At 36.5% G+C, this 136,841-nt stretch overlaps 9 protein-coding genes and 1 long non-coding RNA gene across 13 annotated transcripts; 8 read left to right on the forward strand and 2 right to left on the reverse strand.

The window, feature by feature from the left end:
• The first annotated feature begins 222 nt into the window (after positions 1 to 222).
• On the forward strand, positions 223 to 7,838 carry LOC123879611 (zinc finger protein 271-like). The gene is made up of 8 exons (XM_045927403.1): positions 223 to 448; positions 1,569 to 1,743; positions 1,829 to 1,921; positions 2,871 to 3,005; positions 3,360 to 3,764; positions 4,818 to 4,912; positions 5,550 to 5,608; positions 6,420 to 7,838. Exons 1-8 carry the CDS (start codon positions 369 to 371, stop codon positions 7,733 to 7,735), a joined length of 2,358 nt encoding a protein of 785 aa, XP_045783359.1. The 5' UTR covers positions 223 to 368; the 3' UTR covers positions 7,736 to 7,838.
• A 2,946-nt stretch (positions 7,839 to 10,784) lies between these two features.
• LOC123879602 (zinc finger protein 271-like) lies at positions 10,785 to 21,557 on the forward strand. The gene is made up of 8 exons (XM_045927392.1): positions 10,785 to 11,045; positions 11,914 to 12,088; positions 12,174 to 12,266; positions 12,351 to 12,485; positions 12,608 to 13,084; positions 13,196 to 13,293; positions 13,466 to 13,539; positions 19,488 to 21,557. Exons 1-8 carry the CDS (start codon positions 10,966 to 10,968, stop codon positions 21,239 to 21,241), a joined length of 2,886 nt encoding a protein of 961 aa, XP_045783348.1. The 5' UTR covers positions 10,785 to 10,965; the 3' UTR covers positions 21,242 to 21,557.
• Positions 21,558 to 24,688: 3,131 nt separating this feature from the next.
• On the forward strand, positions 24,689 to 28,765 carry LOC123879324 (gastrula zinc finger protein xFG20-1-like). The gene is made up of 9 exons (XM_045926970.1): positions 24,689 to 24,735; positions 25,135 to 25,309; positions 25,395 to 25,487; positions 25,572 to 25,706; positions 25,829 to 26,293; positions 26,404 to 26,501; positions 26,674 to 26,747; positions 27,818 to 28,537; positions 28,758 to 28,765. The coding sequence occupies exons 1-9, from the start codon at positions 24,689 to 24,691 to the stop codon at positions 28,763 to 28,765; spliced, it is 1,815 nt and encodes a 604-aa protein (XP_045782926.1).
• Positions 28,766 to 28,856: 91 nt separating this feature from the next.
• On the forward strand, positions 28,857 to 32,398 carry LOC123879325 (zinc finger protein 436-like). Its single transcript, XM_045926971.1, has 4 exons — positions 28,857 to 29,308; positions 29,354 to 29,426; positions 29,729 to 29,734; positions 31,721 to 32,398. The coding sequence occupies exons 1-4, from the start codon at positions 28,858 to 28,860 to the stop codon at positions 32,004 to 32,006; spliced, it is 816 nt and encodes a 271-aa protein (XP_045782927.1). The 5' UTR covers position 28,857; the 3' UTR covers positions 32,007 to 32,398.
• A 2,189-nt stretch (positions 32,399 to 34,587) lies between these two features.
• LOC123879601 (zinc finger protein 271-like) lies at positions 34,588 to 49,002 on the forward strand. 3 transcript variants are annotated; one of them, XM_045927388.1, is made up of 8 exons: positions 34,588 to 34,871; positions 35,733 to 35,907; positions 35,993 to 36,085; positions 36,170 to 36,304; positions 36,427 to 36,903; positions 37,420 to 37,517; positions 37,690 to 37,763; positions 38,847 to 41,894. In XM_045927388.1, exons 1-8 carry the CDS (start codon positions 34,792 to 34,794, stop codon positions 40,934 to 40,936), a joined length of 3,222 nt encoding a protein of 1,073 aa, XP_045783344.1. In that variant the 5' UTR covers positions 34,588 to 34,791; the 3' UTR covers positions 40,937 to 41,894. The 3 variants fall into 3 exon arrangements, with proteins under 3 accessions (XP_045783344.1, XP_045783346.1, XP_045783347.1); XM_045927390.1 differs by having other exon boundaries at positions 37,423 to 37,517; XM_045927391.1 differs by lacking the exon at positions 34,588 to 34,871 and adding an exon at positions 48,186 to 49,002 and having other exon boundaries at positions 35,719 to 35,907; positions 38,847 to 40,544.
• Positions 49,003 to 53,114: 4,112 nt separating this feature from the next.
• On the forward strand, positions 53,115 to 62,637 carry LOC123879610 (zinc finger protein 808-like). Its single transcript, XM_045927402.1, has 9 exons — positions 53,115 to 53,379; positions 54,242 to 54,416; positions 54,502 to 54,594; positions 54,679 to 54,813; positions 54,936 to 55,400; positions 55,512 to 55,609; positions 55,782 to 55,855; positions 57,040 to 58,659; positions 61,498 to 62,637. The coding sequence occupies exons 1-9, from the start codon at positions 53,300 to 53,302 to the stop codon at positions 62,463 to 62,465; spliced, it is 3,708 nt and encodes a 1,235-aa protein (XP_045783358.1). The 5' UTR covers positions 53,115 to 53,299; the 3' UTR covers positions 62,466 to 62,637.
• A 4,631-nt stretch (positions 62,638 to 67,268) lies between these two features.
• On the reverse strand, positions 67,269 to 71,615 carry LOC123879606. Of its 2 annotated transcripts, none has more exons than XM_045927397.1 (3): positions 71,395 to 71,615; positions 69,274 to 69,805; positions 67,269 to 67,694 (listed from the first exon to the last, which is right to left on the reverse strand). In XM_045927397.1, the coding sequence occupies exons 1-2, from the start codon at positions 71,425 to 71,427 to the stop codon at positions 69,281 to 69,283; spliced, it is 558 nt and encodes a 185-aa protein (XP_045783353.1). In that variant the 5' UTR covers positions 71,428 to 71,615; the 3' UTR covers positions 67,269 to 67,694; positions 69,274 to 69,280. The 2 variants fall into 2 exon arrangements, with proteins under 2 accessions (XP_045783353.1, XP_045783354.1); XM_045927398.1 differs by having other exon boundaries at positions 69,270 to 69,805.
• A 24,220-nt stretch (positions 71,616 to 95,835) lies between these two features.
• On the forward strand, positions 95,836 to 98,758 carry LOC123879608. Its single transcript, XM_045927399.1, has 2 exons — positions 95,836 to 95,900; positions 98,102 to 98,758. Exons 1-2 carry the CDS (start codon positions 95,868 to 95,870, stop codon positions 98,579 to 98,581), a joined length of 513 nt encoding a protein of 170 aa, XP_045783355.1. The 5' UTR covers positions 95,836 to 95,867; the 3' UTR covers positions 98,582 to 98,758.
• A 3,843-nt stretch (positions 98,759 to 102,601) lies between these two features.
• On the reverse strand, positions 102,602 to 126,053 carry LOC123879613. The gene is made up of 3 exons (XR_006799042.1): positions 126,044 to 126,053; positions 117,834 to 117,844; positions 102,602 to 102,660 (listed from the first exon to the last, which is right to left on the reverse strand). It is a non-coding gene; the product is annotated as an uncharacterized LOC123879613 (long non-coding RNA).
• On the forward strand, positions 104,484 to 105,808 carry LOC123879609. The gene is made up of 2 exons (XM_045927400.1): positions 104,484 to 104,529; positions 105,314 to 105,808. The coding sequence occupies exons 1-2, from the start codon at positions 104,497 to 104,499 to the stop codon at positions 105,791 to 105,793; spliced, it is 513 nt and encodes a 170-aa protein (XP_045783356.1). The 5' UTR covers positions 104,484 to 104,496; the 3' UTR covers positions 105,794 to 105,808.
• Positions 126,054 to 136,841: the final 10,788 nt, after the last annotated feature.

The following is a 136,841-nucleotide window of genomic DNA, read 5'->3' on the forward strand; positions in this document are numbered from 1 at the left end:
GACAAGAAAATTTCAAAGTGCTAGAACTCAGAGCCGTAAAACCTGTTTAAAAAATGATAAGAAAAAAATTGTCTGAGGGAGAAAAGTACCTATACCTATAATAACTTTCCTACAAACTTGACATTGGTCATTGGCTAATCTTTGTAAAGCCAAAAGTGTAAAGAAAAAAAAAAAAAACTTTCCTTGATTTTCAATGAATTTTCCAACTAGGTATTCTATTCTTTAATTTGCTTCTACTTACTAAATTGTCTATTTTGATTGCGTAGTAATTTTCTGTTTCGTTTGGATATCAATAGCCACTTTTATTTTATTGGACAGTGCTATTGCAAACTAAAGGTTTTGGTCGGAGACAATAAAAATCATTAAAAATGCGTTGTTGTGTACCTTACTGCGAAAACACTTCCACCAATGTGTCCACATCAGATTCGAAGGGGATTAGTTTTCACGGGTGAGTTTATTCTGTATTTGATTTCAGTTATGCCGTAACTACATCCGATGCATAACTGTAGCCTTAGGTACCGTTAAGGTAACTGAACACATTATATTATTAATTTTGAAAGCAATTACCCTTGAAATATCTTTAATTAAAACAATTTGTGCGGCAACTTCGTACGTAAATAAACCATTTAAGAAACTATAAAGATAACGTTGCAAAAGCAATGTCTGGGAAACTTATACAGTGGAAGAGTGGACCCCCGGTAATCCGGTACCCCCTGTAATCCGACAAGTTTATTTTATTATTGAACTAGCTGATGCCCGCGACTTCGCGTGGATGTAGTTTTATAAAAATCCCGTGGGAACACTTTAATTTTCTGGGATAAAAAGTAGCCTATGTGCTAATCCAGGGTAAAATCTATCTCCATTCTAAATTTCAGCCCAATCCGTTCAGTAGTTTTTGCGTGAAGGAGTAACAAATTTACACACAAACTTTCCCCTTTATAATATTAGTGTGATGTGATGTGGTTTACTTTTGACATATAGAATATTATCGTTGGATCTTTAATTAGTCGGATTACAAGGTACTCTTTAATAAAAATCGCCGGACTATAGGGGGTCTGAGGCAGTACTCTATAATCCGACAAATTCGATAGTCCGACACTGCCCTGCAAAACATTTGTCGGATTACCGGGGGTCCACTGTAATAGTAATTTCAACTGTTGACATATTATGTTGGGCGACATTGTCCTGGGGAAAAGTTCTCATTTGTATAGCTTAAATCTTAAGTTATACTTATTTTTGCTCTCTTGAAAGTTTGGAAGGTTAAACCAGCATTGAGAACATGAGTTGCAGAAGGTTTATGACACTGGCTACTGCTAGTCACACTAATACTATAAAGGAGAAAGTTTGTATGTGTGTGTGTGTGTGTATGTTTGTTACTCCTTCACGCAAAAACTACTGGACGGATTGGGCTGAAATTTAGAATGGAGATACATTATACCCTGGATTAGCACATAGGCTACTTTTTATCCCGGAAAATCAAAGAGTTCCCGCGGGAATTTTAAAAAACCTGCATCCACGCGAACGAAGTCGCGAGCATCAGCTAGTATAACATAAATGGTAATTTCCAGTCTCCCCAGTGATGTGTGTCTGCGCGCTGCTTGGCTCAGAGCCCTCGGCAAACAACACAGTCAGCTACCAGACTCTGCTGTGGTCTGCTCCCAGCATTTTCTTGATGATGAAATTTATGAAACAGAAAGTGGCTTAAGGCAGATTGCTGCTGGTGCTGTTCCTTCAACAGTGCAGGTAGTTACTTCTTCATAATGTACCTAATGTTATATATTGTGAATCAAAAGTAGAAATAATTGTAAACTGCTAAATATGTTTCCAGGTTTGCATGATATGCCTAGACACTGACAGCAAGCTGTATCCAATGAGTAAACACAAATTGGAAGAAGCATATGAAAGGTTAACAGGATATCCAGTAAGTTGTTGATTTATGATCCATAGTTGTTAATATACACAGGTTAGAGACATGTGTAGCAAAGTTATTTCAGGAATATTTGAAGATTTTAATTATATAACCTTTGCATATTTAAATAAATCAATAATACAAGTGTAAATTAAAAATTTATAACACCCCCGACAAGTGAAGGTTACAGTAACTAGAAAAAAGCTGATAACTTTCAAACGGCTGAACCGATTTTCTTGGATTATAGCTAAGAACACTCGATCAAGCCACCTTTCAAACAAAAAAAACTAAATTAAAATCGGTTCATTCGTTTAGGTGCTACAATGCCACAGACACATAGATACACACGTCAAACTTATAACACCCCTCTTTTTGGGTCGGGGGTTAAAAATCAAATAAATTATTCTTTTAAGGCCGATGATTTTTGTCAGTCTTAGCACAGACTACAGTCTATTTGGGCTGCACAAACCAGTCTCAGTTTTTAGGGTTCTATACCTCAAAGGGAAAAACGTCCGTCCGTCCGTCCGTCCGTCCATTGTGTCTGTCAAGAAAGCTTATAGGGTACTTCCCGTTGACCTAGAATCATGCATGCAGGTAGGTCTTATAGCACAAGTACAGGAATAAATCTAATAACCGCGAATTTGTGGTTACATCATTAAAAAAAAAATTAAAATGTGTTTCAATTTTCAAAGTGAGATAACTATACCAAGTGGGGTATCATATGAAAGGGCTTTACCTGTACATTCTAAAGCAGATTTTTATTTATTTTTATGCATAATAGTTTTTGATTTATCGTGCAAAATGTTGGAAAAAATACCCGAGTACGGAACCCTCGGTGCGCGAGTCTGATTCACACTTGGCTGGTTTTATTATCTAGTGCTTTGGTCTACAAAGCTTGGTGTAAAATGTTCACTTTTCATTAAGTCTTTAATTAAATAAATAAGCAAATATGTTGTTTCAGTTGTATGATCAAGGAAACCTAAAACAAACACTTTGTTTACAATGTGCTCAGAGACTGTTAAACTTTAGTAGATTCAGAGACAAGAGCTTGAGAGCCCGTGCACTGATGATGGACTTAGTTGAAAAACATGAATTTGTGAGTAGTTAAAACTGACTTAATATAAACATAATAACACGGGGCCTCGATAGCTCAATGGTTGAGGAGTGGACTGAGTTCCAATGGTTGAGGAGTGGACTGAGTTCCGAAAGGTCGGCGGTTCAAACCCCACCCGTTGCACTGTTGTCGTACCCACTCCTGGCACAAGCTTTACGCTTAATTGGAGGGGAAAAGGGGAGTATTAGTCATCTTTAGCATGGCTAGTATTCTTTTTTTGTAAAGTATCATCTCTATCATAATAGTTTTCACCTTTGCTTTAAAACTCGCTTTTCTTTATAATGTTAATGATGATATTGTATTCATTCATTCAATAATCAACTTGTCTCCCAACAGATAACAAGACAACATATAAAGATGATAAACCTCACAAAGAACCAACTAAACAGTGATCTTGTGGTGACAATGCTAGGACCTGACCACTGCGACTTGTACATACTGGACTCCACAGACAAACAGACAGAATCAGAGCCAATCCAATATATTAGTGTGGTGAAAAATGAAGAAAGTTATGACTCGCCGGTTGATGAAGACATGGAAGTGGCAGAGGAAGATGACAATACTGCAGACAATGTCAATGAGGAATTCTTATCCGAAAGTGAGATAATAATGGAAGCGAAACAATTGGCTGAAATGCCAGATCCGTTAAAGTATGAAACTACTGCCTTCCTATACTCTCCTTGTTCCGAGGAGTTTGTCAGTGAACATGCGTACATGCAACATATGCGCATGCATGACCAGGTGAGCCTTCACTGTGAAGCTCTTCAAAGTTAAAGTCAAAATCATTTATTCAAATTAGATACAATTGTACTCCTTTTGATGGTCGAAATTGTTAAACTTGTGCAATATAGTGGTGATAACTAATTACGTTACTTAAAATTAAAGCTACGAGGGTTCCTTCCATTGATTTGTGTTCATCTGATAGTGTCAGTCGGAAGCCTTGAACATATTTTTTGTCACACCCTTACAGGGTCTCATGTGTAATGCACCTACATACGAAATGCAAAATTGCTTAAATACAATTCAATTCAATTTATTTATTTGCTGATACCATTTGACATTTCTATATTTCAATTTTTTGACTTGTAATATTTTGACATTTATTTATTTTATAATTGTGATTCCAGAAGTACCTCCCTATTAATGTTTAATTTCATTTGAATATGATTGTAACTTCTTTTTGCTAATTTATATGTATATTGAATTTTCTATTGAACTCATCTGAATGATTACTTGAATTATAATGCACTAGAGGATGCCTGCGACTTCATCCGCTTGGAGTTAGGTTTCTAAAGATCCCGTGGGAACTGTTTGATTTTCCGGGATAAAATGCCTATGTCAATTAAAGGGACGCAAGCTACCTCGGTATCAAATTTCATACAAATCAGTTAAGCGGATGGGTTTTTGCGAATCTTGTGGGAACTCTGTGATTTTCCGGGATAAAAAGTAGCCTATGTCCGTCCCCAGGATATAAGCTGACCCTGTACCGAATTTCGTCAGAATCGGTTAAACTGTGGGGCCGTGAAAAGGTAGCAGACAGACAGACGCACTTTCGCATTTATAATATTAGTATGGATTAAACTTTAATACTTTTTGATAAAGAGTAAATATTTTATGTACTCATCGAAAATGTAGATCAAGCTAGCAAATTTCGCACGCCATTTTATGGCAGATTGTGATATGTACCTACTTAATAATGTATGTTACATCTTTTTTGTACTTACAATCATGCAATTAATAAATGAATATGAATATGAAGGACAGAAATGTAATGCTTTGTTTTGTATTTGGCAGAAAGTTTGTGGAGATGCTGACTGTGGCACGTCTCAAGTATGCAAGCCTCATACAGCCGTGAGCTCCTCACACTCTCCACACCTCACTGAGAACAAGTCAGTACATATACCAATACTATTTCACAGTACACTATTTTTCAAAGTATATATCTTGTACTAATATCCTTATACTATGCGGATAGGACTGTTCGCTCGTTCAGACATCTGCCCTTTTTAGAGTTCCTAAATCCTACCTCAAAAGGAAAAACGGAACCCTTATAGGAACACTTTGTTGTCAGTCTGTCTGTCCGTCCATCCATCCATCGGTCGTGTCAAGAAAACCTATAGGGTACTTCCCGTTGACCTAGAATCATGTTTGGTAGGCAGGTAGATCTTATAGCACAAATAAAGGAAAAACTCCGAAAACCGTGAATTTGTGGTTACATCACTGAATATTTTTTTAAAAATTAAGATAACTATACAAAGTGGGGTATCATATGAAAGGGCTTTACCTGTACATTCTAAAACAGATTTTTATTTATTTTTATGCGTAATAGTTTTTGATTTATCAAGCAAAATGTCGGAAAAATACCTGAGTATGGAACCCTCGGTGCGCGAGTCCGACTCGCACTTGGCCGGTTTTTTAATACATATATCAATACCATTTCTTTCTCTGCCTGCTCTGTACAGCACAGCTTCATGCTAGCGAGCGGCTCCCCAGCACACTGTAGATGCATTCCGATATATCTTACAGGCAGACCATTCCGCTGAGCCAGGCCCCGAGTCCGTCCGCACACTCGCCTCAAACTGCAGGTCAGTGACATCACACTAATATTATAAAGCCGAAAGTTTGTGTATGTGTGTATGTATGTGTGTGTGTGTGTGTATGTTTGTTACTCCTTCACGCAAAAACCACTGGACGGATTTGGCTGAAATTCGGAACGGAGATGGATAATATCCTGGATTAGCACGGGCGTCAGCTAGTAATAAAATAAAAATCGACTTCAATAATCACGAACACTAACAAGATAAAGTTGAAAAGTAAAATCCGACTGCAATCGTCTTAATAAACTAATAAGTAATAGAGCCTCAATAGCTCAACGGTTGAGGAGCGGACTGAATTCCGAAAGGTCGCCGGTTCAAACCCCACCCGTTGCACTATTGTCGTACCCACTCCTGGCACTAGCTTGACGCTTAATTGGAGGGGAAAGGGGAGTATTGTGGTTAAAGAATTTATTCTTAAAAGAAATTATACAAATTTCACAATTAGTCATGAGTATTAATCATGATTGTTAATTAAAAATTGAGTAAAATTGTTATTCTGTCACTTGGTATATTTTAATGTTGTTGTTCATTTATATACATGAGCTCAGAATTTTCTCCTCGTTCATTTGACATCCCACTCAATACTATAGCAAAAAAAAAAAAAAAAAATTTGGAGACCTCCACCTTTTTTAATGTAACATCCGTGTTAGGTCAATTTTTTTCGTCTAAAATATAGCCATGTCACCCAGACCTTTACAGTAAATCAATTGACACCCTCATTCATCAGTCATCGCACTTGGGTTTTAGTTTTAAACTTTATCTTGTTTGAAGTTTGTTAAAAATAAATATTTTGTTTCAGTCGCTCCTCTGTCCGCGAGACTTGCGACGAATAACGGAAACAAAGTGCAAGCTGAAGACGCCGATACAGTCCAGAAGAGTAAACTATTTAAAATCAACAATGCGGAACTACACAAGAATTACTACAGTGAAGGTAGTTTACCAATTGAGAAAAATTGGTATACTTGTGATGTATGTAGAAATACGTATGATCGGAAAAGTCTATTAGTCAAACACATAAAGACTCACACTGATATAAAACCATTCGCTTGCAACATTTGCCCATTCAAAACTAAATATAAATATAGTTTAACTACTCACATGCGAACTCACACGGGTGAAAAACTATTTACTTGCAAGCTATGCGACTACCAGTGCGCATTCAATAGTAATTTCGTGCTACACATGAGAACTCACACGGGTGAAAAACCCTACACGTGTAAGTTGTGTGAATATAAATTTGCAAGAAATTATGATTTGATAAGGCATATGAAATCCCACACAGGTGAAAAGCCTTTCAATTGTGAGCTATGCGAATACAAATTTTCCGATAAACGCAATTTAGTGAACCACATGAGAAGAACTCACACAGGTGATAAGTCTGTTAGTTGCACTCTATGCGAATATAAATGTGCGTCTAATAGTAATTTAGTGCATCACATGAAGACTCACAGCGCTTCGAGGTCGTATACATGTAAAATGTGCAACTATATATGCGCGCGAAGTAATCATCTGGTGGCGCACATGAGAACTCACACGGGTGAGAAACCTTACGCTTGTAATGTATGCGAGTACAAATGTGCGCAAAATAGTAATTTATTGAGCCACATGAGAACCCACACGCGTGATAAGCCTGTTAGTTGCGAACTGTGCAAATACAAATGTGCGGACGAACGCACTTTAGTGAGGCACATGAGAACTCACACGCGTGGAAAATGTTTCGCTTGCGAGCTATGCGACTACAAATGTGCATCCAGTAGTAATTTTGTGTTCCACATGAGAACTCACACGGGTGAAAAACCCTACACGTGTAATTTGTGTGAATATAAATTTGCAAGAAACTGTGATTTAATAAGGCACTTGAGAACTCACACGGGTGAAAAACCTTATAGCTGCGAGCTATGCAAATTCAAATGTGTGGACAAACGTAATTTAGTGAGCCACGTGAGAAGGACTCACTCTGGTGAAAAGCCTTTTAGCTGTGATTTATGCGAGATTAAATTTGCTTACAAATATCAGTTGGTAACTCACATGGGATCTCACACTGGTGAACGCCCGGGTGTCGAACTGAAGAGGAGCGGAGTGGAGACATGCTCCGCGGGCCAATCAGATTATTGATAGACTAGCCGATGCCCGCGACTTCGCCCGCGTGGATTTAGGTTTTTCGAAATCCCGTGGGAACTCTTTGATTTTCCGGGATAAAAAGTAGCCCATGTGCTAATCCAGGATATTATCATCTCCATTTCAAATTTTCAGCCAAATCCGTTCAGTATTTTTTTGCGTGAAAGAGTAACAAACATACACACACACATACACACATACATACACAAAAACTTTCGCCTTTACGATATTAGTGTGATACCACAATAACTTCATCACATCATTTGTTGTAATAATTTTTTTTTTATCATAAAGTGTTGACAGCAGTACTTTACTAACATTAAAATTTAGCCTACGAGTAAAGTTAATAAGTAATGATTATATTTAAGAGTCAGTCCATTGGCTTATCTTAGTTTACAGTTAGTTTTTATTGGAAGACGCTTTGTTCTTGTGTTCTTTAAAGTAACATAAATTGTAATAATTGATGTATGATATAAGAAATGCGCTCCGATTCGCAACCAATCTGAATTCGCCCCGAACCAAAAAGAGGGGTGTTATAAGTTTGACGTGTGTTCTGTGTATCTGTCTGTGGCATCGTAGCTCCCAAACTAATGAACCGATTTTAATTTAGTTTGTAACGTGGTGAAGCAGTCGATGGTTCGTCGGCTACTCCGCCACGTACATCGATTAGGATTTATCCTATCGAGGTTTCGGGGAACGGGGGTTTCGAGGAATAAAACCCGGATTACTATCTAACGTGCTTATTTATTTACAACCTTAACCTATCTTGATACAGGCTAGTTTTATCTACACTAGTTATCGACCACGCGGGTATATCGGCGCGGCGATCCGAAATGCTACAGTACGGAACCTACCACCCTTCTAGCGGTGCGGAGCTCTAACGTGTCGCGGGACTCTAATCAACGGACGACCGAGGGTGGGTGTCGCGCGCGCGAGGGGAGAGACGGCGGAGCTGGTTACGGGGCAACGGGTTGCCGCGTACTCCAACACCTCCAGCGTCTATCCTGTGGTTGCGTCTGCCCGAGTTCCCGCGAGCCGACACAGTGTCCACAGAACGACTGGCTGCAGTCGGCGGCCGCGGGCGTTATATACCCGCCCGCGGGTGTCGGTCGGCGGGAGGGCGGCGCGGTGGCGTCGACGGATCATGCATTCGCTGCGTGGCTGGAATTTTCCATCATATCTCGTCGGTGCGGGTACTTCGGTTTGCTTCGCTACAAGTTTTTTTTTGTTTGAAAGGTGGCTTGATCGAGAGTGTTCTTAGCTATAATCCAAGAAAATCGGTTTAACCGTTTGAAAGTTATCAGCTCTTTTCTAGTTACTGTAAACTTAACTTGTAGGGGGTGTTATTTTTTAATTTACACGTGTCCTTACATGAATCTGAGTAGCGACTCAGTTTAATGTAAGGATATCAGCATTAATTAAAATTGACCATTTCATTTATTTTTATGGACACTCAATTTTGTGAGATGGGGCTCAAACTCTGCTAAAAATCTACTGTGTGTAAGGAAATACCGATTGCTTATACATACGTACCTTCCTAGCTACTGTAAAATTAGCACTTATAATACAAAAAATAAAAATGTCACCTATTTATATTACGTTTAGTACTATTAAAACCTTTATTTAAAATAAATTAAAAGGCTTAATTTAAAGGCTATTTAGGCATGGCTCTCTTAACGACACGATCAAAAGGGCTCTTGCCACCATAGACGTTCCTGCGCTCATTGAGCCGGCAGGGATTAGTCGAGATGATGGCAAGAGACCGGATGGATTGACGCTGGTTCCCTGGGAAAGGGGACGGGCGCTAATGTGGGACGCAACGTGCGTTGACACATTGGCCCCGTGTCATATCAGGGAGACAGTATCAAGACCGGGAGCCGCAGCAGAAATGGCTGAAAACGGCAAGCGGCGCAAGTATGCCTCTCTTATTGAGAGTTACATTTTTGTTCCGTTTGCCGTGGAGACCCTGGGGCCATGGAGTCTTAGTGCAAAAAAAATTTTACGAGACATTTCACCGCGTTTAATAGCCTCATCGGGTGACAGAAGGGCTGGCTCATTTTTTGCGCAACGGATCAGCCTGGCTGTCCAACGCGGAAATGCAGCCAGTATTCTTGGCACCATTCCACGCGGGCATGATTTATATAGTAATTAGATAAGGCTAGCTTTAAGTTTTTTGTAAAAAGTAATAAACAGTTTATTTAAATAAAAAAAAAGAACCTTTTGGCTTATTTATGAGACATTTTTGTAACAATAACATTAAAAACTTAAAAGTGGTTTAAATCCATTATTGTCCCTTGATCCTATTTCTGAGATGCGGCTACATGCCCAACAATGCTTTATACAACGTCATAGTTTCTGCCGGTGAACAACGCGTTGAACTGAGTGATTACAGTAACGGTTAACGGTTGCCGTTTACATTGGCGTTAAAATGTCCTATTTTCAAGATTGACGTTGACGCTGCTCAAGGTTTAATGAGTGTCAATTTTTATTATCTTATTTAAAACTAATTTTTGCAGGTGATTCGTTTTTTTGATAGATAATGATAACATTATTTCATACATTCAGTTCATCGTCGGCCGGCGATCAGTGTTTGACAAGTTTCTAAAGTTACCCATTCCCACAGTACCTGTGGTGTTGTCAACTTAATTATTAATCTGTGTTAGTCAATAACGTAGTGCTCTGTGGTAGTGCAGTGACTGATCTAAGTATCACTAAGTATACATTACATAATGGGTACATATTATTACCCTAATATAATGCTACTCTATGGTATACACATATTTTGTCAAAAGGGCTATAACCAAGAGCCGCAAAACCGATGCATAATCTTTGACCCATTGACCTAGCTTTGACCCACTTTGACCATGCTTTGTACAAAGACCTTAAACTTCTAACGTTAGTAAGTGTAAGGTCTTTGGCTTTGTATGATTTGATTGTATTGATGCTTTGACCATGAATAAGAATTTATTTTTGACAGAGCTCAAAGAGCTAAGAGGAACCCAGAGCCGTAAAATAACTTTAAAAATTTTTTTGACACAAATGTTTTGAAAAAAAATTACAGAATTTTTTCCTTGTTTTTTCCAATATTTTTTTATTTTCCAAAATTTTTTGATTCGCGATTGCTGAGTAATTTTCTGGTGAATAGCGTAATGTGAAATGTACATCGTAGTTTGTTAGCCACTTTCATTGGCCACTGCAAAGGTCGGAGAAACTACAAATCATTGAAAATGCGTTGTTGTGTGCCATTATGCACAAATACTCCCACCAATGTGTCAACATCTGAGTCGAAGGGGATCAGTTTTCACGCGTGAGTTTATTCAATATTTGAGTTTACTCTCACATCCTAGCTGTAGCCGTAGTTAAGGTGATACTTACGCGTGTCTCCATACAAACGTATTACATCTAATAATCTACTATTTGTTGTGCTAGTTCTAAAGCTAAGCCAGATATCGATATATCTCTCCATTATCCGCTTTGTCTTAATAGAATAGAATAGATTTTTATTCAAATAAACTTTTACAAGTGCTTTTGAATCGTCAAAATAGTTAACCACTGGTTTGGAATGCCATTCCTACCGAGTAGAACCAGCAAGAAACTCGGCGGTTGCTCTTTTTAATTGTCCAATTTACAATAATATTCCTTAGTATACAAGCAATTGCAGCCCTGTGCATTACTACAATGAATATAGTATAATATTATATTGGGTGTTAATTTTGATAGTAATGAGTAATGACTCTTGAAACATCTCTGTTTAAGCCAGTATTTGAGGCAAGTTCGTGAGTAAATAAACCATGTAAGAAACTACAAACTTTCCAAAACTATTTGGTGGTGACACATCACATATTTTGCTCTTGAGTTTTCTTGCCCTAAAATGATTGCAATAGCTTGCTCTTGAAACGATCATGGCGAGCGTTTTTTAGTTTTTTTTCAATTATTTATCTACCTACGTAGTACCAAAAATTTATAAAAGAAAAAAGAATAAAAGTTCTCATTTGCAAATCTTAAATTTAAAGTATTATACTTATGATATGGTTTCCTCCTACAATATCAAAAGTCTTTAAAAGTTAAGAAGGTTAAACCAGCATTCTAAATGCTGGTTTAATTTGCTTAAACATTAGTTGAGGAAGGTTCACGAGGCTGGCTACTGCTAGTATAACATAAATGGTAATTTCCAGTCTCCCCAGTGATGTGCGTCTGCGTGCTGCTTGGCTCAGAGCCCTCGGCAAACAAGACAGTCAGCTACCAGACTCTGCTGTGGTCTGCTCCCAGCATTTTCTTGATGATGAAATGTATGAAACAGAAAGTGGCTTAAGGCATATTGCTACTGGTGCTGTTCCTTCAACAGTGCAGGTAGTTACTTCTTCATAATGTACCTAATGTTATATATTGTGAATTAGAAGTAGAAATAATTTTAAACTGTTAAATATGTTTCCAGGTTTGCATGATATGCCTAGACACTGACAGCAAGCTGTATCTAATGAGTAAACACAAATTGGAAGAAGCATATGAAAGGTTAACAGGATATCCAGTAAGTTGTTGATTTATGATCCATAGTGATTGTATTATTTCAGGAATGATTGAATATTTTAATTATAATAGTATTTTGTTTCAGTTGTATGATCAAGGAAACCTGAAACGAACACTTTGTGTACAATGTGCTCAGAGACTAATAAACTTTAGTAGATTCAGAGACAAGAGCTTGAGAGCCCGTGCACTGATGATGGACTTAGTTGAAAAACATGAATTAGTGAGTACTTAAAGCACTACTTCATATAAACTTAATAGATTGCACCTTAGCTGTAATACTTGCTTTTTATTATAATGTTAATAATGATGTGTTCATTCAAACATCAAATTGTTTACCAACAGATAACACGGCGACATATCAAAGGGATAAACGGCACAAAGAACCAACTAAAGAGTAATTTTGTGATGAAAACTCTAGGACCTGACCACTGTGACTTATACATACTGGACTCCACAGACAAACAGACAGAATCAGAGCCAATCGGCTATAGTGCGGTTGTGAAGAATGAAGATAGTTTTGACTCGCCGGTTGATGAAGACATGGAAGTGGCAGAGGAAGATGACAATACTGCAGACAATGTCAATGATGAGTTGGTTGCATGTAACGAGGAGTGCTTCTCTGACAATAGCATAATGTTGGAAACAAAGCTGCTGGATGATGTTATTTGCAAAGCTCTGGAGAACCCAGTATTTGCAGAACAAGTGGCTGAAATACCGGATTTGTTAAAGTGCGAAAGTGCTGCCTTCCAATGTACTTTATGTTCTGAGGAGTTTGTCAGTGAACATGCGTACATGCAACATATGCACATGCATGACCAGGTGAGTCTTCACTATGGAACACTTGCATCAATTTGTATTCATATGATAATGTGTTCAGTCGGACGCTCACACTCAAAGGACAAAAATGTAATGCCTTTGTTTTGTTTTCAGCAGAACAGTGACGGTTATGCTGACTGTAGCACGTCTCAAGTATGCAAGCCTCATACAGCCGTGAGCTCCTCACACTCTCCACGCTTCACTGAGAACAAGTCAGTATACCTACCATTACTATTTCACAATACAACATATTTCGGAGTGTACACTTGTACAATATCGTAATTCAATTTTCCTACTCTATGAGTACCTGCTCTGTACAGCACAGCTGCATGCTAGCGAGTGGGTCCCCAGTACACTGTAGATACATTCCAATATATCTTACAGGCAGGCCATTCCTCTGAGCCAGGCCTCGAGCCCGTCTGTACACAGCCCGTCTGCACACTCACCTCAAACTGCAGGTCAGTGACCATTTCACTCATTTATATAGCTTATTATTTACTAGCCGACCCTAATAACTTTGTTCCACCTTATAGGCAATAAATGAGCGGATTTTGGATTTTAAGTTAAATTTTTCATAGGATGATAAATAAAAATACAAGTGTAAATAAAAAATTAGTAACTCCTCCAACAAGTGAAGGTTACAGTAACTAGAAAAGAGCTGATAACTTTCAAACGGCTGAACCGATTTTCTTGGATTATAGCTAAGAATACTCTCGATTCGATCAAGCCACCTTTCAAACAAAAAAAACTAAATCAAAATCAGTTTATTAGTTTAGAAGCTATGATGCCACAGACTTTAGACAGACAGCTGTTTGGGTCGGTGGTTAAAAAAAATTAAGTATTTGAATGATTCTTTATTGGCCATGTATTTTGGTGCATGGGTTGCACTCTTCAGTGGCAGTTCGGCTTGGTTCAACCTAATGGAAGTTAAGCGCTCCGTTTCTATTTTGACGTACATGTCGACTCAATACTGCTGAAGCGATCGACGACACCGCAGCAAATCGTTGTCAGCATTTTGACGAATGATCAAACGATATTCGTAATAATTCATTGAGCTAACCTTCTCGGTAGTTTCTTCGCCAAAAAAAAAAAACAGTAGAATTAGTATTTTGTATGTAAAACTTATATCCATAATTTCAGCACAGTTATAAAGGTGTGTCTAGTGTCAATGAATATTAAAAAAAGGCTTGTAGTTAAACAATATAAAACTCACGTTAAAGTAAAACTGTTGCAAGCAACTGTTGTTGTTTTTGTAAGTTGCAAGTTCTGAGTACACAACTCTAAAATATATAAAAGTAAGTAAGCATTTAAACTATCCTGAGTGCTATTCGTCATAGATGTCAAAATGACTTTTATCTGAATGTTCCGACGGATGTTGTGAAGAGTGTCAATCAAACACGAGCGTTAGGCATGCCCTGATTTATTATATTCACATGACCGATCTCCTATGTACATATATTTCATACTACCCTCACATCTTCCCCCTTTAAAAACAAAATTATTAAATTTATATTATCATCCCTCTTTTTTATAATAAACACAAACTCGTTATTCATTTTGACAATAATAATTCATGAGATAAAAAAAAATTAATTTTACAATAATCATAATTAGTTATATGTCATAATATCTGTTAAATGATAAATTCTTATATTAAAAAACAACTCCACCTGTCCAGGTAATAAACAAACACTCACTATTCATTTTAACAATAATAATTCATAAGATAAAAAAATGATTACACAATAATTAATTTTTTATGTCATCAGTTCTGTTAAATGATAATTTATTATTCTTATTTTAAAAAAAAACCAGTAAAGATATAAGAAGTAAAAAGACCAGACAATTATGCTATTACACACATTTTAAAATCACGTTATAATAATTTAGATTTATTTATGTATAAGTATAACAATTTTCTATTTTGCTTAGCCGCGCGTGACGCGCTGACGCTACGTGAACCCCCATCTATCCGGAGGCCTCACTATCCTGCCAGAACGAGTTACATAGTTGTTACAATTATTCATACCTGTACTATTACTTTGACTTTGACTAGGTTCTCTTTCTATCTCTGTATTACAATCTATATCGTCATAGTCAAATCCATAGCAAGGCGTGTCTTGTCTTTGCGATGAGTCTATCATAATGTGTCGTCTATTGCGAACTAATTTTTTACCATTTAAAGTCGTCACTTCATAAGATCTGTTAGCTAGAATGCGGCTTATCGTCCCTGGTACCCACCTTTTGATCCGCAAGTCATAGATCCGTACTTTTTCTCCCTTCCCTAATTTTATTAAATCTTTAGCATTACGATCATAATAAAATTTTTGTTCTTTTTGCCTATTTAATAACTTCTGTCTAATATTTTCATGAACATTTGGTTTCAACAATTTTTTCGATGTCGGCAGAATGCTTTTAAATTTCCTACTCTGTAACAATTCTGCCGGAGAAGGTAATTCCGTTGACAAGGGAGTATTTAAATATTCTAATAAAGCTAAGCGATAATCCGAGCCATTTTCTTTAGTCTTAATCATGATATGTTTTACCGTCTGAATCATACGCTCAACCTGTCCGTTCGACTGCGGGTAATGAGGTGAAGAAGTAATATGCTTAAATTCCCACTCCAAAGCAAATTTTCTAAAGCAATTTGAGCTAAATTGGGGGCCCGAATCCGAAATCACAATCGAAGGAATTCCTTGGTGACAAAAAATATTCTTTAAACAATTAATTACAAACACAGAGTCGGTACACTGTAATTCTACTATTTCAAAAAACTTACTGTAATAATCAACTATCATTAGGTAATTTAAGCCCTTCAAATGAAACAAGTCAACGCCAACTTTCACCCACGGACTATCAGGAATTTCGTGAGATTGTAATGTCTCCTTTTGGTTGAATTTTTTATGCGCAAGACAAACATCACAACTATTTATTAAATTTATTAAATCATTATTTAACCCTGGCCAAAATATTGTCTCTCTAGCCCTCAATTTAGTTTTTTCCAATCCCATGTGACCTATGTGTAGTCTACCTAACATTTCTTTTCGTAAAGCCTTCGGTACCACTACCCTTTCACTTTTCCATATCAATCCATAAGCAACTGATAAACTCTCTTTATAATTCCAATACGGCCTAACTAACTCCACTACATCACTCTTTTCCGCCGGCCAACCCCTATTTATGTACTTCATCACCTGTTGCAACTCACTATCATTCTCAGTACCTTTCTGCAAAGCTATAAACTGCGCATTCTGAAAATATTGCGTGAGCGCCGATGCCGCATCGCGAGTGACGGCACACACCTCGTCATGCAGACAGTCTTGTGTCGAATGAAGCGCCTCGGCTGCGGCCGCCGGTTCATATGCACGCGATAGTGCATCGGCGATATATAGGTGCTTACCTGGCTTGTACACGAGTTTAAATGTATAACGCTGCAATCTTAACAACATCCTTTGCAAACGCGCAGGAGCGTCTGTTATTGGTTTTTTAATAATGCTTATCAGCGGCTTATGGTCGGTTTCAATGGTTACATCTGTCTTTCCATAAATATATGCATAAAACTTTTCACAAGCAAACACACATGCGTACAGTTCCTTCTCGATCTGTGCATATCTCTGTTCAGCCTTAGTCAACGCCTTGGACGCATAACAGACCGGCAAATTGTTTTGCATTAAACATGCACCTAACCCACTCTTACTCGCGTCCACTGATATTATAATCGGTTTATTCCCATCATAATATTGCAAAACTGGGCGACTAGACAGACATAGCTTAATATCTTGAAAACATTTATCATGACTTTCATTCCAGTGCCACTCAATTTCCTTTCTTAATAATTCTCGCAATGGCTGAACCCTATCCGATAGATTAGGAATAAAACTACCTATATAATTAACTAAACCCAAAAATCTTTCTACATCTTTTTTATCCTTAGGGATTGGCATTTTTGTAATAGCCGTGATATGACTGTCATCGGGACACAGCCCATTTTTCGTAATCCTATGTCCTAAATACTTTATTTCTTCCAACCCAAACCTACACTTATTTTTATTTAATTTTAAATTAATTTTTCTACACCTTTCCAACACTTTCCTCAATCTTTCATCATGCTCCTCTTTATTACACCCATATATCAGTAAGTCATCGATATACATGCACACTCCTTCAAGGTCATCAAAGTTTTCTATCATTTTTTTATGAAATACTTCCGATGCTGAACAAATTCCAAAAGGCATCCTCAAGAACTTGTACCTCCCAAATGGAGTATTAAACGTACAATACGAACTGCTTGTGTCATCTAAAGCAATATTCCAAAACCCCGAGGAAGCATCTAAAGTACTAAAATATCTAGCTCCCGATAACCTTGATAAAATTTCATCCAAGGTTGGTAACCTAAAATGTTCCCGCTTAATTGCTTGATTTAACTCCTTGGGATCTAAGCATATACGCAAGTCACCATTAGGTTTTTTAACTACCGTAATACTGCTAACCCAATCAGATGGACCCTCAACTTTAGAAATTATCTTCTGCGATTCCATTTCATTTAATTTTTTCTTTACATCCTCCTTAATAGCAAACGGTAACTTCCTCGGCGCATGTACGACAGGGACAGCATCGTCCTTTAAATGTATTTTATATTGACCCGGTAAGCATCCAAGACCTTGAAATACGTCCTCAAACTTCGTTATAAAACCTGGACTATTATCATTACTCTGTACCGACATGACACGCCTAACTACGTCTAATTCCGTACAAGCATGACGTCCCAGTATGGGTACAGACTGAACTCTGGCTACTTTGAATTCGAGCAAATATGTTTTGTCCTTGTAACTCACATATAGAAATATTTTTCCCAGGACGTCTATGCTTGCACCGGAATAACCACTCAACTTTGTTTTCGTCTGCAATAAACACTCCTGGCCTATATTTAACTTTTCAAAATAATGTAACGGCAAAACATTTACATCAGCTCCTGTATCTAATTTAAATCTAATCCAAGTTCCACATATTTTTAAGCTAAGATTCCAATCACTACTATTATTTAAGGAATAGATTACCTGTTCGTCAGATTCCTCGATATAATGTACGCCACAAACGCGTTTAAAAAAAAAATAAAAAATAAAAAAAAAAAAATAAAATAAAAAAAAAAAAACTGCGCCACAAACGCGTGCAAAATGGTTCATCCCTGAACATCGCACACACCTTTGACCATATGCCGGGCACTCAAACTTTTTATGCACAATTCCACAATATTTACACATTTTACTCGAACCCGGGACCGCACGCCCCTGGTTCACGTTGAAGTCGCTCGCCGCTAGGAGACGCCCGCGCGGCCGCGGCGCAAGCGCATGCGGTGTGCGCGCCTCCGGCGGCGCCCGTCCGGCCCGCCAGCGCGCGGCGCGCCGCACGCTCTCCGGCTCCGCCGCCGCCACATCGCGTCCCGCGCTCCGAGCTCGCCCTCTTGATGACGTCATCTTCGACTTCACAAACGAAACCTCTTTCTGCGATCGATTAACTTGATGAACGTTATACAATTGTGTCTCTTCTCTTTCAGGTTTGATTTTTTCCGAGTTCGTTCGAGATGCGATAGCTGCACGACAAATATCCATAGCCTTTTTTAACGACAAATCATCTTCTCTTAGCAAGCGTTCACGAATTGCCGAACTAGAAATGCCACATACCAATCGATCCTTGATAAGTTCATCATGTAAATCACGAAATTCACACGTTTGAGCTAACTTTCTTAGCTCAAAAACGTACTGTTCAATGGATTCATTGTCTTGTTGATGACGCATAAAAAACTTGTGACGCTCGACCGTAACATTCCTTTTTGTATGAAATTGCTCATCTAACGTTTTCCAAACTTGTTCAACAGTCGTACATTTGTCCGGCAAACGATCCAAAATATCTCGACACTGTTCACCCACCACATGCAACAGAATATTCACTTGAATTTCTACTGACTTCTTGGTTAATTCGCACGCTTTACTGTATATTTCATAACTTCGCTTCCATTTTGTCCACCTCTCATTGAGGCTCCAGGCGTCCGATGCATTCTTATCGAAGCAAAACGAAGACGGCGGTGATAATACACTATCCATTTCTAAACTTCAACCACTTTTCCACGTTTTATTTTTATTTACCGACTGCGCCATGTGAAGAGTGTCAATCAAACACGAGCGTTAGGCATGCCCTGATTTATTATATTCACATGACCGATCTCCTATGTACATATATTTCATACTACCCTCACAGATGTCTCCTACATAGTTATTGCCGCAGTCACAGCATCATGTATGAACCGGCACATTATGCTTAATTAATATCCATCTATATGGGAGTTGGACTTTCCAAGTTCCGCTCAATGAAAATTTTTATAAGCTAAGAAACAAATATTTTGTTTCAGTTGCTCCTCTGTCCGCGAGACTTGCGACGAATAACGGAAACAAAGTGCAAGCTGAAGACGCCGATACAGTCCAGAAGAGTAAACCACTATTTAAAATTAACAATGTCGGATTAAACAACCAACTATTCGATACCAACAATATAACTGACATTAATAGATTGACTGATTGTGTAGTCATATTATATGATATTTTCAGAAAGCCCGAAGAAGGTGTACCAATACAAGGTGAATCACTGGCGACAATGCGACCAAGTATTAGTTCTTGGGACAGTCAGCGTCATATTGAAAAGGCCTCTAAAGATTGTAACTGTCAGGCAGTTACTCGGAATGAAGCCACTAGACATGCGATAGGAGACATTCAACCAGTTACTAACAAACTGAAAGTTACTGAGCTTAATGCTATGAAAACTTCACAAAGTAAAACTTATTGTTCAAATAATTACAACAGTGAAGATAGTTTGCTTACTGACACGAATGGGTATATTTGTGATGTATGTAGACATAAGTTTAAACGGAAAAGTCTCTTAGTTAAACACATAAAGACTCACAGTGAAGTAGAACCGTTCACTTGCAAGTATTGCCAATTCAAAGCTATATATAAATTTAGTTTAAAGAAACATATGCAAACTCACACGGGTGACAAACCATTTACTTGCGAGTTATGCGACTACAAATGTACACAAAGTAGAGATCTAGTGCGACACATGAGAACTCACACGGGTGAAAAACCTTTTACTTGCGAGTTTTGCGATTACAAATGTGCACTTAAGTCTAATCTGGCGAGGCACAAAATAACTCACACGGGTGAAAAACCTTACGTTTGTAAGTTATGTGATCATAAATTTGCACTATCAAGTCATTTAGTGAGACACATGAGTACTCACACGGGTGAAAAACCTTTTACTTGCGAGTTATGCGATTACAAATGTGCATTTAAGTCTTATCTGGCGAGGCACAAAATAACTCACACGGGTGAAAAACCTTATGTTTGTAAGTTATGTGATCACAAATTTGCACTATCGAGTCATTTAGTGAGACACATGAGTACTCACACGGGTGAAAAACCTTTTACTTGCGAGTTATGCGACTACAAATGTGCACAAAATAGTAGTTTAGTGCAACACATGAGAACTCACACTGGTGAAAAACCTTACGTTTGTAAGTTATGTGATCATAAATTTGCACTATCTAGTCATTTAGTGAGACACATGAGTACTCACACGGGTGAAAAACCTTTTACTTGCGAGTTTTGCGATTACAAATGTGCACTTAAGTCTAATCTGGCGAGGCATAAAATAACTCACACGGGTGAAAAACCTTACGTTTGTAAGTTATGTGATCATAAATTTGCACTATCAAGTCATTTAGTGAGACACATGAGTACTCACACGGGTGAAAAACCTTTTACTTGCGAGTTATGCGACTACAAATGTGCACAAAATAGTAGTTTAGTGCAACACATGAGAACTCACACGGGTGAAAAACCTCACATTTGTAAGTTATGTGATCATAAATTTGCACAAACTAGTCATTTAGTGAGACACATGAGTACTCACACGGGTGAGAAACCTTTTACTTGCGAGTTATGCGACTACAAATGTGCACAAAATAGTAGTTTAGTGCAACACATGACAACTCACACTGGTGACAAACCTTTTACTTGCGAGTTATGCGACTACAAATGTGCACTTAAGTCTAATCTGGCGAGGCATAAAATAACTCACACTGATACAAATCCTCCGTCATGTTCGTGAGCCGCACGCGGCACTCCGCCGCCGGCGCATGCTCAGGAGATACACTCTTGTTGAACTTTTTGCTGAAGCACTGTCATGAGTAATAAATATTGTGGCTAATAATGTTGCACACAATCTCTTAACTAAAATGGCTGGTCTAAATGTATTGTTATCCTTTTCATAACGCTCCCTGCCGAAAATGATAGCACGAGATTTAGATGTTCCAATTTAGTTTAGTGAAACACTGTTGAAGGTTGAAAATCTGTAGAGTGCACTTTGACTTTAGTTTCAGTTAAAACGAGGCAGATTTATGCCAGCGGTATTACGTTGTCTCGTTTTAAAGTGTCTTAAGTCTGAGCAAACTCTGAGTTCGCTCTATAGATCTCAGCCTTAGACCTGTTATGGTGGGCTGGCGATGGGGTGAGGATGATGATGATTTGGTTTGGTTAACAGACTATGTGACCCCCCGGCTGTAATGTATCTGATATATTATGTATATGTAACTTTTGTATAAAATGTATGTTACATACTCAGTTCTGAGTATGGGGACCCCCAAAATTTATTGTTTTTTTTTTCTATTTTTGTGTGAAAATCTTAATGCGGTTCACAGAATACATCTACTTACCAAGTTTCAACAGTATAGTTCTTATAGTTTCGGAGAAAAGTGGCTGTGACATACGGACGGACAGACAGACATGACGAATCTATAAGGGTTCCGTTTTTTGCCATTCGGCTACGGAACCCTATAAAGGAGGAGGTTCTCAATTCATTGGAATTTTTTTTTTTTTAATATGTATGTTCCCCGATTACTCAAAGACGCCTGGACTGATTTCGATTTTGTTTTTTGTTTGAAAGGGTATATTTTAGAGTTGGTCCCATATTTTTATGAAGATCTGATGAATATCTTTGGAGACCCCCTTCACCCCCTAAGGCCGCCACTGAGTGTAATAGCTTAGTAAACAGTAAGTTAGGTTTTGACTGTGCATCGCATATTGTAGTACAGTGGGGCCACTAAAAATTGTGAAATAATAAATTTTCAAAAGAAAAATAAAACCGACTTCAAAAACTACAAGCACTAAAAAGTAAAAAATATTTTTTGTTTCTACACGTGTAGTGTATGTATGAAGTCGGGCGAGCTTCACACTTTGATTTCTAGTTTCTTTTACTATGCTCGCTCGACTTCATACATACATTACACGTGTAGAAACAAAAATTATTTTTACTTTTTAGTGCTTGTGGTTTTTGAAGTCGGTTTTATTTTTCTTTTTTGTGTCTTATATGTATGTATGTACATATGTCCACGTTAGGAGTTGCAAAGTTTGTCACCTGAACTTCACCTTTTCAAAACTCTGCATAATAATGTGGGAAAAAGAGGATTGAGGATCTTAAATAAATTAAGTGTTTGATAGGATCTCCAAAACAGCTAGCATAACAATTTTTTTGGTATATGGACAGACAGACAGACAACAAAGTGATCCTATAGGGGTTCCGTTTTTCCTTTTGAGGTACGGAACCCTAAATAATGGTTGCAAGAAAAAAAATGTGCAATAGATGACCTCGAACGACACATTAAGATTTGATATTGAAACTTTATTGACTTGACACGTAAATAAGACAATTTCAAGTCTGTATTCTTTACATAAATTTACTTGTTATATAGTTTTCCTTGTATTTAAATAACTAAGTATAGCTACCTATTAAAATGTATTACTGATAAATTGCGTGGGCAGATTGTAATTGGACCTTTATCATTTTAAGACCTATTGTAGGTAACTACATACAATTTTGCAATTAATAAATAATCTAATGTATGATAATTTGTGAATGATAATAAATAATTTGTCATGTTTTAATTAGAGGGGAAAGGAGAGTATTAGTCATGACTTACCATGACAATTTTTTTTATTTAAAAAAAGCATGGAAAACTTAAAAGTTTTTTGAATCCATTATTGCCCCTTGATCCTATTTCTGAGATGCGGCTACATGCCCAACAATGCTTTATACAACGTCATAGTTTCTGCCGTTAAACAACACGTTGAACTGAGTGGCTACACTAACGGTTAACGGTTGGCGTTAAAATGTCCTCGTTTCAAGATTGACGTTGACGCCGCTCAAGGTTTAATGAATAAGTATCAATTTTTATTATATGAATATATTTTATCATTACCGAAGGAAGAAAAGAGAATACAAAGAAAGAGAAGATGGTGGACTATACAAATGCATAGGAAAATCCAGAAGTAAGATGGCATCATCATTACATAATATTTAACGAATGTTTTTATTTCTTTTGCGGAATGTATAGAATAGCGAATAGTGCTTATTATCCTATTTAAAACTATTTTTTGCAAATGATTAGTTTTTTGATAGGTAATGATAACATTATTTCATACATAATGATCAGTTCATCGTCGGCCGGCGATCAGTGTTTGACAAGTTTCTAAAGTTACCCATTCCCACAGTACCTGTGGTGTTGTCAACTTAATTAATTATCAATCTGTGTTAGTCAATAACGTACTGCTCTGTGGTAGTGCAGTGACTGATCTACATATTTGTCAAAAGGGCTAGAACCAAGAGCCGTAGAACCAATTTTTAAAAACGCATAAATTTTGACCCACTTTGACCCTTTGAACCATTGAACATGATGGTCTTTGAATAAGTACCTTATTCAATTTTGACAGAGCTCAAAGAGCAAAGAGGAACCCAGAGCCGTAAAATCACTAATAACGTAGTGTTTACATACTCTTTGATCATTAAAAAAAAAATTTTTGACACTAAGAAATGTTTTCAAAAAATGTGGAAATAAATTTTAACCGAGAAATTAAAGAATTTTTCCTTGTTTTTTCCAATACTATTGTTTAATTCGCGATTGCGGAGTAATTTTCTGGTGAATAGCGTAATGTGAAATGTAAATTGTAGTTTGTTAGCCACTTTCATTGGTCAGTGCAAAGGTTGGAGAAACTACAAATCATTGAAAATGCGTTGTTGTGTGCCATTCTGCACAAATACTCCCACCAATGTGTCAACATCTGAGTCGAAGGGGATCAGTTTTCACGCGTGAGTTTATTCAATATTTGAGTTTACTCTCACATCCTAGCTGTAGCCGTAGTTAAGGTGACACATACGCGTTTCTCCATACGAACGTATTACTTCTAATAATCTACTACTTGTTGTGCTAGATCTAAAGCTAAGCCAGATATATCTCTCCATTATCCGCTTTGTCTTAATAGAATAGAATAGATTTTTATTCAAATAAACTTTTACAAGTGCTTTTGAATCATCAAAATAATCAACCACTGGTTTGGAATTGTATTCCTACCGAGAAGAACCAGCAAGAAAATCGGCGGTTGCTCTTTTCAATTGTCCAATTTACAATAATATTCCTTAGTATACGAGCAATTGCAGCCCCATGCATAACTTTAATGTATAGTATAATATTATACAAGGTATTAATTTTGATAGTAATGAGTAATGACTCTTGAAACATCTCTGTTTAAGCCAGTATTTGAGGCAAGTTCGTGAGTAAATAAACCATGTAAGAAACTACAAAATTTCCAAAACTATTTGGTGGTGACACATCACATATTTTGCTCTTGAGTTTTCTTGCCCTAAAATGTTGATTGCAATAGCTTGCTCTTGAAACGACCATGGCGAGCGCTTTTTAGTTTTTTCAATTATTTATCTACCTACGTAGTACCAAAAATTAATAAAAGAAAAAAGATTAAAAGTTCTCATTTGCAAAGCTTAAATATAAAGTTCTACTTATGATTATGGTTTCCTCCTACAATATCAAAAGTCCTTAAAAGTTAAGAAGGTTAAACCAGCATTCTAAATGCTGGTTTAATTTGGTTAAACATTAGTTGAGGAAGGTTCACGAGGCAGGCTACTGCTAGTATAACATAAATGGTAATTTCCAGTCTCCCCAGTGATGTGTGTCTGCGCGCTGCTTGGCTCAGAGCCCTCGGCAAACAACACAGTCAGCTACCAAACTCTGCTGTGGTCTGCTCACAGCATTTTCTTGATGATGAAATTTATGAAACAGAAAGTGGCTTAAGGCAGATTGCTACTGGTGCTGTTCCTTCAACAGTGCAGGTAGTTACTTCTTCATAATGTACCTAATGTTATATATTGTGAATTAAAAGTAGAAATAATTTTAAACTGTTAAATATGTTTCCAGGTTTGCATGATATGCCTAGACACTGACAGCAAGCTGTATCCAATGAGTAAACACAAATTGGAAGAAGCATATGAGCGGTTAACAGGATATCCAGTAAGTTGTTGATTTATGATCCACAGTAATTGTATTATTTCAGGAATGTTTGTATATTTTAATTATAATAGTATTTTGTTTCAGTTGTATGATCAAGGAAACCTGAAACGAACACTTTGTGTAAAATGTGCTCAGAGACTAATAAACTTTAGTAGATTCAGAGACAATAGCTTGAGAGCCCGTGCACTGATGATGGACTTAGTTGAAAAACATGAACTAGTGAGTACTTAAAGCACTACTTAATATAAACTTAATAGTTTGCACCTTAGCTGTAATATTTGCTTTTCATTATAATGTTAATAATGATGGAATCATTCAAACATAAACTTATTTCCCAACAGATAACACGGCGACATATCAAAGGGATAAACCGCACAAAGAACCAACTAAAGAGTAATTTTGTGGTGAAAACTCTAGGACCTGACCACTGTGACTTATACATACTGGACTCCTCAGACAAACAGACAGAATCAGAGCCAATCAAAAGAGAGAATGAAGAAAGTTATGACTCGCCGGTTGATGAAGACATGGAAGTGGCAGAGGAAGATGACGATACTGCAGACAATGTCAATGATGAGTTTGTTGCATGTAACGAGGAGTGCTTCTCTGACGATAGCATAATGTTGGAAACAAAGCTGCTGGATGATGTTATTTGCAAAGCTCTGGAGAACCCAGTATTTGCAGAACAAGTGGCTGAAATACCGGATTTGTTGAAGTGTGAAAGTGCTGCCTTCCAATGTACTTTATGTTCTGAGGAGTTTGTTAGTGAACATGCGTACATGCAACATATGCGCATGCATGACCAGGTGAGTCTTCACTATGAACACTTGCATCAATTTGTATTCATATGATAATGTGTTCAGTCGGATGCTCACACTCAAAGGACAAAAATGTAATGCCTTTGTTTTGTTTTCAGCAGAACAGTGACGGAAATGCTGACTGTAGCACGTCTCAAGTATGCAAGCCTCATACAGCCGTGAGCTCCTCACACTCTCCACACTTCACTGAGAACAAGTCAGTATACCTACCATTACTATTTCACAATACAACATATTTCAGAGTGTACACTTGTACAATATCGTAATTCAATTTTCCTACTCTATGAGTACCTGCTCTGTACAGCACAGCGGCATGCTAGCGAGTGGGTCCCCAGTACACTGTAGATACATTCCAATATATCTTACAGGCAGGCCATTCCTCTGAGCCAGGCCTCGAGCCTGTCTGTACACAGCCCGTCTGCACACTCACCTCAAACTGCAGGTCAGTGACCATTTCACTCATTTATATAGCTTATTATTTACTAGCCGACCCTAATAACTTTGTTCCACCTTATAGGCAATAAATGAGCGGATTTTGGATTTTAAGTTAAATTTTTCACTAGGATAATAAATAAAAATACAAGTGTAAATAAAAAATTAGTAACTCCTCCAACAAGTGAAGGTTACAGTAACTAGAAAAGAGCTGATAACTTTCAAACGGCTGAACCGATTTTCTTGGATTATAGCTAAGAATACTCTCGATCAAGCCACCTTTCAAACAAAAAAAAACTAAATCAAAATCAGTTTATTAGTTTAGAAGCTATGATGCCACAGACTTTAGACAGACAGCTGTTTGGGTCGGTGGTTAAAAAAATTAAGTATTTGAATGATTCTTTATTGGCCATGTATTTTGGTGCATGGGTTGCACTCTTCAGTGGCAGTTCGGCTTGGTTCAACCTAATGAAAGTTTAGCGCTCCGTTTCTATTTTGACGTACATGTCGACTCAATACTGCTGAAGCGATCGACGACACCGCAGCAAATCGTTGTCAGCATTTTGACGAATGATCAAACGATATTCGTAATAATTCATCGAGCTAACCTTCTCGGTAGTTTCTTCGCCAAAAAAAAAAACAGTAGAATTAGTATTTTGTATGTAAAACTTATATCCATAATTTCAGCACAGTTATAAAGGTGTGTCTAGTGTCAATGAATATTAAAAAAAGGCTTGTAGTTAAACAATATAAAACTCACGTTAAAGTAAAACTGTTGCAAGCAACTGTTGTTGTTTTTGTAAGTTGCAAGTTCTGAGAACACAACTCTAAAATATATAAAAGTAAGTTAGCATTTAAACTATCCTGAGTGCTATTCGTCATAGATGTCAAAATGACTTTTATCTGAATGTTCCGACGGATGTCTCCTACATAGTTATTGCCGCAGTCACAGCATCATGTATGAGCCGGCACATTACGCTTAAAAATGGGAAATTAATATCCATCTATATGGGTGTTGGACTTTCCAAGTTCCGCTCAACGAAAATTTTTATAAGCTAAGAAACAAATATTTTGTTTCAGTCGCTCCTCTGTCCGCGAGACTTGCGACGAGTAACGGAAACAAAGTGCAAGCTGAAGACGCCGATACAGTCCAGAAGAGTAAACCACTATTTAAAATTAACAATGTCGAATTAAACAACCAACTATTTGATACCAACAATGTAACTGACATTAATAGATTGACTGATTGTGTGGTCATATTATATGATATTTTCAAAAAGCCTGAAGAAGGTGTACCAATACAAGGTGAATCACTGGCGACAATGAGACCAAGTATTAGTTCTTGGGACAGTCAGCGTCATATTGAAAAGGCCTCTAAAGATTTTAACTGTCAGGCAGTTAGTCGGAATGAAGACACTAGACATACGATAGGAGACATTCAACCAGTTACTAACAAACTGAAAGTTACTGAGCTTAATGTTACGAAAATTTCACAAAGTAAAAGTTATTGTTCAAATAATTACAACAGTGAAGATAGTTTGCTTACTGACAAGAATGGGTATATTTGTGATGTATGTAGACATAAGTTTAAACGGAAAAGTGTCTTAGTTAAACACATAAAGACTCACAATGAAGTAAAACCGTTCACTTTCGAGTTTTGCCAATTCAAAGCCATACATAAATTTAGTTTAAAGAAACATATGCAAACTCACACGGGCGACAAACCATTTACTTGCGAGTTATGCGACTACAAATGTACACAAAATAGTAATCTAGTGCGACACATGAGAACTCACACGGGTGAAAAACCTTTTACTTGCGAGTTTTGCGATTACAAATGTGCACAATCAAGTCATTTAGTGAGACACATGAGAACTCACACGGGTGAAAAACCTTTTACTTGCGAGTTATGCGACTACAAATGTGCACAAAATAGTTGTTTAGTGCAACACATGACAACTCACACTGGTGACAAACCTTTTACTTGCGAGTTATGCGACTACACATGTGCATATTCTAGTCATTTAGTGCGACACATGAGAACTCACACGGGTGAAAAACCTTTTACTTGCGAGTTATGTGACTACAAATGTGCACAAAATAGTAGTTTAGTGCAACACATGAGAACTCACACGGGTGAAAAACCTTACGTTTGTAAGTTATGTGATCATAAATTTGCACTATCAAGTCATTTAGTGAGACACATGAGTACTCACACGGGTGAAAAACCTTTTACTTGCGAGTTATGTGACTACAAATGTGCACAAAATAGTCATTTAGTGCAACACATGAGAACTCACACGGGTGAAAAACCTTACGTTTGTAAGTTCTGTGATTATAAATTTGCAGGAACTAGTCATTTAGTGAGACACATGAGAACTCACACTGGTGAAAAACCTTACATTTGTAAGTTTTGTGATCATAAATTTGCACGAACTAGTCAGTTAGTGAGCCACATGAGAACTCACACGGGTGAAAAACCTTATGTTTGTAAGTTATGTGATTATAAATTTGCACAAACTAGTCATTTAGTGAGACACATGAGTACTCACACGGGTGAAAAACCTTTTACTTGCGAGTTATGCGACTACAAATGTGCACAAAATAGTAGTTTAGTGCGACACATGAGAACTCACACGGGTGAAAAACCTTTTGCTTGCGAGCTATGCGATTACAAATGTGCACGTAAGTCTAGTCTGGCGAGACACAGGAGAACTCACACTGATACAAATCCTCCGTCATGTTCGTGAGCCGCACGCGGCACTCCGCCGCCGGCGCATGCTCAGGAGATACACTCTCGTTGAACTGTTTGCTGAAGCACTGTCATGAGTAATAAATATTGTGGCTAGTAATGTTTCACACAATCTCTTAACTAAAATGGCACTTTGACTTTAGTTTCAGTTAAAACGAGGCAGATTTATGCCAGCGGTATTACGTTGTCTCGTTCTAACAGTTTCTTAAGTCTGAGCAAACTCTGAGTTAACTCTATAGATCTCAGCCTTAGACCTGTTATGGTGGGCTGGCGATGGGTTGAGGATGATGATTTGGTTTGGTTAAGAGACTATTTGACCCCCCGGCTGTAATGTATCTAATATATTATGTACTAGCCGATGCCCGCGGCTTCGCCCGCGTGGATGTAGTTTTTCAAAATCCCGTGGAAATGCTTTGATTTTCCGTGATAAACACACACACACACACACGCGCGCACGCACGCACGCACGCACGCACGCACGCACGCACGCACGCACGCACGCACACACGCGCACACACACACACACACACACACACACACACACACACACACACACACACACACACACACACACACACACACACACACACACACACACACACAAACTATCGGCTTTATAATATTAGTGTGATATGTAGCTTCTGTGTAAAATTTATCCTACATCCCTAATGGTGAAAACCGCATCTGCAGTCCAGTAGATCTCAGGTGGAGGTGGACGTGCGTCGTGGATTGAGTGTGCGGATGAGTGACACTGTCACTGCTTTGCACTTCGTGCTGCACATCTCCCGCCTAACAGTGTTGGTTCGATAAAGGCGGCTCGTCCAAGTTTCTCAATATGGAATATAAGAAAATATTATTCACAGTCTTACACACTGATATAAAATATGCCGAGACCTGAAAAGATCACAATTCAAGATCAGGATTTTTTATTTGCAGAAACATTTTTTACAATGAGATGTTATTACATTTGTCCAGTAGAAATGTTTCCCCTTAAATAATAAGACATGCAAAGTTAGTACTAAAACAACTTAAGATGTAACCTTTTCTTTAAAATTCAAAAATTCTTTTATTGTGTAGAAGAACTTTTCCATTAGACACCGTTTAAACCTTAATGGAAATAGGTTTTAACTTTTAAGTAACTTCTCTCGCTTTGGTATTTCATTGTATTGTAAACTATAATTGCATTGCATGGCACTGATACCACCTGGCATTCTTTTTTTTTTATGCGTTACTATTAAATAGGAATTTACGTTGATGTTAGTAATGGGATTCTAGCTTCTCACTTAGGGTGAGGGTCCAGTCCAAATTACACAAACTGTTAACAATATTATTTTTTACAACTAGGCTTAGGTTACTTTTCTAGAACTTAATAATTTGAAGATATGTACATTTTTATTTATTGAAGTTGTTTACTGTAACTCTTAATGTACGATTTTAGTTTTTAGTTTAAAATGATTAATATATGATAGTAAAATTAATTACAATAATTTTATTTTGCTTTAACACAGCCTCCCGTCCAATCAACCTGATCGTTTTAAAACAGAAGACTTTAATAAACTGTTCAACTGGAGACATACAAGCTCTTTTACAATAATTAAAATATAAGAATAAATTATTTTGTTTCAGTCCCTCTTCTGTCCGCGAGACTTGCGACGAATAACGGAAACAAATTGCAAGCTGAAGACGCCGATACAGTCCAGAAGAGTAAACAACTATTTAAAATTTACAATATCGGATTAAACAACCAATTATTCAATACCAACAATATAACTGACATTAATAGATTGACTGATTGTGTGGTCATATTATATGATATTTTCAAAAAGCCCCAAGAAGGTGTACCAATACAAGGTGAATCACTGGCGACAATGCGACCAAATATTAGTTCTTGGGACAGTCAGTGTCATATTGAAAATGCCTCTAAAGATTGTAACTGTCAGGCAGTTAGTCGGAATAAAGACACTAGACATACGATAGGAGATATTCGACCGGTTATTAATAAACTAAAAGTTACTGAGCTTAATGCTACGAAAACTTCACAAAGTAAAACTTATTGTTCAAATAATTACAACAGTGAAGATAGTTTGCTTACTGACAAGAATGGGTATATTTGTGATGTATGTAGACATAAGTTTAAACGGAAAAGTGTCTTAGTTAAACACAAAGACTCACAGTGAAGTGAAACCGTTCACTTGCAAGTTTTGCCAATTCCAAACTAAATATAAATGTAGTTTAAAGACTCATATGCGAACTCACACAGTTGAAAAACCTTTTACTTGCGAGCTATGTGATTATAAATTTGCACAAGTTAGTCATTTATTGAGCCACATGAGAACTCACATGGGTGAAAAACCTTTTACTTGCGAGTTTTGCGATTACAAATGTGCACTTAAGTCTAATCTGGCGAGGCACAAAATAACTCACACGGGTGAAAAACCTTTTACTTGCGAGTTATGCGATTACAAATGTGCACTTAAGTCTAGTCTGGCGAGGCACAAATTAACTCACACGGTTTGAAAAACCTTACATTTGTAAGTTGTGTGATTATAAATGTGCACGAACTAGTCATTTAGTGACACACATGAGAACTCACACGGGTGAAAAACCTTTTGCTTGCGAGCTATGCGATTACAAATGTGCACGTAAGTCTAGTCTGGCGAGACACAGGAGAACTCACACTGATACAAATCCTCCGTCATGTTCGTGAGCCGCACGCGGCACTCCGCCGCCGGCGCATGCTCAGGAGATACACTCTTGTTGAACTGTTTGCTGAAGCATTATCCTTATCCTAATCCTACGAATATTATAAATGTGAAAGTGTGGATGTTTGGATGTTTGTTACTCAATCACGCTAAAATTATTGGACGGATTTGGCTGAAATTTGGAATGGAGATAGATTATACCCTGGATTAACGCAAAGGCTACTTTTTATCCTGGAAAATTAAAGAATTTCCGCGGGATTTTGAGAAACGTAAATCCACGCGGAGGAAGTCGTGGGCATCAGCTAGTAATATAAATGTGAAAGTGTGGATGTTTCGATGTTTGTTACTCAATCACGCAAAAAGTACTGGATGGATTTGGTTGAAATTAGGAATGGTGATAGATAATATATTGGATTTACACATAGGCTACTTTTTGTGTCTTCTATGTATGTATAGCTTCTATGTATCTCCACGTTAGGAGTTGCAAAGTTTGTTAACTGAACTTCACCTTTTCAAAACTCTGCATAATAATGTGGGAAAAAGAGGATTGAGGATCTTAAATAAATTAAGTGTTTGATAGGATCTCCAAAACAGCACTATACTGGAAAAATTGTTATGCTATGTGCATAAATGTTGATGCACATAGCGTAACAATTTTTTGGTTTGCTTACTTAGCTTTACTTGTTAATTGTTGCATAATATTTCTAATGTGTTTAACAAATTAGCAATGGAGATCAAAATTCTTCCAATTAAACAATTGAGTCATAAATTTAAAAAAAACCGGCCAAGTGCGAGTCAGACTCGCGCACTGAGGGTTCCGTACTCGGGTACTTTTCCAATGTATGTTTCCAAAGCCGTTTCATATGATACTACACTTGGTATAGTTATCTTATTTTGCAAATTAAAACATATTTTAATTTTTTTTAAATGATGTAACCACAAATTCGCGATTTCAGATTTATTCCTGTACTTGTGCTATAAGACCTACCTACCTGCCAAATGTCATGATTCTAGGTCAACGGGAAGTACCCTATAGGTTTCTTGACGCACAGACGGACAGACAACAAAGTGATCCTATAAGGGTTCAATTTTTCCATTTGAGGTATGGAACCCTAAAAAATGGTTGCAAGAAAAAAAAATGTGCAATAGATGACCTCGAACGACACATTAAGATTCAATTTTGAAACTTTATTTAATTTGAACTTATTTTTAAGTATTTTTCTTTAAATGTTAATATTGACGTGTAGGTAATTAAGACAATTTCGAGTCTGTATTCTTTGACATAAATTTACTTTTTATATAGTTTTCCTTGTATTTAAATAACTAAGTATTAAAATGTGTTACTGATAAATTGCGTGGGCAGATTGTAATTGGACTTTTATAATTTTAAGACCTATTTGTACATACAATTTTGCAATTAATAAATAATCTAATGTATGATAATTTGTGAATGATAATAAATAATTTGTCATGTCTTAATTAGAGGGGAAAGGAGAGTATTAGTCATGACTTACCATGACAATTTTTTTTATTTAAAAAAAGCATGGAAAACTTAAAAGTTTTTTGAATCCATTATTGCCCCTTGATCCTATTTCTGAGATGCGGCTACATGCCCAACAATGCTTTATACAACGTCATAGTTTCTGCCGTTAAACAACACGTTGAACTGAGTGGCTACACTAACGGTTAACGGTTGGCGTTAAAATGTCCTCGTTTCAAGATTGACGTTGACGCCGCTCAAGGTTTAATGAATAAGTATCAATTTTTATTATATGAATATATTTTATCATTACCGAAGGAAGAAAAGAGAATACAAAGAAAGAGAAGATGGTGGACTATACAAATGCACAGGAAAATCCAGAAGTAAGATGGCATCATCATTACATAATATTTAACGAATGTTTTTATTTCTTTTGCGGAATGTATAGAATAGCGAATAGTGCTTATTATCCTATTTAAAACTATTTTTTGCAAATGATTAGTTTTTTGATAGGTAATGATAACATTATTTCATACATAATGATCAGTTCATCGTCGGCCGGCGATCAGTGTTTGACAAGTTTCTAAAGTTACCCATTCCCACAGTACCTGTGGTGTTGTCAACTTAATTAATTATCAATCTGTGTTAGTCAATAACGTACTGCTCTGTGGTAGTGCAGTGACTGATCTACATATTTGTCAAAAGGGCTAGAACCAAGAGCCGTAGAACCAATTTTTAAAAACGCATAAATTTTGACCCACTTTGACCCTTTGAACCATTGAACATGATGGTCTTTGAATAAGTACCTTATTCAATTTTGACAGAGCTCAAAGAGCAAAGAGGAACCCAGAGCCGTAAAATCACTAATAACGTAGTGTTTACATACTCTTTGATCATTAAAAAAAATTTTTTTGACACTAAGAAATGTTTTCAAAAAATGTGGAAATAAATTTTAACCGAGAAATTAAAGAATTTTTCCTTGTTTTTTCCAATACTATTGTTTAATTCGCGATTGCGGAGTAATTTTCTGGTGAATAGCGTAATGTGAAATGTAAATCGTAGTTTGTTAGCCACTTTCATTGGTCAGTGCAAAGGTTGGAGAAACTACAAATCATTGAAAATGCGTTGTTGTGTGCCATTCTGCACAAATACTCCCACCAATGTGTCAACATCTGAGTCGAAGGGGATCAGTTTTCACGCGTGAGTTTATTCAATATTTGAGTTTACTCTCACATCCTAGCTGTAGCCGTAGTTAAGGTGACACATACGCGTTTCTCCATACGAACGTATTACTTCTAATAATCTACTACTTGTTGTGCTAGATCTAAAGCTAAGCCAGATATATCTCTCCATTATCCGCTTTGTCTTAATAGAATAGAATAGATTTTTATTCAAATAAACTTTTACAAGTGCTTTTGAATCATCAAAATAATCAACCACTGGTTTGGAATTGTATTCCTACCGAGAAGAACCAGCAAGAAAATCGGCGGTTGCTCTTTTCAATTGTCCAATTTACAATAATATTCCTTAGTATACGAGCAATTGCAGCCCCGTGCATAACTTTAATGTATAGTATAATATTATACAAGGTATTAATTTTGATAGTAATGAGTAATGACTCTTGAAACATCTCTGTTTAAGCCAGTATTTGAGGCAAGTTCGTGAGTAAATAAACCATGTAAGAAACTACAAAATTTCCAAAACTATTTGGTGGTGACACATCACATATTTTGCTCTTGAGTTTTCTTGCCCTAAAATGTTGATTGCAATAGCTTGCTCTTGAAACGACCATGGCGAGCGCTTTTCAGTTTTTTTCAATTATTTATCTACCTACGTAGTACCAAAAATTAATAAAAGAAAAAAGAATAAAAGTTCTCATTTGCAAACCTTAAATTTAAAGTTCTACTTATGATTATGGTTTCCTCCTACAATATCAAAAGTCCTTAAAAGTTAAGAAGGTTAAACCAGCATGCTAAATGCTGGTTTAATTTGGTTAAACATTAGTTGAGGAAGGTTCACGAGGCAGGCTACTGCTAGTATAACATAAATGGTAATTCCCAGTCTCCCCAGTGATGTGCGTCTGCGCGCTGCTTGGCTCAGAGCCCTCGGCAAACAAGACAGTCAGCTACCAGACTCTGCTGTGGTCTGCTCCCAGCATTTTCTTGATGATGAAATGTATGAAACAGAAAGTGGCTTAAGGCAGATTGCTACTGGTGCTGTTCCTTCAACAGTGCAGGTAGTTACTTCTTTATAATGTACCTAATGTTATATATTGTGAATTAAAAGTAGAAATAATTTTAAACTGTTAAATATGTTTCCAGGTTTGCATGATATGTCTAAACACTGACAACAAGCTGTATCTAATGAGTAAACACAAATTGGAAGAAGCATATGAGCGGTTAACCGGATATCCAGTAAGTAGTTGATTTATGATCCATAGTGATTGTATTATTTCAGGAATGTTTGAATATTTTAATTATAATAGTATTTTGTTTCAGTTGTATGATCAAGGAAACCTGAAACGAACACTTTGTGTACAATGTGCTCAGAGACTAATAAACTTTAGTAGATTCAGAGACAAGAGCTTGAGAGCCCGTGCACTGATGATGGACTTAGTTGAAAAACATGAATTAGTGAGTACTTAAAGCACTACTTAATATAAACTTAATAGTTTGCACCTTAGCTGTAATACTTGCTTTTCATTATAATGTTAATAATGATGTAATCATTCAAACATAAACTTATTTCCCAACAGATAACACGGCGACATATCAAAGGGATAAACCGCACAAAGAACCAACTAAAGAGTAATTTTGTGATGAAAACTCTAGGACCTGACCACTGTGACTTATACATACTGGACTCCTCAGACAAACAGACAGAATCAGAGCCAATCGGCTATAGTGCTGTTGTGAAGAATGAAGAAAGTTTTGACTCGCCAATTGATGAAGACATGGAAGTGGCAGAGGAAGATGACAATACTGCAGATAATGTCAATGATGAGTTGGTTGCATTTAACGAGGAGTGCTTCTCTGACGATAGCATAATGTTGGAAACAAAACTGCTGGATGATGTTATTTGCAAAGCTCTGGAGAACCCAGTATTTGCAGAACAAGTGGCTGAAATACCGGATTTGTTGAAGTGTGAAAGTGCTGCCTTCCAATGTACTTTATGTTCTGAGGAGTTTGTTAGTGAACATGCGTACATGCAACATATGCACATGCATGACCAGGTGAGTCTTCACTATGGAACACTTGCATCAATTTGTGTTCATATGATAATGTGTTCAGTCGGACGCTCACACTCAAAGGACAAAAATGTAAAAATGAAAAAAAAAATGAAAAATATTTTATTAACAAAATATAGTCTTATACAATAATTTCCCTGTGTCTGGTGGTACCCACACTAGGTAATCCTGTATCGTGGGTACCTAGTTTGCGTTGACAATATTCCATTTACAATTTTATTTGACACTCGGTTAAATTAAAGCTAACAGTATAACAATTATTAAGAATAACATTAAGCGTAAATATTAAGTATAACAGCTATTCTAAGATTACAGAAATAAAGATAAAAATAAGGATGTGTGTGTGTCTACGAAGTAATTTAGTTGCGTTGCATTAATATCTAAGTGAATGTTTAAAAACAAAACAAAACAAACAAAATGAAAAGTAGTAACAGAGTAACAGAGTGCCCTTATTTTAAATGCAGGAAAAGTTTCTCTGTAATGCCTTTGTTTTGTTTTCAGCAGAACAGTGACGGAAATGCTGACTGTAGCACGTCTCAAGTATGCAAGCCTCATACAGCCGTGAGCTCCTCACACTCTCCATGCCTCACTGAGAACAAGTCAGTACACCTACCATTACTATTTTACAATACAACATATTTCGGAGTGTACACTTGTACAATATCGTAATTCAATTTTCCTACTCTATGAGTACCTGCTCTGTACAGCACAGCTGCATGCTAGCGAGTGGGTCCCCAGTACACTGTAGATACATTCCAATATATCTTACAGGCAGGCCATTCCTCTGAGCCAGGCCTCGAGCCTGTCTGCACACAGCCCGTCTGCACACTCACCTCAAACTGCAGGTCAGTGACCATTTCACTCATTTATATAGCTTATTATTTACTAGCTGACCCGAATAACTTTGTTCCACCTTATAGGCAATAAATGAGCAGATTTTGGATTTTAAGTTAAATTTTTATAATATGTATAAATACATAAATATAAATACAAGTGTAAATAAAAAAATTAGTAACTCCTCCAACAAGTGAAGGTTACAGTAACTAGAAAAGAGCTGATAACTTTCAAACGGCTGAACCGATTTTCTTGGATTATAGCTAAGAATACTCTCGATTCGATCAAGCCACCTTTCAAACAAAAAAAAACTAAATCAAAATCAGTTTATTAGTTTAGGAGCTACGATGCCACAGACTTTAGACAGACAGCTGTTTGGGTCGGTGGTTACAAAAAATTAAGTATTTGAATGATTCTTTATTGGCCATGTATTTTGGTGCATGGGTTGCACTCTTCAGTTGCAGTTCGGCTTGGTTCAACCTGATGAAAGTTAAGCGCTCCGTTTCTATTTTGACGTACATGTCGACTCAATACTGCTGAAGCGATCGACGACACCGCAGCAAATCGTTGTCAGCATTTTGACGAATGATCAAACGATATTCGTAATAATTCATCGAGCTAACCTTCTCGGTAGTTTCTTCGCCAAAAAAAAAACAGTAGAATTAGTATTTTGTATGTAAAACTTATATCCATAATTTCAGCACAGTTATAAAGGTGTGTCTAGTGTCAATGAATATTAAAAAAAGGCTTGTAGTTAAACAATATAAAACTCACGTTAAAGTAAAACTGTTGCAAGCAACTGTTGTTGTTTTTGTAAGTTGCAAGTTCTGAGAACACAACTCTAAAATATATAAAAGTAAGTTAGCATTTAAACTATCCTGAGTGCTATTCGTCATAGATGTCAAAATGACTTTTATCTGAATGTTCCGACGGATGTCTCCTACATAGTTATTGCCGCAGTCACAGCATCATGTATGAGCCGGCACATTACGCTTAAAAATGGGAAATTAATATCCATCTATATGGGAGTTGGACTTTCCAAGTTCCGCTCAACGAAAATTTTTATAAGCTAAGAAACAAATATTTTGTTTCAGTCGCTCCTCTGTCCGCGAGACTTGCGACGAGTAACGGAAACAAAGTGCAAGCTGAAGACGCCGATACAGTCCAGAAGAGTGAACCACTATTTAAAATTAACAATGTCGGATTAAACAACCAACTATTCGATACCAACAATATAACTGACATTAATAGATTGACTGATTGTGTGGTCATATTATATGATATTTTCAAAAAGCCCGAAGTAGGTGTACCAATACAAGGTGAATCACTGGCGACAATGAGACCAAGTATTAGTTCTTGGGACAGTCAGCGTCCAGTTACTAACAAACTGAAAGTTACTGAGCTTAATGCTACGAAAACTTCACAAAGTAAAACTTATTGTTCAAATAATTACAACAGTGAAGATAGTTTGCTTACTGAAAAGAATGGGTATATTTGTGATGTATGTAGACATAAGTTTAAACGGAAAAGTCTCTTAGTTAAACACATAAAGACTCACAGTGAAGTAGAACCGTTCACTTGCAAGTATTGCCAATTCAAAGCTATATATAAATTTAGTTTAAAGAAACATATGCGAACTCACACGGCTGACAAACCATTTACTTGCGAGTTATGCGACTACAAATGTAAACAAAGTAGAGATCTAGTGCGACACATGAGAACTCACACGGGTGAAAAACCTTTTACTTGCGAGTTATGCGATTACAAATGTGCACTTAAGTCTAATCTGGCGAGGCACAAAATAACTCACACGGGTGAAAAACCTTACGTTTGTAAGTTATGTGATCATAAATTTGCACTATCAAGTCATTTAGTGAGACACATGAGTACTCACACGGGTGAAAAACCTTTTACTTGCGAGTTATGCGATTACAAATGTGCACTTAAGTCTAATCTGGCGAGGCACAAAATAACTCACACGGGTGAAAAACCTTATGTTTGTAAGTTATGTGATCACAAATTTGCACTATCAAGTCATTTAGTGAGACACATGAGTACTCACACGGGTGAAAAACCTTTTACTTGCGAGTTATGCGACTACAAATGTGCACAAAATAGTAGTTTAGTGCAGCACATGAGAACTCACACGGGTGAAAAACCTTACGTTTGTAAGTTATGTGATCATAAATTTTCACTATCAAGTCATTTAGTGAGACACATGAGTATTCACACGGGTGAAAAACCTTTTACTTGCGAGTTATGCGATTACAAATGTGCACTTAAGTCTAATCTGGCGAGGCACAAAATAACTCACACGGGTGAAAAACCTTACGTTTGTAAGTTATGTGATCATAAATTTGCACTATCAAGTCATTTAGTGAGACACATGAGTACTCACACGGGTGAAAAACCTTTTACTTGCGAGTTATGCGATTACAAATGTGCACTTAAGTCTAATCTGGCGAGGCACAAAATAACTCACACAGGTGAAAAACCTTACGTTTGTAAGTTATGTGATCATAAATTTGCACTATCAAGTCATTTAGTGAGCCACATGAGAACTCACACGGGTGAAAAACCTTTTACTTGCGAGTTATGCGACTACAAATGTGCACAAAATAGTAGTTTAGTGCAACACATGAGAACTCACACGGGTGAAAAACCTCACATTTGTAAGTTATGTGATCATAAATTTGCACAAGCTAGTCATTTAGTGAGACACATGAGTACTCACACGGGTGAGAAACCTTTTACTTGCGAGTTATGCGACTACAAATGTGCACAAAATAGTAGTTTAGTGCAACACATGACAACTCACACTGGTGACAAACCTTTTACTTGCGAGTTATGCGACTACAAATGTGCATATTCTAGTCATTTAGTGCGACACATGAGAACTCACACGGGTGAAAAACCTTACATTTGTAAGTTATGTGATTATAAATTTGCACGAACTAGTTATTTAGTGAGCCACATGAGAACTCACACGGGTGAAAAACCTCACATTTGTAAGTTATGTGATCATAAATTTGCACGAACTAGTTATTTAGTGAGACACATGAGTACTCACACGGGTGAGAAACCTTTTACTTGCGAGTTATGCGACTACAAATGTGCACGTAAGTCTAATCTGGCGAGGCATAAAATAACTCACACTGATACAAATCCTCCGTCATGTTCGTGAGCCGCACGCGGCACTCCGCCGCCGGCGCATGCTCAGGAGATACACTCTTGTTGAACTTTTTGCTGAAGCACTGTCATGAGTAATAAATATTGTGGTTAATAATGTTGCACACAATCTCTTAACTAAAATGGCTGGTTTAAATGTATTGTTATGCTTTTCATAACGCTCCCTGCCGAAAATTATAGCACTAGATTTAGATGTTCCAATTTAGTTTAGTGAAACACTGTTGAAGGTTGAAAATCTGTAGAGTGCACTTTGACTTTAGTTTCAGTTAAAACGAGGCAGATTTATGCCAGCGGTATTACGTTGTCTCGTTTTAAAGTGTCTTAAGTCTGAGCAAACTCTGAGTTCGCTCTATAGATCTCAGCCTTAGACCTGTTATGGTGGGCTGGCGATGGGGTGAGGATGATGATGATTTGGTTTGATTAAGAGACTATGTGACCCCCCGGCTGTAATGTATCTGATATATTATGTATCTGTAACTTTTGTATAAAATGTATCCTACATACCTAATGGTGAAAACCGCATCTGCAGTCCAGTAGACCTCAGGTGGAGGTGGACGTGCGTCGTGGATTGAGTGTGCGGATGAGTAACACTGCCACTGCTTTGCACTTCGTGCTGCACATTTCCCGACTAACAGTGTTGGTTTCTATATGATGAAGGCGGCTAGTCCAAGTTTCTCAATATGGAATATAAGAAAATATTCACAGTCTTACACACTGATATAGAATATGCCGAGACGTGAAAAGATCACAATTCAAGATCAGGATTTTTTATTTGCAGAAACATTTTTTACAATGAGATGTTATTACATATTGTCCAGTAAAAATGTTTCCCCTTAAATAATAAGACATGCAAAGTTAGTACCAAAACAACTTAAGAGCGTTGAAGCATGAGCCTGGAACACAAGTTTAGGTATTTACCCGAGGTTCTTTGTTTGTTTCCGTGAACGGACGTACCCAGCGCAGTTTAGTTTATAACAAACCGTTTTGATCCTAGACGATTTTCAAACAGATTATTTTTTCAATATTTTTAAGTATGTGGTGTTAGTTTGTCGTTTTTTTCAAAACAATGATGTTTTTTAAAACAGTGTATTGTCTTTATAGATTAAGTACGAGTGAATTGTAGTCAGTACTTAATACTAATCTTTTATATACTTGTGTAAGTATAAGAGAGTCAAGAAATTATACAAAATTCAACTTTCCTTATACATATTTACGAAAATATGGTTCCCTTATCATGCACAGTATAAATAGTTACACCTACTATAATAATTTTCACACATATATTTATAAAGGCTAAAATAAATGTGAAATCCGTCTAAAATTTAAACAGTCTTAAATATTTAATTTGCAATATTATCAAAAATATAATGCAATGCTAATACTCATAAAGACATTGAGCATTTTTTATTTATTTATGGTCCTTTACAATCTTTTCAAATTTTATTGTTAGTACTAAATCGTACTTACCGTAAGCGCAAGACAATGGACAGTACAATGAAAGGGATTAACAGGTACAAAAATGCAGATGTTACACTTGAGTAGGTATTTATTCATCAAAAATAAGTGCATTGCTACACGAGTAAGCTAGGGATACAAAAACAAAATAAGATAAAGTTCAAAACTAAAAGTACAAAAACCCACCTACTACTTTTAAAGACTTCACCGCAGATGATTGATTTATATTTGAATATGTATAAATTATTATATACATGTATTCGAAATTTTCATAGTAACTGCTATGATTTGATATCAAACTCGATCCATCTATTTCAAGTTTATTTTTTCGCGATATACATTTCTTTTTCATGTCATGTGTAGGTAAACCAATTTCAATATACTTTTTGGGTTTTGTAGGTTATATCTCTTACATTCGTTTTGATTATGATAAGTTCTTTTATGACATATCGGAAAATTTTATGACATATGACAATATAGCCTCTAACACACGGAATGGTAAAGCGAAGCCAAAGAGAGATCTCATTTATCAAAATTGTGCAGTTTGGCAGTAATAAGTGAATCGATGAGCCAATAAACAAACAAATACGCAACACAACACGTGACAGGTTGTGATGGCAATCAGGGTGGGGACGCCCCGCACACCCACACAATCCCTGGGCTAATCCGGTGCGGGATAGCGCGGGTGACGTGTGGGTGTGCAGAACGTCCCCCGCCTCATACCTCAATTGCCATCTCGACCTGTCACGTACTATACATAGCTCCTGAAAACTCAGTCCTCTCTTGGTTGGATAAAAGATACTATATACTATAATATTATAAATGCGAAAGTGTGTCTGTCTGTCTGCTACGCTTTCACGGCTCAACCGCTGAACCGATTTTAATGAAATTTGGTACCAACTTAGGATATTTTCCGGGAAAGGACATAGGCTACTTTTTATCCCGGAAAAACAAACAGTTCCCCCGGGATAGCACGCTGTGTTTCACGCATTTGTCGTTCAATAACGCCGCAACAGAGCTACGGTTTGACGGCATTTTTTGCACAGACATAATTGAAGACATAACAAGTGATACAGACTACTTTTTTCCAAAATAAACAAACAGTTCCCGAGGGACAGCACGCTATTTTTCACGCATTTGTCCTACAATAACGCCGCAACAGAACTACGGATTGACGGCATTTTTTTGCATAAACATAGTTGAAGACCTTGCAAGTGATATATGCTACTTTTTCCAGAAAAAACAAACAGTTCCCACGGGATAGCATACTATTTTCTCGTATATTTGTCGTTCAATAACGCCACAACAGAGCTATTTATTAACGTCAATTTTTTGCATTGACATAGTGGAGGATCTAAAAAGTGAAATAAGCAACTTTTCTCTCTAAAAATCAAACAGTTCCTGCAGGATAGCATGCTATCGTTCAGGCATTCGTCATTCATTAACACCGCAACAGAGCTACAGATTGACGCTTTTTTTGCAAAGACATAGCTGAGAACCTAATAAGTAATAAATGCAACTTTTTTTCCCGATAAATATGAACACTTTCCGCGGGATAGCATACTATTTTTCACGCATTTGTCGTACAAGAACGCCGCAACAGAGCTACGGATTGACGCTTTTTTTTTGCAAAGACATAGCTGAGAACCTAATAAGTAACAAATGAGACTTTTTCTGCCGAAAAATATGGACACTTCCCGCGGGATAGCATACTATTTTTCACGCATTTGTCGTTCAATAACGCCATAACAGAGCTACGGATTGACGGCATTTTTTGCACAGACATAGTGGAGAATCTAAAAAGTGAAATAAGCTACTTTTCTCTCTAAAAACCAAACAGTTCCTGCAGGATAGCATGCTATCGTTCAGGCATTCGTCATTCAATAACGCCGCAACAGAGTTACGGATGGACGTTTTTTTTTGCAAAGACATAGCTGAGAATCTAATCACACTAATATTATAAAGGAGAAAGTTTGTATGTATGTGTGTGTGTGTGTGTATGTTTGTTACTCCTTCACGCAAAAACTACTGGACAGATTGGGGTGAAATTTAGAATGCAGATAGATTATACCATGGATTCGCACACAGGCTACTTTTTATCCCGGAAAATCAAAAAATTCTCACGGGAATTTTAAAAAACCTACATCCACGTGAACGAAGTCGCGGGTATCAGCTAGTCACATCACACTAATATTATTAAGGCGAAAGTTTGTATGTGAGTGTGTGTGTGTGTGTGTTTGTTACTCCTTCACGCAAAAACTACTGGGCGGATTGGGCTGAAATTTAGAATAGAGATAGATTATACTCTGGTTTAGCATATAGGCTACTTTTTATCCCGGAAAATCAAAGAGTTCCCACGGAATTTTTAAAAAACTACATCCACGCGAACGAAGTCGCGGGCATCAGCTAGTAAGTAATAAATGCAACTTTTTCTCCCGAAAAATATTATATGAACACTTCTCGCGGGATAGCATACTATTTTTCACGCATTTGTCATTCAATAACGCCACAACAGAGCTATGTATTGACGTCATTTTTTTAGGGTTCAAGCAAAAACGGAACCCTTATAGGATCACTTTGTTGTCTGTCTGTCTTTCCGTCGTGTCTGTCAAGAAACCTATAGGGTACTTCCCGTTGACCTAGAATCATAAAATTTGGCAGGTAGGTAGGTCTTACAGCACAAGTACAGGAATAAATCTGAAAACTACGAATTAAAAAAAAATGTTTTAATTTTCAAACTAAGGTAACTATACCAAGTGAGGTATCATATGAAAAGACTTTACCTGTACATTCTAAAACAGGTTTTATTTATTTTTATGCATAATAGTTTTTGACTTATCGTGCAAAATGTTGGAAAAAATAGCCGAGTACGGAACTCTTAGTGCGCGAGTGTGACTCGCACTTGGCCGGTTGTCTTGCATAGACATAGTCGAGGAAAAAGTATTATAGACTACTTTTCCTTTCAAAAAAAACAAATAGTTCCCGCAGGATAGCATGCTAAATAATAGCTAGTTCAAAAATAAAACCATCATAAAGATCCACGAGGGATGACCACGTGCAAATGATAGTAATTATCCTATTGTTTCAGGTGTTATGGTAGAGTGTACAATGTATACAACCAAAATGCTGTAAAAGACAATAAACTAATGCTATTATGCAAATGAAAAAAAAAGAAATCATAATGGAATACAAGAAACCGCGCTAATGCCATAAAAGGACGATGAATCATCAAAATTTTATTTAGCGGCTAGGACAAATAGCAAGGCTATTGGGATATAGCATTGTCAGCCGGTAATAACTGTAAAACTATAAGCCTTTAAGAATATTTAATTCTGAAAAATTATAATTCTAGTCAATAACTAATTATACAAAATTCAACTTTCCGTTTATTTAAACATGGTTTTCCTTATCACAAACGGTATAATGAAACCTTGAGTATTGAGTTTTACATATTTATAAAAGCTCTTGAAATAAATGTGAAACCCATGTAAAATTTAAACAGTTAAAAATTTATTTTTTAGAAATTATTAAAAATATAGATCAATGCCACTGCTCTGATAGGCATTGATCTATTCTCTACCGAAATCGCGTTTTACAATTTTTTTCAAATTTTGAAAATTAAATTGTTTCCTTTCAATGACAGGGAACATAGATACCAATGCAGCTATTTGCTCGAGGCAATACTTATTTATTAACTAGCTGATGCCCGCAGCTTCACCCGCGTGGATTTTGGTTTCTAAAAATCCCGTGGGAACTTTTGATTTTCCAGGACAAAAGTAGCCTATCCGTAATAGCCCGTCCCCGGGATGCAACGCATTTCTGTACCACGTAAAAAACATCTAAACGGATGATCCTTTAAAAATCCCGAGGGATCACCAGGATTTAGGAATGCAATTCCTTACAACATCATATAAACACAATTTAAAAATATACAAAAAGTTTTAATCTATCTTTAAGAAAAAATAGCGAGTATTAAAAATACCTAGTATTGAGAAGTGATAGTCGCACTACAATTTCAGGTAAATCGTAAATAATCCGATAACAATTGCTAAGCAAACAAGCGTTACGTCCGTTCTCGGAGAGGCCTCGGCCGATACTAATTTCCTAGTTCAATTTACTATTGCTTGTTGCACGGTTTTATGAAATTATGACTTTTTTGTTTGAATTTTTATAATGTAAAAAATGCCAAACGAAAGATTTGGTTCTGTCATCTTATTAGTTCAGGACCTTTTCTTTGGTAAATATATCTCTTTGTGAGAATCGACCAAGTAACTTTTGATGTAGTGAACGTCAAAGATGACACGAAATCCAAAATTCAGTAATAGTCTTTTGGTATTTTTGGGAATAAAAGATAAACTATGAATAAATTGCAAAATGTTGTCTGTCAATTTAATAAAACAGGAAATATTCTACAAAGTAGTATATACATGTTTTACATAAATGCAGTGTTTAATAAAATATAGGGGGGCAAAATGGCTTAAGAATAGCTCATGCCGGTTCAACACTCTTAAGATGTAACCTTTTCTTTAAAATTCAAAAATTCTTTTATTGTGTAGAAGAACCTTTCCATTAGACACCGTTTAAGCCTTAATGGAAATAGGTTTTAAGTAACTTCTATAATCGCTTTGGTATTTCATTGTATTGTAAACTATAATAGCATTGCATGGCACTGATACCACCTGGCATTCTTTTTTTTTATGCGTTACTATTAAATAGGAATTTACGTTGATGTTAGTAATGGGAGTCTAGCTTCTCACTTAGGGTGAGGGTCCAGTCTAAATTACACAAACTGTTAACAATATTATTTTTTACAACTAGCCTTAGGTTACTTTTCTAGAACTTAATAATTTGAAGATATGTACATTTTTATTTATTGAAGTTGTTTACAGTGACTCTAAATGTACGATTTTAGTTTTTAGTTTAAAATGATTAAAATATGATCGTAAAATTAATTACAATAATTTTATTTTGCCTTAACACAGAGCCCCCATCCAATCAATCTGATCGTTTTAAAACAGAAGACTAATAAACTGTTCAACTGGAGAAATACAAGCTATTTTACAATAATTAAAATATAAGAATAAATTATTTTGTTTCAGTCGCTCCTCTGTCCGCGAGACTTGCGACGAATAACGGAAACAAATTGCAAGCTGAAGACGCCGATACAGTCCAGAAGAGAAAACAACTACTTAAAATTAACAATGTCGAATTAAACAACCAATTATTCGATACCAACAATATAAGTAACAGTAATAGATTAACAGATTGTGTGGTCATATTATATGATATTTTCAAAAAGCCTGAAGAAGGTGTACCAATACAAGGTGAATCACTGGCGACAATGCGACCAAGTGTTAGTTCTTGGAACAGTCAGTGTCATATTGAAAAGGCCTCTAAAGATTTTAACTGTCAGGCAGTTACTTGGAATGAAGCCACTAGACATACGATAGGAGACATTCAACCAGCTACTAACAAACTGAAAGTTACTGAGCTTAATGCTACGAAAACTTCACAAAGTAAAACTTATTTTTCAAATAATTACAACAGTGAAGATAGTTTGCTTACTGACAAGAATGGGTATATTTGTGATGTATGTAGACATAAGTTTAAACGGAAAAGTGTCTTAGTTAAACACATAAAGACTCACAGTGAAGTGAAACCGTTCACTCGCGAGTTTTGCCAATTCAAAGCTATATATAAATTTAGTTTAAAGAAACATATGCAAACTCACACGGCTGACAAACCATTTACTTGCGAGTTATGCGACTACAAATTTACACAAAGTAGAGATCTAGTGCGACACATGAGAACTCACACGGGTGAAAAACCTTTTACTTGCGAGATTTGCGATTACAAATGTGCACTTAAGTTTAATCTGGCGAGGCACAAAATAACTCACACGGGTGAAAAACCTTTTACTTGCGAGTTATGCGACTACAAATGTGCACACAGTAGTAAACTAGTGCGACACATGAGAACTCACACGGGTGAAAAACCTTTTACTTGCGAGTTTTGCGATTACAAATGTGCACTTAAGTCTAATCTGGCGAGGCACAAAATAACTCACACGGGTGAAAAACCTTTTAATTGCGAGTTATGTGACTACAAATGTGCACAAAATAGTAGTTTAGTGCAACACATGAGAATTCACGCGGGTGAAAAACCTTACATTTGTAAGTTATGTGATTATAAATGTGCACGAACTAGTACTTTAGTGAGACACATGAGAACTCACACTGGTGAAAAACCTTACGTTTGTAAGTTATGTGATTATAAATTTGCACAATCAAGTCATTTAGTGAGACACATGAGAACTCACACTGGTGAAAAACCTTTTACTTGCGAGTTATGTCATTACAAATGTGCACGTAAGTCTCATCTGGCGAGGCATAAAATAACTCACACTGATACAAATCCTACGTCATGTTCGTGAGCCGCACGCGGCACTCCGCCGCCGGCGCATGCTCAGGAGATACACTCTTCTTGAACTGTTTGCTGAAGCACTGTCATGAGTAATAAATATTGTGGCTTATAATGTTGCACACAATCTCTTAACTAAAATGGCTGGTCTAAATGTATTGTTATCCCTTTCATAACGCTCCCTGCCGAAAATGATAGCACTTGATTTAGATGTTCCAATTTAGTTTAGTGAAACACTGTTGAAGGTTGAAAATCTATAGAGTGCACTTTGACTTTAGTTTCAGTTAAAACGAGGCAGATTTATGCCAGCGGTATTACGTTGTCTCGTTTTAAAGTGTCTTAAGTCTGAGCAAACTCTGAGTTCGCTCTATAGATCTCAGCCTTAGACCTGTTATGGTGGGCTGGCGATGGGGTGAGAATGATGATGATTTGGTTTGGTTAACAGACTATGTGACCCCCCGGCTGTAATGTATCTGATATATTATGTATATGTAACTTTTGTATAAAATGTATGTTACATACTCAGTTCTGAGTATGGGGACCCCCAAAATTTATTGTTTTTTTTTTCTATTTTCGTGTGAAAATCTTAATGCGGTTCATAGAATACATCTACTTACCAAGTTTCAACAGTATAGTTCTTATAGTTTCGGAGAAAAGTGGCTGTGACATAAGGACGGACAGACAGACATGACGAATCTATATGGGTTCCGTTTTTTGCCATTCGGCTACGGAACCCTATAAAGGAGGAGGTTCTCAATTCATCGGAATCTTTTTTTTTTTTTAATATGTATGTTCCCCGATTACTCAAAGACGCCTGGACTGATTTCGATTTTGTTTTTTGTTTGAAAGGGTATATTTTAGAGTTGGTCCCATATTTTTATGAAGATCTGATGAATATCTTTGGAGACCCCCTTCACCCCCTAAGGCCGCCACTGAGTGTAATAGCTTAGTAAACAGTAAGTTAGGTTTTGACTGTGCATCGCATATTGTAGTACAGTGGGGCCACTAAAAATTGTGAAATAATAAATTTTCAAAAGAAAAATAAAACCGACTTCAAAAACTACAAGCACTAAAAAGTAAAAAATATTTTTTGTTTCTACACGTGTAGTGTATGTATGAAGTCGGGCGAGCTTCACACTTTGATTTCTAGTTTCTTTTACTATGCTCGCTCGACTTCATACATACATTACACGTGTAGAAACAAAAATTATTTTGACTTTTTAGTGCTTGTGGTTTTTGAAGTCGGTTTTATTTTTCTTTTTTGTGTCTAATATGTATGTATGTATGTCCACGTTAGGAGTTGCAAAGTTTGTCACCTGAACTTTACCTTTTCAAAACTGCATAATAATGTGGGAAAAAGAGGATTGAGGATCTTAAATAAATTAAGTGTTTGATAGGATCTCCAAAACAGCTAGCATAACAATTTTTATGGTATATGGACAGACAGACAGACAACAAAGTGATCCTATAGGGGTTCCGTTTTTCCTTTTGAGGTACGGAACCCTAAATAATGGTTGCAAGAAAAAAAATGTGCAATAGATGACCTCGAACGACACATTACGATTTGATATTGAAACTTTATTTAATTTTAAACTTATTTTTAAGTATTTTTCTTTAAATGTTAATATTGACACGTAAATAAGACAATTTCAAGTCTGTATTCTTTACATAAATTTACTTGTTATATAGTTTTCCTTGTATTTAAATAACTAAGTATAGCTACCTATTAAAATGTATTACTGATAAATTGCGTGGGCAGATTGTAATTGGACGTTTATCATTTTAAGACCTATTGTAGGTAACTACATACAATTTTGCAATTAATAAATAATCTAATGTATGATAATTTGTGAATGATAATAAATAATTTGTCATGTTTTAATTAGAGGGGAAAGGAGAGTATTAGTCATGACTTACCATGACAATTTTTTTTATTTAAAAAAAGCATGGAAAACTTAAAAGTTTTTTGAATCCATTATTGCCCCTTGATCCTATTTCTGAGATGCGGCTACATGCCCAACAATGCTTTATACAACGTCATAGCTTCTGCCGTTAAACAACACGTTGAACTGAGTGGCTACACTAACGGTTAACGGTTGGCGTTAAAATGTCCTCGTTTCAAGATTGACGTTGACGCCGCTCAAGGTTTAATGAATAAGTATCAATTTTTATTTTATGAATATATTTTATCATTACCGAAGGAAGAAAAGAGAATACAAAGAAAGAGAAGATGGTGGACTATACAAATGCACAGGAAAATCCAGAAGTAAGATGGCATCATCATTACATAATATTTAACGAATGTTTTTATTTCTTTTGCGGAATGTATAGAATAGCGAATAGTGCTTATTATCCTATTTAAAACTATTTTTTGCAAATGATTAGTTTTTTGATAGGTAATGATAACATTATTTCATACATAATGATCAGTTCATCGTCGGCCGGCGATCAGTGTTTGACAAGTTTCTAAAGTTACCCATTCCCACAGTACCTGTGGTGTTGTCAACTTAATCAATTATCAATCTGTGTTAGTCAATAACGTACTGCTCTGTGGTAGTGCAGTGACCAGAGACGTGCTACCTAAACATGATTGTGCACTTCAGCTTTAATTCCCTGCAAAAATGAATTCTATTGCATTAGCATAAAGTCCAATTTCTAATACAATTATGCTAAGCGGAAAAACGAGCCGAGCGAGAGGTCTATAAATTGGAGTGTGTCACTGTCTAATGGATTGCAAGCATAAAAAAATATTTTCTATGGTACGAATTATGATGTAGCTCACAAAGTTCTTATTCATTGTTTATTTAATTTCAAACAACAAGATTACTTTCTTTTGTTTTCGCAGTAATTTTCATACTGTTATCTTTATTTTATAATGTCATTAAAATATCATTTAGTTTAAAAAGTATTATAAATATTTTTTTTAATTAATAGGATGACAACACTGGGTGTCAAGCAAAACAATATGGCGAACATTCTGTACTATACTATACAGAAGTAGTAAGGTAACCATAATTTGATTGTTTAATGGAAGTGTTTTTTTCTGTTTATCGATAGATTTCTCAAAAATGAAGACTTAAGGCAAAAAAGGATCGCTGTCGTTCCAGGAAATATCACCAAATATTCGGCAGTTTGCGGAATGCATTTTAAAGCGGAAGATTTTGCTACGGCTTCGTGTGCACTGAATTTTTTTTAAAAAGAAACGCTGTACCATCAATTTTCCCAAAAGTATGCCTTGCTTACGAACTTCCTAAAACTGTTTAGGACCTAAACACATGCACCAGATTATACAAAATAATTTTACTTACCTATATTATAGGTACCCATACTTAACATGACTGGTACTTTTTCGCAGAACAAAAAAAAATTGAATTTCTCTACTTTTATAACTACAGCGCGGCAGACTATGGCCTAAACCTTTATCATTCTGAGAAGAGACCCGTGCTCAGTAGTGAGCGGCGATGGGTTATCATGATGATTCATCCTCTCCTATTCTCGTATAATCCGTCAAATGTCTTACATTATCAAATCGTGTTGTCACCCTAATAGAAAGGGACACAATCCAATTTAGCGCTATCTCAATAGGCTCGTTTTTGGTGTCTCAGTGCACAATCTTGTTTAGGTAGCATGTCTCTGGCAGTGACTGATCTACATATTTGTCAAAAGGGCTAGAACCAAGAGCCGTAGAACCAATTTTTAAAAACGCATAAATTTTGACCCACTTTGACCCTTTGAACCATTGAACATGATGGTCTTTGAATAAGTTAACTAACTGCACCTACTTTTACGCATATGACCTCAATTCCACGATAAATTATGTACTCCAATGAATATTGTTACGATAGATGTATTCTGAGCAATGGATAAGAACATTTATTTATACGTGACATTGTATTTTTTAATTATTGTATTTTTTAATTATTGTATTTTTTTTTGTGACATTGTATTTTTTAATTAATTACATACCATTAAATTAACTCAAAATTGTTATTTACATTTCATAATTTTCATAATTGTTAACAATAGAATTGTAATTGTTTTAATCACCAATGTTATACTTTGCAGCGCCCTGACGGGGCTTCATGTTGTAATAATATTTTTTATGATGAAGACATGAATGCAAATAAAGAAAGAATAAAGAAAGAATAAAGAATAAAGTACCTTATTCAATTTTGACAGAGCTCAAAGAGCAAAGAGGAACCCAGAGCCGTAAAATCACTAATAACGTAGTGTTTACATACTCTTTGATCATTAAAAAAAATTTTTTTGACACTAAGAACTAAGAAATGTTTTCAAAAAATGTGGAAATAAATTTTAACCGAGAAATTAAAGAATTTTTCCTTGTTTTTTTCCAATACTATTGTTTAATTCGCGATTGCGGAGTAATTTTCTGGTGAATAGCGTAATGTGAAATGTAAATCGTAGTTTGTTAGCCACTTTCATTGGTCAGTGCAAAGGTTGGAGAAACTACAAATCATTGAAAATGCGTTGTTGTGTGCCATTCTGCACAAATACTCCCACCAATGTGTCCACATCTGAGGCGAAGGGGATCAGTTTTCACGCGTGAGTTTATTCAATATTTGAGTTTACTCTCACATCCTAGCTGTAGCCGTAGTTAAGGTGATACTTACGCGTGTCTCCATACAAACGTATTACATCTAATAATCTACTACTTGTTGTGCTAGATCTAAAGCTAAGCCAGATATATCTCTCCATTATCCGCTTTGTCTTAATAGAATAGAATAGATTTTTATTCAAATAAACTTTTACAAGTGCTTTTGAATCGTCAAAATAGTTAACCACTGGTTCGGAATGCCATTCCTACCGAGTAGAACCAGCAAGAAACTCGGCGGTTGCTCTTTTTAATTGTCCAATTTACAATAATATTCCTTAGTATACAAGCAATTGCAGCCCTGTGCATTACTACAATGAATATAGTATAATATTATATTGGGTGTTAATTTTGATAGTAATGAGTAATGACTCTTGAAACATCTCTGTTTAAGCCAGTATTTGAGGCAAGTTCGTGAGTAAATAAACCATGTAAGAAACTACAAAATTTCCAAAACTATTTGGTGGTGACACATCACATATTTTGCTCTTGAGTTTTCTTGCCCTAAAATGTTGATTGCAATAGCTTGCTCTTGAAACGACCATGGCGAGCGCTTTTTAGTTTTTTTCAATTATTTATCTACCTACGTAGTACCAAAAATTAATAAAAGAAAAAAGAATAAAAGTTCTCATTTGCAAAGCTTAAATTTAAAGTTATACTTATGATATGGTTTCCTCCTACAATATCAAAAGTCCTTAAAAGTTAAGAAGGTTAAACCAGCATTCTAAATGCTGGTTTAATTTGGTTAAACATTAGTTGAGGAAGGTTCACAAGGCTGGCTACTGCTAGTATAACATAAATGGTAATTTCCAGTCTCCCCAGTGATGTGTGTCTGCGCGCTGCTTGGCTCAGAGCCCTCGGCAAACAAGACAGTCAGCTACCAGACTCTGCTGTGGTCTGCTCCCAGCATTTTCTTGATGATGAAATTTATGAAACAGAAAGTGGCTTAAGGCAGATTGCTACTGGTGCTGTTCCTTCAACAGTGCAGGTAGTTACTTCTTTATAATGTACCTAATGTTATATATTGTGAATCAAAAGTAGAAATAATTGTAAACTGTTAAATATGTTTCCAGGTTTGCGTGATATGCCTAGACACTGACAGCAAGCTGTATCCAATGAGTAAACACAAATTGGAAGAAGCATATGAGCGGTTAACCGGATATCCAGTAAGTTGTTGATTTATGATCCATAGTAATTGTATTATTTCAGGAATGTTTGTATATTTTAATTATAATAGTATTTTGTTTCAGTTGTATGATCAAGGAAACCTGAAACGAACACTTTGCGTACAATGTGCTCAGAGACTAATAAACTTTAGTAGATTCAGAGACAAGAGCTTGAGAGCCCGTGCACTGATGATGGACTTAGTTGAAAAACATGAATTAGTGAGTACTTAAAGCACTACTTAATATAAACTTAATAGTTTGCACCTTAGCTGTAATATTTGCTTTTCATTATAATGTTAACAATGATGTAATCATTCAAACATAAACTTATTTCCCAACAGATAACACGGCGACATATCAAAGGGATAAACCGCACAAAGAACCAACTAATGAGTAATTTTGTGATGAAAACTCTAGGACCTGACCACTGTGACTTATACATACTGGACTCCTCAGACAAACAGACAGAATCAGAGCCAATCAAAAGAGAGAATGAAGAAAGTTATGACTCGCCGGTTGATGAAGACATGGAAGTGGCAGAGGAAGATGACAATACTGCAGACAGTGTCAATGATGAGTTGGATGCATGTAACGAGGAGTGCTTCTCTGACAATAGCATAATGTTGGAAACAAAGCTGCTGGATGATGTTATTTGCAAAGCTCTGGAGAACCCAGTATTTGCAGAACAAGTGTCTGAAATACCGGATCTGTTAAAGTGCGAAAGTGCTGCCTTCCAATGTGCTTTATGTTCTGAGGAGTTTGTTAGTGAACATGCGTACATGCAACATATGCACATGCATGACCAGGTGAGTCTTCACTATGGAACACTTGCGTCAATTTGTGTTCATGTGATAATGTGTTCAGTGCTCCGCTCACACTCAAAGGACAGAAATGTAACGCCTTTGTTTTGTTTTCAGCAGAACAGTGACGGTTATGCTGACTGTAGCACGTCTCAAGTATGCAAGCCTCATACAGCCGTGAGCTCCTCACACTCTCCACACTTCACTGAGAACAAGTCAGTATACCTACCATTACTATTTCACAATACAACATATTTCAGAGTGTACACTTGTACAATATCGTAATTCAATTTTCCTACTCTATGAGTACCTGCTCTGTACAGCACAGCTGCATGCTAGCGAGGACCTCCCCAGTACACTGTAGATACATTCCAATATATCTTACAGGCAGGCCATTCCTCTGAGCCAGGCCTCGAGCTCGTCTGCACACAGCCCGTCTGCACACTCACCTCAAACTGCAGGTCAGTGACCATTTCACTCATTTATATAGCTTATTATTTACTAGCCGACCCGAATAACTTTGTTCCACCTTATAGGCAATAAATGAGCGGATTTTGGATTTTAAGTTAAATTTTTCACTAGGATAATAAATATAAATACAAGTGTAAATTAAAAATTAGTAACTCCTCCAACAAGTGAAGGTTACAGTAACTAGAAAAGAGCTGATAACTTTCAAACGGTTGAACCGATTTTCTTGGATTATAGCTAAGAATACTCTCGATTCGATCAAGCCACCTTTCAAACAAAAAAAAACTAAATCAAAATCAGTTTATTAGTTTAGGAGCTACAATGCCACAGACTTTAGACAGACAGCTGTTTGGGTCGGTGGTTAAAAAAAATTAAGTATTTGAATGATTCTTTATTGGCCATGTATTTTGGTGCATGGGTTGCACTCTTCAGTGGCAGTTCGGCTTGGTTCAACCTAATGAAAGTTAAGCGCTCCGTTTCTATTTTGACGTACATGTCGACTCAATACTGCTGAAGCGATCGACGACACCGCAGCAAATCGTTGTCAGCATTTTGACGAATGATCAAACGATATTCGTAATAATTCACCGAGCTAACCTTCTCGGTAGTTTCTTCGCCAAAAAAAAAAAACAGTAGAATGAGTATTTTGTATGTAAAACTTATATCCATAATTTCAGCACAGTTATAAAGGCGCGAAGTTATTCTGAAACATATAAAAGTTTCCCTAACCGAGAAAGCCAATACAAACAAGTACTTGCAACTGATATTTCGCCTCTGAGGATTTCAGTTATCAGGTGAATGTGTGTGTCTAGGGACAATGAATATTAAAAAAAGGCTTGTAGTTAAACAATATAAAACTCACGTTAAAGTAAAACTGTTGCAAGCAACTGTTGTTGTTTTTGTAAGTTGCAAGTTCTGCGAACACAACTCTAAAATATATTAAAGTAAGTTAGCATTTAAACTGTCCTGAGTGCTATTCGTCATAGATGTCAAAATTACTTTTATCTGAATGACAGATGTCTCCTACATAGTTATTGCCGCAGTCACAGCATCATGTATGAGCCGGCACATTACGCTTAAAAATGGGAAATTAATATCCATCTATATGGGAGTTGGACTTTCCAAGTTCCGCTCAACGAAAATTTTTATAAGCTAAGAAACAAATATTTTGTTTCAGTCGCTCCTCTGTCCGCGAGACTTGCGACGAGTAACGGAAACAAAGTGCAAGCTGAAGACGCCGATACAGTCCAGAAGAGTGAACCACTATTTAAAATTAACAATGTCGGATTAAACAACCAACTATTCAATACCAACAATATAACTGACATTAATAGATTGACTGATTGTGTGGTCATATTATATGATATTTTCAGAAAGCCCGAAGTAGGTGTACCAATACAAGGTGAATCACTGGCGACAATGCGACCAAGTATTAGTTCTTGGGACAGTCAGCGTCATATTGAAAAAGCCTCTAAAGATTTTAACTGTCAGGCAGTTACTTGGAATGAAGCCACTAGACATACGATAGGAGACATTCAACCAGTTACTAACAAACTGAAAGTTACTGAGCTTAATGCTACGAAAACTTCACAAAGTAAAACTTATTGTTCAAATAATTACAACAGTGAAGATAGTTTGCTTACTGAAAAGAATGGGTATATTTGTGATGTATGTAGACATAAGTTTAAACGGAAAAGTCTCTTAGTTAAACACATAAAGACTCACAGTGAAGTGAAACCGTTCACTTGCGAGTTTTGCCAATTCAAAGCCATACATAAATTTAGTTTAAAGAAACATATGCAAACTCACACGGGCGACAAACTATTTACTTGCGCGTTATGCGACTACAAATGTACACACAGTAGTAAACTAGTGCAACACATGAGAACTCACACGGGTGAAAAACCTTACATTTGTAAGTTTTGTGATTATAAATTTGTACGACCTAGTCAGTTAGTGAGCCACATGAGAACTCACACGGGTGAAAAACCTTTTACTTGCGAGTTTTGCGATTACAAATGTGCACTTAAGTATAATCTGGTGAGGCACAAAATAACTCACACGGGTGAAAAACCTTTTACTTGCGAGTTATGCGACTACAAATGTGCACAAAATAGTAATTTAGTGCAACACATGAGAACTCACACGGGTGAAAAACCTTACGTTTGTAAGTTATGTGATTATAAATTTGCACGAACTAGTCATTTAGTGAGACACATGAGAACTCACAATCGTGAAAAACCTTACATTTGTAAGTTTTGTGATTATAAATGTGCACTTAAGTATAATCTGGCGAGGCACAAATTAACTCACACGGGTGAAAAACCTTTTACTTGCGAGTTATGCGACTACAAATGTGCACAAAATAGTAATTTAGTGAGCCACATGAGAACTCACACGGGTGAAAAACCTTACGTTTGTAAGTTATGTGATTATAAATTTGCACGAACTAGTCATTTAGTGAGACACATGAGAACTCACACTGGTGAAAAACCTTACATTTGTAAGTTTTGTGATTATAAATTTGCACGAACTAGTCAGTTAGTGAGCCACATGAGAACTCACACGGGTGAAAAACCTTACGTTTGTAAGTTATGTGATTATGCACAATCAAGTCATTTAGTGAGACACATGAGTACTCACACGGGTGAAAAACCTTTTACTTGCGAGTTATGCGACTACAAATGTGCACAAAATAGTAGTTTAGTGCAACACATGAGAACTCACACGGGTGAAAAACCTTTTACTTGCGAGTTATGCCATTACAAATGTGCACGTAAGTCTAATCTGGCGAGGCATAAAATAACTCACACTGATACAAATCCTCCGTCATGTTCGTGAGCCGCACGCGGCACTCCGCCGCCGGCGCATGCTCAGGAGATACACTCTTGTTGAACTGTTTGCTGAAGCACTGTCATGTTGTATTATTATGAGTAATAAATATTGTGGCTAATTCTGTTGCACACAATCTCTAAACTGATATGGCTGGTCTAAATGTATTACAATTAATATAATAATGAAATAAAATAAAATTAAATAGAGTAGAAATAAAACTTACCTGCTACCTACTACGTTAATTACAAATTACTAATATGTACTCAAATTAAATATTTTTCTAATTATTCACAGGTTTTGTGTTTTTTTTTTAAGATAATCCATGACCAACTTCTTGTAAGTTCCCACACGAGTCGAAAAGATATCAATATTGCCAAAGCAATCATTATATGACTGCGTCATTCTCCATGGTGGCGAGCGCTCACCAGAATTTGTACGACATTTTAGAGTAGCAAAAAGTTTATGAGTTTGTTTACTGCGCACATGACTTCAAAGTTGAATTTTTTAACAGAGTTTACGAGTTAAGGGAATACAATAGTTATTTGTTCAACAAGATAGCAAAATTCATTTTTGCTGCGAGTGCCTAGTTTGAACCCCGAGCGGGCGAAGGATTCTATAATAGAATCACGAGCGTAGCGAGTGATTCCAAGTTAGAATCCTGAGTGTAGCGAGGGGTTTAAAGGCACAAGAAACAAAAATTTTGCTATCGTGTGATACATACAACTTTTCACCTCGATAGCGAAAACACAAGATCTAAGAAAATAATTATTTATTGAAACACTAAGATATTTTTATATTCATGTATATTACATGTTTATATGATAAAACCAGTTTCTGAGTAGATCTTCACACTTTTAACAAATTTCCAATCGTTAAATAATTCAAAGGCTTTCAAGTATTTTTCACGCCACTTTTCCGGAACAAAGTTTAATTCAGCGTTAGACACTGATTCCTTTAATAACTGATGGTTTTAAATTATCACTAGAATAACTCATTTTCTTATTTTTAAAACTTTTATAACAATTATCTACAAAGAAATTAGATAGGTATGTTTTTATTAAGCTTAAGACCTCATAGACAATTTTTCTTTTGTTTTTCCGCCATGTTTTATTCCTTTTTAATCTGCGTTCGGAATTGTGTCAATCATAAAATAAAATATATTAATAATAAATCAATATTAATTTTCTTTTACGTTTCATGTTATGTTACAGAATTATAAAGTCTAAAACACATTTTAACAAAAAGCAAATATTTCAAATAATAAAATAGAGAGTTAAAAAAATTGTCGAAATAAAATGTATGGGATATTCAATATTATATACAACATTTCCGAACGTTTCTTGTGACGATGAATTGAATAAATGCCAATCCAATGCATTCTAAAAAAAAATACACAAAATAAGAATAATTCATCTACGACTTACCAGGCTGCATGGTCTACGACTTTTGCCTTTCCTGAAGGGGATAAAATCAACATCATCATCATGAAAGAAAATACTTTTTCTCACACCAGTGAGAAAAAGTATTTTTTCTCACTGGTTTTAAGTTTCACAAAACCAGTGAGCAAAACTCAATGTTGCTCACTGGTTTTAGGCAGCAAAGGCGCCCTGTTTGAGCTAGAGAGGTGAAAAACATATTTATTATGACACAGATCAAATAAGAGCATAGCTTCAAGTTCTTTACGCCTCGAATGCAGTCAAGTATATTATATTTTCGAAGAAGTTAGTAATGGGATTCTAGCTTCTTACTTAGGGCGAGGGTCCAGTCTAAATCACACAAACTGTTAACAATATTATTTTTTATAACTAGCCTTAGGTTACTTTTCTAGAACTTAATAATTTGAAGATATGTACATTTATATTTATTGAAGTTTACTGTAACTCTTAATGTACGATTTTAGTTTTTAGTTTAAAATGATTAAAATATGATAGTAAAATTAATTACAATAATTTTATTTTGCCTCAACGGAGAGCCTCCCATCCAATCAACCTGATCGTTTTAAAACAGAAGACTTTAATTAACTGTTCCACTGAAGATATACAAGCTCTTTCACAATAATCAAAAATAAGAACTATGTTTTTTGTTTCAGTCGCTCCTCTGTCCGCGAGACTTGCGACGAATAACGGAAACAAAGTGCAAGCTGAAGACGCCGATACAGTCCAGAAGAGTAAACAACTATTTAAAATTAACAATGTCAAATTAAACGACCAATTATTATTATTAGATACCAACAATATAACTGACATGAATAGATTAACAGCTGATTGTGTGGTCATATTATATGATATTTTCAAAAAGCCCGAGGGAGGTGTACCAATAAAAAGTGAATCACTGGCGACAATGCCACCAAGTATTAGTTCTTGGAACAGTCAGTGTCATATTGAAAATGCCTCTAAAGATTTTAACTGTCAGGCAGTTACTTGGAATGAAGCCACTAGACATACGATAGGAGACATTCGACCAGTTACTATTAAACTGAAAGTTACTGAGCTTAATGTTACGAAAACTTCACAAAGTAAAACTTATTGTTCAAATAATTACAATAGTGATGATAGTTTGCTTAATGTCAAAAATGGGTATATTTGTGATGTATGCAGAAATACGTTTAAATGGAAAAGTCTCTTAGTTAAACACATAAAGACTCACAGTGAAGTGAAACCGTTCACTTGCAAGTTTTGCCAATTCAAAACTAAATATAAATTTAGTTTAAATAATCATATGCGAACTCACACGGGTGAAAAACCTTTTAATTGCGCATTATGCAAATATAAATGTGCGGATTCTAGAAATTTAGTGCAACACATGAGAACTCACACGGGTGAAAAACCTTACATTTGTAAGTTATGTGATTATAAATTTGCACGAACTAGTCAGTTAGTGAGACACATGAGAACTCACACTGGTGACAAACCTTTTACTTGCGAGCTATGTGATTACAAATGCTCACATAATAATAGATTAGTGCAACACATGACAACTCACACGGGTGAAAAACCTTTTACTTGCGAGTTATGCGACTACAAATCTACACAAAGTAGTCATCTAGTGCGACACATGAGAACTCACACGGGTGAAAAACCTTACATTTGTAAGTTATGTGAATATAAATGTGCAGAGAAAAGTCATTTAGTGCGCCACGTGAGAACTCACACGTGTGAAAAACCTTTTAATTGTACATTATGCAAATATAAATGTGCGGATTCTACAAATCTAGTGGAACACATGAGAATACACACGGGTGAAAAACCGTACATTTGTAAGTTATGTGATCATAAATTTGCACGAAGTAGTCAGTTAGTGAGCCACATGAGAACTCACACTGGTGACAAACCTTTTACTTGCGAGCTATGCGATTACAAATTTACACACTGTAGTAATCTAGTACGACACATGAGAATTCACACGGGTGAAAAACCTTACATTTGTAGGTTATGTGATTATAAATTTGCACGAACTAGTCAGTTAGTGAGCCACATGAGAACTCACACTGGTGACAAACCTTTTACTTGCGAGCTATGCGATTACAAATGTTCACATAATATTAGCTTAGTGCAACACATGAGAACTCACAAGGTTGAAAAACCTTACATTTGTAGGTTATGTGATTATAAATTTGCACGACCTAGTCAGTTAGTGAGCCACATGAGAACTCACACGGGTGAAAAACCTTTTGCTTGCGAGCTATGCGATTACAAATGTGCACGTAAGTCTAGTCTGGATAGGCACAGGAGAATTCACACTGATACAAATCCTCCGTCATGTTCGTGAGCTGCACGCGGCACTCCGCCGCCGGCGCATGCTCAGGAGATACACTCTTGTTGAACTGTTTGCTGAAGCATTGTCATGTTGTATTATTATCTATACATATAATAAAATTGTAGAAAAGTGGTGTCTGTACAATGGAAATATATAAAAAAAAGTAGCAGGGTTTGTTATTATATCGATGCCGAGCCCGAAATTGTAATTAATTTTTTTTTGTCTGTTTGTCTGTGTGTTTGTGCACGCTAATATCAGAAACGGCTTATTCGATTTAGATACGGTTTTCACTAATATATTGTAGTAAGCTTCACTTAACATTTAGTGTTTATTAATTCTTTAAATTGACATAACTTTTTTATCTATGAACCGATTGACATGAAATTTTCATGTCAATCGGTTCATAAATAAAAAAGTTATGTCAATTTAAAGAATCACGGCGAACATTTTTAACGTAAAGAGTAGGTACTACACGCCTCGCGTAAACGACGGTATATGTAATTCAAAATATGCTGCCCGAAAAGTCACTATTCCACGCGAACGAAGTCGCGGGCACAGCTAGTAAGTAATAAATATTGTGGCTAATTCTGTTGCACACAATCTCTAAACTAAAATGGTTGGTCTAAATGTATTGTTATTCTTTTCATAACGCTTCCTGCCGAAAAAGATAGCACTAAATTTAGACTTGCCAATTTAGTTTAGTGAAGCAGTGATAGCCTAGTGATTAAGGCGTCGTCGTCGTCGCATTTTAAGCAACTATATATCACTTTCTTTACATGTGAAGTAAGTATTTCATTGTAAACTATAATTGATTTTACTGCATGGCACTGATACAACCTGGCATTCATTTTTTTGTGGGTTAATATTAAATAGGAATTTCCGTTGATGTTAGTAATGGAAGTCTAGCTTCTCGCTTAGGGCGAGGGTCCAGTATAAATCACAAACTGTTAACAATTTTATTTTTTATAACTAGCCATAGGTTACTTTTCTAGAACTTCATAATTTGAAGATATGTACATTTTTATTTATTAAAGTTGTTTACACTCTTAATGTACGATTTTAGTTTTTAGTTTAAAATGATTAAAATATGATAGTAAAATTAATTACAATAATTTTATTTTGCCTTAACACAGAGCCTCCCATCCAATCAACCTGATCGTTTTAAAACAGAAGACTAATAAACTGTTCTGACTGGAGATATACAAGCTCTTTTAAAATAATCAAAAATAAAAACTATGTAAGTATTTTGTTTCAGTCGCTCCTCTGTCCGCGAGACTTGCGACGAGTAACGGAAACAAAGTGCAAGCTGAAGACGCCGATACAGTCCAGAAGAGTAAACCACTATTTAAAATTAACAATGTCAAATTAAATGACCAATTATTATTATTAGATACCAACAATATAACTGACATGAATAGATTAACAGCTGATTGTGTGGTCATATTATATGATATTTTCAAAAAGCCCGAAGGAGGTGTACCAATACAAAGTGAATCACTGGCGACAATGCGACCAAGTGTTAGTTCTTGGGACAGTCAGCGTCATATTGAAAATGCCTCTAAAGATTTGAAGAATGCTACGAAAACTTCACAAAGTAAAACTTATTGTTCAAATAATTACAATAGTGAAGATAGTTTGCGTAATGACAAAAATGGGTATATTTGTGATGTATGTAGAAATACTTTTGAACGGAAAAGTCTCTTAGTTAAACACATAAAAACTCACAGTGAAGTGAAACCGTTCACTTGCAAGTTTTGTCAATTCAAAACTAAATATAAATGTAGTTTAAAGACTCATATGCGAACTCACACGGGTGAAAAACCTTTTACTTGCGAGCTATGTGATTATAAATTTGCACAAGTTAGTCATTTATTGAGCCACATGAGAACTCACACGGGTGACAAACCTTTTACTTGCGAGCTATGCGATTATAAATGTGCACAAAATAGTAGTCTAGTGCGACACAGGAGAACTCACACGGGTGAAAAACCTTTTAATTGCACATTATGCAAATATAAATGTGCGGATTCTAGAAATTTAGTGCAACACATGAGGACTCACACTGGTGAAAAATCTTACATTTGTAAGTTATGTGATTATAAATTTGCACAATCAAGTCATTTAGTGAGCCACATGAGAACTCACACGGGTGAAAAACCTTACAATTGTAAGTTATGTGGTTATAAATGTGCACGTAAGTCTAGTCTGGCGAGTCACAGGAGAACTCACACTGACACAAATCCTCCGTCATGTTCGTGAGTCGCACGCGGCACTCCGCCGCCGGCGCATGCTCAGGAGATACACTCTTGTTGAACTGTTTGCTTTCTCCTTTATAATATTTAGTGTGATTTTAGTATCGATAAGGCAAGCTGTAAAATTCATTCTGGCTCCGCCCATACGCCATTTTGAAGATTTCGGATCGCGAGGAAACCTCCACTCCTGAAAGTTGTCAAAGATCTGTGAAGACTGCCAATCCTTACTTGGCTTGTGTGGTGGATTATGGCTGAAACCCTTCTCAATCTTAGGTTGGAATCTATAGAGTGCACGTTAACTTTAGTTTCAGTGAGAGAGTGCGGGTCTTCTCCGTTTGGTCGGAACGGCCAAGCGGGGGTACGGGCCTCGAGGCATGGCCTCCTTACCCGGGTGAGGCGCAGGGCAACTTTGTGCCCTGGTGACGAGCTTTTAGCCGGGATTTCTTCGGCTAGGGCCCGCCATCTTGGCTTATGGCCTTAGTGGACTTCTTTGTATATCCGATGTGATGTGTGATGTGTCAGTCCGGGGCTGGTCTCTGCGCGGCGGCGTTGAGTTCGCTGTCGAGCGCGGAGACGGAGTCATGTCCGGTGGATCTCGCGTCGTCGTCATCGTCGTCGCTTGGGTCGGCTGCGTGCCGCGCCGGGGATGGCGATCGCAGGAGCTCACGAGGTAGTTGACGCCCGGTCGGCGGTCGAGGGATGAGTGGAGCGATGCCGTGGAGGTGTTCGTACGGTCCGTTGTCCGCGCGTTAGTTTCAGTTAAAACAAGGAAGATTTATGCCAGCGGTATAACGTTGTTTTAAGTGTCTTAAGGGGCATGAGACCAGCCTGCCCGCGAAATTCAAATTTAATTTGGTTTTTCGCAATTTGTAAACTAATACGACAACGTAGGGTCCAGTTTAAGAAATTAGTTCTAGTATCGACTATTCTCACAAGTTAGTCGATACTAGAAATAATTTCTTAAACTGGGCCCTTTCAAGTAAAGATTTTTATGTAAAACTGTGAGGATGATACTGCCACCGTCGCAATTAGAATGCCATAAGCCTACGTTGTCGTATTAGTTAAAAAATTGCGAAAAACCAAATTAAATTTGAATTTCGCGGGCAGGCCCGTCGCTTCCACCTAAAGTCTCTAACTCTAAGTGCATCAGATCTCAGCCTTAGACCTGTTGTGGTGGGCTGTCATCTCTTATCGGAGGTTGGCAATCATTAAGAGGGCTCTCTCCGTCACTCGTTTCATACAATCGTAGTTCCGATTTCATTTGAATATTAAGCAACCAAAGTCCATGTTTGCAGACATATTCTAGAAACTAATATCTATGTCTGTGGTTTTCCAGATTTCTGTTAAAATATTCGGTTTCAAAGTTACGCGGTCTTAAAAATTTTCATACAAATCTTTGAGCCCCTGTAATTTTAGAACTACATATTTTTAGAAAAATCTAAAACACCACACGCACAGATATTAGTTTCTAGAATATGTCTGCAAAATTTCATGGACTTTGGTTGCTTAATATTCAAATGAAATTGGAACTACGATTGTATGAAACGAGTGGAAACGAGTGACGGAGAGAGCCCTGTTAAAGCTAACTGGATTTTTTTCACCGCTGCTTTACACAGTGACCTTATACTCATGTTGCGAACCACTGGCGAAGGTTCTTAAGCCAGGATGTTCGTCTATCGCCAGGTCTACGTTCACCTTTTATCTTGGCCAGTATTAGCAGGTCATATTTTGAGTTGCGCATTATATGCCCCTATGGCATTATGGTATATATTATAGTAACTTCGGCCGTATCCACAATCGTTACTATGAGGTCTCACAGTGCGCTCGAACGTATAGTGTAGGTTCCACCAATCAGATCATTGTAAACTGACGTGATACAGTCATCTGATTGGTGGAACCGACACTGTGCGTTCGAGCGCACTATGAGACCTCATAGTAACGTTTGTGAATACGGGGGTTAGTGGACTTTCTCATTCTCCATATTTTTTTTATTCACTACTAGCCAATGCCCGTGACTTCGCCCACGTGGATTTAGGTTTTTCGAAATCCCGTGGGAACTCTTTTATTTTCCGGGATGAAAATGCCTTAGCCTATGTGCTAATCCAGGATATTATCTATCTCCATTCCAAATTTCAGCCAAATCCGTCCAGTAGTTTTTGCGTGAAGGAGTAACAAACATACACACACACACACACACATACAAACTTTCGCCTTTATAATATTAGTGTGATAGGTAAGCGTTTGACCACAATCACACCTGATGGAAAGTGATGATGTGGTCTAAGATGGAACGCGTTTACCTAGAAGGTGCCTATTCACTCTTGTTTTAAAGATACCAGGATGTAATTGGAAGGAAACACAGATCGCGGAAACACGGATTCGCAGCATTCGCCTGTACAGTGTACACCCATAATGGTTATTTGGACCTGCCTTTCATGATTTTAGGTCAACGGGCAGTACCCGGGTTTTGTATCCCCCGGATTGATAGACACGACCGACAGACAGACAACAAAGTGACTGTATACGTATTTTGGGGTACGGAACCCTAATAAAACAAAATCAATAAAGTTTGCAATGTACTTAATTTATTTACCTTATAATAGGCTTGGTTAACGCAGACGCACGATTATATGCGATTTGATTTAGGACCGGTGTCCGATTTTACTCCGATTCCATATACTGCTATCTTTTTCCTTAGGAAGCATTATGCAAGGGATAGCAATACATTTAAACGTCATTTTAGTTTAGAGAAGAATACAAACAGAATTAGACACGTTCTCGTCTTTAGCGTTTGTATTTTATACCTCTCCGTTTAAAAATCTGATATTTCTAGAGTTCTTAGATTTTTGTAAGGACGTTTTTTGTGGGACATTAGTAGGTAGTGTTCTATGTTCATCGACTTTCGTCAAATCGGCACATTTTTCGGACGTCTGCGTTTGGGGCATCGAAGGGTCGTGTTGTGTGCAATGCATTTGAGTTCCTTGGTACCCTGTGAAAAAAAAGTACCATTAAGTTTTTTTTAATTTATATGTATCGTATGTATGTTTTATAGCACAAGTTAGGGAATAAATCCGAAAACCGTGAATTAAAAAATATTAAAATGTGTTTCAATTTTTAACCGACTTCCAAAAAAGGAGGAGGTTCTCAATTCGTCGGGATCTTTTTTTTTTTTTTTTTTTTTTTTTTTTTTTTTTTTTTTATGTATGTTCCCCGATTACTCAAAGACCCCTGGACCGATTTGGAAATTTTTTTTTTGTTTGAAAGGGTATACTGTGCAGGTGGTCCCATATAAATTTGGTGAAGATCTGATGAATATCTTCGGAGATGGAGAACAGAACTCCTCAATGGATAAGAGCAAATTGCTCGCGATCAGTGTAATAGCTTAGTAAACAGTAGGGTTTTAACTGGGTATAGCATATTATATATAGTACAGTGGGGCCACTAAAAATTGTGAAATAAAAAATTTTCAAAAGAAAAATAAAACCGACTTCAAAAACCAAAAACACTAAAAAGTAGAAAATAATTTTTGTTTAGCTACACATGTAATGTACCTAGGTATGAAGTCGGGCGAGCTTCACTCTTGGATTTCTAATTTTGTTTTAATATGCTCGCTCGACTTCATACCTAGGTACATTACATGTGTAGCTAAACAAAAATTATTTTCTACTTTTTAGTGTTTTTGGTTTTTGAAGTCGGTTTTATTTTTCTTTTGAATTTTTTTTATCAAAGTAAGATAACTACCTATACCAAGTGGGGTATAAGATAACTATACCAAGTGGGGTATCATATCATACTATGATTTTCCTGGATAAAAAGTAACTATGTCCTTCCCCGGGATATATACTAACTCTATAGGTACCCATCAAAATCGGTTAAACTACAGACAGGCAGACCCACTTTCGCATTTATAATATTAAGTATGATTTTCTGGGATAAAAAGTAGCCTATGTCCATCCCCGGGATGTAAGCTAACTCTATACAAAATCTCATCAAAATCGGTTAAACCGTGGACCGTGAAAAGCTAGCTTGAAAACAGAGAGACACACTTTCGCATTTATAATATTATAAGTATGGATTATCACTAGTTTTATATTACAGACTAGATGACGCGCGTAGCTTCGCCCGCGTGGATTGGTCAGATCCCCTGCAGCATCAGGATTGAGGAGTTGGAAACCAAATTATTTATGGAACTATATCGAAAGTTCCTCTATCGATTATTAATAATAAATACACAAATCGGTTCAGAAATCTCAGAGATATCAGTGCTTAGGTAGAAAAACACAACTCCTCCATTTTTAAAGTCGCTTAAAAATGTAGCCTATGTTACTCCTTGGTTCATCCTCTACTTGTCTGTGAAAGTCCCGTCAAAATAGGTTCAGCTGTTCCGAAGATTAGCCCGTTCAAACAGACAGACAGACTGACAAAAAATTTTAAAACGTGTGATTCGGTTTGGTATCGTTCAAATAACCATAATTATGAGCTTAATATGAGGTAGTTATTTCGAAATTAGGCAGACAGACACTTAAATTTTATTTATTAATTAATTAATATAGATATAGATTACTTACTTGTATCTTAAGCGGTTTTTCCACCAGAGACTGAAGCCTGGACGTTCACTATTTTACTCGACAATTCAGTCAACCCGGAAACAACAGAACCTATTTCTTTGCCAAGAATTCCAAGGTTTGCATTTGCTTCAATTTTCACTTGCAGTTGCTGGAGTTCATCAACAGTGCTAGTAATTTTCTTGACCCAATCGTTTACTTTATTCCAAGCTTCAGTAGTATTGCTTTTGATTGCTTCTGAAAGAGCTGCTGATGTTTCGTTTACAAGCGCTGGTATTTTACTTAGAACGTCTTTAGTTTCATTCAGGAGATCTGCAGTTTCACCAGTGGCATTTTTCAAAAGATCATTTACACCATTTAAGGCGCCGTTAGTAGTGTCTCCAACTTTGTCAACCACTCCTGCGACACCTTTGATGAGGTTACCAAGGATACCATCAATTCCTTCGAGTAGTTTGTCTATGATTCCAAGGTCTAATTTTAGACCAGCGCCTACTGAAGCACCGGAAGATCCCAAGAATAGTGTGCTGAACACCGCCTGAAACAATTGTTGATAAATAAATATACCGGTGGACTTCGTCTGTGTTGGCGTTTGCTGGCGCGCGTGCTCTGCCTTTTTGGAGTAAGTATTTTTAGGGTTCCGTACCTCAAAAGGAAAAACGGAACCCTTATAGGATCACTTTGTTGTCTGTCGTCGTGTCTGTCAAGAAACCTATAGGGTACTTCCCGTTCACCTAGAATCATGAAATTTGGCAGGTAAGTAGGTCTTATAGCACAAGTACAGGAATAAATCCGAAAACCGCGAATTTGTGGTTACATCATTAAAAAAAAAATTGCTAAATAAGATAACTATACCAAGTAGGGTGTCATATTATGAAAGGGCTTTACCTGTACATTCTAAAACAGATTTTTATTTATTTGTATGTATATAATAGTTTTTGATTTATCGTGCAAAATGTTGGAAAAAATATCCGAGTAGGGAACCCTCAGTGTGCGCTTAAATTTCATTTTAGAAAAGCATTTTGAAAATATATATCGGCAGGGACCTAGGTAAATACAAACCCCATAATAAGCCTCAATAGCTCAACCGGTAAAGGAGTGGACTGAAAACCGAAAGGTCGACGGTTCAAACCCCGCCCGTTGCACTATTGTCGTACCTACTCCTAGCACAAGCCTGACGCTTAGTTGGAGAGGGGAAAGGGGAATATTAGTCATTTTAACGTGGCTTATATTCTTTATTAAAAATAAAAATACGGTGGAGATATTCTCCAATGACAAATTGTTTTGGTATTACGTTTGTATGGGTAATTCACCCTTCCCGGTCCGTTAAACTTCAATTTTCGTTTAGCGATGGATTTTCCAAAAATCCTCCAGCGATTTAAGCTGTGCCTTAAAAGATCAGTCAGTCAGTCAGGACAAGTCTTTTTAGGGTTCCGTACCTCAAAAGGAAAAAAAGAACCCTTTATAGAATCATCACGTTGTCTGTCTGTTAGTCTGTCGCGTCTGTCAAGAAAACGGAATCAAAACCTATTGGGTAGGTACCTACTCCTCGCTGACCTAGAAATATGAAAGGCAGGTAACTAAGTAGATCTTTTATAGCACAAGTAAGGGAAAAAACCCGAAAACCGTGAATTTGTGGTTATATCACAAAAAAAAAAAGTGTTTACGAACAAATAATTAGTATTTTCAGCAATTGACAGACAAGAGTAAATTAAAAATTTATAACACCGACAAGGGTTACAGTAACTACCTAGAAAAGAGCTGATAACTTTCAAACGGCTGAACCTATTTTTTTTGATTATAGCTAAGAACACTCGATCGAGCCACCTTTCAAGCAAAAAAACTAAATTAAAATCGGTTCATTAGTTTAGGAGCGCGATGCCACAGACAGATAGGTACATACGTCAAACTTAAACACCCCTCTTTTTGGGTCGGGCATAGAAATAAGAGTATTTTATATCTCTCAGACTCGGGCGCGTTTGGAACCCTCGTAGCTTTAGTTTTAAGTAACGTAATTAATTATCACCACTATATCGTACAAGTTTAACAATTTCGACCATCAAAAGGAGTACAATTGTACCTACTTTGAATAAATGATTTTGACTTTGACTATAATATATTTCTTACCACAGCGAGTACTAAAGTAACTGACGACTTCATCTTGTTATTTCGGTAATGTTATGTAGAACTGAAGATAAACTAATGCAATTACACGTAAAAACGTCTTTTATATGATACTGCAACTATGGAAGATATTAAAGTAAATATTAGATGGGGCTATCTAGATCAATATTGATCTAGTACTTAGTTTTTTTCTTTATCTTTTTGCAATTTCTGTTTGCAAATATTAACTGGCGAATTTTTCTCTCGCATGATTTTGTAGGGTTGACACTTGATTGCAATAATAGTAGATTATGCAACATGGGGATAATGTAATGTCTTACGTCACGGGCACCTGGATAAATCCCAAGCGAACGAGGGATTCTAGAGTAACTCCCGAGCGTAGCGAGGGTGTTTCATCTAGAATCCTATGTGACGCGCGGGGTTTAGGGGTGCCCAAGACTAAGACAGCATTATCCCCAAGTTGTATACTCTGCTTTTCACACCTCGCAATAAAATCAAAATCTTCGTATGCTTATATAGGTACCTACCTATCTGTCTTTAGAAATATCTGGGAGCAAATCGTTTATTACATTTTGAGCATTAATAGTTTCCGGAGTTAGATTATTGCTGCCATCATCGTCATCACTCGATATTTTAATTTCAAGTTAAATAAGTAATTTATTTCAATAACACCATAATATAACGTTTCGCACAAGGTTTCGCAGATAAGTTTTGAAGGGAATTTTCAATATTCTTTAATCTATGGTTTGTGAAAGAGACGCCATCACTCATCAAAGCGAGATAGAAAATTTAAATCGCGCGTGTGAGAGGGACACCATCATACGTCGAAGCGAGATAGTTGATAACTAAAAACTTTTTAGACGCTACATTACGCCCCATGGGCTTTCCATACAACATTACAGCCCGGCTAATAATTCATAGGAATGTAATGACGTATTACCTTTAGAATAACAGGTCAGTAATAAGGCATTCTGGAGCGAGTGGTGTGAAAAAATCATTCATTACTTACAACTATTCAAATAAGAAATGTTTATATTGAATCCAGTCCTGCATCTCATCTCACCTTCTTAACTTAATATTATGTCATCATGCAAAAGTTATCTATACTTATTAATATTAATACTTATCTATATCTATACTAATAAATAAAATTGGAGTGTCTGTCTGTAATTTCGAAATAACTACCTCATATTAAGCTCATATGGTTATTTGAACGATACCAACACTGAATCACACGTTTTTAAAATTTTTGTCTGTCTGTCTGTCTGTCTGTCTGTCTGTTTGAAAAGGCTAATCTTTGGAACGGCTGAACCGATTTTGACGGGATTTTCACAGACAAGTAGAGGATTGACCAGGGTGTAACATAGGCTACTTTTTTAACCGACTTTCAAAAAGGGAGTTGTGTTTTTCTACCTATGTACACCGAAATCTCCAAGATTTCTGAACCGATTTGCGTCGTTTCTTTTTTAATCGATAGAGGAACTTAGCGACATTGTTTTATAAAAAATTTGGATTCCAACTCCTCAATCCTGATGCTGCAGGGGATCTGACCAATCCACGCGGGCGAAGCTGCGGGCATCAGCTAGTTAATCATATTATTCTATGCATTATTTAGGTACAATTTGTTACTAAGCAATCACATATCCTGCCAAGCATGGCGTGCATTGAACGCAGCATCTTACCTTCTTAGCAGGGCTCTCTCCGTCACTTACTCCATACAATCGTAGCCCCAATATCATTTGAATATGAAGCAACCAAAGTCCATGAAATTTTGCAGGCATATTCTAGAAACTAATATCTGTGTCTGTGGTGTTTTAGATTTTTCTGAAAATATGTAGTTTTAAAATTACAGGGGCTCAAAGATTTGTATGTGAATTTTCAAGACCGCGTATCTTTGAAAACGAATATTTTAAAGGAAATTAGGAAAACCACAGATATTGATATCAGTTCCCAGAACGTTTCTACAAATTTTCCATTGAGTATATTGGTTAGTATTCCAATGAGAGACGAACTACGTTTGTATGGAGCTAGTGACGGAAGACCCCTCTTAAAACATTATATTATACACGATATAGTGTATTCCTAATAAGGTGGAAGCGACGGATCTGCCCGCGAAATTCAAATTTAACTTGGTTTTTCGCAATCTGTAAACTAATACGACAACGTAGGCATATGGCATTTTAATTACGAAAATGGCAGTAGGTATAATCCTCACAGGTTTATATAAAAATCTTTACTTGAAAGGGTCCAGTTTAAGAAATTAGATTTAGTATCAACTAATTTATGTTATAGTCGATACTAGATTTAATTTCTTAAACTGGACCTTTTCAAGCAAAGATTTTTACGTAAACCTGTGAGAATTATACTGCCATTGTCGCAATTAAAATGCCATATGCCTACGTTGTCGTATTAGTTTGCAAATTGCGAAAAACCAAGTTAAATTTGAATTTCGCGGGCAGACCCGTCGCTTGCTCCTTAAGGAGATGTTTACAAAACACATGTGCGCAAAGCCGTGGGGCGAGCACTAGTGAATCAATAAACCTGTAAAATGTTAGTTTTTTCGCGTACGAAAATTACAATAGTAAATGACGTGTTTGTTATTAAGGCGTTTAATATACCTAATGTCATCAGCCTTGCGACCTGAATAAACCGTGAAAGTATGACGTCACAAATATATTAGGGTTGTGAGCATAACGATGGATCTGCGCTTGATCAGGGGATGGCCACCAAAATCCTTCGAGATGTCTTTTCGTCCAAAACTCTTCAGCGCTCGAAGACCAAAGTTAAGCCTCAATAGCTCAACGGTTGAGGAGCGGACTGAATTCCGAAAGGTCGGCGGTTCAAACCCCACCCGTTGCGCTATTTTCGTACCTACTCCTACCACAAGCTTACGCTTAGCTGGAGGGGGAAGGGAAATATTCTTATTTAAAAAAGTCTTCTAACAGTACGTGTTGGCAGTGATGACATATGGATCGGAGACATGGTCGCTAACTATGAGCCTCATGTGAAAACTCAGAGTCACTAAACAGGCGATGGAGAGAGTTTTGCTTAGAGTTTCTCTAAGCGGATATTATGACGAGAACCAGAGTAACCGACACAGCTCATCGGGTTGCGAAGCTGATGGGCAGGGCATATACCTACTTAAAAAAGCTGATAGACATTTTTATTTTTTACTAGAGTATGCCCGCGACTTCGTCCGCGTGGATTTAGGTTTTTAAAGATCCCGTGGGAACTGTTTGATAATCCGGGATAAAAAATTGCCTATGTCAATTACAGGGACGCAAGCTACCTCGGTACCAAATTTCATACAAATCGATCAAGCGGATGAGTATTTAGGAATCCCGCGGGAACTGTTTGTTTTTTCGGGATAAAAAGTAGCCTATGTCTTTCCCCGGAATGTATCCTAAGTCTGTACAAAATTTCATTAAAATCGGTTCAGCGGTTGAGCCGTGAATGCGTAGCAGACAGACAGACACACTTTCGCATTTATAATATTAGTATGGATTAAAGAATATTAGCCATGCCAATCATGACTAATACTCCCCTTTCCCCTCCAATTAAGCGTAAAGCTTGTGCCAGGAGTGGGTACGACAATAGTGCAACAGGTGGGGTTTGAACCGCCGACCTTTCGGAATTCAGTCCGCTCCTCAACCTGTTGAGCTATCAACCTGTTGGGACATTGGGGTCCCAAAATGCTAAATTGGCGACCTCTCGCCGCAAACCGCAGTGTTGGAAGACCACCCACTTGGTGGATGGACTGCATGCATTACTTATTAAATCTTCCTTCCACCTATAATATGGGTACCTTCAAGTCAAGAGTGAATAGGCAACTTCTAGGCAAGCGCGCTCCATCTAAGACTGCATCATCACTTGCTAGCAAGTCTGATTGCAGCCAAGCACTAGTCTATATATTATAATTTAAAAAAAAAACATCACTTGCTAGCAGGTCTAATTGCAGCCTTAGCACTAGTCTGTAAATTAAAAAAAACTTTTTATACTAAAAAGCTATAATAAGTATAAGTAGAGCCTTTAAAAAAAGTTAAATGCATCAACCCTGAAAATAATTTACGGCTCACTTTAAACAATTTATTATTGACATTAAAAATTTAAATGATAATATGGCTTTTACATTGTGACTTCAATGCATTGTTCTAAGTATAAAAAGTCGTTGCGGTGATCAGTAGTAGCATTATTGAGAGTGACTTCAACTTTCAACATGAAGAGCGCAACCGTCTTCCTGATGGCACTGGTAAGTTATAAATTGAAATGTCGCCAAAATAAAAACATTTTTTCGTTTCTCTTGAAAAATATAAAATGGCTTGTTTTGTATTGGCGTCGATTATGTTTTTCTCTAAACAAAATTTAGAGTATCTGCATAGTGCATAATGTTCGTAATATTGCTAAAAAAGGGCGTAAAATATATTTTAAATGGTTGAAGACTAAATTTTAGTGCTACCTACTCTATTTTAAACACCATGCTTAATTAAGACTATCACCTAAAGCCACGAGGTTTTCCAGTTCTAAACTTAATTTAAGTTTGTCTGTCCTTTCCTTATAACGTTGGCAAGAAAAAGATGCAAACACTCTGAAATTTAGCTGTGGTCAGAATTTGTTAACCGATGATTTTTAATTTGTGTTATTCCAGACCGTGTTCACCACCTTATTCCTGGAATCTTCTACTGCGCCTGCGGATTCAACAATAAATGTCGCCAGTATTCAGAATTCGGTCGCTGCCGTTGCTGATGAGAGCTTGATTGTTGAAGATGACTATAGAAATAAGATCAGAAATCAAATCCAAGCCGTTGTAAGTAAAGAATATTATTGTAAAGTGAACAATTGAAAAGAGCAACCGCCGAGTTTCTTGTTGGTTCTTCTCGGTAGGAACGGCATTCCGAACCAGTGGTAAATTATTTGACGATTCAAAAGCACTTGTAAAAGTTTATTTGAATAAAAATCTTTTCTATTCTATTCTATTCAGAATTCGGTCGCTGCCGTTGCTGATGAGAGCTTGATTGTTGAAGATGACTATAGAAATAAGATCAGAAATCAAATCCAAGCCGTTGTAAGTAAAGAATATTATTGTATAGTGAACAATTGAAAAGAGCAACCGCCGAGTTTCTTGCTGGTTCTTCTCGGTAGGAACGGCATTCCGAACCAGTGGTAAATTATTTGACGATTCAAAAGCACTTGTAAAAGTTTATTTGAATAAAAATCTTTTCTATTCTATTCTATTCAGAATTCGGGCACTGCCGTTGCTGATGAGAGCTTGATTGTTGAAGATGACTATAGAAATAAGATCAGAAATCAAATCCAAGCCGTTGTATCATCACAATCTATCAATAATGAAGACAATGCCAAAGATGACTTTGTCAAAATTAGCCAATCAGAAAAACGATACCTCAATGGAGCTATGCTGTATAGCCAAAATGTTATAGCTCGCGCTAGCAAAATTATACAAAATGCTTTGCTTAAGGCTAAAGGTAATGCGAAGAAGAATCTAAATGAAGTTAATATCTGGACGACGAATTTACTAGCGCTTGCCATGCAAGTGCGCGTCGATTTGAGAGACGCATTAGACAGTAATTCTAAGAAATCTGTCGAAAATATATCAGCTGTAATCACCCAAGCTGTTGCACAAGCTGAAGCCGAATACGAAGAAATAAAAAAATTACTTGCGGAAGGCAAAGTCAAGAACAATTACACCAGGCAACTTGATCTAGGATTTGCCAATGCTGAGGAATTAGATGAGGCACTTAAAGGAATTGTTGCCAGGTGGACTACAGCTCGTGTCGCTTAGTTTATTCATCCTTTTTTTATTGTAGACGAAATAGCGCTAGTAGAAACCTGATCGCACTTACTTTCACGCGAGCATAGAATAGTCCTCAACTCCTCATACAAATTATCGGCGATTTAATAAAACTAACACTAACTTGCAGAAGAAATAATAAAACAATTCAACAAAATTCGGCAATGGAACTCAAAAATGAGATCGCGAAAAAACAGTTCTACAAGAAACGATGTATCCAATAAACTTCTGAAGACCAGATCGGATGTTTGAATGGAAAGAAATATAAAATTAGAGTTAACACACGCTCTGCGTGTTAAATCAGCATTAAATTGGACATCGCGTTGAACCATCTTAATGGGATAGCATTCGTCTGCGATCATCGTACTCACGCACACTTTTGAATACGGGTCTGCTTTCAGAATGAGAAAGATTTAAGCCATAGTCTACCATGATGGTGTTTAGCAGATTGGCAGGCTTTAGAACTCTCAGGGGAGCAGGTTTCCTTACAATGTTTTCCTTTACAGTTTATATAATATCACTTACTTTAACAGTGCTGGTCGCTTAAGCTTATTATTTGTTTTTTCAGTAGGTAATTTATATCTTTCGATTGAAGTACTTAGACAAAATTTGGTTTTAACATTGGTAACTGTTATGAATTGTTAATATTTAATTGTTTTAATCATTCTAAATATTTACAACGAAAAATTTTGTAATATAAATAACTTCATTGTTAAATATTATTATTTGGACATGTATGTTTAGTATAAAATGAAATTTTTCATGTATGATACTGAAATACTTACTGAAAATAAATAAATTACATTGCAACTTAAGTGTATTTGTTTTATTTACTCTAGCGCAATTCGATTAGGTTAAGTCATTGATTCGATCAAATTATTTTATATATATTTTTTTTTATTGTTTTTTAATCTTTTATTAGGTACTAATGAATAGTTCACATTAGGTATATTATCAGGTATGCTCTAGTAAGATAACTAAAATGTACGTATCACACTAATATTACAAAGGCGGAAGTTTGTGTGTATGTATGTGTGTATGTTTGTTACTCTTTCACGTAAAAACTATTGGACGGATTTGGCTGAAATTTTTAACGAAGGTAGATTATACCATGGATTAACACATAAGCTTGCACATAAGCTACTTTTTATACCGGAAAATCAAAGAGTTCCCACGGGATTTTTAAAAACCTATAATCACGCGAACGAAGTCGCGGGCATCAGCTGGTATAGTATACTAAAATACAGGTTTTTTAAAAATTCCGTAAGAACTCTTCAATTTTCTGGGATAAAAAGTAGCCTGTGATTCTAAACAGCCAAATCCGTCCAGTAGTCTTTGCGTGATAGAGTAACAAACATACACACACACATACTCAGACTTTCGCCTTTGTTGTTGTGTGATAACTTAAAAACTTTAAAAAAATGAATGCACCAACCCTGAAAATAATACTTACTATGCAGTATATGCATAATGCATTATGATATTGACATTAAAATTTTAGTGATAATAATTAAATGATAACATGGCTTTAATGCATTACGACTTAAGTGCATTGCTGCAAATATAAACAGTTATCAGTGCAATCATTATTGAAAGTGACTTCAACTTTCAACATGAAGTGTGCAGCGATCTTCCTGGTGGCAGTTGTAAGTGTTCACCTTTTAAATGTATTAATTATTATAGAAGCAGGCGTTATCTTGCGGAAGTCTATGATATACAAGGAACCAAAAGCTTAATTTGCTATAATCCGCTTAACCAAAGAAATCTGTATGGTGCAACATGCAGCATGTGACGTGCACCGCCCGCCCTCCCACTGATAAACATGCAGGAAAAGCCAGCCACCAAGCAAGCCATACGCACCACCACCACGCAGCACCACACATCCCGGAGCATCCTCAGGAGATGTAGACCTTTGTAATTAGGCAATGTAATATCTACATCTCCTGAGGAGTTTTCGGTGTCGGGGCAAAAGTGCGTCGAGTGGTGTTGGGATACTATTGGTACTTTCAGTAACTGATATAGTAAACTAGCCGATGCCCGCGACTTCGCCCGCGTGGATTTAGGTTTTTTGAAATCCCGTGGGAACTCTTTGATTTTCCGGGATAAAAAGTAGCCTATGTGCTAATCCAGGATATTATCTATCTCCATTCCAAATTTCAGTCAAATCCGTCCAGTAGTTTTTGCGTGAAGGAGTAACAAACATACACACACACACACACACACACACACACACACACATACAAACTTTCGCCTTTATAATATTAGTGTGATTGGCCCACTGGCAGTAAGAGATACCGTGGCTTAGCGGTCTGAGCGTCGGGCGCGAACCCAGAAGACGCAGGTTCGAATAATGCCGGCTCCGCAATTTTTTATATGTACTCGTATTACTCAGGATCCAACAGCATCCTGAACATGTCTGCGAGCGAGATGGACTCACCAATGCTTAAACACATTGTTCAAGTGTGGGTGAAGCCACCTTTGTAAATGTTCTGTCTTTTTGTCACAAGTATAGTAATAGGTTACCTACTAACATTGGGTTTTAACAAGGCTCTCTCCGTCACTCGCTTCATACAATCGTAGTTCCAATTTCATTTGAAATATTAAGCAACCAAAGTCCATGAAATTTTGCAGACATATTCTAGAAACTAATATCTGTGCCTGTGGTGTTTTAGATTTTTCTAAAAATATGTATCTAGTTTTAAAGTCACAGGGGCTCAAAGATTTGTATGTAAATTTTTAAGACCACGTAACTTTAAAATTGAATATTTTAACAGAAATCTGGAAAACCACCAACATAGATATTAGTTTCTAGCATATGTCTGCAAAATTTCATGGATTTTGGTTGCTTAATATTCAAATGAAATTGGAACTACGTTTGTATGAAGCGAGTGACGGTGAGAGCCCTCTTGAGCCCTAGTTGCTTTAAATAAAAAGATTTACTATGTGTATTTACTTTATGAACCGACTTCAAAAAAAGGAGGAGGTTCTCAATTCGTCGAAATCTTTTTTTTTTAAATATTTTTTATGTACATGTTCCCCGATTACTCAAAGACCCCTGGACCGATTTGGATTTTTTTTTGTTTGAAAGGGTATACTTCGCAGGTGGTCCCATATAAATTTGATGAAGATCTGATGAATATCTTCGGAGATGGAGAACAGAACTCCTCAATGGATAAAAGTAAATTGCTCGCGATCAGTGTTATAGCTTAGTAAACAGCAGGGTTTTAACTGGGCATAGCATATTATAGTACAGTAAGGTCACTAAAAATTGTCACATAATTTTTTTTAAATAAAAATAAAACCGACTTCAAAAACCACTTAAGCACTAAAAAGTAAAAAATATTTTTTGTTTCCACACGTGTAATGTATGTATGAAGTCGGGCGAGCTTCACACTTGGATTTCTAGTTTCTTTTATTATGCCCGCTCGACTTCATACCTACATACATTATACACGTGTAGAAACAAAAATTTTTTTTTTACTTTTTAGTGCTTGTGGTTTTTTAATTACCTAGTACACTCCTACCACTTTCTTTAATTTTTATTACTAGCTGACGCCCGCGACACTTCGTCCGCGTGGATTTAGGTTTTTCAAAATCCCGGGAGATTTTCAAAATCCGTCCGGTGGTTTTTGCGTGAAGGAGTAACAAACGTACACACACACACACACACACACATACAAACTTTCGAATTTATAATATTGTGTGACGCCTTTATAATATTAGTGTGATATCCTCGTCTACACTAAGGTTGCCTGGAGGAGATCTCTATTTTAGCAATAAGGCCGCCTATTGTACAAGAAATAATCCGGTCAAGTGCGATTCGGGTCGACTCGCACACGTTGGGTTCCGTACCAACATACAAGATAAATTTAACGCCTCTATTTACAACTCTGCAAATATATGTGATTTAGTGAATAAAATTTTTCGTAAACACGTATTAATTTTTTCTATGATATTATAACCACAAAATCGCGGTTTTCGGAGTTTATATTTTACTTGTACCTGCCAAATTTTATGATTCTAGGTCAACGGGAAGTACCCTATAGGTTTTCTTGACAGACACGACAGACGGACAGACGAACAGACAGACAGACAGAGTGATCCTATAAGGGTTCCGTTTTTTCTTTAAACGTATGGAACCCTAAAAATCTATTTAATTATGCATTTCTATGTAGTTTTAGTATACAATAAAGAATTTACTTTACTTTACCTGTATATTTTGAATTTGTCTTGTTCCAGACGGTGTCGACGACCTTATTCCTGGAGTCTTCCACCACTTCTGTGGATTCAATAAGTGGAGACACCATAAAAGTTGACGCATCCCTAATACAATCCCTTGATGAAGCCATGAAATGCAGTCAAAATGCTAAAGCTCGTGCCATAAAAATTATTGAGGATGCTTTACTTCTTGTACCTGAAGATGCTGCCAAAAAGGGTCTTAATAAAGCAAGTATCTGGGCGAAAGAGGTACTAGAAATTTGCATATAATTGAACGTAGATATGAATAACGCGTTACGTAGTGGTTCTACCAAAGCTATAGAAAAAGTCTCCACTGACATTTCCGAAGCTATTGTACTAAAAGAAGCCGAGCTGATACAACTAAACGAAAGTCTTGTGGGTGTGGATGAAGATGTCAAAGCAGCATTCAACAAGGAAATGGAAACCAACTTTGCTATTGACAAAGGAATAGATGCAGCACTTAAAAAATTATTGTCTGGTGTAGCTAATACTTTGGTTGCTTAGCTCATTCGTACTACTCTGAAGATAAATAATACAATCGCAGACTACAGAAAATCGACTATGAACTAATTTATCGGAATTTATTCGCACGAAGCGTTTTTGCTCAACGTTTCTGATACAAGTTACTAAGGTTCCTGCCACGTATTTTCAAGGCAAGAGTGAATAGGTACGCATCTTCTTGTTAAGCGTGCGGACGGATAGACAGACAGACTGACAGACAACAAAGTGATCCTATAAGGATCCCGTTTTTTCCCTTTTGAGGTACGGAACCCTGAAAAGGTATTTTCGTTGTTATCTTATTTTTTAGTACTTTATGTACCTATATATGTATATATTTAGAATTTTGTTTTAACATTGTTACTGTTATGAATTGTTGTTAATATTTAATTGTTATAATCATTTTATTACAGTTTGGCGTGTGTATCTGTGTATATGTCTGTGTCATCGTAGCTCTTAAACGAATGAACCAATTTTAATTTAGTTTTTTTTTTTGAAAGGTGGCTTGATCGAGAGTGTTCTTAGCTATAATCGAAGAAAATCGGTTCAACCGTTTGAAAGTTATCAGCTCTTTTCTAGTTTTCTTATAGAGGTTTTTGTGTGTGTGTGTGTTATTGCATAGTGTGATAGACATGGAGAGTGGATGCTACTTTTTTATCATATAAAATGGAATTAAGCTGGAGCCAACAATTGTAACGTGTAATTTTTTTTTGTAATTATGAATAATAAAAAAATTAGATTTCCTACGGGATTTTTAAAAACCTACGCGGACGAAGTCGCGGGCATCAGCTAGTTTTTAATATCTACAACGAAAAATTTACTAAAATAAATATATAATACTGCAATTTATACGTTAATTTGTTTTATTTAACTTTATTCAGTAAGTATGGAAGCAAACAGGATCTTTAAGACACTCGTGGATACGAGTAACATGAGCTACTTTATTGAAATTGTAGGTACATTCATTGAAAAAAAAACCGGCCAAGTGCGAGTCAGACTCGCGCACCGAGGGTTCCGTACTCAGGTATTTTTCGGATATTTTGCAAGATAAATCATAAAGTATTATGCATGAAAATAAATAAAAATCTGTTTCAGAATGTACAGAGAAAGCCGTTTCATATGATACCCCACTTGGTATAGTTATCTTACTTGGAAAATTGAAATTATACTAATTATATATTTATTTGTGCATGAGCAAATTGTATTTTAAGATGTAACCACAAATTCAAGGTTTTGTAATGTATTTATTTTGCACACGGACGCGAGAGTAAAAGCGTAAAATTATACTGATAATAATAATAAATATCCTATCATCAGGCATGAAGTTAATGCTCCTTAGTCCCCTAAGACTCAGGTACTCTACCAGGGTAGGTAACTCGATAAAATCTTTTGAAATGTCCTTTATTTAATTTTAACCCTACTACGGCAAAGCCAAAAGGAAGGGTTACGATTTTAACAGTCTCTGTATGTAATGTATGCTTGTATCAGATAAACTACTGGGCCGATTTTAATGAATGAGGTTTCAATTGATTCATTGTAAAGGTCCGGGCGATAATGGGCTATATTTTTTACGAAAAAATTAATTAACGGATGTTACATCAAAAAAAGTGCGGGTCTCCAAAAATTTTTTTTTGCTTTCGTATCGAGTGGGATGCCAAATGAAAGAAGAGAAAATTCTGAGTCCATGAATATAAATGTACTACAACATTAGAATATATACCAAGAAGATGAGAAGAAAAACCATTTTACTATTTATCATATTTAAGACGATCGTAGTCGGGTTTTAGTTTACTTTATCTTGTTATGTGTCACATCCATCCATCCATCAGCCTGTATGCGTCCACTGCTGGACATAGGCCTTTCCAAGAGCGCGCCACCACACACGGTCCTCCGTCTTCCTCATCCACCCGCTCCCCGCTACCTTCTTCAGGTCATCGGTCCAGCGGGCTGGAGGTCGTCCCATACTGCGCTTACCGGTACGCGGTCTCCACTCCAGAACACGTCTGCCCCAACGGTCGTCGGTTCTGCGACAGACATGACCTGCCCATTGCCACTTCGGCTTGCTAATCCTTTGAGCTATGGCGGTGTGTATATCCCTTATTCTTACTCTTTGTAATTTCGTAAAAGTCAAAGTCAAAATCATTTATTCAAAGTAGGTACAATTGTACTCTTTTTGATGGTCGAAATTGTTAAACTTGTACGATATAGTGGTGATAATTAATTACGTAACTTAAAACTAAAGCTACGTGGGTTCCAAACGCGCCCAAGTTGACAAAGATGTTTAGAATAAAAAAATTGGTTGTCTGTAAAGTCGGTTTACTGACGATAGTTGTTCGTGACAACAAAGGCCGATTGTGCTTCTTTGTCGCTCGTTCCGCGCTCTCGCTTGCACTTCAAGCCTTACATGGAACGCCTCAGAGCGAGGTAACGCCGCATGAGTCATGTTTTTTCGTGCGTGCAGCCGGCTCTATCGAATTATAAGACGTTGTCACGTCAAAAATTAAAAATATGTACCAACTCTGAAAATGGTATTTACTATGCACTATTTACGTTATGCATTACGTTGTTGACATAAAAATTTAACGATTAAAAGATAATATGGCTTTTTTTCAAACAATTTTTTCAATGCATTGTTCAAAGTATAAAAAGCCGTTGCGGTGATCAGATAGTGTCATTATACAGAGTGACTTCAACTTTCAACATGAAGAGCGCAATCGTCTTCTTGATGGCACTGGTAAGTGATGAACGTCTTTAAAATAAAAAAGCCGGTCAAGTGCGAGTCAGACTCGCGCACCGAGGGTTCTGTACTCGGGTATTTTTAACCCCCGACCCAAAAAGAGGGGTGTTATAAGTTTGACGTGTGTATCTGTGTATCTGTCTGTGGCACCGTAGCGCCTAAACTAATGAACCGATTTTAATTAAGTTTTTTTTTTGTTTGAAAGGTGGCTTGATCGAGAGTGTTCTTAGCTATAGGTAATCCAAGAAAATCGGTTCAGCGGTTTGAAAGTTATCAGCTCTTTTCTAGTTACTGTAACCTTCACTTGTCGGGGGTGTTATAAATTTTTAATTTACACTTGTTTCCGATATTTTTCACCTATATTCTTAACCGTTTGGGCCGTGAAAACTTAGCAGACAGACAGACAGACACACTTTAGCATTTATAATGTTAGTATGGATGGATTTAGTGTTTTTTTTACTGAATTGGTCTCGTTTCAGACTGTGTTCACCACTTTATTCCTGGAAACTTCCGCCGCTGCTGTGGATTCAACAACCAGTGAAGACTCCATAAACGTTGACATAACCGTAATTCGATTCCTTGATGGGGCTATGAAATTTAGTGAAGGGATTATAGCAAACTCTATACAAAACACAGTCAATGCCTTGGTTACTGCTGAAGGTGGAAACAAAGAGAGTTTAACCAAAGCTAAGATTTGGTTCACGGATTTACTAGGCCTTTGCATCAAATTGCACTATGAAATGATTGACGTGCTAATTGATGGTAGTAGAAAACCTATCGAAACAGTGACAGATAACATTGGCGATGCCATTGTTATTAAAAGAGCTGAATGGTCAGTCCTAAGCGGAAATCTTGAAAACCTTCCCGACCTGAGGGAAGATTTGGATGAGAAAATGAGAGTCAACTTCGCTAATGCCGACGTTATAGAAATAAGACTTCGGGAATTGCTATCTGCTAGAAAATAATACTCCTGTTGCTTAGGATACAAGTAAGTTACTATTATCATCTTTTTACCCGAGTACGGCAAAGTTAAAAGGAAGGGTTATGATTTTAGCAGTCCATGTATGTATGTTGGTTTGTATTTATGCGTGTTCCACCATAACCCTAAACTAGTAAGCAGATTTTGATGAATGATGTGTCAATTGATTCGTTATTATGGTCCAACTTTATTTACGCACGAAGTTGCCTCGATATTTGTCCTAAAATAGAGATTTTCAATGGTCATAACTTACAATGTAAATAATATAATTATTTTACTGAATTTATTACTTTAAGGCACAGATAATGGAGAAATAAATCGATAACTAGCTTAGTTTTAGATTAATCGTAGAATTATAGACGTAATACGTTTGTATGGAGTAGCGCGTAAGAAAGGCCATCTTAATTCTTCTTTCTCATAGTCCGTAATTCTCTTTTCACGATTTCTAATTTGTTATCAAAAAAAAAACAAAATCATTTATTCAAAAAAGGTAAAAACCATTTGTTTGTCCGATTTGTTATATTTGAAAGGTGATAATAAATAATTACGTTAACTTAAAACTAAAGTTACGAGGGTTCCAAACGAGCCCAAGTCTGAGAAGAGCCCACAACAAACTCAGCCGGGTATTCAAATTGTATTTATTATGACAAAAGTGCTATTTAAAAAAAAGCACAAGGGCATTTGCTCTGTAGAATCTTTGAAATATCCGAGAGTATTTATAATCAAAAGGTCTTTAATAGGTTACGTCTTGGATTTTAGTAGAATACCCTCGTATGTACAAATTTTCTCTTAACTAATATCTTCTTCTTGAAGTGCCGTCTTCTACCGGACGTTGGCAACCATTAGGGCTATCTGCACCTTGGACGCTGCTGCATGGAATGGAGATCGGGTACTCTTAATTAAGAGGGGACTCTCCGTCACTCGCTCCATACAAACGTAGTTCGTCACTCATTGGAATACTTACCAATCATACCTACTCAATGGAATTTTGTAGAAACGTTCCGGGAACTAATATATATCCCTGTGGTTTTCCAGATTTCCGTTAAAATATTCGGTTTCAAAGCTACGCGGTCTTGAAAATTCACATACAAATCTTTGAGCACCTGTAACTTTAAAACTACATATTTTTAGAAAAATCTAAAACACCACAGACACAGATATTAGTTTCTAGAATATGTCTGCAAAATTTCATGGACTTTGGTTGCTTAATATTCAAATGAAATTGGGGCTACGATTGTATGGAGTAAGTGACGAAGAGAGCCCTGTTAACTAGTTATTATACAAGTAGTAAAATCAGTTGAAACTTTGTTGAGTATTAATATTTTTACAGGTTACGAAAACCCAAATGGAAATCACTAAGCACTCCACGGCCATCCATCCTACTAGTATTTCGAAGATTTTTTCCAACCGCAGTCTACAGAAAATTGTATATGGATACTTAGATAAAAATTTGATTTAGCATAAATTTTTAATGCTTATGAATTGTTAATATTTGTAGCCATTTTATTAAGTACATAACATACATTTTATAAAAGTCTACAACGAAAAATATACTGAAATAAATAATAATACAATTTATAAGTTACTTTGTTTTATTTACCTTTCTATCGGGTTTTCAAACTATGTGCCCTGCCGCTTCAAAATCTGAGCTTTCTCATGAGGCTTTTAATAATAGTTAGCGACCTGTCTCAGATACATAAATAAATTAAACAGAAAATCCTTCTGTTCTTAGAACATTCCCGAAGCAAGTAAATAAATTGATTTATTGATTGATTGATTGATTGATTGAAGCCTTTCAGGCATTCAGAAAATTTAAATTACAATGACATGCAGGTACAATAAAACTCCACAAAATTCTTCCTTGGAAAAGTTATGACAAGTGTAAATTAAAAATTTATAACACCCCCGACAAGTGAAGGTTACAGTAACTAGAAAAGAGCTGATAACTTTCAAATGGCTGAAACGATTTTCTTGGATTACAGCTAAGAACATTCTTGATCAAGCCACCTTTCAAACAAAAAAAACTAAATTAAAATCGGTTCATTAGTTTAGGAGCTACGATGCCACAGACAGATACACACGTCAAACTTATAACACCCCTCTTTTTGGGTTGGGGGTTAAAAATAGTATAATGGAAATGATAATTATGGAAGTAATTTCTAAATAAATAAACCTTAAAAAGAGTTATGACTCTCCTACTTATACTTTATACTATACTATAGAATTATCCACTATTTTTTTTTCTCGTCTGGCTTTACAAAGATTAGCCAATGTCAAGTTTGTAGTTATTTACAAGTTAGGGAAACTATTATAAGTATGGACTTCGTCTGTGCCGGCACTCGCCTACACACGCACGGCGCCCCTTTAGAGCGCTTCCCAGTCAGTTTCACCACCAAAAAACACCTGTGAAACACAAAAACAGGTTACTTTTAACAAAAAACACTCCAAAAAGGCACCGCACGTGCGCCAGCAAACGCTAACACAGACGAAGTCCTTATCCACTATTATTTTTGTAGGTATGTCTTGGTATTTGTACCTATAGAACGCTAGCAAAAACGAAGCTGGAAGCTGATGATTACCTACTGATAAGATATCATAAAAAAACTACGAGAAAATAAAAAAAACCTGCATTTTTTAAAGTTCAAAACATCAAACTTACGCTAGAGGTCAACAATCGTTCCGTAAATAGATGATTCGACGTCAATAACGCGTCGTTGATGGGGCATTAACCCGAATTTTGCACGCTACACAATGCGGGTTTGAAAAATTTTAATCACACTAATATTATAAAGGCGAAAGTTTGTATGTGTGTGTGTGTGTGTGTGTGTGTGTGTGTGTGTGTGTGTGTGTGTGTGTGTGTGTGTGTGTGTGTGTGTATGTATGTTTGTTACTCCTTCACGCAAAAACTACTGGACGGATTTGGCTGAAATTTAGAATGGAGATAGATTATACCCTGGATTAGCACATAGGCTACTTTTTATCCCGGAAAATCAAAGAGTTCCTACGGGATTTTAAAAAACCGAAATCCACGCGGGCGAAGCCGCGGGCATCTTCTAGTAATCACTAAATCTACCAGATAAGGCAAATGGTTATTGGCATTGGATTGTGTTAAGGTACCTAGGTATAATAATAAGGCTAAGTTTTAGCTAGCGTTCTGGTTACAACCTGTATCTATTTATATGAATATTATTGTAAATTGAACAATTGAAAAGAGCAACCGCCGAGTTTCTTGCTGGTTCTTCTCGGTAGGAACGGCATTCCGAACCAGTGGTAAATTATTTGACGATTCAAAAGCACTTGTAAAAGTTTATTTGAATAAAAATCTATTCTATTCTATTCTATTCTATTCTATATTTCACACATCTATCTATACTTATAACTAGCTGATGCCCGCAGCTTCGCCCGCGTGGATTGGTCAGATCCCCTGCAGCATCAGGATTGAGGAGTTGGAATCCAAATTTTTTATGGAATAATGTCGGAAGTTCCTCTATTGATTAAAAAAAAAATTACGCTATCGGTTCGGAAATTTCGGAGATATCAGTGCATGGGTAGAAAAACACAGCTCCTCCATTTTTAAAGTCGGTTAAAAAAGTAGCCTATGTTACTCCTTGATTAATCCTCTACTTGTCTATAAAAGTTCCGTCAAAATAGGTTCAGCCATTCCGAAGATTAGCCCGTTCAAACAGACAGTCACTTAAATTTTATTTATTAATAAAAAAAATTAAAGTATAGATAAAACTGTAACTGGTCAATTTCTGTATATTTAATACATTTTGAAATTTTTATCGGAGAAAACATTATCGATTAAGCCCAAAACAATTTTTTTTGAATTTTTGTCTGTCTGTCTGTCTGTGCGTGCATCACGCAAAAACTACTGAACGGATTTAAATAACATTTTCATCCCATCTATTCGAAAAGGACGACTTGGTAAATAATAATATTAGATACAATAAAATATGAGGCGCCTTTATTTCCTCATAGAGGGTGATGAAAAGTAGAGTGTATCACTCGGGCGCAAAATATTTTTGGCCCAGGCGACGTACTTTGAATCCCTCGCTACGTTTAGGATTGTACTAAAGAATCCCTCGTTACGCTCGGGATTCTACTCTACAATCCTCACTTCACTCTGGATTCAAAAAAGCGCCCTCGCTGTAAAAATATTATTTTGCTCCCTTATGGCTCCCTTATGATACAATCTATAATTGGGCCTTCCTGAGGCGGAGCGTAGGAGCGTAAAAATGCAAGTGTGCAGAAATATAGAGACCTTGTAGTTTCAGGGTCACAAAACAAGTGCAGATGTTTTCAGTAAATGGGATAGCAAATAAAATAATGTGGCAGAAAATGCAGTCTGCTAGGTTAGGGATGGCACTTTAGGGTATCAAGGTCACCTAAGTACCTACCATAAACATATTATTAATTCGTTTTTTTGAAAATCATGCCACATATAATTTTTCCACGATAGGCAAACTAGAAATAAGCTCGCAACTCCTACGCTCCGCCTCAGAAAAGTGGGAAAGTCATTTGTGGGAATGAGTGTAATATTTTATAATAAAATTCCACAGTCAATATTAGACTTGCCTTTACACAAGTCGAAAAAATCCATTAAAAGTATGCTCCTGGCAAAAGCTTATTACTGGAAATGAATGAATGATGACAAAAAGAAATTGCTGCAGCCCTAAAAAACTGTGAACAGATGTTTATACAATTGATATGTTATTGACATGGAAAATTTTAATACTTATTAATTATTTTAACGTTGATATTGACTTTTTTACTGGCGTCTTTTAAGAGGGGTCTCTCCGTCACTCGCTCCATACAAACGTAGTTCGTCTCTCATAATATCTATGCCTGTGGTTTTCCAGATTTCCGTTAAAATATTTGGTTTTAAAGTTACGCGGTCTTGCAAATTCACATACAAATCTATGAGCCCCTGTAATTTTAAAACTACATACTTATTTTTAGAAAAATCTAAAACACCACAGGCACATATATTAGTTTCTAGAATATGTCTGCAAAATTTCATGGACTTTGGTTGCTTAATATTCAAATGAAATTGGGACTACGATTGTATGGAGTAAGTGACGGAGAGAGCCCTGTTAAGTTATTGTTCCAATTAAGTATATAAAGTTCGGCGCAGGGAGCGGTATTCATTACATTACTGAAAGTGACTTCAACTTTCAACATGAAAGCCGCAACCATCTTTCTAGTTGCAGTGGTGAGATATTTACTTATGTATTTTTTTAATTACTTTTTTTAAAATATTCATTACTAGTGACCCGCCCCGGCTTCGCACGGGTGGACATTTATTTTTCTATTTTCCGGGATAAAATATAGCCTATACGGATTCGGAAGAATCCCTCTAAGTAATGGTAAAAGATATTTTGAAATCGGTCCAGTAGTTTTTGAGCCTATTCAATACAAACATACAAAAATACAAAGGTTTCCTCTTTATAATATTAGTATAGATAGGCAAGCGGTTGACCACAATCACACCTGATGGAAAGTGATGATGTGGCCTAAGATTAGACGCGTTTAGCTATGCCTTTTATTCACTCTTGTTTTAATTAAATGCTGTAAAAAATAAAGGAAAAAAGTAATAGACTTGCGCTTGACGACAATGATGCTTAATTAAACAGCGCTAAACCCCGACTACTACCCGCGAACTGCCGATAGATAGCGATAGAAATTATAGCGATAGTAAAATTGTTTTTCTGTCGCTCGGTGTATTTTAACATTGTACTATATTTATATTTATTAACTCAGAATTTTTTCCTCTTTCGTTTGATATCCCACTCGATATGATAGAAAAAAAATTTTGGAGAGAACGCTTTGATTTTCCGGGATAAAAAGTAGTCAATCTCAAGGTCTTTAACTAGCTTTAACTATAAGCCATGGAAAAAATCATGCCAATTGTGGGAAGGATATTTGTTCAAACTAGACTTCAATAACCACAAACACTAAAAAGTACGTACGTAGTCGAAATTCCTCGAACACGTACGAAACGATTTACTTCCTCTTTCCTAATTCGAACCGCTAGGATATGGAACGCCCTTCCGGCGTCAGTTTTCCCTTCCACCTATAATATGGGTACCTTCAAGTCAAGAGTGAATAGGCAACTTCTAGGCAAGCGCGCTCCATCTTAGGCTGCATCATCACTTGCTAGCTGATTGCAGCCAAGCGCTAGTCTATATAATTAAAAAAAAAAAAAGTACAAAATAATTTTTGTTTCTACACGTATAAATTGTAATGTATGTATGAAGTCGAGCGAGCATAATCAAAGAAACTAGAAATCGAAGTGTGAAGCTCGCCCGACTTCATACATACATTACACGTGTAGAGACAAAAATTATTTTGTACTTTTTAGTGTTTGTGGTTACTGAAGTCGGTTTTTTTTTTAAATGGTTTATTTCACAATTTTTAGTGTGGCTAAAAGAGAAATATGCTATGCTTAGCTGTTAAAAATCTTCTGTTTATTAAGCTATTACACTGATCGCAAGCAATTTACTCTTATCCATTGTGGAGTTCTGTTCTCCATCTCCGAAGATATTCATCAGATCTTCACCTTTATATGGGACTACCTGCGAACTATACCCTTTGAAACAAAAAAAGTTATTTCCAAATCGGTTAAGGCGTCTTTAAGTAATCGGGGAACATACATAAAAAAAAGATCCCGACGAATTGAGAATTTCCTCCTTTTTTGAAGTCGGTTAATGTAAAACCTTACATGTTAATAATCTTTACTGTAATATTTTTAAGTAATTACTTATCTAATTAATTATTTACGAAGCATTAAGAAAAACCTGTACCTACTACTTAATACTGCAATAAAGCCTGTTTTAATTTCTATTTATTTTATTTATTATAAAAAGCTTAGTATGTGATACCAACTCTGTAAATACTATTAACATTGTACGTTGTTATTGACATAAAAAAATTCAGTATTCAAATTATATTAGGGCTTTTGTGCCAATGAACTCAGTGCATTGTTCTAAGTATAAAAAGTCGTTGCGGTCATCAGTAGCAGCATTATTGAGAGTGACTTCAACTGAGTGACTTCAACTGTCAACATGAAGAGCGCAACCGTCTTCCTGGTGGCACTGGTAAGTTATGAACTTTTATTAAATACTAGAGGATTTAGGTTTTTAAAGATCCCGTTGGAACTGTTTGATTTTCCGGGATAAGTAGCCTATGTCCATCCCCGGGATATAAGCTAACCCTGTACCAAATTTCGTCAGAATCGGTTAAACTGTTGGGCCGTGAAAAGGTAGCAGACAGACAGACAGACACACTTTCGCATTTATAATATTAGTATGGAAGTATGGATTTAATTTTATTAAATCAAATCAAATCGAATTCATTTATTTGGATATGTGGGTGTGAGTGTGTATATACAGCTGATGTTACAGTTATTATTGCTTTTTCCGGGATAAAAAGTAGCCTATATCCGTCTCCGGCATGCAAGCTATCACTGTACCAAAAATCGCCCGCGATTTCTGTCATATGGATTAAAGTGTTTTTAAATCCCGCGAGAACTTTTTAACTTTCTGGGACAAAAGTTAGCCTGTGTTCTTCGCCGGGATACAAAGTATCTCTGTACTTTTCGTCGAAATCAGTTTAATTTTTAACGTGGCCGTGAAAAACTAGAAACACTTCCGCCATTAGAAAATTATTATGGAAATAGATGGATATTTTTGAATTGTTTTAGCCATCTTAGGCTGCATTATCACTTGGACAGTAGTTCTGATTACAGTCAAGCGATAACCTATTAATTAAAAAAAATTTTTTTTGTTCCAGACTTTGTCCACCGCCTTTTTCCTGGAATCTTCCACCGCTGCTGTGGATTCAACAACACGTAAAGAGACCATAAAAGTTAATGAAGCTGTAAAACAATTCCTTGATGAAAAACTAACATCGAATGAAATGCTTATAGCTAGCACTAAAAAATATGCAGTCGACGCTTTGCTTACAGCTGAAGTCGGAGAAGAATGTTTAACCAAAATAATTATTTGGTTGAAGACTTCACTAAAACTTGTCAAAAACTTGCACGATGAAATGAATAACGTGTTGGATAATGGTACTGTTGAAGAACTCGAAAAAGTCTCAGTTGATATTTCCGTAGCTATAGCATTAAAAAAAGTCGAATGGTCAGAATTATATGAACCTCTTCCAAATAGTGAAGTCAAGCAGAATTTGAACGAGAAACTGACAACCATCTTTGCTAATGCTTATGTAATAGATTTTACACTTAAAGGCGTGCTATACGAAGTAAAAAATCAATCAAATAAATAGTTTGTTCACAAGCACGTAGGTAAGATAATAGCACATAATAGTTAGTATGTGTTTTAGTTTCTTCGGCTGGGAGGGGCATGCATGCTAGGGATGTTATGGATATATAATTTCGGATCCGGATATGGATATGGATATTGGTAAAAAATAATATCGGTTTCGGTTACGGTTATGGATATTAAATTATTTCGGATTATCCGATAGTTTCGGTTACGGATATTAATTTTTTAAGGAACTGTAAAATGTGAACTGATAAAGGTGTCGCATTTCAGCGGAGTGCACAGTTAATTCGTACGAGTGTAGTATTTAGTTAGACTCCGCCCTATCCGAAACTATCCAAAACTTTTATTACGGATTCAGTTACGGTTACGGATATTTTTTTATTTCGGATATCCGATAGTTTCGGTTACGGATATGGATATCCATAACAACACTAATGCATGCACAACAGACTGATACGTTTAAGAGCGGAAGCAACTTTAATGAAATAATTTAATTTTACCAAAGTCAGCGAGCATAGAACATATATGATTTAATACATTTTAAGACGTCTGTCGACAAAAAAACGGCTTTACAAATATCGATTAAAGAGCAACTCTCGCCGATTGGATCCGATTCTTTATCGGACGAGTGAACCACAGTGAAGACTTGCTATAGAAGGCGACTGTGCGTTGAATCGGCGTATATTTGTAATATTATAAAGAGGAAACCTTTGTATGTTTGTATTGAATAGGCTCAAAAACTACTGGACCGATTTCAAAATTTCTTTTACCATTACTTAGAGGGATTCTTCCGAATCCGTATAGGCTATATTTTATCCCGGAAAATAGAAAAATAAATGTCCACCCGTGCGAAGCCGGGGCGGGTCGCTAGTATCGGAAAAAATCGAACGTCTGCGTTAGCTCAAGCCTACTCTTTGTTATATTATTTTTCAGTACTGTACGCATTTTAACGAATAAATTTTAGTACTCAGAATTTTGTTACATTTGTTACTGTTATGAATTGTTAATTTTTAATTGTTGTAATGATTTTATTAAGTAAGTTAGGTCATTTCTTAAAGGTCTACAACGAAAAATTTACTGAAATAAATAAACGATATTATTGCAAATTACGAGTTAATTTATTCTATTAAATTTTCTATAACAAAATACCGCAATAAATTTTGCACTTGCCTTTACACAAGTTTAAAAAATCTATTAAAACTATGCTCCTGAGAAATGTATACTAAACAATCGAAGATTAGGTAAACGATAAGAGAGCGTGGATTTGACCTGCAGCTCGCTTCAGCAATGCGCGGGACTTCAATTACTTTTATACATGGCATAATATTGTATTATTATAAGTATCTAAGATTATTATTATTATTTTTGCAATAAATAAAATAAACATCTTAAAATAGTTAAATTATATAATATATCTAAGATTAAGACGTTCAAAGCCCAAAATCGATGTTATCGCAATCGTAAAAAATTGATTAAGTGTGATTCGGACTCGCACACGAAGGATTCCGTACCATTATTCAAGAAATAACACTTTTTAATTTTCTAAGGTTCCGTATCACTTTGTTGTCTGTCTGTCAAGAAACCTAGAGGGTACTTCCCGTTGACCAAGAATCATGAAATTTGGCAGGTGGGATAGGTCTTATAGAACAAATGAAGAGAAAAATCCGAAAATCGTGAATATAAAGTCACCGTGTCTAAAACCTTTAAAAAATATAGTATTTATCAACCCGAAAATAAATTATTATATAATTTTTAGTGCACTATTAACATTATGCATTATGATATCGACATAAAAAATTAAGTAGTAAAATGATAATATGGCTTTAGTGCAAATGAACTCAATGCATTTTCTAAGTATAAAATGATAGAGTGGTAATCAGTAGTATCATTGTTGAGAGTGACTTCAACTGAGTGACTTCAACCCTCAACATGAGGAGCGCAACCGTCTTCCTGGTGGCACTGGTAAACAATCAAATTTTATTAAATAGTAGCTGATGCCCGCAGCTTCGCCCGCGTGGATTGGTCAGATCCCCTGCAGCATCAGGATTGAGGAGTTGGAATCCAATTTTTTTATGAAACAATGTCGCAAAGTTCCTCTATCGATTAAAAAAGAAATGACGCAAATCAGTTCAGAAATTTCGGAGATTTCGGTGCACATAGGTAGAAACCCACAACTCCCTTCTTGAAAGTCGGTTAAAAAAGTAGCCTATGTTACACCCTGGTCAATCTTCTACTTGTATGTGAAAATCCCGTTAAAATCGGTTCAGCCGTTCCGAAGATTAGCCTTTTCAAACAGACAGACAGACAGACAGACAAAAATTTTAAAAACGTGTGATTCAGGGATGGTATCGTACAAATAACCATATGACCTTAATATGCGGTAGTTATTTCGAAATTACAGACAGACACTCCAATTTTATTTATTAGTATAGATTTACGAACTTGATGATTCCCGCGACTTCGTCCCCGTGGGTTTAGGTTTTTGAAAAATCCCGCGGGAATTCTTACCTTTTACGGGATCAAAAGTTGCATATGTCAATTTCCGGAACGCAATCTACCTTTGTACTTAACAATTTAAATCGGTTAAACAGTATCCCGTGGGAATTGCTTAATTTTCCAGGATAAAACGTAAAATTTCGGGGACAGACATACCGTCCCCGAAATGTAAGGTAACTCTATACCAAACACCAAAATCAGTTAAACTGTTGGGCCGTAAAAAGCTAGACAGACAGATAGACAAACAGACACACTTTTGCAATTATAATATTAAGTATGGATTATTTCTATTGAACCCCCGTGGGGACACTTTGAGCGTCCGGGATAAAAAGTAGTCTATATTCAGCTTCGGGATGCAAGCTATCTACTTGTATCAATGACTTCTGCCAGATGCATTTGAAAGGAAGAAAGAAAATGCATTTAAGTGTGTGTCACAGATAACAAGTGTAAACTAAAAATTTATAACACCCCCGACAAGTGAAGGTTACTATGTAGTAACTAGAAAAGAGCTGATAACTTTCAAACGGCTGAACCGATTTTCTTGGATTATAGCTAAGAACACTCTCAATTAAGCCACCTTTCAAACAAAAAAAACTAAATTAAAATCGGTTCATTAGTTTGGGAGTTACGATGCCACAGACAGATACACAGATACACAGATAAACACGTCAAACTTATAACACCCCTCTTTTTGGGTCGGGGGTTAAAAACAAAGCATACTATAATGTAACATTTTCATCTGTGACACCACCCCAAATGGGTGTACAGCTCAGCATAATATAATGCCTTGCATCATGTGCACATAAAATTCAAGACGCTGATTTTCAGCCGTGACCCGGGTGACGCATTTTAGATTTTTAAAAACCCCGTGGGAACTCGTTAATTTTCTGCGTAAAAAAATTAACCTGTGTATGGACACAGTGTAACATGATGCTTGGGCCTGAGTCAGCGGACCACCGCGGCTGCCGTAGGATTTCATTTTTATGAACAGTCTGTACTACGTTCCCATATTGGTTACACGATGTCACACTAATATTATAAAGGCGAAAGTTTGTGTTATGTGTGTGTGCGTGTATGTTTGTTACTCTTTCACGCAAAAACTACTGGACGGATTGGGCTGAAATTTAGAATGGAGATAGATTATACCCTGGATTAGCACATAGGCTACTTTTTATCCCGGAATATCAAAGAGTTCCCACGGGAATATTAAAAAACCTACATCCACGCGAACGAAGTCGCGGGTATCAGCTAGTATATAATAAACTAGAGGATGCCCGCGGCTTGATCCGCGTGGATTTGTTTTTTTTTTTAAATACTGTAGGAACTCTTTGATTACCCGGGATAAAAAGTAGCCTATGTCCTTCCCAATGTGTCCCAAGTCTGTACCAAATTTCATTAAAATCGGTTCAGCGGTTGGGCCGTGAAAACGTAGCAGACAGACAGACAGACACACTTTCGCATTTATAATATTAGTATGGATTTATATCTCCCACCTTAGGAAAGGTACCTTATATCTCCTAAATCTATGTCCTTCCCTGGGATGCGAACTATCTCTGTACATTTCGTCAAAATCAGTTTAGCGGATGGACCGTGAAAAGCTAGACACACTATCGCATAATTTGTTAGTATGGATATAGATGGATATTTTTGGATTTGTCTTGTTCCAGACTGTGTCCTTCACCTTATTCCTGGAATCTTCCACGGCTGCCGTGGACTCAACAACAAGGGCAGCGGTCCAAGTTAACGAATCCGTAAAACGATTCCTTGATAAAGCTGTGTCATTGAATGAAAGGCTTGCAACCGACGCTATAGAATATGTAGACGAAAATATCCTTACAGCTAAAGGAAAAGCCAAAAAAAGTTTAATCCAAGTTAGTGTTTGGTTGAAGTTAGCATTAGAAGTAGTCCAAGTATTGCACTTAAAAATGAATGTCGCTTTGAACAGTGGTTCTAGTGTGGCTCTCGAAATAGTCTCAACTCAGCTATCCGTATCTTTAGCAGCAATAAAAGCCCAATGGCCACCATTGAGAGAAAGTCTTCCAAATGGCGAAGTCAAGGAAGAATTGAACAAGAGAGCGAATATCATCTTTGCTAACTCGGATGTAATAGATGCAACACTTAAAGGTGTATCGTGCTCTGCGAAGTAAGAAATGGAGTAAATAAATAATGACTATGGAAACCAAGCTAACTACCAAGTTTACTAACTTAACCAAGATTATATATTATTTTTCAGTAGGTACTTTACGTCTTATTAAGTACTTACTTTGTTATAATTTTGTTTTAACATTGTTACTGTTATGAATTGTTTTACTTTAATTGTTATAAATTAGTTCATTACATTTTAAATATCTACTTTCAATGAAAAGTTTACTAAAATAAATAAATTACATTCCAAAACTTAATTAGTTTTATTTAACTTTATTCATTAAGCTTGTATAAAAGCTGTGAAGCTAAGGCCAACTATCGCTAGTGTTTGTTACACTCATAGCACTGCAGACTTTTTGAATTGTACCTACATTCTGTTTGAAAAAAATAAAAAACGGCCAAGTGCGAGTCAGACTCGCGCACGGAGGGTACTCGGGTATTTTTTCCAACATTTTGCACCTTAAATTAAAAACTATTATGCATAAAAATAAATAAAAATCTGTTTTAGAATATGTACAGGTAAAGCCCTTTCATATGATACCCAACTTGGTATAATTATCTTACTTTGAATATTGAAACACATTTTAATTTTTTTTAATGATGCAACCACAAATTCATGGTTTTCGGATTTATTCCTTTACTTGCAAATTTTATGATTCTAGGTCAACGGGAAGTACCCTATAGGTTTTCTTGACAGACACGACGGACGGACCGACAGACAGACACACAACAAAGTGATTCTATAAGGGTTCCGTTTTTCCTTTTAAGGTTCGGATTGGTTCCATACCATCGAACTCAAGACCTCCCACTAATAAGACTCCTACACAGCGTAGCAATCACCAATACGTCAGGCAGATCTTCAAAAAAAGATAACACCTGCCTACTTAATTAAATTATGCAATTTTTTTTCTTATATGCATAACTTACTAAATTAACCTTTGTAGGATTACTTAATATAATTAATTAAACAATAAATCAAGTAGGTTTTTATTCCTTTTATTCAAGACTAGAAGTTGCCCGTGACTTCGTCCGCGTACAATTTCCAATTATTCGCCAAATTTTTCACTCAGGCCTTCATTTACTAACTAGCCCAACTGTCAAGTTCCCACCTTTAAAGCAAACGCTCAAGGGCAATTTTTTACCCGAATACGGCAAAGTCAAAAAAAGGTTTAGCAGTCTATGTATGTATGTATCTGTGTGTGTTGCACCATAGCACCCAAACTACTGAGCCAATTTTGACAGCTGTCAATCGATTCGTTATTATAGTCCGGGTGATATAATCTAGAATTTCTTCGAAAAAAATTATCATGATGATGATAATAATGATGATGAATGGCATCACACATATTATGTAAGCTACAATTTACACGAGAAAACCGCCAAGTGCGAGTCAGATTCGCACACCGAGGGTTCCGTACTACAGAAGAAATAAAACGTTAAGAATCAATTTGGTTAACGAATCGCAAAACTAACTTTATTTGTAGAGGACAGTCACAACGAACAGACAGACAGACAGACGAACAGACAGACAACAAAGTGATACTATAAAGGTTCCCCTTTTCTTTTAAGGTACGGAACCCTAAAATGATCATGATGATGATGATGACGATGACTGAATAGTAGACATTGGGTGCATTAACTAGTTTGCTTTTGTAAGACAACTAAAAAGTCACTGTGTACAAATGGCCTTTAAGAGGGGTCTCTCCGTCACTCGCTCCATACAAACGTAGTTCGTCACTCATTGGAATACTAACCAATCATACTCAATGGAATTTTGTAGAAACGTTCCGGGAACTAATATCTATATGTCTGTGGTTTTCCAGATTTCCGTTATAATATTCGGTTTCATAGTTACGCGGTCTTAAAAATTCACATAGCCCCTGTAATATTAAAACTACATATTTTTAGAAAAATCTAAAACACCACAGGCACAGATATTAGTTTCTAGAATATGTCTGCATTTAATTGAAATTGGGACTACGATTGTATGGAGTAAGTGACGGAGAGAGCCTTGTTAAAAATATTATGTATCAATCCGGAATATAATATTTTTTGTGCACTATTTATTACATCATGCATTAGGTATGTTATTGGCATACATATTAATGATTAAATAATAATTTGGCTTAATGCCAATGACTTCAATGCACTGTTCTAAGAACCTATAAAATGCCGGTGCGGTAATCAGTTGTATTATTATTGACGGTAACTTCAACTCAGTGACTTCAATACCAACATGAAGAGCGTAACCGTCTGCCTGGTGGCACTGGTAAGTTATGAACTTTTTATTAATAAAGTTGAAAACTAAAACCCGACTGCGATCGTCTTAATAAACGCTGAAATATTATAGTAATAGTATATTTCATTACAAGTGCGGAAAGGCTGTCATTGCAAAGAGTTCCGACAAATGTCTACCCGAGCCGAGGCGTAGCTGAAGGCGAGGGTCGACAGTCGGAACGAGTTGCAATGACGGTTCCGCACGTGTACTGAACGACTATTTTTAATACAGTTGCGAAAAAATGAAGCAATTTAATAAAATAATAAAAACACAATAAACTCAACTAACTTAATTTAAAACAACTTTATTGTTAATAGATATAAAAAACTAGGGACGAAATTACTCATTTTAGGCAACCAACAACTAAACTCGCAAAGAAAATTTCTAAAAAATGGCGCCAACCGTAGAATATAAGCAGTTTTTTTTTCTTCGCCCATTCTGGTAGGCAAAGGAAACTATGCCCATACAGCAAAGTCTTCCGTATAAGTTTTTTATTGATATTAAATGAAAATGAAATTTAATGAGATGAAATGAAATGAAACCTAACCAAACTCATTCAATCAAATCATTAAATCTGATATTGAAACAAATTAGTAGCTTCTTTTTAGAAATGTACGTATTTGCATGAATCATAAAAACTTCTATGAATTTTTTTAGTAAAAACTTCATGGTTGGTTTTTCTTTTTAATATTTTGACAGTTGGGAAAGAAAAAGCACTAGTGCGGGAAAGGTAAAAAAAAAGCACGAGTATGTAATAGCCCACATCCCGAACGCTATACGTCCCTGCAATACGCCACTTTTTGAGCAACTGTATTAAAAAATTGTTTTTCTGTCGCTTGGTATATTTAAATGTTGTAGCACATAATTTATATTTATGAAATTAGAATTTTCTCCTCTTTCATTTGACACCTCACTCGATACAATGCAAAAAAAAAATTTTGGAGACCCCCACTTTTTTCATGTAACATCCGTTACGTCAATTTTTTTCGTATCAAATGTAGCCTATGTCACCCGGACCTTTACGACGAATCGATTGACACCTCATGCACCAAAATCGGCCCAGTAGTTTAGGCACTACGGTGGAACACACAATCTGGATACAAACATACACACCCACATACATACATACATACATAGACTGCTAAAATCATAACCCTTCCGTTTAGCTTTGCCGCTGTCGGGTTATAAAGTATAATGCATACGACTTCGTCTTTAAAGGTTTTTTAGAAAGTCTGTGGGAACTCTTTGATTTTCGGAAATTTTTGAATTTGACTTGTTTCAGACTGTGTTCACCACCTTATTCCTGGAGTCTTCCTCCGCTGCTGTTCAAGTAAAAGAATCCGTAAAACAATTAATTGATGAAAAACTGACTGTTAATGAAGGGATTATAGCTAGCGCTAAGAAAAATGCAGATAACGCTTCGCTAACAGCTGAAGGTGGTCTCAAAGAAAGTTTAACCCGAGTTAGCAACTGGTTGAAGAATAAACTAGAACTCACCGTTAAATTGCACAAGGAAATTAACAACTTGTTAAATGATGGTTCTATTGAAGCTCTCAAACCAATCTCAGCTGAAGTTTCCTTAGCTGCCGCAGCACATAAAACCCAATGGGCAGAGTTAAGCGGAAATCTTCGAAATGACAAAGTCAAGCAAGATTTGAACGAGAAAGTGAACACCATCTTTGCTAATGCTGGTGTGATAGATGAAAAACTTAAAGAATTGGTATCAGAAGCAAAAAATTAAATAAATAAATACAGTGGAACCTCTTTAACTTGATCCCCGTTAACTCGAAACCCTCTTTAAGGCTGAGATCTATAGAGTGCACTTAGAGTTTGCTCCGTCTTAAGACACTGTTAGAATGAGACAGCGTTATACCGCTGGCATAAATCTGTCCCGTTTTAACTGAAACTTAAGTTTCATCATTTTCTACTTTTTAGTGTTTTTGGTTTTTGAAGTCGGTTTTATTTTTCTTTTGAAAATTTTTTGTGATTCACAAATCTCAAAAAAGAATACCCGTCTGTTTGTTGTGGGCTCTTCTCAGACCTGGGTGCGTTTGGAACCCTCCAAGCTTTAGTTTTCCATCCATCCATCCATCAGCCTGTATGCGTCCACTGCTGGACATAGGCCTGTCCAAGCTTTAGTTTTAAGTTTACATAATTCATTATCACCACTATATCACTATATCATCTTACAAATCTACAATTCTGACAATCAAAAGGTTGTACAATATAATACCTACTTTTTTTTAAATAAGAATATTAGTCATGCTAATCATGACTAAAACTCCCCTTTCCCCTCCAATTAAGCGTCAAGCTTGTGCCAGGAGTGGGTACGACAATAGTGCAACGGGTGGGGTTTGAATCGCCGACCTTTCGGAATTCAGTCCGCTCCTCAACCGTTGGGCTACCGAGCTACTTTGAATAAATGATTTTGAGTTTTTGAGTTGTGTGAAACCCTAAAACGACCACAAAAACCTTATCTTGTAAAAGTTAAACACTGCAAAAATAGTATCATGGAGACAGGTAATATTTATGTAAGTAATTTCTAAATAAACAAGGCTTAAAAAAGAGTTATGTCAATTGTGCAGTATAATTTTCCATTCTTATCTCTGCTCAGATAAAGAATCAAGATGTACTCGACATTGGAATAATAATACCTTGTTAGAGTTGTTGTTGTTGTAAGCTAAGTGTATAGAAAAGCTCTATTTAGAATGATAAAAAAAAACATATTTTTTAGGGTTCCGTACCTCAAAAGGAAAAACGGAACCCTTATAGGATCACTTTGTTGTCTGTCGGTCTGTCTGTCCGTCCGTCGTGTCTGTCAAGAAAACTTACCAAGGGTACTTCCCGTTGACCAAGAATCGTGAAATTTGGCAGGTTGGCTTTCGGATGTTTTCCTTTACTTGTGCTATAAGACCTACCTACCTGCCACATGATTCTAGGTCAACGGGAAGTACACTATAGATTTTCTTGACTGACACGACAGACGGACACACGGACAGACAGACGGACAACAAAGTGATCCTATAAGGGTTCCGTTTTTCCATTTCAGGTACGAAACCCTAACAAAAAAGATATTCAAAATAAAAATATGTATCAACCCTGAAAATAATATTTACTGTACACTATTAACATTATGCATTATGTTATTGACATAAAAAATTGGATACTTAACAGGGCTCTCTCCGTCACTCGCTTCATACAATCGTAGTTCCAATTTCATTTGAATATTAAGCAACCAAAGTCCATGAAATTTTGCAGACATATTCTAGAAACTAGTATCTGTGTCTGTGGTGTTTTAGATTTTTCTAAAAATATGTAGTTTTAAAATTACAGGGGCTCAAAGATTTGTATGTAAATTTTTAAGACCGCGTAACTTTGAAACCGAATAACAGAAATCTTGAAAACCACAGACATAGATATTAGTTTCTAGAATATGTCTGCAAAATTTCATGCACTTTGGTTTCTTAATATTCAAATGAAATTGGAACTACGTTTGTATGAAGCGAGTGACGGAGAGACCCCTCTTAAATGATGATAATACGGGCTTTGGTGCAAACAACTTCAATGCATTGTCCTAAGTATAAAAAGTCTGTGCAGTAATCAGTAATATAATTGTTCAGTGAGACTGCAACTGTCAAAATGAAGAGCGCAACCGTCTTCCTGGTGGCACTGGTAAGTTAAATATACATTTTTAATTTCAGATACAAGTTAGCCCTTGACTGCAATCTCACCTGGTGGTAAGTGATGATGCAGTCTAAGATGGAAGCGGGCTAACCCGGAAGGGATATGATAGTTTTCATTAAACCCATACCCTTTTGGATTCTACACGGCATCGTATAGGAATGCTTAATAGGGTATTTTACTCTAATTTTTTTATTACTTTATTATAAACTAGGATAAAAATAATGACGTAAACTGAAAAAATTAATTAAATCGATCAAATAACAAAAAAGTTATATGCATTTAAATATTTCAGCTACGCTAAATCGCTTGGCGGCATGGCTTTGCCAGTAGGGTGGTAACTAGCCACGGCCGAAGCCTCCCACCAGACAAAGTCACCTACGTAATGATTAGGTATACCTAATTTATTAGATATTTCATATATGAAACCATAAAAAGGAAAAACAGATAGACAGACCTATTAGTACCTACGCAAATATACACACAGATACACTTTCGCACCAATATAATAGAAGCATGGATACAAATGGATATTTTTCAATTAGCTGATGCCCGCGACTTCGTTCGCGTGGATGTAAGTTTTTTAAGAATCCCGTGGGAACTCTATGATTTTCCGTGATAAAAAGTAGCCTGTGTGCTAATCTAGGCTATATTATCTCCATTCTAAATTTCAACCTAATCCGTCCAGTAGTTTTTGCGTGAAGGAGTAACAAACATACACACACACACACAAACTTTCGCCTTTATAATATTAGTGTGATTTGTCTCGTTCCAGACTGTGTCCTTCACCGTATTCCTGGGAACTTCCGCCGCTGCTGTGGATTCAACAACTGGAGGCAGTATCAAAGTCAACGACTCCGTACAAAAATCCCTTATCGCAATCCTGAATGTGAATTCAGGGCTTATAGCTAGCGCTAAACAAGATGCAGACAATGCTATAGCTACTGCTGAAGGTAATGACAAAGAGACCTTGGGCGAAGTTAGTGCTTGGTTGGATGACAAAGGAGAAGTTATCAATCAATTCAAAAATGAAATAAATAGTGCATTCGACAGTGGTGATAATGAAAATCTCGCACAAGTATCAACTGCAATTACCGAAGCTGTTGCAGTGAAAAAAGCTGAATGGTCAAAATTAATGGGAAAAGTTGAAAATGGCGAACTTAAACGGAATTTGAATGAGAAGGTGAATGCCAACTTTGCTAATGCCGATTTAGTGGATGTGGCAGTTAAAGGCGTTGTATGCCAAAGTGCCTAAACGTTACGAAGGGTCTCCGTCACTCACTCCATACAAACGTAGTTCCAATTTCATTTGAATACTAAGCAACCAAAGTCCATGAAATTTTGCAGACATATTCTAGAAACAAATATCTGTGTCTGTGGTGTTTTAAATTTTTCTAAAAAATTTAAGTTTCAGAATTACAGGAGCTCAAAGATTTGTATGTGAATTTTTAAGACCGCGTAACTTTGAAACCGAATATTTTAACAGAAATCTGGAAAACCACAGACATAGATATTAGTTTCTAGAATATGTCTGCAAAATTTCATGGACTTTGGTTGCTTAATATTCAAATGAAATTGGAACTACGATTGGATGGAGTAAGTGACGGAGAGAGTCCTGTTAAGCAAATGAATAGTTTGTTCACAAGAACGCGGGTGTTGATGAGCAGGATCCCAGTATCGTCAGACCTTAGTTATTTTCTGAAATACAAAATGTTTGGGATAGAGTAGTGATACATTTTTTAGTATATACAGGTGTAACCGTATTCAATTCATTTTTTTTTTATTCACCATAGGTAAGCGCTTGACCACAATTACACCTGATGGAAAGTGATGATGTGGTCTAAATGGTGATGATGTGGATAGTGAATAAATAAAAAAAAATTGTTTTTGTCAAAATCTATCGAATACGAAACGTAAAAATACGAATGAGTGCACACGCGTACGTTTGTTTTGTGTGGCGGCCATTTTGAATCGTATTTTTGCAAAAACTAAGATTAATTGAATAATGAATGGGTGCACAAACGCTCTAACACTACTCTAGAAAATAAGTAAGGTCTGGCAAAATCTTTTTTTTTACATTTTGTTACTGTTATAAATTGTTATTATTTTATTTGAGTATTGACATAATAATATTATATCATTAGTGGCACATGAAATAAATAAATACTTACATTTCATTTAATTTTGTCGTGTTATTGATTTTAAATACACAATTTGTCTGCATCGAAAAATTTTAAAAATAAATAAATTACATTGCATTTTATAAGTTGATTTGTTTTATTTAACTTTATTCAGCAAGTATTAAATTAAAGTGTTGAAGTTTAAAGATAAAGTAAGGCCTCATTCGCACGAGAGCTTTTTTAACGTCCGTTAAAAAAGCGTTCAAATAGAATAAATGCATTCCCAAGTATCTGTTCACACGTCAACGCTTTTTTAACGCTCGTGTGAATTAGGGCTTAGAAAAAGCTAAGCTCACTCGACTTCATACCTAGGTACATTACACGTGTAGCTAAACAGAAATTATTTTTTACTTTTTAGTGTTTGTGGTTTTTGAAGTCGGTTTTATTTTTCTTTTGAATTTTTTTTTTGAATTTATAATCTGGATTTTATTATATTATATGAGCGCATATAAAGTAAGCAAGTAATATTTTATTGTGCACTTTAACATTTATAAGTGTAATATAACAATGCTGACATTTTTTTATTACTTAATGACTTTATCATATTATGACATCCATATTCCCAAACTAATATTATAAGTCTAGAAAGTGTGTCTGTCTGTCTGTCACTGTGTCAGAGTCAATCCGTTTAATCAATTTTGACGGAAGTTGGGCCTTACTCCTTACCAATCTTTTTTTTTTTATTCACTATAGGCAAGCGCTTGACCACAATCACACCTGATGGAAAGTGATGATGTGGTCTAAGATGGGACGCGTTTACCTAGATCTATCTGTTTAGCTTGCATTTCGGAAACCGAATAGCATACCTGTAGGTTACTTTTTATCCCGGAAAATCAAAGAGTTCCCAAGGGATTTTTAGGCTTCCATACCTAAAAAGGAAAAACGGAACCTTTATAGGATTAATGCTATAACAACCTTGCTTAATTACAGGACTTTCTCCGCCACTTACTCCATACAATCGTAGTTCCAATTTCATTTGAATATTAAGTAACCAAAGTCCATGAAATTTTGCAGACATATTCTAGAAACTAATATCTGTGCCTGTGGTGTTTTAGATTTTTCTAAAAATATGTAAGTAGTTTTAAAATTACAGGGGCTCTAAGATTTGTATGTGAATTTTTAAGACCGCGTAACTTTGAAACCGAATATTTTAACAGAAATCTGGAAAACCACAGGCATAGATATCATTTTCTAGAATACGTCTGCAAAATTTCATGGTCTTTGGTTGCTTAATATTCAAATGAAATTGGAACTACGTTTGTATGGAGCAAGTGATGGAGAGACCCCTTGCGTTGTCACAACTAGGCCACTCGTCCCTCTTACAACTTGCATTACTTTTTATTCCAAAAAAATCAAAACGATTAAAAAAAAACCGAAATCCTCGCGAACGAAGTCGCAGGCATCATTATTTTAATCAATGTACTTAATAGATTAAATGTATAATATATTGAATATTGCTCTAATATGGATAAAAAGTCTGTGAAGTAGTAAATTTTGTTATTGTAAGGTAACAAGAGTCAAAATGAAGAGTGCTACCATATTTCTGATAACAGTGGCAAGTATCTATACCTACTTAATTTTCACCCGACCACGGCAAAGATTTTAGCAGTCTTTATATGTATGTTCCTATGTATGTTTGTGTTTTATGAGTGTTCCACCATAGCGCCTAAACTATTGAGCCACGTACATGACGTGATTTCTAATACTATTCCAATTAGAAAATCTAAAAAACCAGCCAAGTGCAAGTCAGACTCGCGCACCGAGGTTTCTGTAGTCGGGCATTTTTTCCGACATATTGTCATATTATTACATTAAGCAAGTGTAAATTAAAAATTTATAACACCCCCGACAAGTGAAGGTTACAGTAACGAGAAAAGACCTGATAACTTTCAAACGGCTGAACCAAGCGGCTGAACCGATTTTCTTGGACTATTCCGCGCCTACGATCCAAAGTATCCGAGATCCGAGTTTTCCAAAACATCATTTTCAAATAAATAATTATGTATCTAGGCAACGTCTATCTTGCAGCTTGACATTTGTCAATTGACATAATATTATGAACCTAACGGTTATCTAACCTTATTTTCTACAAGAAAACTAGAAAAGAGCTGATAACTTTTAAACGGCTGAACCAATTTTTTTGGATTATAGCTAAGAACACTCTCGATCAAGTCACCTTTCAAACAAAAAAAAGTAAATTAAAATCGGTTCATTAGTTTAGGCGCTACGGTGCCACAGACAGATACACAGATACACAGATACACAGACACAGAGATACACAGATACACACGTCAAACTTATAACACCCCTCTTTTTGGGTCGGGGGTTAATTAATAAAAATCTGTTTTAGAATGTACAGGTTAACTATTTCATATGATACTCCACTTGTTACCGTTATCTTACTTTGAAACTGGAAAATATTAATTATTTTTTCATGAACACATTTTAATTATTTTTTTGTTATGTAACCACAAATTCACGGTTTCCAGATTTATTCCTTTACCTGTGCTGTAAGACTTACCTAGTACCTACCTGCCAACCATCATCTATCATTTCATGGTTCTATGTCAACGGGAAGTACCCTATAGGGTACCTAACTAAACTAATAGGTTTTCTTGACAGACACGACAGACGGCCAGACAGACAGACAACAAAGTGATCCTATAAGGGTTCCGTTTTTAACCCCCGACCCAAAAAGAGTGGTGTTATAAGTTTGACGTGTGTATCCGTGTATCTGTCTGTGGCATCGTAGCTCCTAAACTAATGAACCGATATTAAATTAGTTTTTTTGTTTGTTTTAAAGGTGGCTTGATCGAGAGTGTTCTTAGCTATAATTCAAGAAAATCAGTCCAGGCGTTTGAAAGTTATCAGCTCTTTTGTAGTTACTGTAACCTTTACTCGTCTACTATTTACACTTGTTCCTTTTGAAGTACGGAACCCCAAAAAGATGTAATAATAGATTTTACTTGTTCCAGACTATTTCCAGCCTATTCCTGGAATCTTCCACGGCTCCCAATCCACCACCAGGAGCAGGCTTAGAAGACAGAGTCAAAATAGACGATTCCGTAAAACAAGAAATTTACAGACTGATTGACTCTAGTGAAAATGCTCTAACTCGCGCTATAGAAATTATAGCAAAAGCTTTACTTAAAGCTACTGGTGATAATAAAAAGAATTTAACTGAAATCAGTGCCTGGTTGGACAATTTAGAAGGAATTTCTAACCAACTACATAAAGAAATCAAAGATGCGATTGCTATTGGCTCAGTGAAAGCTATTAATAAAATTGTACCTGAAATTTCTGAAGCTATTGAAGGAGTTAACGCCGCACTTGTTGAATATACTAAAGTCGTTAAAGGCAAAGTCAAGGCTGGTTTTAACAAGGAAATAGAAATTGTTGTGCGTAATGCTACTAATGCTAGGGAATTACTGAAGAGTGTTGAAGGTGTTGATGCTGTCTAAGAAACGTTTATCCATACTATCCATATCTATACTAATAAATAAAATTGGAGTGTCTGTCTGTAATTTCGAAATAACTACCGCATATTAAGGTCATATGGTTATTTGAACGATACTATAACTGAATCACACGTTTTTAAAATTTTTGTCTGTCTGTCTGTCTGTCTGTTTGAAAAGGCTAATCTTGGGAACGGCTGAACCGATTTTGACGGGATTTTCACAGACAAGTAGAGAATTGACCAGGGAGTAACATAGGCTACTTTTTTAACCGACTTTCAAAAAGGGAGTTGTGTTTTTCTACCTATGTACACCGAAATCTCCGAGATTTCTGAACCGATTTGCGTCATTTCTTTTTTAATCGATAGAGGAACTTTGCGACATTGTTTCATAAAAAATTTGGAGTCCAACTCCTCAATACTGATGCTGCAGGGGATCTGACCAATCCACGCGGGCGAAGCTGCGGGCATCAGCTAGTTAATATTATAAATGCGAAAGTGTGTCTGTCTGTCTGTCTATCTTTCTGTCTGTCTGTCTGTCCTCTTTCACGGCCCAACAGTGTAATCGATTCTGACGTTTGGTACAGGGTTAGCTCATACCTATAGGCTACTTTTTATCCCGGAAAATCATAGAGTTCCCGCGAGATTCCTAAAGACCCATCCACTTAACCGTAATTGACATAGGCAACTTTTTATCCCAGAAAATCAAATAGCCCCCACGTGATCTTTAAAAACCTAAATCCACGCGGACGGAATCGCGGCTATCCTCTAGTGATGTAATAATTAATTTGGTAAACTTAAAACTTAAGCTATACAAGTGTTCCAAACGCGCCCAGGTCTGAGAAGAAGCCTACAACAAACTTTGATGTTACTTTTTTATATTGTTATAATATATTTTAATAATTTATTATAATTATAATCATGTTGTTATATTATTTTTTATTACATCGAATTGATTACATTAAATAAATTGCATTGCTTTTAATTGGTTTTGAGATTTTATTTAACTTTGGCTGAATCTGACCATCCGCCATTTATATCAAGGTATCATCAACATCATGATCAACCAATCACCGTCCCACTACTGAGAACAGCAATGCGCGGGACTTCAATTGCTTTTATACATGGCATAATATTGTATATCAAATCTTTGAAAAGAGCAACCGCCGAGTTTCTTGCTGGTTCTTCTCGATAGGAAAGGCATTCCGAACCAGTGGTAGATGCTTTTGACCATTCAAAAGATCTTGTAAAAGTCTAATTGAATAAAAATATTTTGAATTTTTAATTTTGAACAGGTCTCCTTTCAGAATGAGAATGGTTTAGGCCAAGTCTACCACGCTGGTAAAGTGCGGATTGGCGGACTTGGATTAATGACAAAAGTAATACAGAAACAACTGTAAATTAAAAATTTATAACACCCCGACAAGTGAAGGTTACAGTAACTAGAAAAGAGCTGATAACTCTCAAACGGCTGAACCGATTTTCTGGAATTATAGCTAAGAACACTCTCGATCAAGCCACCTTTCAAACAAAAAAAACTAAATTAAGATCGGTTCATTAGTTTAGGAGCTACGATGCCACAGACAGATACACACGTCAAACGTATAACACCCCTCTTTTTGGGTCGGGGGTTAAAACACATACAATGCACAAAATATAGGCAGGTAAGTACAATTTGGCGGCCTTAACGCTACCTAGCGATCTCTTCCAGGCAATCAAAATGGTGCAAGGACATAGTTGTAGATATAAGAGGTTCACACACTTTTGAGAACCTAATGGAGAACTCTCAGGTATTCTCACGATGTTTTCTTTCCCCGTTAAAGCAAGTGATACTTATTTAATTGCTTAAGAGGGGTCTCTCCGTCATTCGCTCTATACAAACGTAGGTTTCTCTCATGGAATACTATCCAATCATATTCAATGGAATTTAGTAGAAACGGTCCGGGAACTAATATATATGCCTGTGGTTTTCCAGATTTACGTTAAAATATTCGGTTTCAAAGTTACGCGGTCTTAAAAATTCACATACAAATCTTTGAGCCCCTGTAATTTTAAAACTACATATTTTTAGAAAAATCTAAAACACCACAGGCACAGATATTAGTTTCTAGAATATGCCTGCAAAATTTCATGGACTTTGGTTGAAATTAGGACTACGATTGTGTGGAGTAAGTGACGGAGAGAGTCCTGTTAAGTGCGGATCGGCAGACTTCACACACCTTTGAGAACTTTAGGCAGTACTCTCAGGTATTCTCACGATGTTCTCTTTCCCCGTTATAGCAAGTGATATTTAATTGCTTAAAACGCACGCAACTCCAAAAAGTTGGAGGTCGATCGAACCCCGAAGCTTCCGAATAAGAGGACGGTGTGTTAACCACCAGGCTAGGTACCTATGATACTTATGATAAGATAAGTGATGCAATAATATGCGTCAAAGTAAATCAAATTGATGAAAAAAAACCCCGGCCAAGTGCGAGTCAGCCTCGCGCACCGAGGGTTCCGTAAAAAAATACCCGAGGTATTTTTTCCGACAGATCGCACGATAAATGAAAAAAATTTATGCATGAAAATAAATAGAAATCTGTTTTAGAATGTAAATTGTACAGATAAGGTAAAGCCCTTTCATTTGATACCCCACTTGGTATAGTTATCTTACTTTGAAAATATTAATTTTATTTGTTCATGAACACATTTTAATATTTTTTTTTTGTGATGTAACCACGGTTTTCGGATTTTTCCCTTTACTTGTGTTATAAGACCTATCTCTACCTGCCAAATTTAATGATTCTAGGTCAACGGGAAGTACCCTAGAGGTTTTCTTGACAGACAGACAAGTTAGGCAGACAGGCAGACAACAAAGTGATCCTATAAGGGTTCCGTTTTTCCTCTTGAGGTACGAAACCCTAAAAATTGGGTGCAAGTAAAGATAACCTTAGATAATAAATTTTATATTATCTGAAAGGCGATGCAATTTATCTACTAAATGCAATTTATCTATTAAAATTATCTACTAAATTACAATTAAGAGAAGTTTGCGTAGCGCTCCCCTTACGATTCCGTACAAACGTAGTTTGGTTCTCATTTGAATAGAATACCTACCTAACCAATCCATATTACCTAACTGAACGAAATACAAGGAACCCAAAGCTTAATCACACTATCACACTAATATTATAAAGGAGAAAGTTTGTATGTGTGTATGTGTATGTTTGTTACTCCTTCACGCAAAAACTACTGGACGGTTTGGGCTGAAGAATGGAGATAGATTATACCCTGGATTAGCACATAGGCTAATTTTTATCCCGGAAAATCAAAGAGTTCCCACGGGAATTTTAAAAAACCTACATCCACGCGAACGAAGTCGCGGGTATCAGCTAGTTGCTATAATCCGCTGAAACTGACAAATCTGTATGGTGCAACATGCAGCATGCGATATGTGCCGCCCTCCCTCCCACTGCTAAACATGCAGGAAAAGCCAGCCACCAAGCAAGCAATACGCAACACCACGCAGCACCACACAAATCCCAACACCACTCGACGCACGTTTCGCCCCGACACCGGAGCATCCTTAGGAGCTATGGACTTAGTAGACCTTACAACGTACAATAATTGTAAAAAATTGCTTTGCAAGTGGTTTTGTAACTTTTAACGTAAGCAATATTTCTTTAAAATTAAAATGTACGAGCATAGTTCTTCATTATTTCTACATCTTTTGTAAAAATTATGAAAATTGGACTACATTTACAGGGAGAAAAGCGTTATCGCTTTTTGTATGAAACTTTACAACTAGACAATCCTCTTAGTACTCAAATGAGAGACAAAATACGCTTGTTTAGAGCCCAATACAAATAAACTCCTTTTGATTATTTATTAGATATTGATTTTTCTTCATTGACGTCTTCAATATTATACTAATTATTTATTATCGATCTAGAATCTTATCATTTAATCATCTTCTATACTAATATTATAAAGAGGAAACCTTTGTATTTTTGTATGTTTGTATTGAATAGGCTCAAAAACTACTGGACCGATTTCAAAATTTCTTTTACCATTACTTAGAGGGATTCTTCCGAATCCGTATAGGCTATATTTTTATCCCGGAAAATAGAAAAAATAAATGTCCACCCGTGCGAAGCCGGGGCGGGTCGCTAGTAATATATAAATTGATGCTTGTATGTTCGTATTATACGACGTTGAAACTTTGTACCGATTAAGTTGGCACTTGCGTGATGGTTTCTGGTCAGCAACGTACAATAGGTGGCGTGGTAGTCATCCAAAAAATTTGTTACATAAAAGTTGAGATTAGGTATGAAAGAGGCATTGCGATTTGCAAGGCAAGGCAAGCTTGTTATACAGAGTGTAATTAGAATGCTAGCGAAAACGTGTCCAAAAAAGTCAAAAGTCATAATTATTTATTCAGAGTAGGTACTATAACTGTACTCCTTTTGATGGTCGGAATTGTTATATTTGTACGATATAGTGGTGATAATTAATTACGTAACTTAAACTTAAGGGTTCCAAACGCGCTCAAGTCTGAGAAGAGCCCACAGCAAACTCAGCCGGGTATTCTAAAATTCGTGGTGCTATTATTATAGTACTCAAATACAATCAATACTAATAACCATTTGTCTTACATGACATTTCAAATCCGCAATATACGTACAAAACAGCGTACAAAACTCGTACTCAATGCCTCGCCTATGACGCGGCATTGACCCAGGGGCGCCTATCTACGCAACGTTCGTTGACCTCTAGCGTCAGTCAGATGTTTTACTTGCTATACATTCCAAATGTTTGTAATGTACAGGTATTTTCGCGTTTTTCGAGGTATCTTATCAGTAATCATCAGTACTAGCACCTGTCTTTGTTTTTACTACGGTCTACACCCTGTATAAGTAGGTAGGTACCTATGATTGCTATAAAAAGTCCGCAGCGGATAGCGTTATTATTCATTACTCACTAATCATTAATTAATTAAAGTTACCTGATTTTCAACTCTCAAAAATGAAGAGTGCAACCGTCTTTTTGATGGCAGTGGTAAGCAAACACCAATTATAGACAAAGAAATTAATATAGGGCTTTCTCTGTTACGTAATCTAGGTAAAAGGTGACTGACTGACTGATATATTCATTAATAACTAGTTAGTATTTTTATTTTACTTTATTTTAAGGCATAAATTTTGTACATTGTAAACTTTATTATTGTTTAATAATAATTATTTTTTATTTCTTTTGGCACAAGTTGTGACACCTAATTAATAAGTTATATATTTAATAATGTGTGTGTGTATTTATAGATTTAAGAATGTATTAATATTATAATTTTCTGGTGTCCAAATAAATAAATAAATAAATATATCCTCAATAGCTCAACGGTTGAGGAGCGGACTGAAATCTGAAAGGTCGACGGTTCAAACCCCACCCGTTGCACTATTGTCGTACCCACTCCTAGCACAAGCTTAACGCTTAGTTGGAGGGGAAAGAGGAATGTTAGTCATGATCAAAAATGACTAATATTCGTTAAGAGGGCTCTCTCCGTCACTCGTTTCATACAATCGTAGTTCCAATTTCATTTGAATATTAAGCAACCAAAGTTCATGAAATTTTGCAGACATATTCTAGAAACTAATATCTATGTCTGTAGTTTTCCATATTTCCGTTAAAATATTCGGTTTCAAAGTTAGACGGTCTTAAAAATTCACATACAAATCTTTGAGCCCCTGTAATTTTAAAATAATATTTTTAGAAAAATCCAAAAAACCACACGCACAGCTGATATTAGTTTCTAGAATATGTCTGTAAAATTTCATGGATTTTGGTTGCTTGATATTCAAATGAAATTGGGACTACGATTGTATGGAGTAAGTGACGGAGAGAGCCCTGTTAAGTTAAGACCTAATCTTCGATTGATTCAAATACGATTTTGATTTGTTCCAGGCTTCCACTCTATTCCTTCAATGTTCCACCGCACCAAATTTACCAGCGAGCGAAATCTCTGACACTACAGCAGGCTACATTGAAATTGAGGAATGTTTTAAAGAATTCATTCACAAATCTATCGAAATTTGCCAAAATGCTTTGGAAAACGCTCAAACAGTTATGGCAGATGCTTTGCTAAAGGCTACTGATGATGAGAAAGAGTTACTTGTCCATGCTGTTAATTGGTTGAATGAGTATTTAGCAGTTGTTTTGGCTGAACTACCAGAAGCATTAATAGATGCGATGAACAGTGGCTCTGTTGCAGCATTAAAGCAAGTTAATATTGATATGTTTACAGAGATAGATAGGACTACAGCTGATTTGGCTGAGTTCAAGAGAATTCTTCCCGAGGGAGAAGCGAAAGAGGATTTCATTGTGGCAATAGAAACTATTACGGGTACTGCGACCATAGCTGGTGAAGCATTAGACAAGTTACTGTCTGGTTACAACATAATATGTTGATACTTCTGTTGATTATGGCACTTCATACATACTAATAATATAAATACGAAAGTGTGTCTGTCTGTCTGCTACCTTCTCACGGCCCAACAGTTTAACCGATTCTGACGAAATTTGGTACAGTAACCCTGTACCAAATGACATAAGCCGGGAGTTATACAACTCCCTTCGGGATATGGCTAACGCCCGGGAGATGTATGGCTAACTCCCGGTTTATGCCATTTCGCTGCAACATTACATTCTTCTAATATATGTATAAAACACTAAAAATGTTTCACTAAAAAAAGAACCCTATTAATGTCACTCTACTGTCTGTCCGTCTGTCTGTCTGTCCGCTTGTCACATGTCTCTAGCTCGTAGACGAAGCAAACATAATACGCTAGATTAGTAAATTTATATGTAGACGAAATAAGTTATATAATACGTTTTGGATTAGTAGGTAGTTATTTATATCGTTTAACAGGGCTCTCTCCGTCACTTTCTCCATACAATCGTAGTTCCAATTTCATTTGAATATTAAGCAACCAAAGTCCATGAAATTTTGCAGACATATTCTAGAAACTAATATCTGTGCCTGTGGTGTTTTAGATTTTTCTAAAAATATGTAGTTTTAAAATTACAGGGGCTCAAAGAATTGTATGTGAATTTTTAAGACCAAGTAACTTTGAAAACGAATATTTTAACAGAAACCTGGAAACCACAGGCATAGTGTTGGCAACCCATGTCCGGTATTGGTGGTTGTGCTGTGGTCGTGACGTCAGCGTTATATCTGTGGTGAAAAAGAGGGCGAAGAGGGGTGAAACGTCAACTGAACTTTTGGTTTTGGACGCTAAATGAGTAACAATTGAATGATTATACGGGTTGATTTAGTTATTTGGAGTTTAATTGATAATAATAGATAAGTATTAGTTTCTAGAATATGTCTGCAAAATTTCATGGACTTTGGTTGCTTAACATTCAAATGAAATTGGAACTACGTTTGTATGGAGCGGGAAACGGAGAGACCCCTCTTAAACAAAAATAAATAAATAAAAGTTTATTTGAATGGAAAATCTTTTTATTTCTATAATCCTTGCCAAATGCAACCCTATCTATGCTGACAGTTTAAATTACAATGACATGTAGTTCAACAAAAACTCACAAAGATCTTCTTATCTTGTAAAAGATAAATACTGTCTGCCAAAATTGTATTATGGACATGTTATTATGGAGATAATTACGAAACTAATTTCTAAATAAATAAATGCTATAAGGAGTTATGTCAATTATGCAATAGAATATACCATTCTTATCTCTGTATGTCTTTGTATTTATAGCTATACTTTTGTTTTACACGTGATAATAATATATGGTGATAATATAGATACCTACCAGTTTTTAAGGTTCAAAGACAAGTGTAAATTAAAAAATAACACCCCCGACAAGTGAAGGTTACTTAACGTGAACTAGAAAAGAGCTGATAACTTCCAAACGGCTGAACCGATTTTTTTGGATTATAGCTAAGAACACCCTCGATCAAGCTACCTTTCAAACAAAAAAAACTAAATTAAAATCGGTTCATTAGTTTAGGAGCTACGATGCCACAGACAGACACACAGATACACACGTCAAATTTATAACACCCCTGTTTTTGGGTCGCGGGGGTTAATTAAATAAAACAAATCAAATTTCACAATGTCATTTATTTAAAAGGGGTCTCTCCGTCACTCGCTTCATACAAACGTAGTTCCAATTTCATTTGAATATTAAGCAACCAAAGTCCATGAAATTTTGCAGACATATTCTAGAAACTAATATCTATGTCTGTGGTTTTCCAGATTTCTGTTAAAATATTCGGTTGCAAAGTTACGCGGTCTTAAAAATTAACATACAAATCTTTGAGCCCCTGTAATTTTAAAACTACACATTTTTAGAAAAATCTAAAACACCACAGACACTGATATTAGTTTCTCGAATATGTCTGCAAAATTTCATGGACTTTGGGTTGCTTAATATTCGAATGAAATTGGAACTACGATTGTATGAACCGAGTGACGGAGAGAGCCCTGTTAAGTATTCTAGCAAATTTTTAGGACATTCGTGATAGGAGATATGCATAAAGTGCACAAACTATTTTTCTTTTGCTCTGTTACGTTTGTTGTTTTGTGTAACAATAAAGATTTCATCCGTCCATATCTACAAACCGCTTAGTAACTCGTCAAGTGCGTCACCAACCACGTTCGCGTTATACAAAACTTGGTCATTGATCGCCCGATTCAAATTATCTTTCACCTCCCCATCCGGCATCGCTTTGTTGAAACCAACCATATACTCCGTAGTCTCTTCAATAGCTTCAGCGTTATCAGCTCTAATCTGTTTCAGGTCACCAACCAAACCGCTATCCATTGCAGCGATCATTTGGTCTGGTAATACATCAATAATGATTGTCAAATAATCATATAGCCAGGTATTGAAATCAGTTAGAGCAACTTTCTTATCGCCAGTAGCTTTCGGCAATTCTTCTCCTACAATATTTTGTGCATTAACCAAACCATCTTTACAGCCATCAATGGCTTTGTAGACAAGCTGTCTAAACGATTCTGTAATTTCGATGACGTCACCTTTAGTGTTGGAGAGCTCGCTTGCTGGTGGATTCCGTGCGGTGGAATATTCCAGGAATAAAGTGAGGACAGTCTGGAACAACACAAGTTTATACAAGACTAGCTGATGCCCGCAGCTTCGCCCGCGTGGATTGGTCAGATCCCCTGCAGCATCAGGATTGAGGAGTTGGAATCCAAATTTTTTATGAAACAATGTCGCAAAGCTCCTCTATCGATTAAAAAAAAAATACGCAAATCGGTTCAGAAATCTCAGAGATTTCGGTGTACATAGGTAGAAAAACACAACTCCCTTTTTGAAAGTCGGTTAAAAAAGTAGCCTATGTTACACCCTGGTCAATCCTCTACTTGTCTGTGAAAATCCCGTCGAAATCGGTTCAGCCGTTCCAAAGATTAGCCTTTTCAAACAGACAGACAGACAGACAGACAGACAAAAATTTTAAAAACGTGTGATTCAGCTAAGGTATCGTTCAAATAACCCTATGAGCTTAATATGAGGTAGTTATTTCGAAATTACAGACAGACACTCCAATTTTATTTATTAGTATAGAGTATAGATTAAAAAATCAATTCAATTCAATTCAAAATATTTTTATTCAATTAGACTTTTAAAAGTTCTTTTGAATCGTCAAAAGCATCTACCATAAGTTCGGAATGCCTTTCCTACCGAGAAAAACCAGCTAGAAACTCGGCGGTTGCTCTTTTCAAAGATTTACAATATTAAAAGTATGCTCCTAAAAAAAGCTTATTATACAATCGAAGATTATGTGAATGACAAAAAAAGCTTGGATTTAACTCGCTCCAGCAATACACGGCGCTGCAATTGCTTGTATACAGTATGGCATATTATTGTAAATTGATTACTTTAAAAGAGCAACCGCCGAGTTTCTAGCTGGTTCTTCTGGGTAGGAACGGCATTCGGAACCCGTGCTAGATTATTTTGACGATTCAAAAGCACTTGGAAAAATTTAATTGAATAAAAATATTTTCAATTTTGGATTTTTGAATTTCAAGTCAAAGTCAAGGTTTATACTTTTACTTGGACTTAAACCCCCCCCCCCCCCCCCCCCCACTCACCTCCCGTTAACCGTTAGATAAAGTTTATCTGATGGTTAACAACCACCAGGCCCTAAATTAAATAAATTACATTGCAATCACTGATACAATCCTATACATGATAATCATACATATACATTGAGTGCTAAAATCAAACCCTTCCTTTTGACTTTGCCGTAATCAGGTAAAAATAGGTTAGCCCGCTTCCATCTTAGACTGCATAATCACTTACCACCAGGTGAGATCGTAGCCAAAGGCTAACTTGTAATGGAAATGAAAAAATAAAATAAACTTACAACTGCCACCAGAAAGACGTTTGCACTCTTCATTTTGAGTCTTGAGAATTGAAATTAATTTTCAATAATGATCAATGAATTATATCAATTGCTAAAATGCAACGACTTTTATATACCTATACTATACAAGCTCATTACATGGCATGCGTTGCAATTTTTTTTTCACTAACCCTTGAATGCAATCTCACCTGGTGGTAAGTGATGATGCAGTCTAAGATGGAACCGGGCTAACCTGGAAAGGGGTTTTTTTTTTCTTTATTTATTTAAGGGCTTTGATACATTTAAAAGTACATGTCAGCCCTATTATAATCTAATTAAATACAACAATACAGCAAAATTCTTAATCTAACAAAATAAGTCTTTCTCACTACCCATAATTTGATTTAGAAAGCAGCCATGAATGAGATGTCAATCAGTTCGTTGTTATGGTCTGGGTGACGTAGGCTACATTTTATAGGAAATAAAGGAAAGGGGTATGGCAGTTTTTACCCGACTACGGCAAAGCCAAGAGAAAGGGTTATGATTTTAGCATTCTATGTATGTATGTATATGTATGTTTGTGTCAGATTCTGTGTGTTCCACCGTAGCGCCTAAATTACTGGGCCGATTTTGATGAATGAGATGTCAATCAGTTCGTTATTATGGTGTGGGTGACGTAGGCTACGTTTTATCTATACTACTAATAAATAAAATTGGAGTGTCTGTCTGTAATTTCGAAATAACTACCTCATTTTAAGCTCATATGGTTATTTGAACGATACCAACACTGAATCACACGTTTTTAAAATTTTTGTCTGTCTGTCTGTCTGTCTGTCTGTCTGTCTGTCTGTTTGAAAAGGCTAATCTTCGGAACGGCTGGACCGATTTTGACGGGGTTTTCACAGACAAGTAGAGAATTGACCAGGGAGTAACATAGGCTACTTTTTTAACCGACTTTCAAAAAGGGAGTTGTGTTTTTCTACCTATGTACACCGAAATCTCCGAGATTTCTGAACCGATTTGCGTCATTTCTTTTTTAATCGATAGAGGAACTTCGCGACATTGTTTCATAAAAAATTTGGAGTCCAACTCCGCAATCCTGATGCTGCAGGGGATCTGACCAATCCACGCGGGCGAAGCTGCGGGCATCAGCTAGTAGGAAATAAAGTTGAAAACTAAAACCCGACTGCGATCGTCTTAATAAACGCTGAAGTATTAGAGTAAATTTGTTTTTCTGTCCCTTGGCATATTTTAATGTTGTATAGTACATTTATATTCATGAGCTCAGAATTTTCTTCTCTTTTATTTGACATCCCATTCGATACAATCCTCGGAGACCTCCACTTTTTGGGTTCCGTACCTCAAAAGAAAAAACGGAACCCTTATAGGATCACTTTGTTGCCTGTCTGTCTGTCTGTCCGTCCGTCCGTCCGTCGTGTCTGTTAAGAAACCTATAGGGTACTTCCCGTTGACCTAGAATCATGAAATTTGGCAGGTAGGTAGGTCTTATAGAACAAGTACAGGAATAAATCTGAAAACCGCCAATTTGTGGTTACACCATTAAAATAAAATTAAAATGTGTTTCAATTTTCAAAGTAAGATAACTATACCAAGTGGGGTATCATATAAAAGGGCTTTACCTGTACATTCTTAAACTATCTAAGATTTATCGTGCAAAATGCCCGAGTACGGAACCCTCAGTGCGCGAGTCTGACTCGCACTCGGCCGGTTTTTTTGATGTAACATCCGTTAGGTCAATTTTTTTCGTATAAAATATAGCCTGTGTCACCCGGACCTTTACAACGAATCAATTGACACCCCATTCATCAAAATCGGCCCAGTAGTTTAGGCGTTACGGTGGAGGAAGACATCAGGCGAGTCTTTGAAAGCCGCTGGATAGCGGCGGCGCAAGACCGTGGCGTGTGGAAGTCCCTACAAGTCCCCAATGGATGTCCATCGGTTGTTGATGATGATGATTGAATTCAAAATTCAAAATATTTTTATTCAATTAAACTTTTACAAGTGCTTTTGAATCGTCAAAATAATCTACCACTGGTTTGGAATGCCGTTCTTACCTAGAAGAACCAGCAAGAAACTCGGCGGTTGCTCTTTTCAAGTATTCAATTTGCAATAACATGCCATGTACAGAATATTCAATGCGCAGAAACCCGCCAGTACAGTTTTATTATTATCGACTAGCTGTGCCCGCGACTTCGTTCGCGTGGAATAGTGACTTTTCGCGCTTTATATAGCCACGGACGCTCAGGCGCGAGGCGCCGTGATTCTTTAAATTGACATAACTTTTTTATTTATGAACCGATTGACATGAAATAAACACTAAATCCTAAGTGAAGCTTACTACAATATATTAGTGAAAACCGTATCTAAATCGAATAAGCCGTTTCTGAGATTAGCGTGCACAAACACACAGACAAACAGACAAACAGACAAACAGACAAACAGACAAAAAAAAATTAATTACAATTTCGGGTTCGGCATCGATATAATAACAACCCCTGCTACTTTTTTTTATATATTTCCATTGTACAGACACCACTTTTCTACAATTTTATTATATGTATAGATTGAAATTTAATAAGATAAGAATCACGAAATTAAGTCAATTAAATCGTTATTAAGTAGATAATTTTACTAAAACGCATCGTCTTTCAGATATTTTCCACGGTAATCTTTTTTTTTTTTTGCCCCAAAAATAAAAACATGTAAGCACTAGTGACCCGCCCCAGCTTCGCACCTGTAGCTTATTACAATTTTCCGTAGGGATCTCTTATTTGTCTATACTAATATAATAAATAAAATTGGAGTGTCTGTCTGTAATTTCGAAATAACTACCGCATATTAAGGTCATATGGTTATTTGAACGATACTATAACTGAATCACACGTTTTTAAAATTTTTGTCTGTCTGTCTGTCTGTCTGTCTGTCTGTCTGTCTGTCTGTTTGAAAAGGCTAATCTTGGGAACGGCTGAACCGATTTCGACGGGATTTTCACAGACAAGTAGAGAATTGACCAGGGAGTAACATAGGCTACTTTTTTAACCGACTTTCAAAAAGGGAGTTGTGTTTTTCTACCTACGTACACCGAAATCTCCGAGATTTCTGAACCGATTTGCGTCATTTCTTTTTTAATCGATAGAGGAACTTTGCTACATTGTTTCATAAAAAATTTGAAGTCCAACTCCTCAATCCTGATGCTGCAGGATTGAGGAGTTGCCCGCGATTTCGTCCGGGCGGATTTAGGTATTTTAAAAATCCCGTGGGAACTCTTTGATTTTCCGGGATAAAAAGTTGCCTATGTCAATTCCCAGGCGCTATCTATCGCCAGTTCGCGGGTAGTAGTCGGGGTTTAGTGCTGTTTAATTAAGCATCATTGTCGTCAACCGCAAGTCTATTACTTATTCCTTTTTTTTTTTTTTAGTTTTACTTTTATTACAGCATTTAATTAAAACAATAGTGAATAGGCATAGGTAAACGCGTCCCATCTTAGGCCACATCATCACTTTCCATCAGGTGTGATTGTTGTCTTAAGCGCTTGTCTATAATGAATATTAAAAAAAGTAATTGAAAAAAATACATAAGTGAATATCTTACCACTGCGACTAGAAAGATGGTTGCGGCCTTCATGTTGAAAGTTGAAGTCACTTTCAGTAATGTTATGAATACCGCTCACTGCGCCGACTTTATATACTTTAAGAGGGCTCTCTCCGTCACTCGCTCCATACAAACGTAGTTCCAATTTCATTTGAATATTAAGCAAACAAAGTCCATGAAATTTTGCAGACATATTCTAGAAACTAATATCTATGTCTGTGGTTTTCCAGATTTCTGTTATTCGGTTTCAAAGTTACGCGGTCTTAAAAATTCACATACAAATCTTTGAGTCCCTGTTATTTTAAAACTAAGTACATATTTTTAGAAAAACCTAAATTCAAATGAAATTGGAACTACGATTGTATGGAGTAAGTGACGGAGAGAGCCCTGTTAATTGGAACAATAACTTAAAAGACGACAGTAAAAAAGTCAATATTAAAGTTAAAATCATATAATAAAGTTAAAAATACATATAATAAAATTGTAGAAAACTGGTGTCTGTACAATGGAAATATATAAAAAAAAAGTAGCAGGGGTTGTTATTATATCGATGCCGAACCCGAAATTGTAATTAATTTTTTTTTGTCTGTTTGTCTGTGTATTTGTGCACGCTAATATCAGAAACGGCTTATTCGATTTAGATACGGGTTTCACTAATATATTGTATTAAGCTTCACTAAACATTTAGTGTTTATTTCATGTCAATCGGTTCATAAATAAAAAAGTTATGTCAATTTAAAGAATCACGGCGAACATTTTTAACGTTCCTACATGCTGCCCGAAAAGTCACTATTCCACGCGAACGAAGTCGCGGGCACAGCTAGTAATTAATAAGTATTAAAATTTTCCATGTCAATAACATATCAATTGTGTAAATGTAAACATCTTTTTACAGTATTTTTAGGGCTGCAGCAATTTCTTTTTAACCCCCGACCCAAAAAGAGGGGTGTTATAAGTTTGACGTGTGTATCTGTGTATCTGTGTATCTGTGTATCTGTCTGTGGCATCGTAGCGCCTAAACGAATGGACCGATTTTAATTTAGTTTTTTTTTGTTTGAAAGGTGGCTTGATCGAGAGTGTTCTTAGCTATAATCAAAAAAAATTGGTTCAGCCGTTTATGAGTTATCAGCTCTTTTCTAGTTTTCTTGTAGAAAAGAAGGTTAGATAACCGTTAGGTTCATAATATTATGTCAATTGACAAATGTCAAGCTGTCAAGATGGACGTTGCCTAAATACATAATTATTTATTTGAAAATGATGTTTTGGAAAACTCAGGTACTTTAGATCGTAAGCGCGGAATAGTCCAAGAAAATCGGTTCAGCCGTTTGAAAGTTATCAGGTCTTTTCGGTCTTTTCTAGTTACTGTAACCTTCACTTGTCGGGGGTGATATAAATTTTTAATTTACACTTGTTGTCATCATTCATGCATTTCATTTATCTGCTTTCATGAAAATTTTATCATAAGACGTCCACAGCTGGACGTATGCTTCTTGTATCTCCACGCGCCACGGTCTAAATGGGTGAAAATGCGCTCGTAAGAGGTTTATGTAGAATAGAATAGATATTTATTCAAATAGACTTTTACAAGTGCTTTTGAATCGTCAAATAATAATTTACCACTGGTTCGGAATGCCGTTCCTACCGAGAAGAACCAGCAAGAAACTCGGCGGGTGCTCTTTTCAATTCTTCAATTTATAATAATATTCCATACTATACAAGCAATTGCAGCCCGCGCATTGCGGGAGCGAGTCTAATCCATGCTTTTTTATCATTTACATAATCTTCGATTGTGTAATAAGCTTTTGCCAGGAGCATACTTTTAATGGATTTTTTAAACTTGTGTAAAGGCAAGTCTAATATTGACTGTGGAATTTTATTATAAAATATTACACTCATTCCCACAAATGACTTTCCCACTTTTCTGAGGCGGAGCGTAGGAGTTGCGAGCTTATTACGGTTTCTAGTCTGCCTATCGTGGAAGTCACCGATTTTTTTGTAACTGAGAATGTTTTGTCGTACAAAAATTATATGTGGCATGATTTTCAAAAAAACGAATTAATAATATGTTTATGTAGGTACTTAGGTGACCTTGATACCGCAAAGTGCCATCCCTAACCTAGCAGACTGCATTTTCTGCCACATTATTTTATTTGCCATCCCATTTACTGAAAACATCTGCACTTGTTTTGTGACCCTGAAACTACAAGATATTCCTGCACACTTGCATTTTTACGCTCCTACTCTCCGCCTCAGGAAGGTCTTAAATAGTAGATTGTATCATAAGGGAGCAAAATAATATTATTACGGCGCTTTTTTGAATCCAGAGTGAAGTGAGGGATTCTTTTGTACAATCCTTAACGTAGCGAGGGATTCAAGGTACGTCGCCCGAGCCAAAAATATTTTGCGCCCGAGTGATACACTCTACTTTTCATCAGCCTCTATGAGGAAATAAAAGGCGCCTCATATTTTATTGTTTCTAATATTATTATTTACCAAGTCGTCCTTTTCGAATAGATGGGATGAAAATTTCATTTAAATCCGTTCAGTAGTTTTTTCGTGATGCACGTACAGACAGACAGAGAGACATAAATTTAAAAAAAAATTGTTTTGGGCTCTATATCGATAATAATGTTTTCTCCGATCAAAATTTTCAAAATGTATTAAATACTAGCTGATGCCCGCTGCTTCGCCCGCGTGGATTTAGGGTCTGAAATCCCGTGGAAAAGTTGTCACAAAGTTCCTCTATCGATTAAAAAAAAATTACGCAAATCGGTTCAGAAATCTCGGAGATTTCGGTGTACATAGGAAGAAAAACACAACTCCCTTTTTGAAAGTCGGTTAAAAAAGTAGCCTATTTTACTCCCTGATCAATCCTCTACTTGTCTGTGAAAACCCCGTCAAAATCGGTCCAGCCGTTCCGAAGATTAGCCTTTTCAAACAGACAGACAGACAGACAGACAGACAGACAGACAGACAGACAGACAGACAGACAAAAATTTTAAAAACGTGTGATTCAGTGTTGGTATCGTTCAAATAACCATTTGAGCTTAATATGAGGTAGTTATTTCGAAATTACAGACAGACACTCCAATTTTATTTATTAGTATAGATACAGAAATCGTTTAGTTACAGTTTTTATTATAAGTAAGTATAGAAATAGATAGTTGTGTGAAATATAAATACAGAGTGTAACCAGAACGCTAGCAAATACTTAGCGTTATTATTAAGTTGCCTTCAAACTACGGAAATATAATATACCTAATATATAAATATCGCTCACCCTACTTTGAAATGAGATGTAATTTCATCTCAGTGTGAACAGAGACAATTCAAAGTAGGGTGAGCGATATTTATATATTATATATTTCCGTAGTTTGAAGGCAACTTACTACCACTATAATATTATAACACAATCCAATGCCAATAACCATTTGCCTTATCTGGTAGATTGAGTGATTTAGTATTAGTATCGGGGGTTCGATCCCGGGTGCAAACCTCTAACTTTTCGGAGTTGAGTCCGTTTTAAGCAATTAAATATCACTTGTTTTAACGTTGAAGGAAAACATTGTGAGGAAACCTGCATGCCTGAGAGATAAAAAGTAGCCTATGTGCTAATCCAGGGTATAATCTATCTCCATTCTAAATTTCAGCTCAATCCGTCCAGTAGTTTTTGCGTGGAGGAGTAACAAACATACACACATACACATATACAAACTTTCTCCTTTATAATATTAGTGTGAGGTAGGTACGCAGCTAGTTTTAGGGCCCGTATATTTAGAGCTAAAAAGGAACTCTGCTAAGATCACTTCGTCATCTGTTTGTCTGTCTGTCTGTTGTGTCTGTCAAGCTGTCAAGGAAATCTAAACCTATAGGGTACTTTCTGTTAACTTACTTGCATCCTAAGCGGCTGTAGTACCGGACAGCAATCCTTTAAGTATCGCCTGTATTTCATCAGCATTCTCAAAGTTGATTTGCATTTCCCTATTAGCGCCATCCCTGACTTTGCCTTCCGGAAGAATCCTTACTAATCCCCACCATGTGACTTTAGCTTCAGCAACCGCCACAGACGTTTTAACTAAGGACTTTGCGATAGCATTTACCCAACCGCTATTGATAGCCGCTTTGATCTCATTCTGGATACTAATGGTCTCAGCTAATAAATTCTTCAGCCAGTTATTAACGATGATAACGTTGGCTTCACCTTTTGGTCCAGGTTTAGGTCCAGGGGTGCCTGTGATTATTATGGCCTGGGTTATTGCATTTCGAGCATCTTCCATATCTTGATTAAGGCGTTCTTTAACTGATTCGGCAACTTTGATTCTGTCTTTAGTGTTTACTGTCTGACCTATGGTGTTAATAGCGGTAATAAGGCGGTCTTTCAGCTTGGTTATAGCTTCTATCACAATTGAGTCCTTCTCGTTACCAACAGCATCTGCGCTTACAATACTGGTGTCTTCACTTGCTCTCCACTCTACAGCACCAGTGGAAATTTCCAGGAATAAGGTGGTGAACACAACCTGGAACAAGTCAAATTCCAAATTATCAAATGAATGCTATGGTAGGAGTTTCCGTAAGGGATAATATCCGAAATCAGGAGATCCGCAGGAGAACCAAGGTCACTGCCATAGCCTAGCCTAGCAAGCTGAAGTGGTAGTGGGCAGGCCATGCCTGTCGTAGAGGCGATGGCCGTTGGAGCTGAAAAGTCTTTGAGTGGAGACCACGTTTAGCAAGCGTAGTGTGGAACGCCCTCCAACACGATGGACCGACGATATAAAGCGGCTGGCGGGAAGTGGCTGGATGAGGAAGGCTGAGGACCGGGTGTGGTGGCGCTCTATAGGGAAGACTATATTAGGACTCTATTATCTCTCTCTTAGCACTACCTTGGAAGTGTTCAGTTTAAGAAATTAGTCAAAATAATGAGTTTGACGAGTTATTATTGTTGAGTTTGATGAGTTACTACTAATTTCTTGAACTGGACCCTTTCAAGTAAAGGTTTTCATATAAACCTGTGAGGATGATATTGGCGCAATTAAAGTGCCATAAGCCTACTTTGTCGTATTAGTTTACGAATTGCGAAAAATCAAATTAAATTTGAATTTCGCGGGCAGACCCGTGCCATACACCCTGATGGGCGTATGGATACATAATAAGGATTTTAAATTAAGAGTGTGGGACTTCGTCTGTGTTGGTGTTAGCTGGCGGATGTGCTCTGCCTTTTTGGAGTGTTTTTTTTGTTAAGACTGACTGGAAAGCACTCTAAGGGGGTGCCGTGCGTGTGTCGGCGAGCGCCGGCACAGACGGGGTCCATACTTGTATAGTTTAACTAACGCGTTACAAATAACTAAAAATCTGACATTGGCTAATCTTTGTAAAGCCAGACGAGAGAGAAAAAAAAATTAAGAGAGTAGGTAAAGTTAATTACTTACCAGTGCCACCAGAACGACGGTTGCGCTTTTCATCTTGAGGGTTGAAGTCACTTTATTGAAGTTACTCTCAATAATGATATTACTGATCGCCGCCCTGTCTTTTTATACTTAGAATAATGCGATAAAGTCGTTTGCACTAAAGCCTCATTGCCATTTACTTAACCGTTTAATTTTTTATGTCAATATCAATAGTGCAGTATAGATTATTTTCAGGGTTGATCCAATTTTTGTAAGTGAACTGCATCGGACGCCACCCTTTGCCAGATCCTTTTTTCCACGCACATGCAAACTGTGGAACCAACTCCCATCGGCGCTGTTCCCAATAGATTACGACATGGGGTTATTCAAGGGGCGGACCAACAAATTCCTGAAAGGCCGGCAACGCATCGGACCTATGGTGCTGCAAATGTTCATGGTTATCACTTAACACCAGGCGACCCGCCTGATCGTTTGCTCACTATTGTATATTAAAGAAAAAACTTCTTTTCCGCTGACCGAAACCCGCTGTGATTTGAATTCGATGAGAGATTGACAAAGAATCTTAAAATCCATACTGCCATACTCCATACTAATATTATAAATGCGAAAGTGTGTCTGTCTGTCTGTCTGTCTGCTAGCTTTTCACGGCCCAACAGTTTTACCGATTTTGATGAAAAGTAGAGTCAGCTTCCATCCCGGGGCTACTTTTATTTAGGCTATTAATTAATTGCATAGGCTATTTTTTTACTTTTGGCTATCCCCGTTAAAGAAGTTAAAGAATTCGCGTGGGATTCTTAAAGACCCATCCGTTTAACCGATTTATATAAGTACAGATGGACATTGCGTTGGATTATTAAAAAAATATCTTTTATTTATTGCAATCAAAGCATCAACCCTACAAAACTTATCATGCAAGACAAAAATTCTCCAGGTAATATATTTACAAATATTAAAAAGTAAAAAAATAACTAAGTATTATATCAATGGAGCTAGACAGATGCGCTAATATTTACATTAATATCTTCCACAGTTGCAGTTTTTCAGGGATCCGTACCCGTAAGATGCCAAGTGCCAAATCAATTTTCAAAGAAATAAAATGTATGTAACGTAAACTGGAACGTAGTCGCGTCACTTCACCGCTCTCGCTCTGACAGGTCTATGCCCGTCAGCGACTATCGATGGCTAAATTAACTCTGGACGTGCCAACGTACTGATTTCACTTTACAACGTACATTTTGTGTTCTAATTTTGTGTATTCGGTCTCTCTGTGTGTCATTTGGAACCCTAGTCCCTTTATAAGTTTGTTAAACTTACATGTATCAAGTTGGGTATCATATTATTATGAAAGGGCTTCAACTGTAAATTCTAAAATAGGTTTTTATTTATTTTTATGCATAAGTAATAGTTTTTGATTTATATCGTGCAATATTTCAAAAAAAAATATCGTTCCTCCCCCCTTACCTCCGAAGTTTATCAATCGAAAAATCTGAAATAATTATGGTTAATAGCAGTTTCTGAATATTTTACGGAAAAAATACAATTAACACTAATCTAAAAAACTATCATAGTTTTTTTTTTAAATATTAACAATCAACCTTTACAAACAAAGTTAGTTCTACGGTTCGTTAACAAATGTGATTCTTACGGTTTTAATTCTTCTGTAGTACGGAACCCTCGATGCGCAAGTCCGATTCGCACTTGACTGGTTTTAAAAAGAAAAATATTAGCCATGTTAATCATGACTAACATTCGCCTTACTCCTCCAACTATGCGTAAAGCTTGTAGGAGTGGGTACGACAATAATGCAAACGGATGGGGTTTGAACCGTCGACCTTTCGGATTTCAGTCCGCTCCTATAACCGTTGAGCTATTGAGGCTATCATTTTCAATACCCATCATCGGCTCACTACGGAGCACGGGTCTCCTCTCAGAATGATTTGGCCGGAGCCAATCACGCTAACCAAGTGCACATACCTACGGTCTTTGAGAATATTATGGACCGCTCTGAAGCAGGTTTTCTCACAATGCTTTTCTTCGACTTAAGTTCGGTCGATCGGACTTAAGTTTGACATGCAAATAATTATATGTACCTGGTTATTATGACGTAGACCTCCGCTTAGTTTTTTTTTGAAAATCAACCCCAATAGGGGTTACTAATTTGTGTAGTCTAATATCTAAAAAGAAAAGGTGGACTCCGTCTGTGTTGGTGTTAGCTGGCGGGCGTGCTCTGCCTTTTTGGAGTTTTTTGTTAAAACTGACTGGAAAGCGCTCTAAGGGGTTGCCGTGCGTGTGTCGGCGAGCGCCGGCACAGACGGGGTCCATACTTGTATAGTTTAACTAACTTGTTACAAATAACTACAAACTTGACATTGGCTAATCTTTGTAGAGCCAGACGAGAGAGAAAAAAAAAAAGAAAAGGTGACCGACTGACTGACAAGTGACAGATCTATCAACCCATAGCTCAAACCATGCTCAAACTACTGGACTGATTGGGATGAAATTCAGCATCCAAAAAGCATCCAGATAGCTATTCTGCCGTCCTAACGAAGAGAGCAATAACTAGGTTTCGACTACTTTCGAGATATTCGCGGTTATGATTAGCTACTTACAAATCGTAATATTACATATTGCAGTTTTGATAACCAACAGAACCGAAACTACTGAAGATACAAAAAAGACGTCTAAGGCGAAAATATAGAGCTCATTTTCCTGATTACGGATATGGTCTCAAGTCAATTTGCCCAAAAACTCGACTTATTGCACTCTTTGTTAGGACGGCAGTATTATGACATACATCCATTAAGAAAGGAGTTTTGAAAATTCAATCCAAGGCGCATGACACGGGTCTGCCCGCGAAATTCAAACTTTATTTGGTTTTCGCAATTTGTATACTTATACAACAAAGAAGGCTTATGACATTCTAATTGCGCTAATGGCAGATCATCTTCACATGTTTATATAAAAAAAAATTGTTGAATGGGTCCAGTTTAAGAAATTAGTCATAGTATCGACTAATTTGTGAGTAACTCACGTCAAACTCATTATTTTGACTAATTTCTTGAAATGAACACTTTGAAGTAAAAAATTTTATGTAAAACTGTGAAGATGATATTGCCATTGGCGGAATTAGAATACCAGAAGCCTACTTTGTCGTATTAGTTTATTATATTTTTTTTTAAAGAAAAAAAAAAGAAAAAAAAAATTAAATTTCGCGGTAAGACCCGTTTGAAGTAAGGCTTGTGTCATCGCGGACGAAGTCGCGGACATAAGCTAGTGCTAAATAAAACAAACAATATTTTTAATGCAATTTATAATATATTTAAGTAAATTTTGGCGTAGATATTTAAAACATAACATGATTAATTTAAAAACAACGAAATATCAACAATTTATAACAGTAACAAAGTATGTATATCAAAACAAAATTCTATCTATTTAAACATATTCACCGAAAAAGAGTACTTATAAGTTGGTAAAGCAATGGGCTTCAGTTAACGCAAACAACCGATTTTTAACCGATTTAGACAGCGACAATTGTCCGATTTTAGGCCAACTCAACGCTCTGCTGTCTTCATTATTTATCATCTGCAAATCATAATAACAGGCTAACTTCACTGACAACTGGGTAGCGTTATATCATACCAAGGTACACACATACATGAAGTTGAAGCGATACCCCGAGCAGATTCGATTTTGATTGGTCAGATTGGTGTCAGAAGAAAACGCGGCCGCCTATAATTAGCAGTTGCAGATGGTAAATAGCACATTTACTCGTATTTCATATCTATTTCCGTTCAAAAATCGGATCGGATCGGGTCTGAAATCAAACCAGGCTGCGGCGTGCTCACTTGGTCACGTTACTCATGCTATAGCGACGGCGCTTCCGATCCTTTTCGTACTCATAAGAGAGAGAGAAGAGATACGAGTGCACGTGATAGAAAGAGATACGTTTGTTTTTTAGACCTAGAAGCTGAATGGCACATTTGCGTAGTCACTGATCTTTTTGTACCGTCGCGTTGTTGGCCACATTAACGGCCTACAACGCGATGTTCAGCGGTATTTCCCGTTAAACGTTGATGTAATTACGATCAACATACAACGGCATTCACGGCGTTTAGAGTTAGACGATTTATAACCAATTCAATTGAAATTAGACGTTAACCGTTCAAGTGTGGCCATTCAGTTTAACGCGTTGATTATCGCAATAATTATGGCGTTGTTGGGCATTGACGTTAACCGACTTTCGGTTGTCTGCGATGGTCGTTAGTTTGCGGACGTAGTGTTAGTTTTTGAAATAGGATGAATGCGGCTAATGTTGGGGCTTACATCCTTGTTCTAGGGTAACCTGAAATCACACTAATATTATAAAGGCGAAAGTTTGTATTTGTGTGTGTGTGTGTGTGTGTGTATGTATGTTTGTTACTCCTTCACGCAAAAACTACTTGACGGATTTGGCTGAAATTTGGAATGGAGATAGATAATATCCTGGATTAGCACATAGGCTATTTTTTATCTCGGAAAATCAAAGAGATCCCACAGGATTTCGAAAAATCTAAATCCACGCGGGCGAAGTCGCGGGCATCGGCTAGTTGGAAATAAATTAAAAAAATCGGGCAAGTGCGAGTCAGACTGGCGCACCGAGGGTTCCGTACTCGGGTATTTTCTCCGACATTTTGCATGATATATCAAAAACTATTATGCTTAAAAAAAAAAATATGTTTTGGAATGTACAGGTAAAGCTCTTTCATATGATACCCACTTGGTATAGTTATCTTACTTTGAAAATTAAAACATATTTTAATTTTTTTTAAATGATGTAACCACAAATTCGGGGTTTTCAGATTTATTCCTGTACTTGTGCTAAAGACCTTCCTATCTGCCAAATTTCATATTTCTAGGTCAACGGGAAGTACCCTATAGGTTTCTTGACAGACACGACGAACAGACAGACAGACAGACAACAAAGTGATCCTATAAGGGTTCCGTTTTTCCTTTTGAGGTACGGAACCCTAAAAAACGGTCAAATCGTTGGATTCGCACACGAAGGGTTCCGTGCCTACGCACGTGTACTTAAAAATTAAATTTATTGATTTGCATGGCGGCCATTTTGAAATTATTATTTGTTGTTTTTGACTTTTTGTCTTTGTCTATGGGATGGGATGGGATCTCTATGGGATTACGCAACAGAGAGAGAGCTATACTAACTTCCCTCCGTGATAAGACAAAATAAGATAATTTATTTGCCAGAAAGTTGGTACAATAGTGGTATAGGTAGAGTAGAAGTAGAAGTAGTAGAGTAGAATAGTACTTAGAGTAATATTTATTACTTACTTGAATTTTAAGCAGCAACAGCGGGTATTGCTTGGGCAGCTAAGACGACCCCGGCTGCCTTAATAACGGCACCTACGACTTCCAGGAGACTGCCAACTAACACGATTATGAAATTGAGTAAACCCTTTACACTGCCGTCCGTGAGGTTAGGGTTGTTTGTTGCTTCTTGAAGTCCAGACAGAATTTCTTCCACCACTTCAACGGCAGCTTCAACGTCTTTCAAGGATTCGTCAGTGAGCTTGGCAACAAACACTAGAACAAGCTTCAGTAAATCACGGATTGCTTCCAACAATTTCTTCAGAAGTGCTACGAGTTTGGTTAGAAGTTCTTTGAGTTCTCCTTTAGCGTCGACCAGAATGGCCTCTATAGCTTTTATAGTTTCAATTATGACTCCTTTAACTTCTCGGATAATATTTTTTAGACCATCGACAAGATTGCCCAAGATAGATTTCAGAGTCTTAAGTAGCTCGGATACAATCTTCTTGACTACTTTGACAACTTGCTGAAGTATTTCCTTAAGGTCATTATTTCCTGGTTTTAGCAACAAATTTTCAAGGAAACCTTTAATTTCTTCGATAGCTTGACTAATAAGCTTGATTTTATCTGCATTATTCAAATCAGTTCCTTTGAGAGATTCTAACAATTTAGCTAAAGCGCTTAAAAGTCCTGTAACCAATTCTTTAACATCTCCAACAAGTTTTGGAAGGATAGGTTTAAGTGAGCTTATAAGATTTTCAACGAGCTTAGCGGCATTCTCTAAGGTGTCTGTCACTAAATTCTTAACATCAGCCAAGATGCACTTGAGTAACTTGAGAATGGCATCAACAGCAGCGATAATATTTTCAACTACTTTGACGATGCTGGTGAGTAAATTATTAAGAATGTCCCCGAGGATGCCTTTATTATCTGTAAGAAGTTTTTTTATTGCTTCCAGAAGCGTACTAACAATTTTAAGGCTAGCTTCACACTTATTCTGGTCTTCAGCGCTAACACCAGCGATCGCTCCGATTAAAAGTTTGAGGAGTGATTTGATACCGTCGACTAAATCCTTTACAAGGCATCTAAGTACAGTGAGAACCTCTTTGAGATTTCCATCAGCGTTGAGTAACGCCTCGTCTAAAGCCTTTATAAGGGTTTCTACAAGTCCGGTAAGTTCAATAAGAAGTTGTTTTACGATGGCAACGAGTTTGGCAATGACAGCTCTTACAACCTCAAGTACCTTGGCGAGAATGTTCTGAAGAAGAACCTTAATATTAGCGTTATTTCCAAACTCTTCCAAGGCTTTAGCGATACTTTGCAGGATCTTTTCAACGAGAGGCAGAAATGTCTGGACATCTTCAACAGAAAAGTCAATCAGTAATTTAACAAGATCACGAAGAGCATTTAGTATTCCAACAATAACTTCCTTAGCTGTACCCACTACACCTCCAAGTATTCCAGCAATTTTATCAACTACAGATCTAAGGGCACCAAGGCGTTCATCAGCTTTCACTTTGATATTGTTCGCTAAAACCTTCAAATCATCCAATACGTTAGGCGCGGTCGAAGATTCCAGGAAAAGGGTGGTGAACACAGTCTGGAAGCCAAATTGAAAATTAATAACGTTGAAACTTAAACCCGACTGCGATCGTCTTAGTAAAAGCTGCAATCACACTATCACACTTCACACTAATATTATAAAGGCGAAAGTTTGTATGTGTGTGTGTGTGTATGTTTGTAACTCCTTCACGCAAAAACTACCGGACAGATTTGGTTGAAATTTAGAATGGAGATAGATAATATCCTGGATTAGCACATAGGCTGCTTTTTATCCCGGAAAATCAAAGAGTTCCCACGGGATTCCGAAAAACCTAAATCCACGCGGGCGAAGTCGCGGGCATCAGCTAGTATTAGAATAAAATTGTTTTTCTGTCGCTTGGTATATTTTGATGTTGTTGTACATTCATATTCAT

This window comes from Maniola jurtina, chromosome 28 (assembly GCF_905333055.1).
Source record: "Maniola jurtina chromosome 28, ilManJurt1.1, whole genome shotgun sequence".
Lineage (NCBI taxonomy): Eukaryota > Metazoa > Arthropoda > Insecta > Lepidoptera > Nymphalidae > Maniola > Maniola jurtina.

What these genes read in the sequence shown, in the direction of transcription:
- LOC123879611 (XM_045927403.1), top strand. Translation starts at nt 369, where the DNA reads ATGCGTTGTTGTGTACCTTACTGCGAAAACACTTCCACCAATGTGTCC. An exon ending in AAGGGGATTAGTTTTCACGG is followed by an intron (nt 449 to 1,568) that starts GTGAGTTTATTC and finishes GGTAATTTCCAG; the next exon opens with TCTCCCCAGTGATGTGTGTC. An exon ending in CCACACCTCACTGAGAACAA is followed by an intron (nt 4,913 to 5,549) that starts GTCAGTACATAT and finishes TATATCTTACAG; the next exon opens with GCAGACCATTCCGCTGAGCC.
- LOC123879602 (XM_045927392.1), top strand. Translation starts at nt 10,966, where the DNA reads ATGCGTTGTTGTGTGCCATTATGCACAAATACTCCCACCAATGTGTCA. An exon ending in AAGGGGATCAGTTTTCACGC is followed by an intron (nt 11,046 to 11,913) that starts GTGAGTTTATTC and finishes GGTAATTTCCAG; the next exon opens with TCTCCCCAGTGATGTGCGTC. An exon ending in CCACGCTTCACTGAGAACAA is followed by an intron (nt 13,294 to 13,465) that starts GTCAGTATACCT and finishes TATATCTTACAG; the next exon opens with GCAGGCCATTCCTCTGAGCC.
- LOC123879324 (XM_045926970.1), top strand. Translation starts at nt 24,689, where the DNA reads ATGACTCTTGAAACATCTCTGTTTAAGCCAGTATTTGAGGCAAGTTC. An exon ending in CTGTTCCTTCAACAGTGCAG is followed by an intron (nt 25,310 to 25,394) that starts GTAGTTACTTCT and finishes ATATGTTTCCAG; the next exon opens with GTTTGCATGATATGCCTAGA. An exon ending in AGCGGTTAACAGGATATCCA is followed by an intron (nt 25,488 to 25,571) that starts GTAAGTTGTTGA and finishes ATTTTGTTTCAG; the next exon opens with TTGTATGATCAAGGAAACCT.
- LOC123879325 (XM_045926971.1), top strand. Translation starts at nt 28,858, where the DNA reads ATGAGAACTCACACGGGTGAAAAACCTTACGTTTGTAAGTTATGTGAT. An exon ending in CACGGGTGAAAAACCTTTTA is followed by an intron (nt 29,309 to 29,353) that starts CTTGCGAGTTAT and finishes ATAGTAGTTTAG; the next exon opens with TGCGACACATGAGAACTCAC.
- LOC123879601 (XM_045927391.1), top strand. Translation starts at nt 35,719, where the DNA reads ATGGTAATTCCCAGTCTCCCCAGTGATGTGCGTCTGCGCGCTGCTTGG. An exon ending in CCATGCCTCACTGAGAACAA is followed by an intron (nt 37,518 to 37,689) that starts GTCAGTACACCT and finishes TATATCTTACAG; the next exon opens with GCAGGCCATTCCTCTGAGCC. An exon ending in ACACTCACCTCAAACTGCAG is followed by an intron (nt 37,764 to 38,846) that starts GTCAGTGACCAT and finishes ATTTTGTTTCAG; the next exon opens with TCGCTCCTCTGTCCGCGAGA.
- LOC123879610 (XM_045927402.1), top strand. Translation starts at nt 53,300, where the DNA reads ATGCGTTGTTGTGTGCCATTCTGCACAAATACTCCCACCAATGTGTCC. An exon ending in AAGGGGATCAGTTTTCACGC is followed by an intron (nt 53,380 to 54,241) that starts GTGAGTTTATTC and finishes GGTAATTTCCAG; the next exon opens with TCTCCCCAGTGATGTGTGTC. An exon ending in AGCGGTTAACCGGATATCCA is followed by an intron (nt 54,595 to 54,678) that starts GTAAGTTGTTGA and finishes ATTTTGTTTCAG; the next exon opens with TTGTATGATCAAGGAAACCT.
- LOC123879606 (XM_045927397.1), bottom strand. Translation starts at nt 71,427, where the DNA reads ATGAAGTCGTCAGTTACTTTAGTACTCGCTGTG. An exon ending in TTACTTTAGTACTCGCTGTG is followed by an intron (nt 69,806 to 71,394) that starts GTAAGAAATATA and finishes CAATTGTTTCAG; the next exon opens with GCGGTGTTCAGCACACTATT.
- LOC123879608 (XM_045927399.1), top strand. Translation starts at nt 95,868, where the DNA reads ATGAGGAGCGCAACCGTCTTCCTGGTGGCACTG. An exon ending in CCGTCTTCCTGGTGGCACTG is followed by an intron (nt 95,901 to 98,101) that starts GTAAACAATCAA and finishes GTCTTGTTCCAG; the next exon opens with ACTGTGTCCTTCACCTTATT.
- LOC123879609 (XM_045927400.1), top strand. Translation starts at nt 104,497, where the DNA reads ATGAAGAGCGCAACCGTCTTCCTGGTGGCACTG. An exon ending in CCGTCTTCCTGGTGGCACTG is followed by an intron (nt 104,530 to 105,313) that starts GTAAGTTAAATA and finishes GTCTCGTTCCAG; the next exon opens with ACTGTGTCCTTCACCGTATT.